Source organism: Schistocerca nitens, chromosome 6 (assembly GCF_023898315.1).
Source record: "Schistocerca nitens isolate TAMUIC-IGC-003100 chromosome 6, iqSchNite1.1, whole genome shotgun sequence".
NCBI lineage: Eukaryota > Metazoa > Arthropoda > Insecta > Orthoptera > Acrididae > Schistocerca > Schistocerca nitens.
In genome coordinates this window covers 588,976,054-589,120,232 of record NC_064619.1, presented here as the reverse complement: position 1 = coordinate 589,120,232, position 144,179 = coordinate 588,976,054, and the positions used below count along the sequence as shown (strand labels likewise).

General features: G+C 44.8%; 1 protein-coding gene and 2 pseudogenes across 1 annotated transcript; 1 reads left to right on the top strand and 2 right to left on the bottom strand.

Annotated features, from left to right (window-relative positions):
• Positions 1-40,252: 40,252 nt before the first annotated feature.
• Positions 40,253-127,067, bottom strand: LOC126262846 (probable cytochrome P450 6a14). Its single transcript, XM_049959712.1, has 8 exons — positions 126,984-127,067; positions 120,054-120,318; positions 99,801-100,039; positions 74,387-74,649; positions 68,654-68,823; positions 63,556-63,774; positions 55,245-55,514; positions 40,253-40,584 (listed from the first exon to the last, which is right to left on the bottom strand). Exons 2-8 carry the CDS (start codon positions 120,268-120,270, stop codon positions 40,400-40,402), a joined length of 1,563 nt encoding a protein of 520 aa, XP_049815669.1. The 5' UTR covers positions 120,271-120,318; positions 126,984-127,067; the 3' UTR covers positions 40,253-40,399.
• Positions 95,592-95,709, top strand: LOC126263981 (5S ribosomal RNA; annotated as a pseudogene).
• Positions 120,873-120,990, bottom strand: LOC126263943 (5S ribosomal RNA; annotated as a pseudogene).
• Positions 127,068-144,179: the final 17,112 nt, after the last annotated feature.

The window sequence follows — 144,179 nt, the reverse complement described above, 5'->3', positions numbered from 1 at the left end:
CTACTGTTCCTGATTTACATAAGCGATTTAGGAGACAATTTGAGTGGCACTGTTAAATTGTTTGCAGATGATTCTGTCATGTACCGTCTTACAAAGTCATAAGATCATCAAACCAAATTGCAAAACAATTTAGACAAGATACTTGTATTTTACGAAAAGTTGCAATTGAGACTAAACAATGAAAAATGTGAAGCTATTCACATGAGTGCCGAAAGGAACCGCTAAATCTCGGTTACACGATAAATCACGCGAATCTAGAGGACGTAAATTCAACTAAATACTTAGGGATTACAGCTACAAATAACTTAAGATGGAACTATCAAATAGATAATGTTGTGGGTAAAGCAAACCAAAGACTCCGATTTATTGGGAAAATTTACTGGGAAAATGCAAGAGGTCTGCTAAAGAGACTCCCTACATGACACTTGTACATCCTCTTCTTGCTGTGCGGTGGGGCATTCGCATCAGATAAGATCGAATGAGGACACTGAAAAAGTTCAAAATAGGATAGCTCGTCTTTTACTATCGCGAAATAGGGGAGAGAGCGCCACTGATATGTGAGTTGGGGTGGCAGCCTTTAAAATAAAGGCGTCTTCTTATGAAATTTCAGACACCAGATTTATTCTTGTGAAAATATTTTGTTGGCGACCACCTACACAGGGACGAATGATCGTCATAATAAAATAAGAGAAATCAGACCTTACCCAGAAAGATTTAAGTGTTCGTTTTTTTCCTGTGCACTGTTCGGGAGTGGAACGGTAGAGAAATAGCTTGAAGGTGGGTCCCTCTGCCAGGCACTTAATTGTGAATTGCAGAATTTAGATGTAGATGTAGATGAGATCTCTTTCGATTCAAAGTGACGTACATCAGTCGAGCCAGCATGAGCCACCACCTGCAGTTGGCTGCACCCTGTGCGCCTCATGACATCTGAAAGGACCCAATTCATACCTGGGATGATTCCTGGTATGCACATAGAGTGCACACTAGACTTCTTCCTCTCCTTGGCAGATATATCTCTAAGAGGCTCCACTACACGCCTATATTGTGAATGACCAATCTTGCAGATTAATGGGCTACCTCTGAAACAGGACACGTTATCGCATCTGGTTCAGGATCTTTATGGACCGCAGATAGCAACTGAAACGTATTTGTCAAACGAACCATGGAGGCCTTTCGGCCAGCATTTCGAAAAAGTATTTCGCCATCTGTCAATCCTTGACTCCCACTCGATCATGGGTGAGAGGTCAACCTCAACACGGGCAGTAACCGAGGCGGCAACAGTCGTGGACTAATAGGGGGACATGTGGGATGTGTTGAACATCCTCTGGGTCGCCACGTCCAGCTCCTCACAGTGATGCCCGTTGGCAACAGCCTCAATCTGGTGACCGAAGACTGCATCGTCTGGAGCTGTTAGCGAAGGATCACCAACTCAGCCTGCATATTGTCCGTATGAAGATGGTTGTTTTGGTTGGTTGATTTGGGGGTGGGGAGCAAACAGCGCGGTCGTTGATCCCATCGGATTAGGGAAGGATGGGGAAGGAAGTCGACCGTGCTCTTTAAAAGCAACCATCCCGGCATTTGCCTGAAGCGATTTAGGGAAATCACGGGAAACCTAAATCAAGATGGCGGGTTTGAACCGTCGTTTTCCCGAATGCGAGAGTCCACTGTGCTAACCACTGCGCCACTTCGCTAGATACTGAAGAAGTTGTAACTTACACCACGCAGTAACGAAAATGCGGAAATATGCCTAGTAAGCACATAAACACGCAAAAAGTTTACGAATTAAACTACTAAGCACACAACAGAACGAAAATAAGTCGTTTCTATTAGAAGCAAATAAAAATAATTCACAAATGAACGCAGCACTGTTGTGAGGCTGCTGGAACAAGAGCTGCCGTCTAACTGAGCTCTCTAACAGACACTGTCTGTTCGAACCAAAACAAACAAACGCCTGCGGCGATACAGGTTGTGAAACTGTACACTACATATAATAACTGCAGTCTGGTTTCTATACACGTTGGAAACAACTTTTTGATCAGTGTTTTTTTTCCCTGCTACCTTCAGGATTTCAATGGGGGTATTCCAGTCAGCATTGTCAAAAGCTTCCTCTAAGTCTACAAATGCTATAAACGCAGGTTTGCCTATCTTCTGACATGAACAGTAGCGTCAGTAGATCCCTGTGAGTTTCTACATTTCTCTAGAACCCAAGCTGATATTCTCCAATATCGACCTCTATCAATTTTTCCATTCTTCTGTAAAAAAATACTTGTCAATCATTTTGGAACAACGATGTATTAAACTGATGACTCAGTACTACTCACACCTGTCAGCAACTGCCTTCGTTGGAACTGAAATTATTACATTCTTACGGCTGCCTGAGGGTATTTCGCCTGTCTCGTATATCTTGCACAGCAAGTTGTATAATCTTTCCACGGCTATCTTCCCAAGGGTCTCAATAATTCAGAGGGAATTTTATCTATTCCAGAGGCCTTGTTCCCTTTCAGTGCTTTGTCAAATTCTTCTCGCAGTATCATCTCTCCCAGTTTATCTTCAACTACTTTTTCTTCTCTTTCTACAATATTGTCCTGAAGTTTGTTTCTCTTATATTGATCCTCAACGTATTTCAGCGATCCCTAACAGGGGCATAATTCACTCTCAAGTTTAAAATGTAAGGGGTGAAAACAAATGAATTTCCGACAGCTTTACAACCGATGTCAGAAGGTTGTTGTAGGTAATGATCACTACTTTTAAGGCCAGTAAAGGTATTTTACTTTTAAACTTTGCCTTATTTCTTTTCTCAGACCATTCACCGAACTTTTCAGACGTACCTTGCAGGAAGTTCTCGCTAAAGACCAGAAACTGCTTCATTTTCACATCGCAATAATAACCGAACCAACTGGCAGCACAACACAACAATAACTATGTAACGCTCCTTCACTGCTTAGGGTTTTCACTGTATTCTTCTTCTTTTTTAGATATCGGCCATATATGGATCACACGAAGTAACTTCCTCATGATTTTGTCTTCTTTCCTCATTTTAGGTTTTTCCAACATTTTTTTCATTCTTTCATAGTGTTCTTTACTTCTTTCATCTGTCCACACCGTGATGCGCCTTCTGACCATCTCCTTAAAACTCGGGCAAAGTTGGCCTATCTAGAATTTCTGATTTTGTAACGTTAATTTTTGCTAAGTCTTTTTTGACTTTCCCGAACCAACTGATTTTCGTTTTTTGTCGAAGTGGTGAAATAATTTTAGTCAGGCTTTCCGGGTTCATTCGAACAAGTGAAAAAGTATCATTTTCCTGAGAACATCAGACAGTTATCCACTTTGGGTGCAGATTTCTTCATTGTTTCTTCTTATCGACGTACTAACTTTTATTGGACCTAGTATTTTCCATAGTACCTTCCTATCCTTTTCCCCCAACTCTTCAGTTTCTCCCTTTTTGATGAGGAAGTACTATCCTGCTGCCTAAAGGTAATCTGGTTTTAGTATTATTGTTATTAATAGCAGTGGTCAGACGGTTTGTCTTGTAATTCCTGTCAGTTCAGAAGTGAGAAGTCCAGCACTCAAGTGATTTACAAACGCTAGGCCTAAGTACAGTGTACACATTTTAATTTGGTTGATTTTAATTGATGGTGCCAGAGAGGGGAGTAGTGAAGAGGAAGAATGTTTGGTGACAAGTACCAATTGTCTCATTAATTGGTTCGTGGCTTAACGAAACGCCTACGAACATTAGATATCAATTATCTTTTGGTATTCAAAACATGTAGGCTTTCAAATAAGATTCTTTTTCATTCTCAAGTTAGGCGCTAGTATTGGTGACGTTGAGTGAAAAGGGGAGGGGGAGGGTACAGTGGGAGAGGGGGATTACTAGCTAATATCTGATTGCACTCAGGGGTAATGGTCATAGAAATGTTAGGAATCTCTGATGCAGGGTGGGAAGAAACAGTCTGAAAAGTTTGTAAGGTTGTTGCAGGATAGATTGTGTTGAGAAATAAATGAATGAAAGAAAAATTCGGTAAGTTGCGCCGTTAGCATTGAAGTTAACAAATCAAGCCGTTGTGCGTGCAAATTCAAGCAGTCCTCCAGGGACGGAATCGCAAAACGTGTGCTTCGTTTGGTTTTCTAAAATCGAACAATAGAGCGATACAAAATTTGAACAAGGGGCGGTAGAAAGGACTGAATCCGATCCAAAGGCTGGGTGGTCTCGCACGCTATCGTCTGTGCTATGAGAACAACTAATTACTCTATCTGGCAGGCCGCTTGAATTTGCGCGCAACTGCCTGGTTGGTTAACTTCAATGCTAATTAATTCGGAAACGGCGCAATGTAACGAACTTGTTTCTTAGCAATTATTTTTTAGCACAACCTACCCTGTAACGCATTTACAAGCTTTTCAGACAGTTTCAGATAGTTCTGACTTCCCTGTATAAACGATCTAACGGATAATCTGCTACTGTTTGATGATGGTACTGCAGTTTACGGGAAATTTTCGTCGTTAGGTCGCTGTAGAAAGATACAGGATGAGTTGGATAGGATGTGTAGTTGGTATGACGAATGAAGGCTATGGATTCCGAGGGGTACCGATAGAATGGTTCAAATGGCTCTGAGCACTATGGGACTTAACGCTGAGGTCATCAGTCCTCTAGAACTTAGAGGTACTTAAACCTAACTAACCTAAGGACATCACACACATCGATGCCCGAGGCAGGTTTCGAACCTGCGACCGTAGCAGTCTCGCGGTTCCGGACTAAAGCGCCTAGAACCGCTCGGCCACCTCGGCCGGCTAACCGATAGGCGTTTCTGCATCTTACAGGAGGTATAACACGATGTCCTCACAAACAGTCAACATTAAATGCGATTTATATGCTGCCATATCATATATGGAGAATGAAAATTGCATTTCTCCTACCTGTCTCGTGCGGCTGCACTGAAAATGCTAATCGTTTGCATACAGTAACATTTAGTACAGTCTGACGTTAAAGCTGCTGCAGTTTTAACGCTCAGTGGTGTTTAAGACTTTCGACAACTGGTTGAGTACTACAGTATCGTCTCCTATTGACGCGAAAGTAGGAAGGAAAACATCAGGCCGACCTTCAAAAGAATTTGAAGAATTATTAGACAGAGCAAAGGGATGGGAAACGAGGCTTTTGTGTGAATTACAGACCCACCGAGCCATCATTCACTGGGAAAATAGGAAATTATGCGTTTTAAAATTAGCAAAATTCGTTTCACCTTCCAGTATATCCAATGCAACTTAAAGTTGTATAGCAAGGGTTACAATTCAACATTTTTAGGCAAACTTCATAGCAATGAAGGCGTGGCAATATTTTGTGCAGGCAGTTCTCCAAAGCTTTTGAGTATTTGAAAAAGGAAGACATGACCACCGGGAAGCTGCAGTGTGACTGTACTCCATTCAGTGGATGCTTTCGATAGCATTATTGTCAAGGCAGCGTAACTAAGTCGTACTGGGTGACTATGAGTCATGGTACACAAAGACTATGGCTCGCTATACTTCGCCAGTGTAATTCAGTTACGATGACCAGATGATTAAAACGGTATCGAAACTAGTCGTTCAACAAATTTATATTACAGCTTTACGACAGCCAAATTTTCTTTTTCGAAGAAGGTGTTGCTCTAATGTTTGACATTGGATTATCAAAAGAAAAGCATCAATTATTGAGATATTCAGATAAGAAAAAACACTGCATCATTTTTCCATCGAACTCGGCTGCGTATTCTGCAAAGAGAACGTGCTGCCCGTATGAGGAGAACCTTAACCTTTTTGAAATCGAAAGGTGAGGTAAAGCTGCAAGGCTTATTGGATCATACTGTGGAACGTATTCTGTCACTTAAACGACATGACATTACAGAAACGTGTGATTTGTATCTGTACATAAATGCAATATTTCTCCAATTACTCTGTAAAATAATTGTCTTTTTTACTTACTTTTTAGTTCTTCCATCGACTATTTCACAATTCTTGTAACACATAATACTCTTTTCCAGTTTTTGTTAAAAAAAGACACCTCCTACCTACAGGCAGTATTTTTCTAATTATTCTTTAAAATGCGATGCTTTTTTTAAACTTAGTTTTTGGTTCTTTCTTTGAGTATCTCATAATTCCTTGAAGCTCACAATAATCTTCTGCCAAAGAAATTTTGTAGATTTTCGATCCATTATTTTGGATTAGCCAGTTTTTATGACAAATTATTGATTACAAAAATCCCAAGTTTCCAATTTTCGCCCAAATAATCGTTTCAGTCGAATTTTGTCGAGCGTATTAGATTAGCAGTTTCGAAGTTTTCAGTTTTGGTATCAGAGTCGTTATCAGCCAGATCACAAAAGGCATTATTCCGATTTCTCTCCTCACTAAATGTAGTTTTGAATTTTGGCCATGTTTTCATAATTCTGACTCATTGCACAAAGCACCGACCACATAAAATGAAGCTTATGGGCCGTTTTCCAATACGAGTTCCCTCAGCGGTGGAGAACATGTACGTAAATGAGCCATGGTGACACTGCCTGGCGCAGAGTCATATGATCACAACAACAGGGTAATCAGAGGTTCTGTCTTACAACATACAGTATGTTAAAGTAGCAGGAGGGAGGATATCTAGTCAATAGCCACTTTGCTTCATATATTTAATGTTGTTTGCAGGTTCATTCTTACGATTCACTAGCTAGTCGTAAAATCGTTATCAAACAACACTGTTAGAATTTCAGTGCAGATCTTACATAATCTGCACAGACACCAAGGCACACTGCCTCCGTACATTAGGTAACATTAATCTCTCTCTGACGTCGACGCCGAATATAAAAAACACGTTAAGCGCCAGCAATAAGATACCACACAGACAACAACATAACTTCCAATCCCAACTCTTCTGCTTGTGAATGGCGTTCTGGGTAACGTTGCTTTTGAAACAGTGAGATGAAGGTATACGTCCTCTGTAGTCGACAGAAGAACACACTAGAACATGAGGGCGAAACATGTGAGAATTTTATTTAATTCCTAATACTGTAAAGCTTATCAACGCTGTGAGCTAGGTTAGGGCTGAAGGGTGAATTGTGATTCATTCGAAAAAAAAGTTCGACACACTGTGAGAAATTCATGCTTGAACATAGATGCAGATGATAACCAAGCCTGCAGGTTGCGCTGTTGTATTTGACAACGAACATCACCTGTCAAATGTCCCCAATACGTTATTCAGTGTCAGTCGTGGTTGAAACACAGTTGTATGTAGTTGTGACTCATTATGTCGGAACTAAATGCACTCGAACGTGGGCAAATTGTTGGTTCTTGTCTGGTGCGTGCTTTTGTAAGCGAAGTAGCTGAAGTTTTTGTTTTTAAAGAGGCATCATATCGAGATTTATATCGCACACAGGGTAAGAGGAAGAGGGAACGCATCATCCGCTAAGTCACAACGCGAACGAAAGTGAGTATTAAGTGACCGTGACAGAAGGTCATTGAAGACGATTGTGACGGCAGCTACAAAAGTCACTCAGAACTGAATGTCGCACTAGCGAACTCTGTCAGCAGCAAAACACCACGAAGGGAGTTCCGTAAGCAGTGAACTGCAGGATGAGTTTGAAATCCAAAACCCCTCATCAGTGATCCTGCAACCATAAAATCTGGACTATGGTGAAATGGGAGACTGTCATGTGGTCGGATGAGTCTCGTTGCGCACTATATCCAGCTTCTGGCCGAGTTTACCTCCCAGAAGTGAAATGAAGTGGGGGATCGGTGATACTTTGGGCACCCATATTATTGTATTCCATGGGGAATATGGGTATTCTGCAAGGTTGCATTACTGCCAAGAATTACACTACTGGCCATTAAAAGTGCTACACCAAGAAGAAATGCAGATGATAAACGGGTATTCATTGGACAAATATATTATACTAGAACTGACATATGATTACATTTTCACGCAACTTGGGTGCATAGATCCTGAGAAATCAGTACCCAGAACAACCACCTCTGGCCGTAATAACGGCCTTGATACGGCTCGGCATTGAGTCAAACAGAGCTTGGATGGCGTGCACAGGTACAGCTGCCCCTGCTGCTTCAACACGATACCGCAGTTCATCAAGAGTACTGACTGGCGTATTGTGACGAGCCAGTTGCTCGGCCACCATTGACCAGACGTTTTCTATTGGTGAGAGATCTGGAGAATGTGCTGGCCAGGGCAGCAGTCGAACATTTTCTGTATCGAGAAAGGTCCGTACAGGACCTGCAACATGCGGTCGTGCATTATCCTGCTGAAATGTAGGGTTTCGCAGGGATCGAATGAAGGGTAGAGCCACGGGTCGTAACAGTGCGAACGAGAGGTGACCGAGACGTGTAGCCAATGGCACCCCATACCATCACGCATGGTGGTACGCCAGTATGGCGATGACGAATACACGCTTCCAATATGCGTTCACCGCAATGTCGCCAAACACGGATGCGACCATCATGATGCTGTCAACAGAACATGGATTCATCCGAAAAAATGACGTTTTGCCATTCGTGCACCCAGGTTCGTCGTTGAGTACACCATCACCGGCACTCCTGTCTGTGATGCAGCGTCAAGGGTAACCGCGGCCATGGTCTCGGAGCTGATAGTCCATGCTGCTGCAAACGTCGTCGAACTATGCGTGCAGATGGTTGTTGTCTTACAAACGTCCCCATCTGTTGACTTAGGGATCGAGACGTGGCTGCACGATTCGTTACAGCCATGCGGATAAGATGCCTGTCATCTCGACTGCTCTGGATACGAGGCAGTTGGGATCCAGCATGGCGTTCCGTATTACCCTCCTGAACCCAGGATCTCGACCGACGAGAGCAGCAATGTCGCGATACGATAAACCGCAATCGCGATAGGGTACAATCCGACCTTTATCAAAGTCGGAAACGTGATGGTACGCATTTCTCCTCCTTACACGAGGCATCACAACAACGTTTCACCAGGGAACGCCGGTCAGCTGCTGTTTGTGTATGAGAAAGCGGTTGGAAACTTTCCTCATGTCAGCACGTTGTACGTGTCACCACCGGCGCCAACTTTGTGTGAATCCTCTGAAAAGCTAATCATTTGCATATCACAGCATCTTCTTCCTGTCGGTTAAATTTCGCGTCTGCAGCACGTCATCTTCGTGGTGTAGCAATTTTAATGGCCAGTAGTGTATGTGACCATTTTGGCTGATCAGATCCGTCCCTTGGTACAATTTTTATTCCCCAATGGTGATGCTGTGCTCTAAGGCCACAGGTCCTCTGTTCACACAATTCACATCGTACAGGACTGGTTTTGTGGGCACGACGACGAATTGTCTCATCTCACCTCGCCACCACAGTCACCAAATCGACTTTATGAAGTCTCCTTCGGAGAGAATGATGCCTGATCGTTTTCCACCACCAACGTTACCTAACCTTGCCTCTTTTGCACGAATAATGGCGTAAGGTTCCCTAAAATCACACAGCACCTATATTTGTCCAGTCCGAGAGGACTGAAAGCTTTTTGAATGCCAACGATTTTCCTACAACGTATTAGGCGCGGTAATGTATAATATACGTGGTATTTCCATATTTCTGTCCACATCCTGTACCTGTACATACTTCCTGCATTTACATTCTAGAAGATTTTGACACAGGCAGGTAACACGAGAAAGAAACGTCGCTAACTGAAAGTACAACTCTTCTGGGTATTTCTGTGTCGTTGGGAACATGAGTGGCTAGAAGTGACAGGCAACAAGCTCCGTGTGATCAAGCCCACAACTCGGCCGTGGCGTACTTCCTTCCAGCCACGTCGACGGGACGAAGTCATCCTTACTCGTCTTCGCATCGGCCACAGCCCTATGACGCATGGATTTTTACTCCGGCGAGAGGACCCTCCGATGTGTGGTGCTTGTGGTGTGTGCAGATCATGGTGCACCACATTTTATTGGACTGCATTTTAGTTGCTGACCAGCGGACTGCAGCGGATTTGCCGGTGGATCTGCAGTCTACTTTATGCAATGCTCAAACGAATGTGGTTCGGGTTTTAAAGTTCTGTAAATTGTCCCATATTTTTAACAAGATTTTGGGGAGATATTTTTAATATGTCAACGGGGTGGCTGGCTCACCCAAATTTTTTCGTAAGTGGTCAGCCAGTCTCATTTCCCTGTGCTGTTCTTTTAGATATTTTGTGGTTTGTTTTCCCTCTTTTACCTTCTTGATTGGCTATCTTGCCTCCTCATTAGTTTTAGTGCATGTGAGAGTGCCTGTGCGATAGTCACTGTGTGGTCGTTTGGTGTGCATGCGTGTACGACAGTTTTCGTTCTTATCCACATTCGTTTGTTTTCATCGATGCTAGGGCGCTAATAACCTCGCCGTTAGGCGCCCATAAGATCCCAAACCATACCCACACACCCACACCCACACACCCACCCACCCACCCTCCCACACACACACACACACACACACACACACACACACACTAAAATCAAGAGCCGAACGACGAATTGTTCGCCACTACAAGATCAGTTTAATCTCTAAGCAACAATTTAATTGGATGTTGCAAGAAAGACCCAGAGTTACAATGAGTCAAAGGAATAATACTTACCTGAATAACCTCTAAATGGCTCTGAGCACTATGGGACTTAACATCTGAGGTCATCAGTCCTCTAGAACTTAGAACTACTTAAACCTAACTAACCCAGGGACATCACACACATCCATGGCCGAGGGAGGATTCGAACTTGCGACCGTAGCGGTCGCGCGGTTCCAGACTGAAACGCCTAGAACCGTTCGGTCACACCGGCCGGCCGAATAACCTCTGTAATATCCATTGGCGTGAAACCGTCGATATATGACAACAAAATAGCACTAAGTTCAAATTTTATTAGGAGCATTGCAAATTTGGTAGTCTAGACGTCAATTTTGATTTGACTGATTTAAGGAATTTGCAGTGACATAATTAAATCTGACAACGGTGAAAATGACAGAATTTTGCTACAGGTTTTTGCGTTATTTCTGCCTTAACTCCGTTCCGTCGTGGATTTAGTCTACTGTCAACGGCTTTTAATTCTTTCCTGAGTGTTCCTTCCATATTGTTTCACTAGGAACGTAACGGTAGAAGCGAACGAGATATGGGTGCCAAAGCTGTACTACGACAATGAAAGATAAGATTGCTTTATGTCAAGACTAAGTTTGAACTGCGATTAACGCACGGGACTAAAACAGTCAGATGCAGACGTCCTTAAGAACTTTACTTACTGAAAACAGAAGATTTTAAGTGAAGTTTGGATGAGTGATCAATAATTAAGGGTGTGAATATTCTAAACCGTCGATTTCATCGTGTCAGAGTAAATCAGATCGTGATACGTCTTGTAATCGATTTTCCCGTAGCCAGAATACAATTAAATACAACAAATACTCAATTCGGGTGTGTTAGTATTACCCTCACATCCTAATTTAGGACCTGGATGCAATAACCGCGTTCGTCTGTTTACGATTTTATTGCATAGACAACATACTCAGAATTCCAGAACTCTGTGCTGCCCAACAAGCTATGTCGTAGTTCCGAACGCAGCTTCTACAAAAGTGAACGGCGTGAACCACGCAGTTGTTTCAAGGAACGAGAGCGACTCTGCATCAACAGCGCAAGTAAGTGAAATCGGCGCGTGCTAGTGAGACGATGCACGAGGAAACGGGACACATTCAGTCTTGTTGTCCACATTGTTATGATACAGATGTATCTAACGAAACGCCGATAGTTAGAAGAGAAACGTTGCAGAACGTGAGTGAAGTAGAGACACTGATTACGTTTACCTCGCAACCGGCAAGGAGGCGAAGAAGAAGATATTTCGGTATGTAAGCAAAGCCTGTAGGAAAAGGCATCGTACCGCAGGTTCGGTTTGACATACTCTTTATTAAAGCTAGAACACAAATAATTTAAAACAATTTTAGTATTGGACTTTTTGCGTAATTTTCTTCAGATGTTTTGAGGCTCTCGAGGAGGAACAAAAAGACAGTTTTTAATCGTTTTGGGATATTGGGGACAAAAAATGCAAGATACAATGTTACTGGGTTACTTGAAAAGTCAGGAGAAGATTTTCAGAAATAAGAAAGAACACAAGAGAGGCATAATTCACGGTATTATTGCATCAAAGTGTAAAACGAGGAAAAACCCATTTGTAGGCAATTTCTACTCTCTGTGTTGCAGATATCGAAATGAGACTAAGTACTTACAACATCCTTTGAAAACGATAAGTATTTCTGAAAATAAAACATTTGTGCATTATATTTGTGCCTACTGCTACGAGAGGAAACGAATTTTATTATTTTCATTCCATTATTCTCTACAGGTGGTGTTCTAAAAGTCCGTAGGGGAAAACATACCAGTCACCAAAATAAAATGACCGAAAAAGGGTAGCAACTTGTGAAAGAACAGCGCAAGCAGATTCCTCATAAAGAAGCCTATTATAGCAGAGCAAAGACAGCTATACTATTTTGAAAATGTTGAACTGAATGTTCTGAAGTTGTATAAACCATTCAAAGCAGTATTTTTATATCAGAACAGGTAAGCTACTGAAAATGGGTTGTAGTGCATGTCACGAATATTTCAGAGCAAATAGTGAATATCCTTTTCAACATCCAAGAACAGACACTTGCGATTATTGTGCGGAATACGAAATACCTTTGAAAGCAAACCCAGGCACTGAATGTAAAATACAGTTTTAAGTGCCTTAAAAAGAAAGCTGAAGTGTGCAATAAAATAAAATCAGACATTTTATCCGATGTAGGTAACAACAGTTCCGATTTACTAGTGCTGGAATTTGATTATGCACAGAATCTTCCATTGCCTCCTTTAAATATAAGTGCCCTTTTTTCACAAATTACTGTTGTGGCTGTATACATTCAATCTGCATTGTCACAATGATGGGAGTAGTTTTTTCTATTGCCTGTCAGAATCGGAGCTGAAAAAGAATCATAATTCTGTATATTCTTTTCTGTATGATTTTATTGTTCATAAGCTTGAAAGAATGCCCAACAAGGAAAAGCTAATACTGTCTGATTCAAGCGATGATCAGAACAAGAATACTGTCGTCACAATGTTTTGCACACGACTGTTCAAATTCTTAAAATTGAACATCTTTTTTCCTGTGAGGGGACATTATTCAATCAATGTGACCGAAATTTTAGCAAATATGACATGACTCTGAAACAGATTGAAAACATACAAACTGCTGAAGAGTACATCAACATAATAAACATAAGTAGAAAAAGACAGAGCCCTTCGTTTCTGGTATGCTACCCAGCTGAATAAAAGACTGGGCTTCAGCTCTTAAACTACTGCTTCTAAGAGTACCTACTGAAGAGGGATATAAATTTTCAATTCGTATTCATTGTGAAAACGGCATTGTATCTATGCTTCATACTTTTCAGCCATTTGTGTTCCTAAATGAAAAGGTTAACTTTCTATCTTTCAATGAATTAAAATTAAGCAATGTAAATAAGCCTGGTGTGAAAGCACAAGAGGGCGCTGATGTCCTATAGTTAACAAAGTCCTTAAAACCTGAAAATGTAGGGTGATATGGAGAGGTCTTGAGTGGACCGTGAATCAGAAAGTTCAGGAAGTGATTCCAACTGTAACAACGCTGAGTGAAACATAGAGCTCAACTCAATGGTAGTTCAGAAAATGAATCTGATTGTAACAACGCATGAATGAAATAATTAAACTGAATGAAACATAGAATTCAACTCAATGGAAGTTCAGAAAGTGAATCTGATTGTAACAACGCATGAATGAAATAATTAAACTGAATGAAAAATAAGATAATTAATTCAATATACGAGGGCCATTCAAAAAGTAGGGAACATTTTGGTTCAAATGGCTCTGAGCACTATGGGACTCAACTGCTGAGGTCATTAGTCCCCTAGAACTTAGAACTAGTTAAACCTAACTAACCTAAGGACATCACAAACATCCATGCCCGAGGCAGGATTCGAACCTGCGACCGTAGCGGTCTTGCGGTTCCAGACTGCAGCGCCTTTAACCGCACGGCCACTTCGGCCGGCCGAACATTTTGGCATAAAAAAAAAACTAAGTACAAGAAATACATTTTTATTATATACAACTGAAAGAACGACTAACATACTACTTTTGCACATAGTCACCAAACTCATTGGGGCGCTTATCATAGCGGTGGACAAGTTTTGAGAGACCGTCGTAAAATTCTGCCGCCTGAGACTTCAGCCAGTGAGTCACGCCCGCCTGGAGTTCCGCGTCTCTAGGCGCTTCAGTCTGGAACCGCGCGACCTCTACGGTCGCAGGTTCGAATCCTGCCTCGGGCATGGATGTGTGTGATGCCCTTAGGTTAATTAGGTTTAAGTAGTTCTAAGTTCTAGGGGACTGATGACCTAAGATGTTAAGTCCCATAGTGCTCAGAGCCATTTGAACCATTTTTGAGTTCCGCCTCGTCATCAAAGCGCTGCGATGCAAGCCAGTTCTTCATCTTGGGAAACAAGTGATGAATTAAGAAGTTCTTTAGTGCAAAAACAAAATTTAGGGCGTCAGCTTTCCTCGGCGTTTGTTTTGAACCGCTCTTCAAAGACTGCAAAATTTGACAGTACCGGGCAGAATTTATGGATGCTCCACGTTCGAGAAAATCAATAAGAAGCACACCTTGCCTATCCCAAAACAATGTCGCCTTCAACTTCCTTGCTGAGAAGGTTTGCTAACATTTTCTTGGTTTTTTTTTGGGGGGGGGGGGGGCTTGTGCACCCCCACTCCATGGACTGTAATTTTGTCTCGCAATTAACGTGTTTCACCCAAGTCTTGTCACCAGTTACGATTTGATCCAGTAATGAACCACCATTTTTGTGGCAGGCCTCCAGAAATGTCAATGTTGCCCCCCTTCTCTGTCCTTTATGGTGCTCTGTAAGCATTTTGGGCACCCATCGTGCAAAAAATTTGTTGTAGCCTAGCTTTCGAGTGACAATTTCAAACAACAAAGTCCGTGAAACTTGTGGAAAAGAAAGCGAAAGCTCCGTTACTGTGAAGCGACGATTTTCACGAATCGTTTCATCAACTTTAGCGACAAGATCGTCAGTCACAATGCTCGGGCATCCACTCTTCATCATGAACGTTGGTTCAGCCATTTTTAAACCGAATGCACCATTGCCGGACGGAACATTCACACATTACGTTGTTCCCGTACACGTCGCACAGTTCACGATAAACTTCTACAGGTTTTAGGTTTTTTGCCAACAAAAACCGTATCACAGATCGCAACTTACAACTGGCGGGATTTTCGATTGCAGCGCACATTTCAAATTCGAATATCGAAAAAAACCAGACGCGTAGAGACGTTCCCGCTGTCACGGACGGATGCCGACTGAGCTGCTGAACACACCCATAGCAAAATATAAGCGATCGGCGCGCGCCTAGCGGCGTCAGACGGAAACGTTCCCTACTTTCTGAATAGCCCTCGTATCATCCAACCCTATCTTCCAATCATAGTTGATCCATATTTAGCCGATGTAATTACTTGGAATCTGCATTTGCATAGCAGTTCGGCGTTCCATGGAATAACAGCGTATGCTAAGAAACTTTAACTCACTTTATCCTTGTATCCCGTCAAGATAACAGAGCGCAAATTTTAGAATGTCTTGTCTGATTTTTAATAAATTATGCTTACGTATCACATTACCTTATATTTGAATTGATGTTTTAATTATCCAGATTTAAAAACATTGACTTCCTATTTCTAAAAGCAACTTAAATCTATTAACGCTGTTGCCGGCCGAAGTGGCCGTGCGGTTAAAGGCGCTGCAGTCTGGAACCGCAAGACCGCTACGGTCGCAGGTTCGAATCCTGCCTCGGGCATGGATGTTTGTGATGTCCTTAGGTTAGTTAGGTTTAACTAGTTCTAAGTTCTAGGGGACTAATGACCTCAGCAGTTGAGTCCCATAGTGCTCAGAGCCATTTGAACCATTTTTTTTTATTAACGCTGTTATTGCATGCAGATCCTCAACTGCAGGTTATGGTACGAAATGAAATGATCGTATGGCATTACTGGTCGGAAGACTTCACTTGGAGTTGTTCGGCCGCGTAGTGCGAGTCTTTTTATACGACACCACTTTGACTACTTGCGTGTCGAGATAGTTACGATGACAGTTTTATAGAGTAACATGGGGTCTATGTTGGGTTACTGGTGGTTTGTGGTGACCGTGTGAAATGAACGAAAATTAATATGATATCTTTGCTCCCATCATAGGCTGATATGTAGCGAAGTCCAAGGCCTAGTTCGTCGTTACCAAAAAACGGCCGGCCGAAGTGGCCGTGCGGTTAAAGGCGCTGCAGTCTGGAACCGCAAGACCGCTACAGTCGCAGGTTCGAATCCTGCCTCGGGCATGGATGTTTGTGTTGTCCTTAGGTTAGTTAGGTTTAACTAGTTCTAAGTTCTAGGGGACTAATGACCACGGCAGTTGAGTCCCATAGTGCTCAGAGCCATTTGAACCATTTGAACCAAAAAACGCTTCATTTGAAATGCACGTCATGGTGTCGAACTGTGCTACGTGATTTGTTCAGCATATTTGTAAATTCGGACAGAGTTCGTCGGCCCACGAATTTGCACCCTATTTTATATATATTTGTAAATGAATAAAATCGTAATTCCAAATTGTACATAACAGAGAAATCTCTCACGAACGCTGATATATGTTATGTACATGTACTCTACATCAACTAAGGGGAAGGAGGCAACAAATAACCCCCAGACTTAGGATTACATGAAAATAAGAAGCAGCAACAGTTCAGAGTATTAGATGTGTAGATGTAGCTCTTTCAGACTGATCATACTGAATTTCAGAACGCGGTTCCAAAAAAATAAGTCCTCTGCCTCAGAGAAGGTAACTTGATACCGCAAGTGACAACATATCTGAAAGCACTTCATTATATATAAATCACTCCAAATTGAAAATCCAAGAAATAATGTCAGGAAATTTATGTTGTAATTGATGTTCATACAACCTGATATATACAGGGTGGTCCATTGATAGTGACCGGGCCAAATATACCACGAAATAAGCACCAAACGAAAAAACTACAAAGAACGAAACTCGTCTAGCTTGAAGGAGGAAACCAGATGGCGCTATGTCTGGCCCGCTAGATGGTGCTGCCATATGTCAAACGGATATCAACTGCTTGTTTTTAAATAGGAACCCCGATTTTTTATTACATATTCATGTAGTACGCAAAGAAATATGAATGTTTTAGTTGGACCACTTTTTTCGCTTTGTGATGGCGCTATAATAGTCACAAACGTATAAGTACGTGCTATCACGTAACATTCCGCCAGTGCGGACGGTATTTGCTTCGTGATACATTACCCGTGTTAAAATGGACCGTTTACCAATTGCGGAAAAGGTTGATATCGTGCTGATGTATGGCTATTGTGATCAAAATGCCCAACGGGCGTGTGCTGTGTATGCTGCTCGGTATCCTGGACGACATCATCCAAGTGTCCGGACCGTTCGCCGGATAGTTGCGTTATTTAAGGAAACAGGAAGTGTTCAGCCACATGTGGAACGTCAACCACGACCTGCAACAAATGATGATGCCCAAGTAGGTGTTTTACCTGCTGTCGCGGCTAATCCGCACGCCAGTAGCAGACAAACTGCGCGAGAATCGGGAATCTCAAAAACGTCGGTGTTGAGAATGCTACATCAACATCGATTGCACCCGTTCCATATTTCTATACACCAGGAATTGCATGGCGACGACTTTGAACGTCGTGTACAGTTGTGCCACTGGGCACAAGAGAAATTACGGGACGATGACAGATTTTTGCACGAGTTCTATTAAGCGACGAAGCGTCATTCACCAACAGCGGTAACGTAAACCGGCATAATATGCACTATTAGGCAACGGAAAATCCACGATGGCTGCGAGAAGTGGAACATCAGCGACCTCGGCGAGTTAATGTTGGTGCGGCATTATGGGAGGAAGGATAATTGGCCCCCATTTTATCGATGGCAATCTAAATTGTGTAATGTATGCTGATTTCCTACGTAATGTTCTACCGATGTTACTACAAGATGTTTCACTGCATGACAGAATAGCGATGTACTTCCAACATGGTGGATGTCTGGCACATAGCTCGCGTGCGGTTGAAGCGGTATTGAATAGCATATTTCATGACAGATGGATTGGTCGTCGAAGCACCATACCATGGCTCACACGTTTACCAGATCTGACGTCCCCGGATTTCTTTCTGTGGGGAAAGTTGAAGGATATTTGCTATCGTGATCCACCGACAACGCCTGACAACATGCGTCAGCGCATTGTCAATGCATGTGCGAACATGATGGAAGGCGAACTACTCGCTGTTGAGAGGAATGTTGTTACACGTATTGCCAAATGCATTGAGGTTGACGGACATCATTTTGAGGATTTATTGCATTAATGTGGTATTTACAGGTAATCACGCTGTAACAGCACGCGTTCTCAGAAATGATAAGTTCACAAAGGTACATGTATCACATTGGAACAACCGAAATAAAATGTTCAAACGTACCTACGTTCTGTATTTTAATTTAAAAAATCTACCTGCCTAAAACTGTGAGCCATATGTTTGTGACTATTACAGCGCCATCTATCACAAAGCGAAAAAAGTGGTCCAGCTAATACATTAATATTTATTTACGTACTACACGAATATGTAATAAACATGGGGGTTCGTATTTTAAAAAAACGCAGTTCATATCCGTTTGACCTATGGCAGCGGTATCTAGCGGGCCAACCATAGCGCCATCTGGTTTCCCTCTTCCAACTAGACAAGTTTCGTTCTTTGCAGTTTTTTCGTTTGACGCTTATTTTGTGAGATATTTGGCCCGGTCACGATCAATGGACCACCCTTGCCTTGACTTACTATTTGTCAGTCTCACAATTGTAGCGTTCTACTACCATCGACACACTGTGTCGAATGTCTCGCTAATACTCTGTCAATCAAATAATACGGTAATGGTGTCTTAAATCAACTTAAGACCTGCAATACGATCTCATTACAAAAGGTTGTTCCATCTTTTAGCTAGTAATCCACGAACAGCAGACGAGACGTTACCCTCCGTTTATTAAACGTGCGACGGACTACCGTATGACGACTGCTGGAGCAAGCAAAGATCAATCGTTAAAATCGTCTTTCAGTGATGAAGCAGCCATCTTGCTTCTTCTAGTGTAATAGGTGTGATTAAATTCTTATAATTCTATGAAAGTTCTCATAGTGAATAGACGTTAGAGACTTGACCATAGCATTGTACAACTACTGCATGCCGTATCACCAATTAATGTCTTAAAAAGTGAAATATCTGTGAACACACAACATGGCGAATGTTCTGTCTTGTTATGATCTTTCATATCACAGTTCTCTGTTATTATGACATATTTTTTTCGCCAGAGATCGGTTGTTAAGCCTGAACACTTAGCGACAGAGTAGTGGAACGCGAGTCGCGGAACATGTTTAAGGGCTGTTCCGCGACATTTTTCTCGTGTTCTGCAGCGTTGCTATACAAATGCCGGAAGTCTCAGGTTCCCCATCGAAACGGGAAACAAGGAACGTGCGATATTTTATGCGACTTAGGGTAGTCTGTACGTTTTCGCGTTTTTAGTTCCACTACATTCTATTACCCTTGTTTTAATTTTGTTGACGTTCATCTTATGTTCTCTTTTCAAGGCTCTATCCATTCTGTTCAACTGATCTTCTGAATCCTTTGCTGTCTCGTCACGCAGACATATAGTACAGGTTGCATGACATCAGGAATCTAGCGGCTGTAGCTTAACATATTAAAAATACGCTGTCGACAGAGAACTGATACAGAACCTCCACCTTGTTCAATCCTCGCTTAATTATACAATGAGTTGGCTAAAGTCATGCGATAGCGATATCACAATTACAGACGGCGGTAGTATCGTGTAGCATAGGTATAAAAGGGCATTGTATTGGTGGAGCTGTCATTTGTACTCAGGTGACTGATGTGAAATGGATTCCGACGTGATTACGGGAACACGATGGGAATCAACAGACTTTGAACGCGAACTGGTAGTTGGAGCTAGACGCATGAGACATTCCATTTTGGAAATCGTTAGGGAATTCAGTATTCTGACAAGGGAACCTGCCCATCGCACCCTCCTCGGATTTAGTTATAAGTTGGCACAGTGGATAGGCCTTGAAAAACTGAACACAGATCAATTGAGAAAACAGGAAGAAGTTGTGTGGAACTGTGAAAAAATAAGCAAAATATACAAACTGAGTAGTTCAGAGGAAGATAGGCGACATCAAGGACTCTAAGCACACAGGAGCGCCGTGGTCTCGTGGTAACGTGAGCAGCTGCGGAACGAGAGGTCCTTGGTTCAAATCCTCTATCGAGTGAAAAGTTTAATTTCTTTATTTTCAGTTTATGTGACAAACTATTGTGTTTTCATCACTTTTTTGGGAGTGATTATAACATCCACAAGAAAACCTAAATCGGGCAAGGTAGAAGAATATTTCTACCCATTCGCCAAGTGTACAAGTTAGGTGGGTCGACAACATATTCCTGTCATGTGACGCACATGCCGTTACCAGTGTCGTATAGAATATATCAGATGTGTTTTCCTGTGGAGGAATCGGTTGACCTATGACCTTGCGATCAAATGTTTTCGGTTCCCATTGGAGAGGCGCGTCCTTTTACTAATCGCACGGTTTTGCGGTGCGGTCGCAAAACTCAGACACTAAACTTATTACAGTGAACACAGACGTCAATGAACGAACGGACAGATCATAACTTTGCGAAGATAAAGAAAGTAAACTTTTCACGCAAGGGAAGACTTGAACCAAGAACCTCTCGTTCCACAGCTGCTCACGCTACCACGAGACCACGGCGCTCCTGAGCTCACATTGTCCATGATGTTGCCTATGTGGCCCATGGACTACTCAGTTTGTATATTTTGCTTATTTTTTCACAGTTCCACGCAACTTCTTCCTGTTTTCTCAATTGATCTGTGTTCAGTTTATCAAGGCCTATCCACTGTGCCAACTTATAACTAAATCTGAGGCGGGTGCGATGGGGAGGTTACCTTGTGAGATCCACAGTGTCAATAATGTAGCGAGAATACCAAAATGTTCGCTATTGGTTTGAAGAACATGCTGGACAATTCGAGCGAATGATGTGGCCACCCATCGAACATCTATGCGACATAATCGAGAGGTCAGCTCGTATACAATATCCTACACCGGCAACACTCGCAATTTTGGGCGGCTATAAATGCAGCATGGATGAATGTTTCTGCAGGGGTACTTCCAACGACTTGTTGACTCCACGCATCGTCGAGTTGCTGCACTATGCCGGGCGAAAGGAGGTACGGCAGGATATTAGGACGTATCCAATGACTTTTGTCATCTCAGTGGATAAACATGGCGTGTCGATATGCGAAGCATGATTGTAAGAAACATAACGAAAAGGTCGTCCCAGTCGTACCATACGAGGTGATAGTATTGACTGTTAGGAAGGGAGAAGTATTATAAACATAGAAAGAAACTTTCCCTCTGCAGCGGAGTGTGCTCTTGTATGAAACTTCCTGGCAGATTAAAACTGCGCGTTGGATCGAGACTCGAACTCGGGACCTTTGCCTTTCGCGGGCAATTGCTCTACCAACTGAGCTACCCAAGCATGACGAGAAAATTCCATTCTGGAAACATCCCCCAGGCTGTGGCTAAGCCATGTCTACGCAATATCCTTTCTTCCAGAAGTGCTAGTTCTGCAAGATTCACAGGAGAGCTTCTGTGAAGTTTGGAAGGTACGAGACGAGGTACTGGCGGAAGAAAAGCTGTGATGGGAGGTCGTGAGTCGTGCTTAGGTAGCTCAGTTCAGTCTGCTTTCGGCTGCGGTGGGGCGAGGACGTCCGCTGCGTCCCGTCGTGCGCGACCGTGAGCGCTTGCTTGTGTTTACCTTCTCGCGGCGCGAGTTGTATTTGTTCCAAGTTCAGTGCGACTATGGCACACACATGGCGCCACGATACGATCAGAATTACCTTCCAACCATATCATGCGCGTCCTCGAGCCTATGAAATAGAACAGTTCATACGCGACGATCTATATTTAGATCCGGCGACTGTCGTTGGAATACATTTTTCTATAATGGCGAGCGTGGTTTATGTTCAAATGATCAGTGCAGAGGCTTGCGCGACAGTAGGGTCTAAATACGCGAACTCTCTCAGATTTAAACATTCTGAAGGGCATATCGGTGCAGTGACAGTGGATCACGCAGGCATGGGCCTGAGGGCTTTAAGGGTTTTTGAGCTCCCCTTCGAGGTCCCAGAGGAAGTTGTCAAGGACGCCTTCCCACCATATGGCAGTGTCATCAGCCACGATGCAAAAAAGTGACAAATTTTTTCGGCTATAAGGTCTACAATGGTGTGCGCCAATTTAAACTTGAGGTCAAGAAACATGCGCCGTCCTGTTTGAACATCGGTGGCTATCGTGCAATCATAATGTACGACGGTCAACCGTGTACCTGTTCCGGATGTGGGCAGGAAGGCCATGTTCGATCGGGCTGTTTACAACGTAGACTTACGCAGACACCAGTGGGAGACTCTGTTTCGCCGACGGGGATGACAATCCTGCCCCTCACATACGCTCAGACGACGATGCGCACCATAGATGAGGAAGAAACGGGCGGGCGGGCACATCCATCGACGTAAGAAGGACCAAGGGAGGAAGGGGAAGAACCACCATTGCCAACCCAGATGTCGCCCCCTCCACAGCAACAACAGCAGCAACAGTCCCACGGAATCCAGACGCAACGTAACATTCAGGACGCAATGGATGTGGACGCGAACATTGTCCCGACCGCGGTTTTCCCAGCGGAAGATGATACGACGCTGGATAGCGGCGTAGGCGGACCCCTTCTGACGATTGCCTCCTACGCACGACCGGTCAAGAAGGTGACATCTCGTCAGACGGCATGGATGCTGCGCCTGCTGAGGATCTAAGTGGTGTAGACGGTTCGCTTGCCCATACCACGAGTACATAGTTACTTCTTGCACCACAGATGCAGCACGTCGCGCCGATGGCTATCGCTCCGTCCACCTCTTCAAAAGACGACGCGGATGAAAGAGATTTAGGTGCCGAGCAGCTACACAGCATCGTGTTGCAAACACAGTGGTCGGACGATGTTGAGGAACTTCCTGGAGAGGGCACGGGTGACAGGGAAAGGGGTGGCATTGGGGATGCCACTCCTAGCGTGAAATACTCGTAATTTGTAACGGGTTCGGTGGGTCCGGTATCTCTTGCAGTTATCTTCGATTGCCATGGCGTCTACACGAGGTGAAGAGGCTAGGCAGCACACTTTTCCCATTGCCACAATCAATATCAATGCGATAAGGGCACCACACAAACTGACAATGCTACATCGCATGCTCGACGCGACGGACAATTACGTGGCACTCTTACAGGAAGTATGTGTCGCTAGTTTCCCTGACGTCTACGGATATACCGCCCACATCTCCCACGCCTCTTCTACCGATTGTGGTGTGGCTGTCCTGCTACGGGAAGGCTTGGCGGCTACGGACCTACCGAGTGCAAGAGCCATGGCCATAACTGTCAACGGTGTACGACTCATCAATGTATATGCCCCTTCAGGATCAGGGAGACGGAGAGATCGAGCCCGCTTTTTTTGGGAAGATGTTACATGTCTCTGTATGGGCCGCATAGACGATGTGGTGATCGGAGGTGATTTTAACTGTATTTATCTCCGTCTGATCAGCAGCCACATCACGTCCCGTGTGCGGAATTGGAAATGTTAGTGCATGACCTCCACCTGCCCGACACGTGGCGCCACATCCAAGGCCCAGCTCCTGGTTACATCCATTATACAAGTCATACGCCTAGTCGGTTAGACAGGATTTACGTCACAAGAACCCTTTCGATGGCGACGAGAAGAGCAGAGCTCTGGCCCACTGCATTCACCGACCACACAGCCTGTATTTGCACCATTGCCCTCCAACCTGCACGTGTGTGGCGCAGTAGGCCCCCCTGGAAACTGAACGTCGCCCATCTGGACGAGCCGGCACGTAAAGGTGCTATCGAAGAGTCGTGGAACGCGTCCTTACAGTGTCGTGGTCGTTACCGATCGACCCTCAGTTGGTGGATTGAATGTGCGAAGCCTTCTCTTAGGCGCACCTTCATGGCTTACGGCCGGACAGCGGCGGCATGGAGGAGGAGCACGGAAAACTTTTATTACACCGTCCTACGGGAATATCTTGCTATGGAGCCCTCACCTGACAGGCAGATCATTGTCAATCGCGCGAAAGCGCAGCTCGTCTCCTTAGCACGCCATCATTTACAGGGCGCTGTTATACGGTCGCATGCTCCAGACATGCTTTGGAGGACTTAAGATCAAATAAGACAGAAGCGATGGATAACATTCTGTCAGAACTTCTAAAATGATTGGGGAAGTGGCAGCAAAAAGACTATTCACTTTGGTGTGTAGAATGTATGAGTCTGGCGACATACCATCTGACTTTCGGAAAAATATCATCCATACAATTCCGAAGATTGTAAGAGATGACAAGTGCGAGAATTATCGTACAAACAGCTTAACAGCTCATGCATCCAAGTTGCTGACAGGAGTAATATACAGAAGAATGGACAAGAAAATTTAGGATGTCTTAGGTGACGATCAGACCGGGTTTAGTAAAGGTAAAGGCACTAAAGACGCAACTGCGACGTTGCGGTTGGTATTTGAAGCAAGACCAAAGAAAAATCAAGACACGTTCATAGGATTTGTCGACCAGGAGAAAGCGTTCGACAGTGTAAAATGGTGCAATATGTTCGAAATTCTGAGAAAAATTGGGGTAAGCTATAGAGAGAGTCGCCGGCCGAAGTGGCCGTGCGGTTAAAGGCGCTGCAGTCTGGAACCGCAAGACCGCTACGGTCGCAGGTTCGAATCCTGCCTCGGGCATGGATGTTTGTGATGTCCTTAGGTTAGTTAGGTTTAACTAGTTCTAAGTTCTAGGGGACTAATGACCTCAGCAGTTGAGTCCCATAGTGCTCAGAGCCATATAGAGAGAGTCGGGTAATATACAATTTGTACAAGAGCCAAGAGGGAATAATAAGAATGGACGTCCAAGAACGAAGTGCTCGCATTAAAAAGTATGTAAGACAGGGATGTAGTCTATCGCCCCTACTGCTCAATCTGTACATCGATGAAGCAATGATGGAAATAAAAGAAAGGTTCTGGAGTGGAACTGAAATCCAAGGGGAAAGGATATCATTGATATGATTCGCCGATGACATTTGTAAGTAGGCTGTTTAGGTTTTTATGTTGGTAACGCCATGTAGCGCTCTATATGAAAATCACTGACTGTGCTGTGTGAAGTCTGTGGCTGGTCTGCATTGTTGCAGTATTGCTTTTGTAGTGTTGGGCAGTTACATGTTAACAACGCGTAGCATTGCGCAGTTGGAGGTGAGCCGCCAGCAGTGGTTGATGTGGGGAGAAAGATGGCGGAATTTTGAGAGCGGACGATCTGGACGTGTGTCCATCAGAAAGAGTAAATTTGTAATTTGTAATATTGGATAGCATGAACTTATATATATATATATATATATATATATATATATATATATATATATATATATATATATATATATATACTCCTGGAAATTGAAATAAGAACACCGTGAATTCATTGTCCCAGGAAGGGGAAACTTTATTGACACATTCCTGGGGTCAGATACATCACATGATCACACTGACAGAACCACAGGCACATAGACACAGGCAACAGAGCATGCACAATGTCGGCACTAGTACAGTGTATATCCACCTTTCGCAGCAATGCAGGCTGCTATTCTCCCATGGAGACGATCGTAGAGATGCTGGATGTAGTCCTGTGGAACGGCTTGCCATGCCATTTCCACCTGGCGCCTCAGTTGGACCAGCGTTCGTGCTGGACGTGCAGACCGCGTGAGACGACGCTTCATCCAGTCCCAAACATGCTCAATGGGGGACACATCCGGAGATCTTGCTGGCCAGGGTAGTTGACTTACACCTTCTAGAGCACGTTGGGTGGCACGGGATACATGCGGACGTGCATTGTCCTGTTGGAACAGCAAGTTCCCTTGCCGGTCTAGGAATGGTAGAACGATGGGTTCGATGACGGTTTGGATGTACCGTGCACTGTTAAGTGTCCCCTCGACGATCACCAGTGGTGTACGGCCAGTGTAGGAGATCGCTCCCCACACCATGATGCCGGGTGTTGGCCCTGTGTGCCTCGGTCGTATGCAGTCCTGATTGTGGCGCTCACCTGCACGGCGCCAAACACGCATACGACCATCATTGGCACCAAGGCAGAAGCGACTCTCATCGCTGAAGACGACACGTCTCCATTCGTCCCTCCATTCATGCCTGTCGCGACACCACTGGAGGCGGGCTGCACGATGTTGGGGCGTGAGCGGAAGACGGCTTAACGGTGTGCGGGACCGTAGCCCAGCTTCATGGAGACGGTTGCGAATGGTCCTCGCCGATACCCCAGGAGCAACAGTGTCCCTAATTTGCTGGGAAGTGGCGGTGCGGTCCCCTACGGCACTGCGTAGGATCCTACGGTCTTGGCGTGCATCCGTGCGTCGCTGCGGTCCGGTCCCAGGTCGACGGGCACGTGCACCTTCCGCCGACCACTGGCGACAACATCGATGTACTGTGGAGACCTCACGCCCCACGTGTTGAGCAATTCGGCGGTACGTCCACCCGGCCTCCCGCATGCCCACTATACGCCCTCGCTCAAAGTCCGTCAACTGCACATACGGTTCACGTCCACGCTGTCGCGGCATGCTACCAGTGTTAAAAACTGCGATGGAGCTCCGTATGCCACGGCAAACTGGCTGACACTGACGGCGGCGGTGCACAAATGCTGCGCAGCTAGCGCCATTCGACGGCCAACACCGCGGTTCCTGGTGTGTCCGCTGTGCCGTGCGTGTGATCATTGCTTGTACAGCCCTCTCGCAGTGTCCGGAGCAAGTATGGTGGGTCTGACACACCGGTGTCAATGTGTTCTTTTTCCATTTCCAGGAGTGTATATATATATGATGACTTTTGAACATTATTAAGGTAAAGAAATTGTTTGTTCTCTATCAAAATCTTTCATTTGCTAACTATGCCTATCAGTAGTTAGTGCCTTCAGTAGTTTGAATCTTTTATTTAGCTGGCAGTAGTGGCGCTCGCTGTATTGCAGTAGTTCGATTAACGAAGATTTTTGTGAGGTAAGTGATTTGTGAAACATATAGGTTAATGTTAGTCAGGGCCATTAATTTGTCTAAAAGTCAGATTGGGGTGCGCTAAAAATATTGTGTGTCAGTTTAGCGTTGATCAGAATAGGTAAAGAGCGAAATGTTTGAGTACGTTCAGTTCTGCTCAGCTGTTTGAAAATCAAATAATGTAAGAGGTTTATCAGCACAGTAATTCATTAATTTTTCTGAGGGGACGTTTCACATTGCTCTCCTGAGTAAAAGTGGAGAAGAATCACATGATCTGCTGAATGAACTGAACAGTCTAATGAGTACAGAATGTAGATTGAGAGTAAATCGAAGAAAGACGAAAGTAATTAGAAGAAGCAAAAATGAGAACAGCAAGAAACTTAACTTCAGGATTAATGACAACGAAGTAGTTGAAGTTAAGGAATTCTGCTACCTAGGCAACAAAATAACCAATGACGGACGAAGCAAGGAGGACGTCAAAAGCAGACCAACAATGGCAAAAGGGCACTCATGGCCAAGAGAAATCTGCTTTTAGCAATCATAAGCCTTAATGTACGTTTGGAGCACGAAATTGTATGGTAGTGAAACGTGGTCTGGGGAAAACCGGAACAGAAGAGAATCAAAGCATTTCAGATGTGGTGCTACCGACGAATGATGAAAATTAGGTGGACTGGTGTGGTAAGGAATGAGGAGGTTCTGCACAGAATCGGAGGGGGAAGGAATGTGTGGAAAACACTGTCATGGAGAAGGGACAGGATGATAGGACATCTGTTAAGACATCGGGGAATGACTTCAGTGGTACTAGAGGGAGCTGTACAGGGCAAAAATTGTAGAGGAAGGCAGAGATTGGAATACATCCAGTAAATAATTGAGGATGTAAGTTGCAGGTTCGACTCTGAGCTGTGAGGTGAAGAGGTTGGCACAGGAGAGGAATTCGTGGCGGGCCGCATCAAGCCAGTCAGAACAGTGATGACTAAAAAAAAAAAAAAGAAAAGTTGAGAACGAATTCTTTCGCGACGGCACTGTTGTGTAAATCATTCTCGGACTTCTTGCCGCTTCAGTTCAGCTTAAAATCTGGAGTTCTCGACGATTACCTACATCGCCTTCATCAGGAGCAACTTACCACCAGAACTGCTCTGTGTGGCCTTTTGTAGCCCATAGACGACTTCCGATTGGTCGGTAATTACGTAATGTGTGCCTTCGTTTCGTAAACATTGCGACGAATATCACTGGGTCTACCCTGCATCTAGAGCTCGTTTCCATGCACCGCTAAGATTATATCCGCTGTCACGGTTGAAGATCTTCTCATACATTCTTATTTCTACAGCCTCTTTAATTACAGAATCCCAGTATTTAGGTGTCTGGGACAAAACTTTTGTTTTATTAAACAGTTTTTTGTGGTTCTTTGTGAGGCTGTGCTCATCAACTGCAGATATCTTCAGTTCTCGATTTTTAATATGCCGTTGATGTTCTCCACAGAGGTCGGGAACGGTTCGGATGGACTGACCGATATAATTGCTTCCGCACTCACAAGGCATGTTTTAAATCCCAGGGTTCCTGAGAGAGAGAGAGACTGGTCTTAACAGGGTGCAGCATCTCCTTTATCTTCCTAGGAGATCGGAAAATAGATCTTATACTTCGTCTTCCCAGGACTCTGCCTATATTGCCGGACGTAGCGCCGCAGAAAGGAAGGAATGCAATCGGTTGTTCATCACATGAAAGTTCAACATCTTCACGTTTCCGTTTCGTGGAGAACGTTGACTTCATATCATGTGACTCATAGCCGTTCTTTTCGGAACACGTACTTCAGATGATTAATTTTGTAACGCAAGAGTTTTTGCTCTGTAAACCAGCGTATTTAAAACATTTCTCTTTCGAACTGGATAGTGAAATCTCTGGGCACTAAGATACAAATCAGGGTGCATTGCTGTCTCGACAGCGAACTGGATGTTTGGGTCCATACTGTTCATATGTTCATGGAAGAGTTCAAGAGCTTCTACGACGTATGGTCAGACCATAAACGTATCGTAGCGATAAAATGAAGATGGACGAAGGGGAGCCAAATTTGAAGTCTGTTCCTCAGAGAGTGCCATAAAAAAGTTGGCCACTGCTGGACACAACCGCAAACCCACTGCCGTTCCGTCCATCATTTCATGTAGTTTCTTACGGTCATACTATATGTATATGGTCGTCATAACATGTCGGAACAACTTTATCGTTTCAGGAGGAAAAGGCTTTGCCAACAGTTTCAATTATAGAAACTTGTGAGTGTGGAAGCAATTACTTCGGTAATTCCATTCGCATCGTTTCCGACCGCTCTGCAGAACATCAACGGCATATTAAAAATCCAGAGCTGGAGAAATCTGCAGTTGCTGAACACAGCCTCACAAACAGACATAAAATGCAGTTTAACGCTACAAAAGTTTTGTCTTAGACCTCTGTACACTGGGATTCTGTAGTTAAAATGATTTAGAAAGAAGAATGTGTGAGAAGATCTTCAACCGCGACATCGGATATGGTCGTAGCGGTGCAGGGAAGCGAGCTCCCGATGCAGTGAACACCCAGAGATAGTTGTCGCAATGTTTACGTTACGAACGGACTGGTCGCGGTACCAGCGCAGACGTTGAAACCACATAGAGACAGCATTACGATAATTACCTGGCAGTCAGATGCCGTTTGTGGGCTACTCAGGGCGGAGAAAAATTGTGTCACGAAATTTTAACCCTGGATAGCTGATGCCAGTAGGAACCAAAATTACTAATGTTGCGGGGTCCACAACGAACCATTTTCAAACTACGGAAACTTGGCGCCAAGCACTCCGATTGGCCGCGGGATTGCCCTGTTACCGGATGCTCTGGACAACGCCTGACAGCGAATGCTTTACCTGCAGGAGATGGCGATGTATTCAAGGCGGACCGCACGTTCGGTGGTAGCGCGCCAGCCTTCTACTCAGGGGAACCTGGGGGCGAATCCGCCGGGGTCCGACACATCCATTGTAGTTTCATGATAAGACGTACCGGGAACAAACCCATCAACAGCTGTCAGTTAGCATACAGAAAGTCTTTTACAAATTGTGTCGGCCCCGAAGGGGGCCTTTTTTTGTAGCTAGGACATTGTTTACTTAAAGCAGGTGCTTGAACTGGCGACCCTCTGACGCGACACAAGCTTGGTATCGTCGAATGGTGTTTTGCTGAACTCTTTCAAAGATTCCTAGCATTGCCCTCATGTAATTGGCGGCATGTTGAATGCGATCCATTAATTCCTCTTTGTTTCTCGGTGGTTCGCGTCCAGGTGGGTGAACTAGAACTTTGAAGAATCCCCACAGAAAAAAGTCCGGTGGCATGAGGTATGGTGATCTCGGGGACCATATATTACGAGCACCTCTGCCAATTACCCGGCAGTCGAAGAGTTCATTTAAATATCCGCGCGCAGCACGACAGTTATGTGCAGGCGCCCCATCATGCTGCAACCAGATGCGTAGCCCTATGTCCAGGAGAAAATCTTCCAGCAGGCCGGGTAGAGTTTCTTGCAAAAAGTGCAGGTGATTTGCCCCGGTAAGTCGAAGAGGTAGATGGACCAGCCCAATCAGATGGTCACCCACAGTGCCTGCCCAAATGTTGAGCGAAAATCGTTACTGGTGTCCGTGGACGTACGTGACGTGAGGATTTCCCCTTGCCCAGTAATGAACGTTTCGAGTGTTGTAAACGCCATACCGATGGAAGCTTCACTCGGCGGTAAGCAACACAGTGGCAGGGAAGTCGGGATCTCATGCAACACGTTGAAGAAACCACCGGCAAAACCCAGCCTGTTTTCATGCACCGCCACAGGATTTAGCTCTTGGACAGGGTGGAAACCAAATGCATGCTGGCCGTCATTCCTCAAAACCGCCCAGACTAATAGATGAGTGACCCCCATGTCGTGTCCAACTGATACAGTACTTGTCATAGGTGCTTTCTCGAAGTGCACAAGAACAGTCTCTTCACATGCAGCATCCCGTCATGCTCGAGTCTTGCAGCATTAGCATGATATCCCGCTAATCAGCCTGTTTCGCCAAGTCGCCGAGAATTGCTGTAAACGTTTGCAGGTGTTGGTGGCGTCTTGCTGGTTACCGTTCCTCAGACAACCGTCAAGCTTCATGCGCATTACCGTCGGCTAGTCCATAAGCAAAAAACATATCTCGTTGTTCTTCAAACAAATACTGTGCTGCGATGCTTACTGTATGATTCAATTGCAGGTGACGCGTGTGTGCTCCAAAGCAAAGCTTACGTGTGATTGCCTCTGACGTGATTTGGAGGCAAACAGCAAGACCTATTCGACGCGTGTGCGTATCAAGTTGGGGCAGTGACGGGGCGAGGGATGTTTGTATGTGTGAACCGACAACAATAGCACTATCCATCAACCGACGAACAGCAACAGTGCAATCCCACGGTCAATCGGAGTGTGTGACGCTAAGTTTCCGTAGTTTAAAAATGGTGTGTTGTCGACTTACACAACATTAGTAATTTTGGTTCCGACTGGCATCAGCTATCGAGTGTTAAGATTTCTCCACCCTGTATTAGGCCAACACAGCAGCAGTTTTGACAGTCAATTGCTCCTGTCGAAGATGATGGAGGTAATCATCAGAAGCTATTTTTTTCGCAACTGACAGGGAAAGAAGTCTAAGAATGTTATATACAACGTTAATATCGCATAACACACTTCTGTTACATTAATAAGAAATTCCTAGACACACGAAAATGTGTAAAAAATATTAGAATATAACAGGATAGGACGGAAATCTGATTATTTCAACTCTGTACCTCTACGTCTTTAACCATTATACCATGGTGAACACATACAACTTCCAACAGTGCTGTCGTTCATTTCGGTTCTCCTGAAGGGTTTTAACCAATGATGTGTCATTAACTGACATTTAATTGTAACAGAGATGTCTGTGATAAATCTTCGATGTGGCATTGCCTTGAAACAGCATGTCGCCATAACATGCAAGTTATAATACGGAAACAACAAAAGACGACGAAATCAAACATGGTGCCTTCAGAGTTCTTCATTGGCCGATTCTGTCGAGCTTCGTGGTATGTCCGACGTTACTTCCGAGTTAGCCGAGCGTCACCTTGAGAATGGAGGAGCCGTGTGGGGGAAGAATTTCCGCCTGCCTCGGACAGCACAGGTACCTTAAACTGCGCTTCATGCTTCTGAGAAGGCGTAAGTCACGCTTGGAGATAAAAGATCGCTTAAACGTTCTTCGGAATCGAATCTGCTGTTTTTTTATTTATTTACATGTTTAATCAACTGCAACAATTGCAGTTTCATAAAGTATCAAAGAATTAAAAAAAAAACAGAACAATGACGCTCAAAACAGTAACACAGCAGACAACAATGACTACCTCTCAGAGTACTGTCAGCTAGGTAACTCTGGGTGCAGCCAATGCGGTTAGAGTAAGGGGAGATGCCCTTACGCCACGAAGTGAAGCTATCTCACTTCTCACTCAGCCATATTGGGAGTATCAAAACATTAGTGTAAACTGTTATTTGTATTGAAAGGCAGCGGTACTTTGTGTGTTGATTTTCGAAAAAATTGTTAATTGCATTGCCTATGGGCGTACAAACAGAAGTGAAAAATCAGCTGTTATTTTCTACAAGTAAATATTGTAGTTAAACTGATAGTTACTTCTTAAATACGGACTAGTCATTTCTATGTTTATGGCCACTCAGAAACTCCTACTTTTGATTTGCACGACGTGTCGGTTCCAGAAGGACACCGCAATGAGAAGATTGTGGACCAAGGCAGTGTGACACAAAGACTGGGAACCAACAAATCGTAGCTGAAAATGCTCTGATCATTACCCGCGAAGTGGATATTGATGGAACATCGTTGCCATGCGTCCAGATAAGAGATGGTGCCGTGCGGTGCATTTTACCATCGCTTCCTTCATACTTGTAGACTGTGAGTTGTGCTGGTTGTTTTTCAAATGACTTTAATGTTTTAGAGTTTTATGTAATAGAGTGTATTTAGCGCCAGTAGACTTGTGTGGCAGTGGCAGCAGATGTGGATACACTATAGTTTTCTATGAAAATGCTTAATTTTTGAAGTAATCTGGGGGGGGGGGGGGGGGATTTTGTCGCCATGGAAGAAACCATTCTATCAACAGATAATTTTCTTTGTTCATGTGAGAGTATTGTGTTCTGTTCTGCTGTTATGTGGACAGATTTCTGCTTTTATTGAAAGCCTTGTACATAACATTTGGTTGCATTATGTATGTACTTACATTTGCAAAACTGATATGGTGTAAGTCTGAAAAGTGATTTAGAAAGGGTGGTGTGAGTGGGTTGGATTACATATTCTCTTCTGAAATGTCTGATTGTTTACCTAAAGAATATGATGCATATTCACATATTGTCATGTAATGACTGGTCTAGGGAAATATTCCCTTGCAGGAGAAATATTCCATTGTAGCAACATTATTGGGTTGATGTAGTCTTGAATCCAGTTTGTCTTTTATTTCACTTTAAAGGTAATTTCGTCTGATACTGGACTGAATCCACCTGCTACTGCAAAATTCAAGTATTATTTCATTACTGGTGTGAAAAAAGAAATTGGATATTTCTAGTCTGTCTGTTTGGTTACATTAACAAAACAAAATAGTTGTGTGTATTATAGGAATGCTGTAGTATGTATAAATGGTAATTTGCAATCATTCTACATCTGTTAGCAGGACGTAGTTTTATAAACACCTACCTTTTGCTGTGGGTCACAGTTTAAGAAAGCACAGTTAACTAGTATTGTTCCCTGTATCCTTGCAGCATTTCTATTCCTTAAGAAAAGAAAAAAGGCACGTTCTAAAAATTTTATCAGAAATGTCTCTGAAGGTGAAGTTTTACTTTGTTCAAAAGTAAATCTGCTCAGTTCCTTCAACCAGGCAATTAACTGCCTTTGCCCTCACTTCTGTGACATTTTCCCTAATTGTAGCCTGCGTCTAAACTGTACTACAGAATCTTTTGAGCTTCTATAATGTTTTATGTTCTAATAATGTCCCTATGAATTACACAATTCCATTAACGCTATGTTCAAAATGTTTTCAGTTACAGACTTTTGGTCATGAGCACAGCTTGTTTAATAGATGGTGCAATCTAAGCTAGGATTTTAAATTGCAGATTCCTAAATGAAGACGTGTTTTGGACAAACATACACCATATTGTGATGAAAACAGTACAGTTCTTTATTATGTAGAGGGCTGGGAAAGAAAAGCTGCTATATTATGTACAGTTAATTGTTTTCATATTTCTTAGGTAACTGAGGAATATAAATAAAATCCGTCGGCCACATTCAGTTCATATCATTCGTTATTAAATATTCTCTTGAGTATAAGGTTCCTGCAGATTTTCAGCAGAAGTAGCCGTTTATTTTTCCCTGATTCCATATTCCCTTCATTTCTCTTCAGAGCAACGTAATCACCGATGTCTGTTGATCCATTGTGGACGTGGGAGAGTGGCTGATCAAATATTTAAAGGGAAAATCGCTTAACAGCCATGTGATTTGAGAAGTTATTTTATTTTGACAAGCAGTATCAGCAATTCAGTATGCCATCTTCATCCCCCATATCACCTCATGTACGAGTATATACATTCAAACGTATCGATATTGGCATCCTGGAACCATTAGTATCTGGATATCGTGAATTCGTGTCTCAGGTGCTTCCTTCGAAGACTAGGCAACAGGGAAGCACTCGAGATACAATTCACGATATCCAGATACTGATGGTGCCAGGATGCCAATATCAATACGTTTGAATGTCTATACATGAAGTGCATATGGGGCCTGAAGATGGCGTATTGAATTGCCGAAACTGGTTGTCCAAATAAAATATAATAACTTCGAAAATCGCACGGCTGTTTGACGATTTCCTTGTTAAATAATCAGTGATCAGTTTTGAGTAATACGCAAGTTACTTTGTTGCAACGTTAAAATATGCTTCTTTTGCCAAAACACAGCAGAGTTTAGAAATATTCGTCCCACATTCTAATGCATTTAAAATGGTGGCAGAATCCTGAAACAGTGCATCATTAAATCAGCAGTTGAGGGAAAGAGAAAACAATACTTTATGAAAATGCCCATTTTAGGTATAAAAATAAACTGTAATTTCTTCAGATACATTGTTTCAAACCAACAGCATTTCTCGTATCACCACCTATTGATCACCGTTAAAAATTACGTTATTTCAGGGAAAAAAATAGCTTTAGACGTGGAAGTGTCACACATTAGTCACATGGCAAAACACTCCCTGCTTTGTATACCATCATTGCCAAAATCTTGTTTAGATATCTCAAACCGTTTATGAGATAAGAGGAATGTTATGAATATTTCATTTTCGCTTTTTTTTCCTCTGTAGCGCGAGATGGGTATGGAGAACTTTACATACAATCCATTTTATTGCGACTGGTGATAGAGAATGATGACCTCCCAAAAAAAGTTTATAGTGTAATTCAATATGTGAGCTACATTTCATGCAGGGCAACGTAGGACCTTACAGGCACCAAATGCAAATTCATAGGAACCCCTCTTTTCACTGAAGACGTTAAGAAATTTTTGCAGTAGTTTACCTAATCTCGAAATATCACAGTAAGTATGACAATTAACGAAATGATAGTCAGTTCATTGTGAATCTGAAGAATAAAGCTATAAGATGTGGAAGATTCAATTTTTTTACTGAAAGTTTATTGACAATCATTTTAGAACGATCGCAAAAAAATGGCTCTGAGCACTATGGGACTTAACATCTGCGGTAATCAGTCCCCTAGAACCCAGAACTACTTAAACCTAACTAACCTAAGGACATCACAAACATCCATGCCCGAGGCAGGATTCGAGCCTGCGACCGTAGCAGTCGCGCGGTTCCGGACTGAGCGCCTAGAACCGCTAGACCACCGCGGCCGGCTGAACGATCGCAGATCGGCTGGTTGGCGCATGACATTCTGTGTGGTCACGAGAGTTATCTGGCACCGGCTGAGAGTTCTCGCCCTGTAGGCTGTGTTGTCAGATACCAAACAGGACTCCTGATTGGTTCAAATCCAGAATGGTTCAAATGTTCAAATGGCTCTGAGCACTATGGGACTTAACATCTGAGGTCATCAGTCCCCTAGAACTTAGAACTACTTAAACCTAACTAACCTAAGTACATCACAAACATCCATGCCCGAGGCAGGATTCGAACCTGCGACCGTAGCAGTCTTGCGGTTCCGGACTGAAGCGCCTAGAACCGCTCGGTCACCGCGGCCGGCTTGGAATCCTGATTGGTCACCACACAAAACAGTCAAGGAACCTTACGGGACCTGGTAACGAAAATAGCACTCTGGATCTATCATGAAAAACATGCACAGCAGCCAGCTAGCACAAGACAGAACCTGCACGGAAGCTGTCACGTGAACCAGCAAGTAAGCATACAGCGAATCTTACTCCATGTGAGTCAGGGACGACCTGCAGGTCACTACCTGCAGTTCCCTGAATCGGCGATCCTGCTATCCCAGTTGGGCACACACATGCAGATTTCATGTTCACAATGTCCGTGAGTTTTCTTGTGGTTTTCATGCGGCAACAAATTTTAGTAGCTACAAGTGAAGTGAAATGGTGGACCAATGACGACATCGAGAAACGTACGCAACTGGGTCGTAAAATACCTTGTTCGTAAAAATTCATACATGAACATACACAAACAAGAATATAAAAAATAGGGCGTGTAAAGCCATGGTTAAAACATTTCTAGATGGTATTCCAACTGTAAAAATGTAAGCTACAAAATTTGAAATAAAGCTTCCGAAAAGAAATTATTTAATGGTGTGGCCATATTGTCTGTGGTAGCTTGGTAATTACTGATGGTATTTCAAATCTGTCTTCGCAAGTACAGCTCATGAAACAACAGCGAGTACACGGACTACCACGAAAACATGCAAGCTGACAATGTTTCCTGATGCGAGCGAAAATCGAATATAAAATATCTTAAGTGAAATTAACATGTTTTGTAACGAAGTGTTTTTAAATCTAGCAAGCAAACCAGATAGTAAATATGTTTCATTACAGACCACTGATGATGTTTTATTTCGATAAAACTAAACGCATTTGGTGACAAAAATCACACTTTCTTGTAGCTGCAAATCCGTTCAATAAGTTCAGAAAAAGAGCTGAGACAGGTGTAGGCCTCTTGAAAGCAACATAAAAGAGGGTGGGGATGAGTTATGTAAACCAACACTGTGGTGAGCGCCAATAAAAAGTTTGTTATACTATGTTCATAATTGTATTGCTTATAATTGCGTTATGTCCATTATTTTAAAGTTTTTACGAATTGCTGTGCTTTACAAAGTATCGAGAATGCTCTCTTATTAGCATATCGAACTTTCACGATTATCAGAGGCACTCCCACGATTCTGAGTCATATACCTATATCTGGAATTTTGTCTTTTGGCAATCCATCCCGTGGTGCTTTTTCTTTCGAGAAGTACAATCGTACAATTCATTGGCCACTGCTACGATTTTGTTCCTACCACATAGCCCAAAATAATTTTTTCTCGACAGTATAAAGGTGTTTCAAAATTCTAAGATGTACTGTAATCAAATAATGTCTTAAAGGTGCTGTACTGTACAACGTTCATTCGGAGAGACCCAGTGGCAGCTCCTGAAATCCGCTGCTGTGGCCTCAGACCTATCGAATATGCACGGCAGTCCTAGGTCTAGGATAAATCTCGAAGATCCTCAGACTTACGCCACACACGAAGGGATCTGGCCTCTGGGCAGATCTGAGAGACTGGTTCCGACTTGGGGGACTGCACGCTGGTGGGAAACAAAGGGCCTGAGATCGGTGGACCTGATCCGTCAAAAATACCCGCGGAACTGGCCCGCGGTGCTGCCCCATCGCAGAAATCTGCTCATGTGTGGCCAACTATTGTCAGAGAGGGATGGGGGAACCTAGAGAGGTGTCAAGTGAACTAGTCTGGGGCGAAAAGCCTTAGAAATGCTGCCTAATGTGTTGTTTTAATTTAGTCGGATTACGCTAACATTTTTTATGGTCAAACTCTAAGAAGGATACATTTAAGTACGATGAAGTTCATTAAATACAGGATGATTCTAAAGTCACTATACGTTTCAGTGATATAGTAAGTAAGTCACTATACATTTCAGTGATATAATAAGTCACTGTACATTTCAGTGATACAGTAACGGAATATTTGTTTCTTGTAGGTTCTACAACAGAACGCTAATCAAAGAAGAACGAATCGCTGTTGTTTCTGCTCGTCTTCGTGGAATGACGTATGAACAGGTGCGGGCAGACTTTGGCCGTCGATTCCGGAAAACAGGCCCCACCAGGCTTGCTATCAAGACCCTAGTCAATAAATTCCAGTGTACTGGTAGTGTTTCAGATGAAGAACGTCCAGGTAGGCCGACCATAACGCCAGACACAGTGCAAAGTGTACAGGATGCGATCACACGTAGCCCTTCTGCATCTACCAGGAGACTTAGTACGGAGCTTGGTATTCCTCAAACCACTGTATGGAGAGTTCTTCGTTACAAGCTGCACAGACGTGCGTACCATATCTAGGCCGTACATAAGCTTGAAGCGGAGGACTACGCAGCCAGACAAGCTACGTGTCATGACCTACTACAAGCTGTGGAAAGTGTTAATTTGATGCAGAATGTCTTGTTCAGTGATGAAGCTACATTTCATACCTGTGGACATGTGAACATACACAACTGCAGGATCTGGGCAGACGAACAACCAAGTGTGCAGCAGGAGTGGCAATGGGACACAGCAAAAGTGACTGTGTGGTTAGGGATAACGAGGTCAACAGTGTACGGGCCCTTCTTCTTTGGAGAACAAACCGTGACTGGAACCACATACCTAGATATGTTGGAACAGTTTTTGGAGCCCCAGTTGATGTTGACTGGATTATGGATACTGTTGTTTTTCAACAGGGTGGTGCACCACCCGATTTTGCCCTCGTTGTTTGCGGTTATTTTAATCAAGCATTTCCCAGCAGATGGATTGGTCCTGCCTCTCCATGGCTGTGGGCAGCCCACTCTCCTGACTTGACACCCTTAGACGTGTTTGCATGGGGGTTTATTAAGTCTAAGGTATACCAGGTGAACACTTAACACAGCGGATTAGAGCCCCAGCTGCTGAGATCACACCAGGTATGCTTGGGCAGGTTTTTCTTCGGTCTACAGTGGAGCGGCGGGAGGGGGGAGTTGTGTGCCTAGACATGCAAGGTGGTCACATTGAAATATACTGAAATTATGTCCTACTGTAACATAAGTTGCAATGCCATTACGTTCTATCGCTTGCGCCTTGTCCTACAGTTACGCAGGGTTGGCCATGGTTAACCGGATTTGGCATGTTAATGTTAAGGGGTGACCGGATGTCCTTCCTGCCGCCACCCTGTACCCCCCAGGATGGAATTAGTGTAGCCCAGGTGTCTGTGTCGAGTGTAAATCGTGAAATAGTATGAATGTGTTTCAAATGTTTGTGAGTCGTGTAACTGAGGCTGGACATGGGGACCAGCTCGGTATTCACCTACGAGGATGTGGAAAACCACCTAAAAACCACATCCAGGCTGGCCGGCACACCGGCCGTCGTCGTTAATCCGCTGGGCGGATTCGATCCGGGACCGGTGCTCCTACCCGAGTCCTACCAGGCTATCCTGGCGGGTTTGCAATGCCGTTACATATGGGTTAATAAAATTGTTTAAGTACAAAATGTATAGTGACTTTAGAATCACTCTGTACGTTGTAATACACAAATGATTAAGAAGGGGACCTTAAGATTTGAGGATTAGTCGGACGTTAGTTTCCTTCGGCAGCACGACGCAATTCTCAAAAAAGCTGAAGAAATGCCTTTGAAGATTAGATTTCCGAGTACAGCCTTTCTTTAGCTTTTGATCTCGTATAAAAGTAAACACTTAGCCTACTTTGAAATGAAAATTTTTATTTGCTACGTCGTGTAAGGCTAGTGTAAATATTACGCTACTGTATTAAACACAAAATTAATATATAAAAATATAATTGACATAAAAAGATTACGTTATATATAAATAAATATACAGGTTTCAGTTGGAAATGTAGATCTAAAGTTTGTAAGTCCGCAGACGGATTCTCGGCCTCACTGCGCTGTTCGTGGAGGTTTGCGCTTGGAGATGCACAGGCGGATCCCGTTCTGCGCGGACAGCACGGGTGTGTGTGGGTCCAAGACCAACGGGATGTCCGTTTCGCTGCTCACGTCCACCGTGTAGTTAGACAGCAGGTGCACCAGGCCCAGCTTCGCCTGGAGCAGCCCCAGTCGCATGCCTGGAACATATTTCGTCGTGTTGTTGGCAAATGGTAAACGCAAAGAAACGGTTGCAAATGACAAGAATTCTCCGTTGGCGACTGTTAAATGGGTAAATCCATACAAGTCTCTAGACGTTACAACTACAACTGTCCGCCCCCGGTAGCTGCGTGGTCAGCGCGACAGAGTGTCAATCCTAAGGGCCCGGGTTCGATTCCCGGCTGGGTCGGAGATTTTCTCTGCTCTGGGACTGGATGTTGTGTTGTCCTAATCATCATCATTTCATCCCCATCGACGCGCAAGTCGCCGAAGTGGCGTCACATCGAAAGACTTGCATCCGGCGAACGGTCTACCCGACTGGAGGCCCTCGTCACACGACAACTCCAACTCCAGAAAAGATGGGAAGTATGAACTTTTACTTATTGTGCATTTACAGTATAATGGAAGAAATACACGATGAAATTTATGATTTGGTGGTATGCGTGGTGCACGAAGCATCGATTGGAATTGAGCTTGAATGACTGATACAGAAATCTCGTTCTGTACTGCTTCACTTCTATGTTAAGAGTTGATCAGAGGCACTGGGCTGGCCAGTGGTGGGGCGACATTCTGACGGTAACAGTGTTTAGTGTATCTGGGATTGTAAATCAGTTAAGATCCTTAGACACCAGGAAGGCATCTGGCCCAGACGGTAACCCCGTAAGATTTTATGTTGACTATGCCACAAATATAGCACCATTCTTATCCATCATCTATCAGAAATCGTTGGAACAGCGGGAAGTTCCACGGGACTGGAAGAAGGCCCAGGTCATAGCAATCTATAAACAGGGTAGAAAATCGGATGCACACAATTACCGGCCAATTTCACTGACATCGATTTGTTGTAGAATCATGGAACATATTTTGTGTTCAGACATAATGACCTTTCTAGACACTGAGAAGCTCATCTGCAGAAACCAGCACGGTTTCAGGAAATAGCGGTCATGCGAGACACAGCTGGCCCTCTTCCTCTTTGTGCATGATATACAACAGGCTCTAGATACCGGCTCCCAGGTTGGTGCCATATTTCTCGACTTTCGAAAGGCTTTCGACTCAGTTCCGCACTGTCGCATGCTACATAAAGTGCGCGCTTACGGTCTATCCGATGACATATGCGATTGGACAGAAAGTTTTTTAACAGACAGGGGGCAGTATGTCGTCCTGAACGGGGTGACTTCAACAGAAACAAGCGAAACTTAAGGTGTGCCCCAGGGCAGCGAAATAGGTCCGCTGCTTTTTACGATTTACATAAACGATCTGGTTGATGGTATTGACAGAGGCCTTAGACTGTTTGCCGATGGTGCTGTAGTCTACAGGAAAATAGTATCACACGAAAGTTGTGAACAAATCAATGAGGATTTGCAGAAAATAAATGCGTGGTGTAATGACTGGCAGTTATCTCTCAATATTAGTAAGTGTAACCTACTGCGTATAACAAGGCGAAAATCCCCATTAATGTACGAGTACAAAATAAATGCCCAGGCCGGCCGAGTGGCCGATTGGTTCTAGGCGCTACAGTCTGGAGCCGCGCGATCGCTGCGGTAGCAGGTTGGAATCCTACCTCGGGCATGGAGATGTGTGATGTCCTTAGGTTAGTTAGGTTTAAGTAGTTCTAAGTTCTAGGGGACTGATGACCTTAGAAGTTAAGTCCCGTAGTGCTCAGAGCCATTTGACCCATTAAGTGTCCAGTTTTTGGAAGCGGTAACATCCGTCAAGTATCTGGGTGTGACCATTCGAAATGATCTCAAATGGAATAATCATATTACATAAGTAACGGGTAAGGCGAACTCTAGATTGTGGTTTATTGGTAGAATCCTGAAGCGATGCAGTTCTTCAAAAAAGGAAATAGCTTACAATACGTTAGTTCGTCCAGTCTTGGAGTATTGTTCGTCTGCATGGGGCCCTTACTAGTTGGGTCTGATTCAAGATATTGAGAAGGTTCAAAGTTGAGCGGCAAGATTCGTGACTGGTGCATTTAGCCATCGCGAGAGCGTAACAAATCTCATACTTTGAAGTGGGACAGACTTGTAGATAGACGGCGCACTAAACAGAACGGGCTGCTCACTACATTCCGAAATCCGGTCTTCACCGAGGATGTAGAGCATATATTATTACCACCAACCTCAAAATCGCACAATGATCACCATCCAAAGATAAGGGAAATAAGAGCTCGTACTGAGGCGTTCAGACAGTCGTTTTCCCTCGCGCGATCCGTGAGTGGAGTGGAACAGAAAGGGGGGGGGGGGGAAATACGACTTTGGCGTGAATTGTGCCCTCCACCACACATCACTTGGTGGCTAGCAGAGTATATATGTAGATGTAGATGTAATCCAAGACAGGTGTTTTAAATTGGTGAGATATCTGGAGAACGCGCTTGCCAGGAAAACAGTCTAACACCCTCTGTTTCGAGGCTGGTCACGATAACTGGCCATCTTCTGTCATCTTGTTAATATTTGTCGCAGGGACGTCGAAGGTAGGGAAAAGTTGTTGGCCTTAACGTGTCAGAGTTGCAATGGTTGCTGTCTAGCTTACAGGGTACGTGATCGTGTTGTGTATCTAGTGGCACCCCACAACATCATGCTAGGATTCAACCCGTAAGATGATGACGAATGCAATGCGGCAACGTACATGCCTACACGCATGGATATGACCACTGTAATGCTGCATGCTGTAACGGGACTCGTCTGAAAAGACGACGGGTTCCCATTCCTGCGGCCAATGCCGTCGTAGGGCGCGTCATTGTCGGTGCGCCACTCTCTACCGCCGCAATTGAAACCGCGACAACTATCGTTGTCATGACAGTTCATAACGCTCCAGACGTCGCAGTATCCCTGTGGATACTTGTCTTTTGGGCACTAGGTGCACGGGGCCCCTGAGATAGTGCATGGCGTTCAGTATGGTCCTTCTGAACCCTTCGAGTCCATACTCGTATGACTGTCGTGAGATCCCTAACGACGCGAACTGAAGAACTGCAGAACGGTAAACCGCAGTCTCGATACGCCACGATCATGGCTCTGTCGAATTATGACACATCTCCTCCCCAAATAAGGCACAACAGACAACATTCAGATGGGATATCTGCATGAGAAACTCTGTACATAATCTTTACTTATGTGTAGAATGAGGATAGTGTTACATCTACTAAAGACAGATGTTCAGTAAGTAAAACAACATATTTTTTCTCTGCCAATTTCGGTTGAAAAAATTCGGATTGTTTGTGGGACATTCCTGTTCAGCCCCTATTTTCATGATGTTCCATAGGTGGCGACGCTGTATGTAGCTTTCCAAATGGCGTCTGTAACGGAAGTGCGTTCCACGCAGAGTGCTGTCATTGAGTTTCTTTTGGTGGAAAACGAGAGCATCACAGCTATTCAAAGGCGCCTGCAGAATGTCTCCGCAGATCGTAGTGAACGGAAGCACGCTGAGTCGTTACGCGAGGCGTCTGCCATCATCGCAACAAGGTCTTGCAAACCTGTACGATCTCCCACGTGCCGGCCGGCCGCACACAACTTTGACTCCTGCAATGTTGGAACGTGCAGACACTCATTGGAGGTCGGATCAATCAAACACCTCATGGTACAACTGGACGCCTCTGTTGGCAGTGCTGATACTCTCATCCACCGTTTGGGGTACTCAAAGAAGTGGGCCCTCTGGGTTACTTGCTGCCCAACACAAGACCATTAAGAGCAACGAAGGACCATCTGTGCGGAACTTCTTGCGCGTTTCGACGCTGATAGTGAAAATATTTTGTCGAACATTGTCACAGACAATGAATCGTGGGTTCGTCACTTCCAACTGCGAACAAAATGGCAGTCCATGGAGTGGCGCCACATCACCTCACCTCCGAATAAAAAATTCAGAGCCGCATCCTCAGCAGGTAAAGTCATGGCGACGGTCTTCTGGGACTCTGAAGGGATTATTTTGTTGATGTCCCCCTTCATGGCCCAACAATCATGTCTGGAGTGTATTGTGCTACGTTCAGGAAATTTAAGAAACGATTAGAATGTGTTCGTCGCCACAAACATGCAAACTCGGAAGAAGCTCGCAAAACTTCACTGGACTGTTCTTATCCATCCATACTACAAACCGGATCTCGCACTTTCCGACTCCCATCTGTTTGTACGTGGGAGGATATCACTGATTCAGCAATAAGACTTTGGCTCCGACATCAACCAGCAGAGTGGCATCACGCGGCCATACTGGCCCTCTCAGTAAGGTGGCGTATGGCCGTAGCATTGAACAGATAGTATGTTGAAAAATAGGATTTTCTAGCCAGATTAGTGGGAAATAATATGATGTTTTGAAATCCTGAATAAAGGCAACCTGCTCTAAAAAAAGTTGCATTAATTGTTAAACGTCCTTTGTACTTTGTATGGTTTCGGAGAGATACTAATCATTTGCGTATCCAAGTATGTAGTACACTTTATGTCAGTTTGACATTTGTTTCCTGTCACCCTTAGGATGTAGCAATTTTTATGATCAGCAGTGTACAGTGCTGTCTCAGCAAGTTCCTAGGAGAAGGTGTGTGTGGGTATGTAGTAGGGGGCGCAAAGGAAGCATTGGCGTTGCACTATTGCCTGGGGTTCCCAGCTAGCTGGTGGGGAGTCCCTGTATTAACGCAAAATAACCATAAATCAGGGTTGCGACTTCGAAATCATCGGTTTTGGACCATGGCGCCCTAGTGTCGCCAGAGGCTGGCTCTAATGCTTAGTGGTGAGGCACCTGTGCTACATCCACCTGTACAAGACTGATGGGGAGGGACTGTTCCTTGTCTCTATTGGAAATGGTTTGTCTTGAGACTATAAGAGCTAGGGACCAGTGCGCTCTTAGGTTGCTTCGGTGCTCAGGCTATTTCCTACACCCAGGACATGTTCCCACTAGTGACTGCATCTTGATAGCACACATGTGAATAGGCTTGATTAGTAGCGCATCCCTGTCTTTTAACCCGACAATGACCAAGAACCTGGAGTATCTAGGGATCAACAGTAAGATGGTCTGGCCAATTCGCGCTCTGCATCCATACAAATTGTGGCAATGCTTCGGTGACATTGGCTTCCTGATGTACCCTTTGGAAGCCTACAGGTTGTTTGAAAATGTTAATTAGCGGCTAAAAGTTCCAGTTTGAAAGATCCGTATGACGTTATGTATAAAATAAAGGGCTTTATGTTAATGATCTTTCACTTAGTCACTTAGCCTTACTCCATCTTACACAGCAGAGATGTTAGGGGTTTAAGACAAGACACTGATAGACAGTTCAGTGATCCTAAACTATAGTTCTCCATTTCTTCTCCTGTTATCAGCCAAATGCTGAATGTATTCGACACCAGAAATCGAACCCCTTACTTCCGAGTTTCCCTCCACGGCAGTACTATACATTGTCGACTATATCTATAAGACGGTATAGGTTTTCGTGGGTGTTCATACCATGATTCCGTTGTATTGCGTAAGGTGACGCAATTGTGAAATCACCATCCATTATTCTTGATTGAGATTTTCTGTGATTTTCGTAAAACGAAATTCGGTAAACGATATCCTGACCGATTTTCCTTCACATACGTGTCCTAACTGACATTCGATGTATAATGAGCACCATGTCGACGGGACTTTGACTGTAAGCTTTCCTTCCTCCTCAGATTTATACAGGCTGTTACAAAAAGGTACGGCCAAACTTTCAGGAAACATTCCTCACACACAAAGAAAGAAAATATGTTATGTGGACATGTGTCCGGAAATGCTTACTTTCCATGTTAGAGCTCATTTTATTACTTCTCTTCAAATCACATTAATCATGGAATGGAAACACACAGCAACAGAACGTACCAGCGTGACTTCAAACACTTTGTTACAGGAAATGTTCAAAATGTCCTCCGTTAGCGAGGATACATGCATCCACCCTCCGTCGCATGGAATCCCTGATGCGCTGATACAGCACTGGAGAATGGCGTATTGTATCACAGCCGTCCACAATACGAGCACCAAGAGTCACTACATTTGGTACCGGGGTTTCGTAGACAAGAGCTTTCAAATGCCCCCATAAATGAAAGTCAAGAGGGTTGAGGTCAGGAGAGCGTGGAGGCCATGGAATTGGTCCCCCTCTACCAATCCATCGGTCACCGAATCTGTTGTTGAGAAGCGTACGAACACTTCGACTGAAATGTGCAGTAGCTCCATCGTGCATGAACCACATGTTTTGTCGTACTTGTAAAGGCACATGTTGTAGCAGCACAGGTAGAGTATCCCGTATGAAATCATGATAACGTGCTCCATTGAGCGTAGGTGGAAGAACATGGGGCCCATTCAAGACATCACCAACAATGCCTGCCCAAACGTTCACAGAAAATCTGTGTTGATGACGTGATTGCACAATTGCGTGCGGATTCTCGTCAGCCCACACATGTTGATTGTGAAAATTTACAATTTGATCACGTTGGAATGAAGCCTCATCCGTAAAGAGAACATTTGCACTGAAATGAGGATTGACACATTGTTGGATGAACCATTCGCAGAAGTGAACCCGTGGAGGCTAATCAGCTGCTGATAGTGCCTGCACACGCTGTACATGGTACGGAAACAACTGGTTCTCCCGTAGCACTCTCCATACAGTGACGTGGTCAACGTTACCTTGTACAGCAGCAACTTCTCTGATGCTGACATTAGGGTTATCGTCAACTGCACGAAGAATTGCCTCGTCCATTGCAGGTGTCCTCGTCGTTCTAGGTCTTCCCCAGTCGCGAGTCATAGGCTGGAATGTTCCGTGCTCCCTAAGACGCCGATCAACTGCTTCGAACGTCTTCCTGTCGGGACACTTTCGTTCTGGAAATGTCTCGATACAAACGTACCGCGCCACGGCTATTGCCCCTTGCTAATCCATACATCAAATGGGCATCTGCCAACTCCGCATTTGTAAACATTGCACTGACTGCAAAACCACGTTCGTGATGAACACTAACCTGTTGATGCTACGTACTGATGTGCTTGATGCTAGTACTGTAGAGCAATGAGTCGCATGTCAACACAAGCACCGAAGTCAACATTACCTTCCTTCAATTGGGCCAACTGGCGGTGAGTCGAGAAAGTACAGTACATACTGACGAAACTAAAATGAGCTCTAACATGGGAATTAAGCGTTTCCGGACACATGTCCACATAACATCTTTTCTTTATTTGAGTGTGAGGAATGTTGCCTGAAAGTTGGGCCGTACCTTTTTTGTAACACCCTGTATATCTACTGCAGTTTCAAACGTAGTCCGCCAGTAATACCTTTGATAAAAAACCTCTCACACCTTGGTAGCTCGTTTCATTATTTACGAACACGAATTCTACAGAATGAGTCCAGGAAGTTTTTGACCAACTAGTATCAGCTACTCTGACAAAGCAGGGTATATATTTTCGACTTGCTACTTCTCCTGCTGAGAAGCTACTCATTGCAATAAGATAAGTTGGTACAAGGGTTTGAGTGACGTTAAAAATGCCACTATGAAAAGTTTATTTTTCAGTAATACCACCTATTATGGTATTTTATTCAACGTGTTACATACGCAAATAGTGGTTACAAATCAATAAAGCTAGGAGAGTATATCTACGAGGGGCGTTTGGAAAGTCTGTACAAAAATAAGAACTACTTGCGTGTTTGGGGTAAACCTTTATTATTTTTCGACTTTTTGACTTATATACTTCGTCCAACGCTGTTCTAATTTGTTGATCCCTTCCGAATTATAGGAATTGTCCAAGACCGCAAAATAGCTATTAGTTGCTGCAATGACCTCCTCGTTTGAATAAAATCTTTGTCCCGCCAGCCATTTCTTCAAATTGGGGAACAAATAGTAGTCCGAGGAAGCCAAGTCTGGAGAATAGGGGGGATGTGAAACCAGTTGGAATCCTATTTTCATTAATTTTGCGGCCAGAACTGCTGAGGTCTGTGGTGATGCATTGTCGTGTTGGAAAAGGACTTTTTTGCTGTCCAATCGCCGGCGTTTTTCTTGCAGCTCGGTTTTCAAACGGTCCAATAACGATTAATAATATGCACATGTAATAATTTTACCCTTTTCCAGATGGTCGATGAGGATTATCCTTTGCGAATCCCAAAAGACAGTCGCCATAACCTTTCCGGCCAGTCGGCCGGTGTGGCCGAGCGGCTCTAGGCGCTTCAGTCTGGAACCGCGCGACCACTACGGTCGCAGGTTCGAATCCTGCCTCGGGCATGGATGTGTGTGATGTCCTTAGGTTAGTTAGGTTTAAGTAGTTCTAAGTTCTAGGGGACTGATGACCTCAGATGTTAAGTCCCATAGTGCTCAGAGCCAATTGAACCAATCTTTCCGGCCGAAGGAATGGTCTTCGCCTTTTTTGGTGCAGATTCTCCCTTGGCAACCCATTGTTTAGGTTGTTATTTGGTCTCAGGAGTATAGTGATGCATCCATGTTTCATCCACAGTGACGAAACGACGCTTAAAGTCCTGCAGATTCTTCCTGAACAGCTGCAAACCATCCTTACAACACTTCACACGAGTCAGTTATTGTTCAAAACCGTGAGAAAACGCGCAACCCATCTTGCGGATAGCTTTCTCGTGTCCAAATGTTTACGCAAAATATTATGTACCCGTTCATTCGAGATGGCCACGGCGCTAGCAATCTCACGCACCTTAACTCTTCTGTCATCCATCACCATATCATGGATTTTATCAATGATTTCTGGAGTCGTAACCTCCACAGGGCGTCCAGAACGTTCAGCGTCACTTCTGCCCGCATGGCCACTCCGAAAATTTTGAAACCACTAATAAACTGTTCTAATCGAAGGTGCAGAGTCACCGTAATGTTTATCAAGCTTCTCTTTAGTCTCCTGAGGCGTTTTTCCTTTCATAACGTAATGTTTAATCACCACAGGAATTTTTTTTTCGTACATTTTTTGACAATCACTCGATTTCCTTGATTCACACGAATGCCAAACACAAAGAACTATACCAATATGGCTGAAACTTGGTGTGCATTCTTTCCAAAGGTGCTACTAACTAAACATGACCTCGATAGGCGTCGGTGGTGCCATCTCTCGGACTTTGCACGGACTTTTCAAACGCACCTCGTATAACTGTCCAGTTTCGAAAAGTGGTATATGATCAGTCTGAGGGGTATTCGGAAGAAATGTTGGTGTAGGCTGCTGAACTCTGCGTGGGGATGGACAACGTGTTTGAAGAAATGGAAGAAGACCACGATGATAAGGGAAACACCGACGTGTTCTGCTGGAGTTGGTCCTCATCATCAGCTGATGAGTCCCGGCATCTATTCGTTTTAGCAAGTTTTTTTCGTATCCAGCTTCGGGTTGCATCGGCAGTATGAAAACAAAGCCAAACAAAATGCGGCAGCTCCACGCTCTGCTTAGCAGGTCATAGCAGTTGGCAATAGAATCTTGTGTGGCACCTACCTGCCAATATTGTCGCGATCAACCTCCATAAATCTCAAATATTTTATCGAGAATGAAGAAAGGTATGGCTCTCCTTCCCCCGTTAAAAGCAGTGTCGATATGTTAGTTACATTTCGTACACAGCAATGTATGCCATAAAATGCATCAAACGTAAGCTGGTCAGCGACTACATTTTTCACCGTAAGCTTTTCAAAATACATGCGATGTTTTACTTTACTTCGAAGTATCACAAGTAACTATGGGCAACAGTCAAAGGAAAATCAGTTCATTAGCAAGCTGTGATGTCAGATAATAAGATGCGAAAAAATCATTTTTTTATTTTTTATTTTTTTTTTTTTACTGAATAGTTTCCTCAAAATCAAATGAGAAAAACTGCGTAGCAGAGAACATACCTGAATCCCACGACAATGGGTTTTAACTTTTTACTCGAAAAGTAAAGGTTTTACTGAGAAAGTAGCTGCAGAGATGGATACAACTTTGCTTCAGCTACATAAAACTATGTAATTTCTGAGATATACTTGAAATTTCTCCTCCCATATCTCGTACGATACAAGTTGCGTGGAGCAACCAGCGTCCGGTGTTGTGTCTGGCGATACGACGTACATAGACGTCAGTGTTGCATTGCTAATGTGCCTGTGTGGTGAACCAGTTACGCCGCTTCCACTATGTTCCTATGTGCTCCGCTGATATGGGTAGCTCCTGCATGGTAGCGCGAGTGACACAGCGTGTCGAGTCACATATCGTATCACCTTAGTGTGAACCCCGTCTTGTAGTAAAAAGTACGGATGTCTCAATGTACACAGTAAATCTACAGATGTGGTATTTCCCGCCCAGATCGAGGGGGGCATGACGCTTGGAGCATTCCATTTCCGACGCCTGGTGGGCCATTGCGTCAAGGCTGTAGCTTGAGTACGTCTCTGATTTCAGTTGGAGACGAATGTCACTGCGTATCAAGTAGTGACTGCGTAGGTCCTATGAGTCCATTCCGAGTATTGCTCCATTTACACGCTGTTTTAGAACTAACATAAATGTAAACGTACACACTGTCTGCAGATACAAAATGTTCATTTCTCCCCTTGTAGTAATTCTAAATGTACTAGTTCATATTTCCTTATCAAACTCGGGGGTGTACTTGCGAGAAAAAGTAATGCAGAAAACTAGCCTGCAAACCACGTATAGTGTAAATTTGAACCACCAACTTTCTCCTCCGAATCCGGAAACCCGAGGGGCATTCAGTAAGTAATGCAACACATTTTTTTTTTCTCGGCCAGTTTCGCTTGAAAAAATGCGGTATTTGCTGTAGCTTCATGAAGTTTCGATAGGTGGCAGCACTATACTTAGCCTTCAAAATGGCGTCTGTAAAGTAGAGAGCTGTGATTGAGTTACTTTTGGCGAAAAACCAGAGCATCGCAGATGTACGAGGGGCGTTCAGAAAGTAAGCTCCGATGGGTCGCGAAATGGAAACGACTATGAAAATCCGATAAAGCTTTGCACAGATGTGTTGGGTAGTGTCTCTAGTATAACCCCAGTTAGCATCACGTCGCTCTTCTCATTTCTGAGCTCGCAGTGAGTGCATAAAGATGTCTAGAAAATAGTGTCTGCCGCCAAGTACGAGGGCCTGGTGAGAAATTTCGCCTGAAGCTATGCAGCTAACATTACATAACTGTCGTGCTGTTTCTTCTTCAAGACAATTCTCAGCCGCATTCTGCAGGGGCAATGAAGATGCTCCTGCATCGTTTTCAAATGGAAATGTGAGATTACCCACAATACAGTCCGCAATTGTCTCCCCCTGAGTTTCATCTCTGGTCACATGAACCGCTGTCTTTGAAGACAACATTTTGACACAGACAACGAGGTGTAGGCCAGCGTGGAGAAGTCGCGGAAAGCACTGGCGGCTGCCTTCTATGATGAGGCTATTGAAAAGTTGGTACAACGCTATGACAAAAGTCTAAGTCAGAACGGCGACTACGTAGAGAAGTAGCTGAAAGGTGTAGCTAATTGTTACAAGTAAAACATTTCTGATGTTCACTGTGGTTTCAATTTGGCAATCAATCGGAGCTTACTTTCTGAACAGGCCTCGTACATAGGCACTTGGAGAATGGCCACGGAGACCTGGCAGTGAACAAAAGCACGGTGAGTTGTTGGGCGAGCCGTCTGTCATCATCGCTAAGAGGGCGTGCAAACCCTTCCGATCTCCCGCGTGCCGGCCGGTTGCACTCAGCCATAACTCCTGTAATGTTGGAAGGTGCAGACACTATTTCGAGGTGACCGGCAGTTCACAATCAGACACCTCGCTGCACAGCTGTACATCTCTGTTGAGGGTGCTGATACACTCGTCCACCAGTTGGTATAGTCAAATATGTGTGCCCGCTGGCATCGACTCTACAGACCGGATCTCGCACCTTCCGATTTCCATCTTCGCCCGGCCAGTAAGGTGGCGTAAGGCCGTCGCATTGAACGGAGATTATTTTGAAACGCAATGTTTTGAAGCCAAAAGGTGTGGAATAGTATGGTATATTGGACTCCTAGATAAAATCACCCTGCTTTCAGAAAAAATAGTATTGCATTACTTATTGAACGCCCCCCGTATTCTGTTGACCCCCACTTACAAAAGGTGAACTGATCAAGGCAATAAAATAAGAAAAACCAGAAATCACTCTAAAGATTTAGGTATTTATTTTTCCTGTGGACTATTCGAGGCTGGAATGGTCGCGAAATAGTCTGAATATTGGTCTATGAACCCTCTGGCAAGCACTTAGGAGTGAAACACAGAGTGATAATGTAGGTGAATATTGATGAGCCAAAACATTACAACCACATGCTCAACAGGTTGTTTGCCCGTCTTTGCAATGAAATACATCACTGATTCTGTGTATCGTGGATCCGACAATTTGTGGGTTGGTTTGTGGAGATGTGTGGTATCAGATGTCGTCTACACACAGGTCATGTAATTCGCGTCAATAACGTTGCTGATATGCGTACACCGTGACTGCCCGATAGCGACCCAGATGGGTTTCATAGGAAGCGCAGGAGAAAAAAAATGGCTCTGAGCACTATGGGACTCAACTTCTGAGGTCATTAGTCCCCTAGAACTTAGAACTAGTTAAACCTAACTAACCTAAGGACATCACAAACATCCATGCCCGAGGCAGGATTCGAACCTGCGACCGTAGCGGTCTTGCGGTTCCAGACTGCAGCGCCTTTAACCGCACGGCCACTTCGGCCGGCGAAGCGCAGGAGAATGTCTCCCCCGGCATAATACCGCTCTCACCAGCCTGCGCATGTGATGCACTCCATCTTCTGAACCGCCGTTCACATCAGTGAAGGCCTTTGTGGAGACGACTATGCACCTAGTGTAATAAAAATGTGATTCACCCAAAGGGTCACCACGTTTCCATTGATCGACGGTCGAATCACGATTGTCCTGTGACCACTGCAATCATAATCGACAATGTCATTGGATCAACATGTGAACACTTAGGAGTGCTCTGCTGCAGAGCTCCAAATTCAACAATGTACGATGAATGGTGTGACCCGAAACACTTGTGCATGCACCACTCATTCGGCAGAGATGCCATAGACTACCATCTACACCACTTTACAGACAGACAAGCCTCCGAACCCCACGTCCTGTGAAGGACTGGGGATGTCCAACGATTCAGAGCCTAGTGGTAGTTTCACTGTCCTTCTTACCTCTTTGTGTAGATACCCACGACAGTAGCACATGAACATTTGACCAGCTTCGCCATTTTCCAGATACTCGTTCACAGGTTCTGCGTAAAAATAATTTTTCCTTTGTCAAAGCCGCTTATCTCAATGGATTTCCCCATTTGCAGCTCATACACTATGTGATCAAAAGTATCCGGACACCCACAAAAACATACGTTTTTCATATAATGTGCATTGTGTTACCACCTACTGCCAGGTACTCCATACCAGCGACCTCAGTAGTCATTAGACATCGTGAGAGAGCAGAATGGGGCGATCCGCGGAACTCACGGACTTCGAACTTCTTCAGGTGGTTGGGTGTCACTTGTGTCATACGTTTGTAGGCGAGATTTCCACACTCCTAAACATCCCTAGGTCCACTGTTTCCGATGTGACAGTGAAGTGAAAACGTGAAGGGACATGTACAGCACAAAAGCGTACAGGCCGACCTCGTCTGTTGACTGACAGAGAGCGCCGACAACAGAAGACGGTCGTAATGTGTAATAGGCAGACATCTATCCAGACCGTCATACAGGAATTCTAAACTGCATCAGGATCCAGTGCAAGTGCTATGACAGTTAGGCGGGAGGTGATAAAACTTGGATTTCATTGTCGAGCGGCTGCTCATAAGCCACACATCACGACGGTAAATGCCAGACGACGCCACTCTTGGTGAAGGAGCGTAAACATTTGACGATTGAACAGTGGAAAAACGTTGTGTGGAATGACGAATCACGGTACATAATGTGGCGATCCGACGGCAGAGTGTGGGTATGGCGATTGCCCAGTGAACGTCATCTGCCAACGTGTGTAGTGCCAACAGTAAAATTCGGAGGTAGTGGTGTTATGGTGTGGTCGTGTTTTTCATGGAGGAGTCCTGCACACCTTGTTGATTTTCATGGCACTACCGCAGCACAGGCCTACATTGATGTTTTAAGCACTTTCTTGCTTCCCACTGTTGAAGAGCAATTCGGGGACGGCGACTGCATCTTTCAACACGATCGAGCACCTGTTCATAATGCACGGCCTGTGGTGGAGTGGTTACACGACAATAACATCCATGTAATGGACTGGCCCGCACAGAGTCCTGACCTGAATCCTATAAAACACCTTTGGGATGTTTTGGAACGCCGAATTCGTGCCAGGCCTCACCAACTGACATGGATACCTCTCCTCAGTGCAGCAGTCGGTGAAGAATGGGCTGCCATTCCCCAAGAAACCTTCCAGCACCTGACTGAACGTATGCCTGCCAGAGTGGAAGCTGTCATCAAGGCTAAGGGTGGGCCAACACCATATTGAATTCCAGCATTACCGATGGAGGGTGCCGCGAACTTGTAAGTCATTTTGATCACATAGTGCATCTTCGATAGGGTGATCCCCTGTCCGCGTCTGCTCCGCTTGCATACTTTGTCACCGCTTCAGTGCCCGTAACACCACCTGGCGGCAGCAGAGGTCACTATGGGCAGTGGTCACGATGTTTTGGTTTACTAGTGTACATATGTTGTAGGGTTGAACTCACCTATGCAGAAACGTGGTCCTTCGCCGAACGGCAGGTAGACGAAGGGATGTCGCGAAGCTTTGGCCTCGTCTGAGAAGCGTTCGGGATCGAACCGCTCGGGGTTGGGATAGTGGACAGGGTCGTGGTGTATGCTGTACACAGGGATGACGACGATGATGCCGCGGTCTAGGATCACAGCGGTGTCGCCGCTGCCGTCTGCGCTGGGCAGCCGGTACGGCCGCAGGGTCTCCCGGTTGATAGCAGTCAGTGGTGGGTACTTCCTCAGCGTCTCTGCAACATTTCGATGCTGCGTTAGTTGTTGGGAGTAACTGTCTTCACACAGGACTGGCTGTAGATGAACTGCTGTGAAGTAAACGGATGTATATCTTGTTGTGGATTGTCAGGAGACCAACCCACTAAATTGAGAGGAAGCCGAAAGGCACGCGTTTAAGCTCACGCAGGCTGGCGTGAGGTCTGGAACAGGACAAGGTAATTAGAACTTAGAAAAAAGGCCATTCATGTTGAACGTAGCTCTTGTCTGTACATTATTTACAATATCAATAGCAACTGAACATGGCGCCTTGCTAGGTCGTAGCAAATGACGTAGCTGAAGGCCATGCTAACTATCGTCTCGGCAAATGAGAGCGTATTTTGTCAGTGAACCATCTCTAGCAAAGTCGGTTGTACAACTGGGGCGAGTGCTAGGAAGTCTCTCTAGAGCTATCGTGCGGCGGCGCTCGGTCTGCAATCACTGATAGTGGCGACACGCGGGTCCTACGTATACTAACAGACCGCGGCCTATTTAAAGGCTACCACCTAGCAAGTGTGGTGTCTGGTGGTGACACCACATATCTCCTGGGCAAAATCTTAGGTTGGTGCATAAAAATGGTTCAAATGGCTCTGAGCACTATGGGACTTAACTTCTGAGGTCATCAGTCCCCTAGAACTTAGAACTACTTAAACCTAACTAACCTAAGGACATCACACTCATCTATGCCCGAGGCAGGATTCGAGCCTGCGACCGTAGCGGTCGCGCGGTTCCAGACTGTAGCGCCTAGAACCGCTCGGCCACTCCGGCCAGCTTGGTGCATAAGTACGAAGCGGTTTTGTTTTGCATGTTGGTATTCCGGTTGCTATAGAATTATCTATTAGTTGTCTTTTTTATTTGTAATTCACTGCTCCTATTTCAGTTTACATATTGTCATTTTGTCATCTGGAGATAGTGGGTGCAGCTGTGGAATATCGAGTGCCGACTGGAGAAATCGGAACACTCACGACTAATTACTCTGCTCGAGTTCAGTGGAGGGGTGACAGCAGCAGAGACAACCAGAAACATGTGCGCCGTCTGTGGGGATAATACTAATGGAAACAGCACGGCAAAAAAATTGTTTTTTCGTTTTAAGGAGGATCGTTTGACATTAGTGACTCTCCATGCCCAGAAATTCCTTCACGGTTTGATAAAGATCGTGTAAATGCATGAATCCACACACACCCACATCAATGTACTCGATAACTGGTACATGTGAGGAACTGTGATCGCTCCACCATCGGGCGACAATCGCATGAAATAGGGAAGATTTAAAAATCGGGTGTATGAGTCCGCACGCTCTAAGGCAAGAGCACAAAAATCAGCAGGTGGTCATACACTACTAGCCATTAAAATTGCTACACCAAGAAAAATGCAGATGATAAACGGGTATTCATTGGACAAATATTTTATACTAGAACTGACATGTGATAACATTTTCACGCAATTTGGGGGTATAGATCTTGAGAAATCAGTACCCAGAACGACAACCTCTGGCCGTAATAACGGCCTTGATATGCCTGGGCATTGAGTCAAACAGAGCTTGGATGGCGTGTACAGGTACAGCTGCCCATGCAGATTCAACACGATAACACAGTTCATCAAGAGTAGTGACTGGTGTATTGTGACGAGCCAGCTGCTCGGCCACAATTGACTAGACGTTTTCAATTGGTGAGAGATCTGGAGAATGTGCTGGCCAGGGCAGCAGTCGAACATTTTCTGTATCCAGAAAGGCCCGTACAGGACCTGCAAAATGCGGTCGTACATTATTCTGCTGAAATGTAGGGTTTTGCAGGGATCGAATGAAGGGTAGAGCCACGGGTCGTAACACATATGAAATGTAACGTCCACGGTTCAAAGTACCGTCAATGTGAACAAGAGGTGATCGAGACGTGTAACCAATGGCACCCCATATCATCACGCCGGGTGATACGCCAGTATGGCGATGCAGAACACACGCTTTCAATGTGCGTTCACCGCGATGTCGCCAAACACGGATGATGTAAACAGAACCTGGATTCATCCGAAAAAATGACGTTTTGCCATTCGTACACCTAGGTTCGTCGTTGAGTACACCATCGCAGGCGCTCCTGTCTGTGACGCAGCGTCAAGGGTAACCGCAGTCATGGTTTCCGAGCTGTTAGTCCATGCTGCTGCAAACATCGACGAACTGTTCGTGCAGGTAGTTGTTGTCTTGCAAACGTCCCCATCTCAGGGATCGAGACGTGGCTGCACTATTCATTACGGCCATGCGGATAAGATGCGTGTCATCTCGACTGCTAGTGATACGAGGCCGTTGGGATCCAGCACGGCGTTCCGTATTACTCTCCTGAACCCACCGATTCCTTATTCTGCTAACAGCCATTGGATATCGACCAACGCGAGCAGCAATGTCGCGATACGATAAACCGCAATCGCGATACGCTAGAATCCGACCTTTATCAAAGTCGGAAACGTGATGGTACGCATTTCTCCTCCTTACACGAGGCATCACAACAACCTTTCACCAGGCAATGCCGGTGAAGTGCTGTTTGTGTATGAGAAATCGGTTGGAAACTTTCCTCATTTAAGCACGTTGTAGGTGTCGCCGGCGTCAACCTTGTGTGAATGCTCTGAAAAGCTAATCATTTGCATATCACAGCATCTTGTTCCTGTCGGTTAAATTTCGCGTCTTTAGCACGTCATCTTCGTGGTGTAGCAATTTTAATGGCCAGTAGTGTATGTTTATCTCTGCTTGATCATCAGTTGGCTCGTGAACGGCGCCGACCATTCCTTCCTGTACCATTACTGGCGACGAGAAATGTTTTTATGCTAACATAAGGGAAAGGAAAACATGGTTGAGCCCAAACAAAGCAGCAACTCCGCGTACAACGGCCTGCGCGCATCCACAAAAGTTAACGTTATGCATCTGGTGGAACAATGACGATGTGGTGTACTGCGAACTGCTTCCGCGACGTGTAACCATCACTGCTAAAATTTATTGTCAATAATTCAGACGCCTTGATGACGAAATCCAAGAACAACGACCAGGGAGATTGCGTGAAGTGATGCTACTGCACGATAATGCCCGCGCACATTCTGCGAGACCGACAAAAAACACTATACAGGAATTGGATTAAGAAATCAAGCCGCAACCACCTTATTCACATGTCTTGTGTCCTCAGATTTCCAGCTTTTCCTGTCTCCATCGAACAACATCAAGGAACTTCCTTTCCGGGTGAAAATGCGCTCCCAACATGGCTCGACGAGTTCTTCGCCTAAAAACTACGTCATTTTTACAGTCGGGAAGCGAAAAGTTACCCAAGCGTTGCTAGACTGTTGTAAATAGTGACGAAGAAAACACTGTTGATGAATAAAGTCTCTGTTATGTCTGCCTGTTTACTGAACTTACGGAAAACGCTACGATCTTATCCACAAACCCAACAAGAGTATCCATCTGTACGATCTAAGGATAGCTTTGTCATCCAAAACAAAGAATCGATACATACAAATACTAAACGGATTTTAGGGGCTTTACGGTGTTCCTCGCAAAGAAAATGTTCCAGTCATGGGTTATTAAACGTTTCTTCACTGTTTCAGCAGTATAGTCCACAAAAGACGTGTTAAAGCAGGGCTTAACAACTGGCCGGTTTTGAGCACGAGTACTCGCGTCTGCTCAGGCACGTGCTCGCGAGCAGCTGCAAGGTCGCGGAGTGGGGTTGGAGGGGAGGGAGGGGAAATGCGCGCGCACGTTTGAATACGGCCGCAGCGTGTCTATTGAATTCGCGCCGACCTTGTAACGTTTAAAGTACTACGATCAGCTCCTAACAGTCACTTCGCTGGTTAAGAATCATGTGAAGTCGCCGTTGTGTAACCCCAACCATGCTTTCGCAGTTCAACCCCCATTGGGAGGAATTGTATCTGTTTACTGAAAAAGATGGTGTTGCAAAATGATTAGTATGTCACAAAACGCTGAATTCTTTTACAAAATTTAATTTGCAGCGACATTATATGTCGTACCACGCGAAAGACTACGGACGTGGAAAATGTGGTTGACCAGATCGTGCACAGGAAGTTATTAAACTTAAGAGGAAGCTATCCGAAGAAGATCTGGACGACGAAGAAAAATCAACTAGGCAGCTCTCAGAGTGGGTTACAAAATTGCGTTGCTTTTAGCAAAATCCCTGCGCCCCTTAACTGATGGCGATTTAATAAAAGAATGTTTGGTAGCTGCAGCGGAACATTTGTGTCCATCTCAAGTTGAACAGTTTCTGATTGTGCCATTATCTAACATGACCATTATGCGTCGCATACAGGACATGGCAGACGACGTCCAGAGCCAGTTTGCAAATATCTGTAAAGATTTTATGGCGTATTCTCTAGCTCTGGACGAAAGTGTTGATATCACTGGAACAGCGCAGCTTGCCATATTTATTAGAGGTGTTAATGGAGATCTTCAGTTGAGGGAGGAGCTCCTCGATGTAGTAGCCATGAAGAACACTACAACCGGAGGTGATATTTTAAGTAGTGTTGAAGAAAGTGTTGAAAATATAGGATTGTCGTGGAACTCTTTAGTTTCAGTGTCTACATATGGTAGAGGCATACACTAAGCTAATAAAATTATGAGGCACGTGTACATTCTCCTTTATTTGTTTCATTTGTCGCAGTAATAATTCGTGAGTGATATCCCTGCAGGTGGCCGCGGATTTACATCGACTGGCGGCAGCTGTTGTTTACCCCACGTGACTCTCCCCACTCTCCGCTCTGGTCCGGTAGTGGGGGTAGCGTGCTCGCGCTGCTCCGTGCTCGCGCCTTGCTGCTCACAGCTTGCTCCGTGAGCACGTATGTTGTGAAGCCCTGTGTTAAAGGATAGGAAAAGCTGCTTATTTAATCGTCCTGTTGATCGAACCATTCTTGAGAATCATTTTATTCCTCTGCACTTTATCCGGCCGGGGTGGCCGAGCGGTTCTAGGCGCTACAGTCTGGAACCGCGCGACCGCTACGGTCGCAGGTTCGAATCCTGCCTCGGGCATGGATGTGTGTGATGTCCTTAGGTTAGTTAGGTTTTAGTAGTTCTAAGTTCTAGGGGACTGATGACCTCAGAAGTTAAGTCCCATAGTGCTCAGAGCCATTTGAACCATTGAACCTCTGCACTTTGATTTCAGTACTCTATAAGGGGAGTCACGGTAGCGAGTAAAATCGACCTTCAAACTAAAAGAGCACACAATTTACCAACGTATGTAGTAATTTGGATTGTCACAGTCGTCTTACACGTTTTATTTTTCGTGTAGCGATCTAAATTGTGTACCGTTGCTTGGATATCGGTTTTACCTGCTACCAGGCCACCCCCTTATAGAGTATTGAAATATAAGTACATAGGGAAACAACGACGTGACTTGCTTTTATGTTGTATTTATTTGTGCACACTGTAAATACTCCGTAAAAATTTATACTTTCCCAAAATTTATTTGCTCCTAAAAATGTTGCAGAATGGATGTTTTTCGGTAAATTTGGTAATGTAGGTGATATTTAATGACGTGGACGTCATCAGAGTGGTTGTTATAGAATAACTTTGGAACGAGCCAGTTGCAGTCGGTAATGGAAAGGTGGACAGGTCTATGTTGTATTGTACTGTATGTATTGTATGTTAACTGGGGACCTAGAAACGACGGAGAGGCTTCGTACCCGCCGCAGCCGCAGTGGTCCAGAACCCCACGGCGACTACCGCAGTCCACTTCATTCCTCCGCCGCCCCACACCGAACACAGGGTTGTTGTGAGGTTTGGCCCCCGGTGCCCCCCCCCCCCCCCCCCCACCCCCCTCTCTGTAGCTGTCTGTATGTGCCTAAGTTATGAAACGTAGAAAAATGTAAGCCAGCTTGACACAGTCACGTCGTTTAAATATTTGGTATAACGTTGCAAAGCGATATTTATAACGGAACGAGCATGTGAGAATTGTGGTAGGGTAGGCGAACGGTCAGCTTCAGTTTATTGGAAGAATTTTAGGACAATGTGTTTCATCTGTAAAGGAGACCGCATATATAGGAGGCTAGAGCGACCTATTGTTGAATACTGTTCGAGTGTTTGGGATCCGCACCACCCAGGTCGGATCAAACGAAGACATAGAAGGAATTCAGAGGCGGGCTGATAGATTTGTTATTGTACTCTCAAATGCTGTAGTGCCTGCTTATTACTTAAAGTATTTCCATGCTATCCATCTCCTATTAATGGCAACAGAAGTAACGGTGTTTTTATAGTTTTCATACAGCTACCAGGGACCGACTGCATGTCGGGAAACGTCATAGTTAAGGCAGAAGGCGCATTGCCATTTACCTTGTTTGTGGTTTAAATCAAATTTCTTTTATTGTGTGGTGTAGTGTAGCAAAGAAAATTTCCAGCTCTGTCTGATCCCTTAGATTTCTCTGTTCGTAATTGCTATGTCTCATATCAGGTCGCGATCGAACATGATCACGACACAAATAAATTAAGTGGCAATGCGAGCTCTGTTCTTAATCTTGAGAACGCCACTTCTTCTGCAAACGATTTCAGGTGACATATAAACTATCACATACAGTGAAACTTCCTGGCAGATTAAAACTGTGTGTACCGACCGAGACTCGAACTCGGGACCTTTGCCTTTCGCGAGTAAGTGCTCTACCATCTGAGCTACCGAAGCACGACTCACGCCCGGTCTCACAGCTTTACTTCTGCCAGTATCTCGTCTCCTACCTTCCAAACTTTACAGAAGCTCTCCTGCGAGCCTTGCAGAACTAGCACTCCTGAAAGAAAGGATACTGCGGAGACATGGCTTAGCCACAGCCTGGGGGATGTTTCCAGAATGAGATTTTCACTCTTCAGCGGAGTGTGCGTTGATATGAAACTTCCTGGCAGATTAAAACTGTGTGTACCGACCGAGACTCGAACTCGGGACCTTTGCCTTTCGCGGGCAAGTGCTCTACCATCTGAGCTACCGAAGCACGACTCACGCCCGGTCTCACAGCTTTACTTCTGCCAGTATCTCGTCTCCTACCTTCCAAACTTTACAGAAGCTCTCCTGTGAGCCTTGCAGAACTAGCACTCCTGAAAGAAAGGAGACTGCGGAGACATGGCTTAGCCACAGCCTGGGGGATGTTTCCAGAATGAGATTTTCACTCTTCAGCGGAGTGTGCGCTGATATGAAACTTCCGAGTAAAGTTTGGAAGGTAGGAGACGAGATACTGACAGAAGTAAAGCTGTGAGACGGGGCGTGAATCGTGCTTCGGTAGCTCAGATGGTAGAGCACTTGCCCACGATAGGCAGAGGTCCCGAGTTCGAGTCTCGGTCGGTGCACAGAGTTTTAATCGGCCAGGAAGTTTCATATCAGCGCACACTCCGCTGCAGAGCGAAAATCTCATTCGGGTATCACATACAGTACTTCAGTTTTTGAAAAGTCTTTGCTCTTCCCGCCAAGAAGTGGTGCAAAAATCACAACAGATTTCTGAATCTTCACAAGTAATTTAATCAAAATATAAACATTTTTTTAAAAGAAAAAACACCGCAAACACTTTTGAGAAAATTTGGAGAGCCGACATGTGAAGCTGACTCAACATTTCGCGTAAGGACCTCGAAGATAAGATATGAAAAATGAGGGCTCATACGAAGACATGTTTATTTGATAGTCTTCTTGATAATGGAAATAGGCCGAAACAGGTCTGTCGTGTAAAATACTAGAGAAACATATTACCTTATCGCAGCTGGTTTCGAGCATTCATTTCCATAATGTCTTATACTGATGTATACTATGCTGCGGGCCCAACAGAAGTAAAATATTGACAATAGTGTCATACGAAGTAATGGCGAATATTCTGCGATTTCTACGCTTAAAGATTAAGTTTTTCCCTCGCTCTATCTGCGAGTGGAACATGAAAGGAAATGACTAGTGGTAGTGGTACGTGATATCCTCCAGCACCCACCACATGGTGATGTGCGGAGTGTGTACGTAGATGTAGATTATGGACCTACTGATTTCAGTGCTACAGTGCGACAGCTACAAAGGACTGAGAGCGTACCTGCCAAGACTTTGTCCAGGTACTTCATGTTGCTGAGAGCGTCGTACGTGAGAGCCCCACTCTCGGCGAGTACGGAGTCTATCTCGTTCTGCGCCTGCTCCTGGATGTCCGGGTTCACTGCCAGCTCGTAAGTGGCGAAGCTCATCGTTGTCGACGACGTCTCGAAGCCGGCGGTGTAGAACAGGAAGGCCTGCGCTGCCACCTCGTCCTCCGTCAGTTCTACAAAATTTCGTAAATCGAAGTTATTCGTAGTTAATATCTAAAAGAGTTAGCTCTACCGTTGCTGCTTAGCAACAGCTTTAGGAATGTCCTAGAAAGAATAAATATAATACAGAATCAAATTTTCTTAGCTTAGAATGGATTTAATTTTGTTACGTTTTTATTCATACCAGTGTCCATTTCAGGACATGGAGACAAGGGTAGAGGTAGGATGAGCGAGTTAGAAAGGATCCTTGTTGGTGAGATTCATCTGAAGTAGCAGAACCATAAGAAATGTCAGCCTTAATGGCCAGACGGTTATTTGAAGTCGAATCCTAGATCAAAGCGGTTGAAAGAGCTACAGAATTTCATTACTTTTGAATACATTACGGGAAAGGCAGTGATCAATGTCTTACAAATATTTACTATTAAAAACAGTCTTGATCACGATTTATTTATCAAGGTGACCGGTTTCGACCACTACTGTGGTCATCTTCAGACCATTGAGTAGGAGGAACCTCTTTCTGCCAAAGAATCACCAACAGAAAGAGGTTCCTACTCAATGGTCTGAAGATGACCACAGTAGTGGTCGAAACCGGTCACCTTGATAAATAAATCGTGATCAAGACTGCTTTTAATAGTAAATACAGAATTTCAATCCAAATTATACCCAGGTAGCTCCACAGCTTGTGCCATACTGGTATAGCTAGATACTCTGTATCTAATAATTATTGTCATGGAAAACGACATATTTCTTTGGCTGTCAAAGACTGCCCACATTATTAGAAGAAACCATTAAATGCATACACATTATAAAAATTTGTGTGTGTGTGTGTGTGTGTGTGTGTGTGTGTGTGTGTGTGTGTGTGTGTGGCCTCCTAAATCACTGGAACGATTTCGGCCAGATTTGGAACACACATTCTTTGCTGTCGGGAAAAAATCGCCATAAGCATCTACCTAATAGAGTTTAGAAGATATGACGCCATAAACACTGAGATGCGTGAAAAACTGCCGCATCATGCTTGACGTTTAAATTTATTACTCATTTTCTACTAATACTATTCGCAACATGTTTCACAGACCGCTGAATGTACCTACAAGAACACATAGTTCGAGAGATATGACGTCATAAAAACTGAGATGCGCGAAAAGTTGCCCTGTCATGCATGAAGTTTTAATGAATTTACTCTTTACTTGTAAGGCACTCTACAGTCGAGTAAAATTAACGAAATCCCTGACACCTGACAGCGCTTTTCACAGCTTTCAACCACGAAGCACAAACGGCTGGGGGCAAAAACAGTAGCAGTCTATAGAGCCAAGAGGCGCCGCCATTGAGACGTTTACAAAATCGCGTTGTAGCTACGCGAAGCATCTGTGCTCAGCGAACAGAAACTGTCCGGAGTCGTGTTCCTTAAATTGGATACTGTAGTTATAAATTTGTTAAATTTCTACAATACGCATATTTCTTTTTACGACTGTTTCATAATTTCAAAAATATTTACGTGATACGTAGAAATGAAGTATTTTCGATACTTCAATACAAACACATTTCATTGTTTTGTTTTCGTTCCTGAAAAAAGTGCCAAAATGAATAACGAAGGACTGCCGCGTTTTTTCAGCTAGTGTTCAAAAACAGGAAATGAAAATAATGTGAATTTCACAAAAGTAGCATTGAGCCTTAACAACCCCCCCCTATCCCCCTCTGATAGAAAAAGAGAGAAAGAAACAGCTTTTGCAGTGATTTTTTGTGCCGAGCAAGCTTTCCGTAATATTTTGACAGCCAACAATAGCCCAGAAATGAGTGGGTTAGCGGGTGGACTCTAGTTACGCGTGCATTTCCAACGTTTTATTTATTTATTTTTATTGGCGAATTTAACCAAATCCACGTGGAAGTAACTAAATATGAGGAATAATCAATCTGTTTTCTAACCATGGTGACGTGATCTTCAGTTTCGGTAACCTTAGTATAAGTGGTGGTCTCCGCTGGTCTTTCTCTCTTTCTTTTCGTAAGCGTTTACGAGGTCTTAGATACTGATTTAGCTGTAATCAAGTTTTGTTGGTTTTATTTTTAAGTAACTTTGTGGCCGGATGCCCTGACTGCAGCCGCAGTCATCAGTTATAGCTGTAAATATGAGTGAAGTTTTTGCGTCCATCATCTGAGGATGATACGGCGGTCGGATGGTCCTGATGTCCCACTTGTGGCCTGATGAAGGGTACGAGATTTATGATGAGACGGAGTGCTCTCTTAGGCAGACATCCAGTGACATAAAATTCTCCTCCCCCCCCCCCGCCCCCCGCTACCCCACCCTCAGGAGACTAGAGGGAAGTCTTAGATAGGAACCCCCATTTTTTTATAGCGGATTCGGTTTCTCCGCGAAAAAATACGTAACTTTTGTAGATAACATTTTCTCGTTGGGTGATGGACCGCGCTATAGCAGATAAAAATCTAAATGGGTTACAAGCGCTGAAAAATGATAATACCCCAAGAAATACGCGTCAGTTTAGGAACCCAGGAGATCAGAAAGGCAGTTATTCTAAAAAATTTAATGAGAAATCGGTTCTTATAGCAAAAAAACTTGATTCTCCAGAATATAATATATTACTTTGTCCATATTGCTGGTGTAATTTATTTCACAGTTCCTGGGTAACTCTGAAAGTAGTTTCTAATTCATTGCATAAACCAACGAATTGGTCCAACTGCTTTCCATCTTAGTAACAAATGCGACAGAAATTACACCAGACTAAGCAAAGTATTATATTCTGGAGAATCAAATTTGGTTGCTATTAAAACAGGTTTTTCATTAAAGATTTTAGAATAACCGCTTTCATAACATCTTGGGATCCTTATCTGATGTACCGGGTGATCAAAAAGTCAGTATTAATTTGAAAAATGAATAAATCACGGAATAATGTAAATAGAGAGGTACAAATTGACACACATGCTTGGAATGACATGGGGTTTTATTAGAACAAAAAAAAATCTAGAGTTCAGAAAATGTCCGACAGATGGCGCTTCATCTGATCAGAATAGCAATAATTAGCATAACAAAGTAAGACAAAGCAAAGATGATGTTCTTTACAGGAAATGCTCAATATGTCCACCATCATTCCTCAAAAATAGCTGTAGTCGAGGAATTATGTTGTGAACAGCATTGTAAAGGATGTCCGGAGTTATGGTGAGGCATTGGCGTCCGATATTGTCTTTCAGCATCCCTAAAGATGTCGGTCGATCACGATACACTTGCGACTTCAGGTACCCCCAAAGCCAATAATCTCACGGACTGAGATCTGGGGACATGGGAGGCCAAGCATGACGAAAGTGGCGGCTGAGCACACGATCATCACCAAACGACGCGCGCAAGAGATCTTTCACGCGTCTATCAATATGGGGTGGAGCGCCATCCTGCATAAACATCGTACGTTCCAGCAGGTGTTTATCAGCCAGGCTGGGGATGATGCGATTCTGTAACATACCGGCGTACCTCTCACCCGTCACGGTAGCAGTTACAAAACCAGAATCACGCATTTCCTGTAAGAAAAAAGGCCCGATAACGGTAGATGTGGTAAATCTAACCTAATCCATGAGTTTCTCGCCGTGCAATGGAGTTTCCACGACAGTTCTAGGATTTTCGGTAGCCCAAATTCTGCAGTTGTGGGCGTTGACAGACCCTCGGAGCGTGAAATGAGCTTCATCGGTCCACAACACGTTACTCAACCAATCGTCATCTTCCGCGATCTTTTGAAACGCCTACACCGCAAATGCCCTCCGCTTCACTAAATCGCCAGGTAACAGTTCAAGATGCCGATGGATTTTGCACGGATAGCATCGGAGGGTACGCCTAAGTGCCAACCAAACAGTGTGTATGGAATGCCGGTGCGACGAGCCACTGCACGAGCGCTGACTTTCCCGTGCATAGACGAACCCGCTACAGTCTCCTTCCTGAACTGTCTCTGCAGCATTACGCCTTGTGCTTGGTCGGCCACTGCGGGGTCTATCGTCTAAACAACCCGTGGCTTCGAACTGCGAAATCATTCTCGCCACAGCTGCATTTGTCAACGGACCTTTACCCGTTCGAATCCCGTTCCTATGGCGATAGGATCGTAACGCTGAACTAGCACATTCCCCATTCTGATAATACAGCTTCACTTAAAGCGCCTTTTCAGGTACCGTCAACATGCTGCTACTGCTGGCGCATCTGATTCTCTATCTCATTACAGCTCCTTTTATACACGATTGTCATGAGCAGTCACTGACGGTTTGCTGTCCAGTGCCATCTGTCGGACATTTTTTTTTTGTTCTCATAAAACCCCATGTCATTCCAAGTACGTGTGTCAATTTTTACCTCTCTATCTACATTATTCCGTGGTTTATTAAGTTTTCAAATTTATACTGACTTTTTGATCACCCGGGATATTTCTTAAGATGTTATAATTTTTTATTGGTTTTTAGTCCATTTTGATTTTTGTCGATTACAGTACAATCTGTCACGCAACGAAAAAAATGTTAAATTCAAAAGTCAAAAGTTACGTACTTTTCCCGGAGAATCCGAACCCGCAAAAATAATGCGGGTTCATATTTAAGATTTCAAAGTTAACGCCCCTCCGGCTCCATGGGTATCGGGCAGGAGTGTCGAGTTTAGCGTCATTGGATGTCCGCTTAGAGACGAATAACTTTTATTTCAACTTTTCGTAGTTCCGATTTGTAGTTTTCTAGATATTTCCAAAAACCAGTGCCCCACCTCGTTGTGATGAAATCTAAATATTCTTTGCAGGACGTAAACAGTAACGATTTGTATCACATTGCTTTAAGAAATCTTACTAAGCTTACGTAAATTATGAAATGGGGACAACATCTTTTAAGTAGCAACAGCACATTTGCAAACAGACAATCAGTACTTACTCCATCCCTCGCCTCCATTCTTCTCCCCATCGACGGAGCCCTTGGTGTGTAGTTGAGTGAACAGGTCCATGAAGTCGTTTCTTTTTGTACCACTCTTCAGGCGCTGCTGTAGCGTTTCCTTTGCCATGTCATCGAAGTATTTGAAAATGTCCCTCCTACCTGCTTTGTATCTGAAAAATAAATGAAAATATGCTGAAACTAGTTTTGAAACCGGTACCGTGAAGAATGTGACAAGAGTGAAGAATGTGAAAAGAAAATCCCTTCCTAGACTGATACATTATCTAAACTGAAAACAGTGATATTTCTGTGGGGTGATTTTGAACAATAGAAACAGACTGTGAAAGACTATTCCCAATCTGTCTTACTCCCCAGACTTTGGATTAGGCTATAACAATATAGTAATACTATTGTTTGCTGACGCAACTGCACTGTATCGTGTGATATAAGAAGGCACTCAGTGAATTGTATGCCAGGATTTGTACAAACTATAGAAGCCGAATGATATCGAGTAGTATTAGCTAATTTCTAGTTGTTGCCAGTTTTATATAACAAACAGTAATATGGTTTTTTTTAAATGATCTGGATATTCAGCCAGGCGGCGTCGTCCAAATGGTGCGGTATTTCGGAAAAGTGCCTGGTTGCCATCTTCAGGCGGCCCTGATGACTGTCTTCTGGTCGCTTATCTGTCGAGCATACCTTGCTCGGCTTCTGCGCAGGTTAAACATTAGCGTGTTATTTCTGCTACACCTCACGTTGTGATATCATGATTACCTGACTTGCCGGATGGTGACTTGCTTGTCCTCGCACAAGGAGTGGCGTCTGGTGATGTGGAAGCGAATTGTCTTCAGGCAGCTACAGAGAAAATTATTCTCTCAGCAGGTCTGGCCAACGTGTTATCGGTATGTGATGTTGTTGGCGACCCAGTTCCAGGAGGAGCCGACTGGAGGATGACTCGACTTCTCACATGGAAGGGCCTTCCAGTGAGGTAGGACCAAAGAAAGACCCAGTGCGACGTCAGTATCCCGAGTTCAAAGAGCTTGCACACAAAGCCGTCGTGCCATATGGAGCCAAATGCCCTGGATACGTCGAGAAGCACATCTCCAAGGTACTAAGGTACTCACTTGTTTTCAGCGCCCTTATCGCCGGTTCCATCATCAGCAGCAGCAGCTGGTGAGAGGTGGAGTGGCCACTCCGAAATCTAAACTGTTTGTCTGATATGATACCCTCTTGATTCGTGTGTTGTATGCGCCTCTTCATGTACAGACTCTCGAACACATTCTAGATGGGCAGGAGGAAGCTGATGAGACTGTAGCTGGCTGTCTGATGTTGTTCCTTGTAGGATTTTGAGATAACCACTGCTTCCATATGCTTCCATGTGGAGGTATAGGTTCACGACCGATGTATCTTACTGAAGATATCGGTTAATGGCTGATGGATCCCTGGTGAACGGTTCTTCAGCAGGTGGTTGTTGTCCCCACCACTGTCTCCTGCCCTCCTGGAGTTCCAGTGACCAGAGTCGCAGAGCTACTTCTTCCTCTGCGTTCAGTTGAATGATGTCTGTCTCTGCCCTGGATGCCAAGAAGGCGGGCAGGCGCCCTTCCACTCGACGGAGGTGATTCTCCTTCACCGTGTCAGTAACTGGCTTGAAGTTGGCCACAAATGTGTCGACCAGCACTCTGGCCTTGGCATCTGGCTCGCAGATGAAGTCTTGGCAGTCCGGCAGTGGTGGGATGCGCTGCTGGTGACACAAAAAACTTTTGATAACTCTCCATGTGCTGCTGTCATTAGGATTGTCTGTGCACACAAGATGTGACCAGTTTCAGTCCCTGCGCTCTTCAACGGCAACTTGCACCTCCTGCTACACGCGGCTGAGGCAGCGTTTCGTGTCTGATTGGTGGGTTGGCTGCCAGTCAGGGAACAACCGGTCCTTCTCGGTGAACGCCGCCAGCATGTGGGACGGGAGTTGGCTTGAGAAGTCTCGCGACTGTTGTGCTGCTCAGTGTTCTGTAGTTGAGAGAGGCTAGTAATGCGTCGGCCCCGACTTTATCAGGAGTGAGGTAAGTCGAGCGCTCGCCGTCCATGTTTCGGTAGTTTGGGCAGCTAGCTGACAGCTTTGCACCAACAACGTCCACGTCGAAATTGAAAGGGGCGTGATTCAATGACAGGATGTTTTGCGCCGTGGCAGACTTGAATTGCCCTACAACCCACTGGAGGACAATGTAGAGCATCAAGTTACCTTCCATTAGGAATGTGGGTGCAGTCAACGACTGTGATATGACTTTCAAATGATAGAGGCCAGCAAACAGGCATCCTTTTCTTTCAGGCAAATCTAGATTTTGGCTAGTGGCTAGCCATTATCAGTGCACTATTTCATGATATCAATGCATGTCCTAGTACGTCAGTCCCCTGTTGTCTGGGGTCATTTCATTCAAGAGTAGTCTGTAACAGAAGCCCGAACAACAGGGGATGGACGTACTGTGACATGCATTGATACTACGAATGAGTAGTCTTGAACGAACTGTGGCAGAAGCCCACACAACAGGGGACTGATGTCCTAGGACATGCATTGATACAATGAATTAGTGCATTGATAATGGCTAGGAACTAGCCGAAAACTAGATTTCCTTAATAAAACCTGAAAGAAAAGGACGACTGATTGCTGTGCTCTATCATTTGCAAGCAATGTAGAGCATGTCTGGCAGGCCTCTGCTGAGATAGCTGGTGGGGTCGAATGATCCCAGGGTGGCAGCGCCGTTTCGTTGTACAGCGCGAGAAAAACGACGGCCACTGGCGAGAATTCCATACCGTGCTCTTTGTGTTGAAATCGACCGCAATAAAAAGTCCCCACCCCCTCCCCCAACACCACGGCGAGCAGGGGGTCGAAGTCTGCCTCTTGGAACAGTCCTCGTGTGGCCGGTGTCCACGACAAAGACTATATTCCGGCAGTGGTGTTGACAGCCACCCCTTTGGTTGGTGTGACTAACTCCGGCAGATGGATTTGGTGATGCCGTAGTGATGTCTTGACATAGATAACAGTACCACCTCCTGCCTGTATGGTAGCACCTGTAGTTGACTGTCTGCACATTGACGCTGGGTTTGAAGAAATTTTCCTGTCTTCTGCTGGACGTGGTGTTATATATCCCCAACCCTCCCTCCTGCTGTTGATCAAAAATGGTTCAAATGCCTCTGAGCACTATGGGACTTAACAGCTGAGATCATCAGTCCCCTAGAACTTAGAACTACTTAAACCTAACTAACCTAAGGACATCACACACATCCATGCCTGAGGCAGGATTTGAACCTGCGACCGTAGCGGTCGCGCGGTTCCAGACTGAAGCGCCTAGAACCGCTCGGCCACAGCGGCCGGCTGCTGTTGATCATGAGTCCGCTATGACCAGGCACTGCTTTGCTGCCGAGGTGGAGGGCGAAGTGAGCAGGTGGGGGTAAGAACGCCACTACCTCACATCCCTAAATGCCATACTGTGAAACGATGCTGGGGTAGCAAGATGCAACTTTCAGGGTTTACTTAACGCTAGTGCTGTGGTTGTAGATTTGGTAGACACAGGAGATCCAGTGCTATCGTCAGAATTTGGCAGAGCTTTGGAAGATTTGCAAACAAGCAAGGCAGGAGGCATAAATAACTTTCCTTCGGTGTTTTTGAAATCTGTGGCTGAAGTGGGAACCAAACGATTATTTAGCTTAGTGTCCGAAACTTGTGGCAGAGTATGATCCTCACAATTCTGAAGATGACAACGGCAGAGGAATATAAGACTACCACATAATCAGCTTTATAGTATATGTATCCAGGCTGCTGGTAAAAGTAGTTTAGAGAAGAAGAGAAAAGAAAAGTAAGGATTTGTCAGATTATGTAGTTCCAGCATTGAATGGAAATAAATCATGGACTGTGGGAAAAATGGAAAGAAAAGCAAATTGAGTTGGGGTTGAAACGTGCCGGGCTGAATCCTTGTATTAGTGCCACTTAAAGTTCACGTCACCCAGTAGATAGTGCGCAGTGTTCCCGACCTACCTTTCTTTGCTTATTCAATATTGTCTTCTCGGTAGCTGCGTCCGTCTCACCTAAATCACACTGCAATTAAGAAGCCGGGATCCTAGATTACGTTTTCCAAAATCAAAAGTCTAGACCGTATTCATTGTTGAACGCTTATGACAACCGCAGTGCGATTTATTTGTTATCACTCACATACACAATATTCATGTGACCAGGCCTCTTACGCTTAATAATCGTCACATTAGGTAGATCAAAAACTTCCAGTCTTTAACAATGTTCACAATACGCGTTAAATGCTCAAAGCCGAATACAATTACACGTTTTTGGTACCGACCGGAAAAGTTAAGCTTCTGTTTCAAGTATTATCACATCACATTCCGGCTCCGACTTGCCGCACTTTTGCTCCATGAGAATCTGACCGAGAACTAACTGAGAACTGCACCAGCTCGGACCTTATATAGACGAGTGCTTGAATATTTGACTATTTCTGTTAATATATTATAGTTTATAAATTCCCAGGGTTAAAATGATCCTTTGTAATTGGTTTTGATGTTAACTATTGGGTTTTATTATTTAAATAACATGAGTGAGCTGTATCAATTTAAATACGTAGAACTAACTTATGCATCCGCAGTGGGAATTCCCGACTTATAACCATGGCAGCCCTCTTGAACAATAATTTTTACTTATTCAAATTTACTTAATTCTTAATTAATGCACTTACAAAGTTGAGACTGGAGTCATTTTACGTAGAAAAATATAGTTAGCAAAAGTATCAAAACAGATCTCGGAATTATTCAGTAGTTTGGCCACAATTGGCACTGAAAGTCATACAGGCTACAGATTTCAAGTCTTAACATCTATTTAACTAATAGACTTCAGGTTAATTTAAACACTTTGCTGGAATCAGTAAAATTTAGGCTTTCTTTTGGATGCAGTCTTATAGCTAAATTCGATCTATTAGCTCATTCGAATTTTACTTAATATGTATTGCACAATATACGTCACTGTTCATAACTTTTAATAGGATGCATTTCCAATAAAACTAATTAGCTCATTACTTTCAGAATAGACATTACAATGTAGTGAAATAATAGATTTTACTAGGGGAATTTTATTTAAACTATTTCTGAATTCTGTGCTATGAGGCTGAAGGTCACAGAATCTGTACTCGGAATCTTCAGTAGTGAAAATGAAAAAAAAAAGTTAATTGCTTAACTAAGTTGCTAAAGGAGTGTAAAACCAAAACAGGATAGCAGTGGGCAGCCCTGCTTCGTTACAGGGTGTTATAGAGCGATAATGAAATTAATTGGACTTATAAGATAAGAAATGGTTCTCTGTAGAAGCGCCAAAGAAAGGAATTTGTGGCAAACGCTGACATGAAGCTGGCTGGAAGAAGACATAGGATGGTAGGGCACGTGTTAAGGTTCAAAAATGGTTCAAATGGCTCTGAGCACTATGGGACTTAACATTTATGGTCATCAGTCTACGACCACGAGCTGGGGACACGTGTTAAGGCACAGCGGAATTACTTGCATGGTACTAGAAGGGAGTTGCAAAGGGTAAAACCGGTGGGGCAACGAATTGCGTTCCGTGTAAGAGCTGCAATGAGATGAAGAGTTGGATGCAAGAGAGGAAGTCATGGCAGATTGCATCAAACCTGTTGGAAAACTAACACCGCAAAAATGTAAAAAGCGCCTCCGTCGTGCACGTGCGTGGCTTACGTGAGGAGTTTCCAGATGTGCGGGGCAAACGTATCCATAAGGACTCGCTCGATCTGGGGTGGCTGTGGGCGGAAGAGCGCTCTCGCCCAGCGCCGGAAGTCGCAGTCGGGGTTCCGCTGGCAGTTCAGCTTGACGCCGAAGGCCAGCGAGCCGATCACCTCGGTCGTGTAGAGCGCGCACGCCTCTCGGAACTCGATGACGCTGCACTTCTGCGCCGCTTCGGACAGCACCTCCACCATCTCGGTGCCGCACTCGTTCAGCGTCTGCGAACAAACGGGGCTTCAGCTGAGGCTCCCTGGACGGGACGACTGTGTCGCTCGTCTCTGTGACGCACGCCTCAGCAGCTCTGACACGCCTTACACTGCCACGCAATGACTAGATGGCAAAACGCAATCACACAAATGAATTGTTCTTGTCCTTGAATGAGGATACCTCAAGTCGTGTGTAAATTTACTGTCACGACTTTTACGCTGATGAGCCAAAATACACTATTGGCCATTAAAATTGTTACACCAAGAAGAAATGCACATGATAAACTGGTATTCATTGGACAGATATATTATACTAGAACTGACATGTCATTATATTTTCACGCAGTTTAGGTGCATAGATGCAGAGGAATCAGTATCCAGAACAACCACCTCTGGCCGTAATAACGGCCTTGACACGCATGGGCATTGAGTCAGAGCTTGGATGGCCTGTACAGGTACAGCTGCCCATGCAGATTCAACACGATACCACAGTTCATCAAGAGTAGTGACTGGCGTATTGTGACGAGCCAGCTGCTCGGCCACCATTGACCAGACGTTTTCAATTGGTGAGAGATCTGGAGAATGTGCTGGCCAGGGCAGCAGTCGAACATTTTCTGTATCCAGAAAGGCCCGTACAGGACCTACAACATGCGGTCGTGCATTATCCTGCTGAAATGTAGGGTTTCGAAGGGATCGAATGAAGGGTAGAGCCACGGGTCGTAACACATCTGAAATGTAACGTCCACTGTTCAAAATGCCGTCAATGCGAACAAGAGGTGACCGAGACGTGTAACCAATGGTCCCCCATACCATCACGCCGGGTGATACGCCAGTATGACGATGACGAATACACGCATCCAAAGTGCGTTCACCGCGATGTCGCCAAACACGGATGCGACTGTGGTGTCACTGCCAGACACCACACTTGCTAGGTGGTAGCTTAAATCGGCCGCGGTCCATTAGTACATGTCGGACCCGCGTGTCGCCACTGTGTGATCGCAGACCGAGCGCCACCACACGGCAGGTCTCGAGAGACGTACGAGAACTCGCCCCAGTTGTACGACGACGTTGCTAGCGACTATACCGACGAAGCCTTTGCTCTCATTTGCCGAGAGACAGTTAGAATAGCCTTCAGCTAAGTTAATGGCTACGACTTAGCAAGGCGCCAATTGTCACAGTACATGTATCTTACGAGTCTCATTTGTATAGTCAAGAGATATGTATCACAAGGATTGATTAAAAGCTAAGTATATTCCAAAGATACGTATTTTCTTTATAGTATTCAATACGTATCCTGTTCCAGACTTGACGCCAGTCGGCGTGTGTGTACGCGTGCCTTTCGGCTTCCTCCTGAGTGTGGCGTGACTAGCTTGTTACGCCACAACAGCGACCATTATGATGCTGTAAACAGAACCTGGATTCATCCGAAAAAATGACGTTCTGCCATTCGTGCACCCAGGTTCGTCGTTGAGTACACCATCACAGGCGCTCCTGTCTGTGATGCAGCGTCAGGGGTAACCTCAGCCATGGTCTCGGAGCTGATAGTCCATGCTGCTGCAAACGTCGTCGAACTGTTCGTGCAGATGGTTGTTGTCTTGCAAACGACCCCATCTGTTGACTCAGGGATCGAGACGTGGCTGCACGATCCGTTAGCCATGCGGATAAGATGCCTGTCATCTCGACTCCTAATGATACGAGGCCGTTGGGATCTAGCACGGCGTTCCGTATTACCCTCCTGAACCCAGCGATTCCATATTCTGCTAACAGTCATTGGATCTCGACCAACGCGAGCAGCAATGTCGCGATACGATAAACCGCAAGCGTGATAGGCTACAATCCGACCTTTATCAAATTCGGAAACGTGATGGTACGCATTTCTCCTCCTTACACGAGGCATCACAATAGCGTTTCACCAGGCAACGCCGGTAGACTGCTGTTTGTGTATGAGAAATCGATTGGAAACTTTCCTCATGTCAGCACGTTGTAGGTGTCGCCACCGTCACCAACCTTGTGTGAATGCTCTGAAAAGCTAATCATTTGCATATCACAGCATCTTCTTCCTGTTGGTTAAATTTCGCGTCTGTAGCTCGTCATCTTCGTGGTGTAGCAATTTTATGGCCAGTAGTGTATTATGACCACCTACTTAAAATTGTGTTGGTCCACTTCTGGAACGCAATTCGGCAGAGTATCTGTGTGGCAGAGATTCGAGGAGTACTTGATTCAAGAGGGTTGTGGCACCAGATGCATGCGCACAAGTCACACACTTCCCGTAAATCACGGCAGTGGGTTTGTGGGTACGGGGCTGGCGTCCGATAGCGTCCCATTTGGGTTTCGTCGTATTCAGATAAGCCGAATTTGATGGCCAAAACATCAACGTGGGTTCACTGTCATGCTCCTCAAAACCATTGCAGCAGGATTTTCGAACGATTCGCCAGTTTTAAGTACACTGACGTGGGTCGTCGTAGAGTAATGCGTTTAAATGACGTACATCATACCTCGAAGGTCTTTTCCTGAACGTGGAGAGTAACTAGTATAAAAATGATCCTGCTTCAAACGACAAAACCATTTTCTCGTTGTGCCCTGTCCAAAGCCATTATTCTCATGCTTCTGGCTGCCTCCGTTGCCGTCACCCCTCTATTGAACTTTAAAACAAGAAAATGTCGGAAATATTCCTGTTTCTCCACTTGGCATATCATTAGCGTCCTGAGCTTCACTCACTATCCAAAGATGACAATACGTAAACTCAAATAGCAACAGTGAACTACAAATAAAAATGAGAATCGATAAATAAACCCATAGCAACCAGAATACCAACATGCAAAACAAAAGCGCTACGAACTTATGCGCCGAACTAACACACTGGACGTAATTTGAGGCCGGCCGGGGTGGCCGAGCGGTTCTAGGCGCTACAGTCTGGAACCGCGAGACCGCTACGGTCGCAGGTTCGAATCCTGCCTCGGGCATGGAATGTGTGATGTCCTTAGGTTAGTTAGGTTTAAGTAGTTCTAAATTCTAGGGGACTCATGACCTTAGAAGTTAAGTCCCATAGTACTCAGAGCCATTTGAACCATTTGAACTTAGTTTGAGGAAGAAATTTCTGAGGACGTACGTGTGGAGTACAGCATTTGAAAGTTATTTGCTCTGACCCGATCGTTCGTTCGTTCATGAGCATTAAAATATTTGCCTGTTTTTTACTCAAAACTTAATTTACTGTCCTCTGTTACCACTACCAAAACCAAACTATGCGCTGCCCCAAAAAATTGAAACACTGAAATTACGTAGCAACACTATGAAACACACACTGTTCACTGGCCCAATAAAATTCCAATTACAAAGAAAATTCTTAGAATTTGCGCACTGGAAATGTGAGATGAGAAGCGGAAGAACCAACAAAAAATGGCTCTGAGCAGTATGGGACTTAACATCTGTGGTCATCAGTCCCCTAGAACTTAGAACTACTTAAACCTAACTAACCTAAGGACATCACACACATCCATGCCCGAGGCAGGATTCGAACCTGCGACCGTAGCAGTCACGCGGTTCCTGACTGAGCGCCTAGAACCGCTAGACCACCGCGGCCGGCAAGAACCAACAAAATACGTATGGAACGAATCTCACCTGAAATATTACGGCATAATCAGCAACAACAGTCCAGCATGAAGAAATGGGGCCAGCAAAAGTATGCTAAAGTAAAACTTACATGCTGGGAGAAAGATAGGGTTGATTTTCTCATACCAAAGAAAATTCTTATTTGAAATGAAAATTCTAATCTGTTCATTACACTGACGACACTGTATTGTAAACTCTTATTTCATAAGAACGTAAAACTCACAGGAAACCAAAATCTTTACTTTCTTTTCAAAAGTCTTACAAGACAATGCATTTACGATTATGCAAATTGAAATGAATTTAGCTGAAATGACTTAAACAGAGGTGGGGAGGTGGACTGTTCTAATGCAAGAATCACTAACGGTATCAGTATGCACCGGCAAAAATTATTACCTTGAAAACATATCCATAACGCAATTCTATTCTGTCTGTTCCATAAATGCTGCGTCTGTACGTCCTTAGATCGGGTTAATAATTCACAACAATTTTCTTCAGCAAAATCCTGCTCCAACATGCACTACACTAAAAGTTCTACCAGCTTACTCCATATCCAACACTCGACTACTTTCTGCTCTACAACTGAGCTGAAGATAGGCAAGTTCAGAGATATTTCTATCGCTGCCGTTAAATTGACTATTCCACAGATGTCACACGCGACTGCTTCGCTGTCGAAACATAAAATTTCCACACATTCTGAAACTAAGCATAAATAAATTTTCAGCCCACCTATACATGGCTACCTTTCACACTGTATGGTAGTGGATCATGTACAGTGGGAAAAATGGAACAGAAGACAATCGAAGCGTTCGTAGTATGATACTACAGAATGTTAAAAACCAGGTGGACTGATAAGGTAAGGAATGAGGAGGTCCTCAGCAGAATCATCGAAGAATGGAACAGATGGAAAGCACTGAGAACAAGAAGCGACAGGACGATAGCAAATGTAGTAAGGAGTCAGGGAATAACTTGCGTCATAGTATTAGAGAGAACTCTAGAGGGAATATACTGTAGGGGAAGACAAGAGATTTGAATACATCCAACAAATAATCGAGGATTGCTACTCTGTGATGAAGAAGTTAGTGCAGGAGAGACTTTTTTTAAACCTATTTAGACCGCCTTAAACGCTAGAGGCAATTGTTATAAAAATCGCTGCTTCCACTGATAGTACACTACTGGCCATTAAGATTGCTACACCACGAAGATGACGTGCTACCGACGCGAAATTTAACCGAAAGGAAGAAAATGCTGTGATATGCAAATGATTAGCTTTTCAAAAAATGGTTCAAATGGCTCTGAGCACTATGGGACTCAACTGCTGAGGTCATAAGTCCGCTAGAACTTAGAACTACTTAAACCTAACTAACCTAAGAACAACACACACATCCATGCCCGAGGCAGGATTCGAACCTGCGACCGTAGCGGTCGCGCGGTTCCAGACTGTAGCGCCAGAACCGCTCGGCCACCAGCGGCCGGCGATTAGCTTTTCAGAGCATTCACACAAGGTTGACGCCGGTGGCGACACCTACAACGTGCTTAAATGAGGAAAGTTTCCAACCGATTTCTCATACACAAACAGCAGTTGACCGGCGTTGCCTGGTGAAACGTTGTTGTCATGCCTCGTGTAAGGAGGAGAAATGCGCACCATCACGTTTCCGACTTTGATAAAGGTCGGATTATAGCGTATCGCGATTGCGGTTTATCGTATCGCAACATTGCTGCTTGCGTTGGTCGAGATCCAACGACTGTCAGTAGAATATGTAACCGGTGGGTTCAGGAGGGTAACACGGAACGCCGTGCTGAATCCCAACGGCCTCGTATCATTAGGAGTCGAGATGACAGGCATCTTATCCGCATGGCTGTAACGGATCGTGCAGCAACGTCTCGATCCCTGAGTCAACAGATGGGGACGTTTGCAAGGCAACAACCATCTGCACGAACAGTTCGACGACGTTTGCAGCAGCATGGACTATCAGCTCGGAGACCATGGCTGCGGTTACCCTTGACGCTGCATCACAGACAGGAGCGCCTGCGATGGTGTACTCAACGACGAACCTGGGTGCACGAATGGCAAAACGTCACTTTTTCGGATGAATCCAGTTTCTGTTTACAGCATCATAATGGTCGCATCCGTGTTTGGCGACATCGCGGTGAACGCACATTGGAAGCGTGTATTCGTCATCGCCATATTGGCATATCACCCGGCGTGATGGTACGGGGTGCCATTGGTTACACGTCTCGGTCACCTCTTGTTCGCATTGATGGCACTCTGAACAGTGGACGTTACATTCAGATGTGTTACGACCCGTGGCTCTACCCTTCATTCGATCCCTGCGAAACCCTACATTTCAGCAGAATAATGCACGACCGCATGTTGCAGGTCCTGTACGGGCCTTTCTGGATACAGAAAATGTTTGACTGCTGCCCTCGCCAGCACATTCTCCAGATCTCTCACCAATCGAAAACGTCTGATCAATGGTGGCCGAGCAACTGGCTCGTCACAATACGCCAGTCTTGATGAACTGTGGTGTCGTGTTGAAGCTGCATGGGCAGCTGTACCTGTACACGCCATCCAAGCTCTGTTTGACTCAATGCCCAGGCGTATCAAGACCGTTATTACGGCCAGGGGTGGTTATTCTCAGGATCTATGCACTCAAATTGCGTGAAAATGTAATGACATATCAGTTCTAGTATAATATATTTGTCCAATGAACACCCTTTTATCATCTGCATTTCTTCTTGGTGTAGCAGTTTTAATGGCCAGTAGTGTAAATGCGTACGCTACGTGTTTTGCATCAAAGCATCAAGAGCCGTGAGAACCGCACAATCGAATTTTCGTGCAAATCGTAGTACGCTTCCCGTTTACACTGAGGTGACAAAAGTCACGGAATACCTCCTAATATCGTGTCGGAGCTCCTTTTTCCCCGCTGTAGTGCAGCAACTCGACGTGGCATTCACTCAACAAGTCATTGGAAGCCCCTGCAGAAATATTAAATCACGCTGTCTCTATAGCCGTCCCTAACTGCGAAAATGTTGCCGATGCAAGATTTCGTGCACGAAACTGATCTCTCGATTGTGTCCTATAAAATGTTCGATGTGATTCATGACGGGCGAACTGTGTGGACAAATCATTCGCTCTAAATGTCCAGAATGTTATTCAAACAAATCGAGAACAACTGTGGCCCTGTGACATGTTTTGGAACATGAATGGATGCAAATGGTCTTCAAGTAGGCGAGCATGAGAGAGGCACTGCAGGCGATGTCGCGCTGTTAACAAAGACACTGGTGTCGCTCGTCTGCTGCCGTAGCCCGTTAACGCCTAATTTTCCCACACTGTCCTAACGGATACGTTCGTCGTACGTCCAACAGTGATTTGTGTTGTTATTCCACGTAGTGTTTGTTGTCTGACAAGCGTACACAAACGCCGCTGCTCTCCGTCATTAAGTTGTCCGTGGTGATAGGCAACGCCTGAAATTTGGTGTTCTCGGCACACACTCTTGACACAGTGGACTACTGAATTCCCTAACAATTTCTGGAATGGAATTTTCCGTGCATCTGCCTCCAACGAGCACTCTGCATGCAAAGTACGTTTATTACCGTCGTGCGGTCATAATCATGACGGAAAGCTTTTGACATGAATCACCTGTGTGCAAATGACAACAGTGCACTGCCCTTTCACATCTTGTGTACGCAATAGTATCTCCACCTGTAGCTGTGAATTTTGCTATCCCATGACTTCTATCGTCCGCAGCTCGTGGTCATGCGGTAGCGTTCTCGCTTCCCGCGCCCAGGTTCTCGGGTTCGATTCCCGGCGGGGTCAGGGATTTTCTCTGCCTCGTGATGACTGGGTGTTGCGTGCTGTCCTTAGGTTAGTTAGGTTTAAGTAGTTCTAAGTTCTAGGGGACTGATGACCATAGATGTTAAGTCCCATAGTGCTCAGAGCCATTTTTTTGACTTCTATCTCCTCAGTCGTTACAGCCAGAAACAGCTAACAAGGGAACCTCCCCATCGCACCCCCCTCAGATTTAGTTATAAGTTGGCACAGTGGATAGACCTTGAAAAACTGAACACAGATTAGTCGAGAAAACAGGAAGAAGTTGTGTGGAACTGTGAAAAAATTTGCAAAATATACCAACTGAGTAGTCCATGCGAATGATAGGCAACATCAAGGACAGTCAATACGCAGGAGCGCCGTCGTCTCGTGGTTAGCGTGAGCAGCTGCGGAACGAGAGGTACTTAGTTCAAGTCTTCCTTCGAGCGAAAATTTTAATTTTTTATTTTCAGACAATTATCAAAGTTCAGGCGCTCACACATAATCAACTTCGCTCTCCAAAATTCCAGGACATGTTCGAATTTGCTTGGGCATATGCAGGATTTGACGGTCTACACACGGAAAAATTTGAAAACGTTATAACATATGTATTGACAGAGCACAGGCTGTGCGACTGTGAAACTGTTACATTCATTTGTTGCATTTTATGTGACAAACTCTTATGTTTTCATCACTTTTTTGGGAGTGATTATCACATCCAGAAGAAAACCTAAATCGGGCAAGGTAGAAGAATCTTTTTACCCATTCGCCATGTGTACAAGTTAGGTGGGTCGACAACATATTCCTGTCATGTGACGCACATACCGTCATCAGTGTCGTATAGAATATATCAGACGTGTTTCCTGTGGAGGAATCGGTTGACCTATGACCTTGCGATCAAATGTTTTCGGTTCCCATTGGAGAGGCGCGTCCTTTTACTAATCGCACGGTTTTGCGGTGCGGTCGCAAAACTCAGACACTAAACTTATTACAGTGAACACAGACGTCAATGTACGAACGGACAGATCATAACTTTGCGAAGATAAAGAAAGTAAACTTTTCACGCAAGGGAAGACTTGAACCAAGAACCTCTCGTTCCACAGCTGCTCACGCTAACCACGAGACCACGGCGCCCATGAGCTCACATTATCCTCGATGTTGCCTATTTTCGCGTGGACTACTCAGTTTGTATATTTTGCTTATTTTTTATAGTTCCACACAACTACTTCCTGTTTTCTCCATTGATCTGTGTTCAGTTTTACAAGGCCTATCCACTGTGCCAACTTATAACTAAATCTGAGGGGGGTACAATGAGGAGGTTCCCTTGTAAGATACATTACTCAAATACAGTGAATATATCGAGGTGTGATTTTCGCTAAGCTATTGCGGACTATGTGGCGTATTTTCTACGTATGCAAGTAATTTTTAGTGATTTTTTTATCGTTTTCGTAATTCGTTAGCTATTACCGTCCGCTTTTTCTTATCGAAACCCGTACCACGACTTAATTACCGGTTCTGGGTATATCTGGGATAGCTTACGGTACCTCCATATTGCCCTTTATAATAGGTATTTTGTGGATTAACGCGTTGAGCGCGGAACCGATATTACTCGGCTTTCCGTTGAGACGGCAGTCCCGCGTGCTGGCGAAGACTTGACGTGTTGTGTGTTAGAGTGTAAAAGGGCGAGTAATGATGCTCTTGCCAGCCCACAACTCATCGGACGGCCGCGCAACACTTGTCACCTAGAACATAGGCGTTACCGTGAGAGAAATTTCTCGGCAACCGCCGCCGAGATGGGTAAGTAAACAAAATGTGAGCACACCACTTCACGCTTGTTGAGATGGAGTGTAAACTACTAAGGAGACTGCCTACGCTATGCTTGTCCGTCCTCTTTTAGAATACTGCTGCGCGGTGTGGGATCCTTACCAGATAGGACTGACGTAGTACATCGAAAAAGTTCAAAGAAAGGCAGCACGTTTTGCATTATCGCGAAATATGGGAGAGAGTGTCACAGAAATGATACAAGATTTGGGCTGGACATCATTAAAAGAAAGGCGTTTTTCGTTGCGACGGAATCTTCTCACGAAATTCCAGTCACCAACTTTCTCCTCCGAATGCGAAAATATTTTGTTGACACCGACCTACATAGGGAGGAACGATCACCAAGATAAAATAAGGGAAATCAGAGCTCGTACGGAATAATACAGGTGTTCATTCTTTCCTCGCGCTATACGAGATTGGAATAATAGAGAATTATGAAGGTGGTTCGATGAACCCTCCGCCAGGAATTTAAATGTGATTTGCAGAGTATCCATGTAGATGTAGATGGTATGGTAAGAAGACTACATCCATGGGACGACCAGTTAGAGAAAGTCGCAGTTGTGTAAGGAGGTATTAGTTTCACAGCGATTATTTTCAAAAGGCAAAAGTAGCAAAAATATCACTAGGGGAATACAGTGATTCATTGAGTGCTTTAATTGTACCACGTAAAAGTCTCTGTGTAACGCGACTGCCATCATACGAAAGTAAGAATTCCTCTGATGGTTCAATAAGTGATCAGTACCGCGGAATGATCTTCGAGGCACCTACGCGAACATTATGCATTTTACGAAAGCCAATATTTACAAACTGAGTGATGAAGATGTGGAAAAGTGTCACAAAGTCGAACATTCTTATGGCCACTTTGCACACGTGAAATATTTGAACACATCAGTGAACAAACACATTTTGGTTCTTTCCACCAAACATTCGAGTGAAACGAAAACCATAACAACCGAAAGAGGTTTTACCCAGGATAGCAATCTCGTCAGCGAATCGTGTCATTGATATCTCTTCACCTTGAATTTTAATTCCATTCGTGAACCTTTCTTTTATGTCCATCATTGCTTCCTCGATGTACAGATTGAACAGTAGAGGCGAAAGACTATATCCTTGTCTTACACCCTTTTTAATACGAGAACTTTTTTTTGGTCGTCCTCTCTTATTATTCCCTCTTGGCTGTTGTACATGTTGAATATGACCCGCCTCTCCCTATAGCTTACCCCTATTTTTCCGAGAATTTCGAATATCATGCACCATTTTACATTGTCAAACGCTTTCTCCAGGTCGACAAATCCTATGAACGTATCTTGATTTTTCTTTAGTCTTGCTTCCATTATTAACCGCAACGTCAGAGTTGCCTCTCTGGTGCCTTTACCTTCCCTAAAGCAAAACTGATCGTCATCTAGCACATCCTCAATTTTCTTTTCCATTCTTCTGTGTATTATTCTCGTCAGCAACTTTGATGCATGAGCTATTAAGCTGATTGTGCGATAATTCTCGCACTTGTTAGCTCTTGCCGTCTTCGGAATTGTGTGGATCATGTTTTTCCTAAAGTCAGATGGTATGTCGCCACACTCATACATTCTACATACCAACGTGAATAGTCGTTTTGTTGCCACTTGCCACTTCTCCCAATGATTTTAGAAATTCTGATGGAATGTTATCGATCCCTTCTGCCTTATTTGACCTTAAATCCTTCAAAGATCTTTTAAATTCTGATTCTAGTACCGGGTCCCTTATCTCTTCTAAATCGAGTCCTGTTTCTTCTTCTATCACATGAGACAAATCTTCCTCCATCATAGAGGCTTTCAGTGTATTCTTTCCACCTATCCGCTCTCTTGTCTGCATTTAACAGTGGAATTCCCGTTCACTCTTAATGTTATCACCCTTACTTTGAATATCACCGAAGGTTGTTTTGACTTTCCTGTATGCTGAGTCAGTCCTACCGACAATCATTTCTTTTTCGATTTCTTCACATTTTTCATGCAGCCATTTCGTCTTAACTTCCCTGCACTTCCTATTTATTTCATTCCTCAGCGACTTGTATTTCTGTATTCCTGAATCTCCCGGAACATTTTTGTACTTCCTCCTTTCATCGATCAATTGAAGCATTTCTTCTGTTCAAAAATGGTTCTGAGCACTATGGGACTTAACATCTGAGGTCATCAGTCCCCTAGAACTTAGAACTACTTAAACCTAACTAACCTAAGGACATCAGACACATCCATGCCCGAGGCAGGATTCGAACCTGCGACCGTAGTAGCAGCGCGGTTCCGGACTGAAGCGCCTAGAACCGTTCGGCCACCGCGGCCGGCATTTCTTCTGTTACCCATGGTTTCTTCGCAGTTACCTTCTTTATACATATGTTTTCCTTGCCAACTTCTGTTATCGCCATTTGTAGGTTCAAAAAATGGCTCTGAACACTATGGGACTTAACATCTGTGGTCATTAGTCCCCTAGAACTTAGAACTACCTAAACCTAACTAACCTAAGAACGTCACACACATCCATGCCCGAGGCAAGATTCGAACCTGTGACCGTAGCAGTCGCGCGGTTCCGGACTGAGTGCCTAGAACCGCATGGCCACCATTGCCGGCCCCTTTGTAGGGATATCCATTCCTGTACTGCCTACTGAGCTATTCCTTACTGTTGTATCTATAGCCTTAGAGAACTTCAAGTGTATCTCGTCATTCCTCAGTACTTCCGTATCCCACTTCTTCACGCACTGATTCTTCCTGACTAATGTCTTAAACTTCAGCCTACTCTTCATCACTACTACGTTGTGATCTGAGTCTATATCTGCTCCTGGGTACGCCTTACAATCCAGTTCTGATTTCGGAATCTCTGTCTGACCATGATGTAAAAATCTAACTGAAATCTTCCCGCATCACCCGACCTTTTCCAAGTACACTTCCTCCTCTTGTGATTCCTGAACAGAGTATTCGCTATTACTAGCTGAAGTTTGTTACTGAACACTATTAATCTTTCTCCTCTCTCATTCCTCGTCCAAGCCCATACTCTCCTGTAACCTTTTCTTCTACTCCTTGCCCTACGACTGCATTCCAGTCCCCCATGACTCTTAGATGTACATCTCCATGTACATACTGTATTACCCTTTCAATATCCTCATACACTTGATCTATCTCTTCATCTTCAGCTTGCGACGTCGGCGTGTATACCTGAACTATCGTTGTCGATGTTGGTTTGCTATCGATTCTGACAGGAATAACCCTATCACTGAACTGTTCACAGTAACACTCTCTGCCCTACCTTCCTATTCATAACGAATCCTATTCCAGTTATTACATTTTCTGAGGCTGTTGATATTATCCTATACTCATCTGACCGGAAGTCCTTGTCTTCTTTCCACCTCACATAACTGATCCCAGCCGGCCAGTTTGGCCGGGCGGTTCTAGGCGCTACAGTCTGGAACCGCGCGACTGCTACGGTCGCAGGTTCGAATCCTGCCTCGGGCATGGATGTGTGTGATGTCCTTAGGTTAGTTAGGTTTAAATAGTTCTAAGTTCTAGGGGACTGATGACCTCAGAAGTTAAGGCCCATAGTGCTCAGAGACATTTGAACCATTTTTAACTGATCCCTGCTATATCTAGATTGAGCCTTTGCATTTCCCTTTTCAGATTTTCTAGTTTCTCTACCACGTTCAAGATTCTGACATTCCACGCCCCGACTCGTAGAACGTTATCCTTCCGTTGATTAGTCAATCTTTCTTTCATGGTAACCTCCCCCTTAGCAGTCCCCTCCCAGAGATCAGAATGGGGGACTATTCCGCAATCTTTTGCCAATGGAGAGATCATCATGACACTTCTTCAATTGCAGGTCACATGTTCTGAGGATACACGTTACATGTCTGTGATGCAGTGGTTTCCATTGCCTTCTGCATCCTCACGCCGTTGATCTATGCTGAGTCTCCCGCCTTTAGGGGCAGTTTCCCACCCCTAGTACAAGAAAGTGCCCTGTACCTCTGTCCGCTCCTCAGCCCTCTTTGACAAGACATTTGCCAGAATGAGCGTGACTTTTTATGCAGGAAGTCTTCGGCCGCCAATGCTGATTATTAATCAAAATTGAAGCAGCGGCGGGATTCGAAACCGAGACGAAGACATTTTGATTATGAATCTAAGACGCTTACCTTTCTTAAACTTGGTGAGTTACTCCTCAGGCATGTCCTCAAGTAGTAATAGACCTACTTTTTTATTTTAATTTATTCATTAGTTGTTGCAGAATACAGACCAAAAACATACTTCAGTACCATATTTTTGTTTCAGGCGTCTGCTGTTTTTCATTATATCATATTTCAGAAAACTGTGGTACTACCTCCTGCACAATAGCCTAAAACTTAAGAAAATTGTTAGTTTTCTTATTTCAAATAAGATTTGCAGACTGCAGGACTTCCGTCATGGACACACTTCAGATGGACAGAGCAACTTTAACTCCTCCGATGGGGGGGTTTCATGATGCCTGAATTTCTTTTTAAAAAATTAGAAAATGTTGTCCAAGAGTCAATAGACAATGTACAAAAAGATCTACGTTGATTTATTCATTAGTTTTGCCAAAAAAAATTCGTAAAAAGTCTTACAATATAGTCTGAGTGAGGAAAATGGACGCTAAGTCCAGTATTTGCTTAATGACCAATTGCCTGGTTAGTGGAGAAGTTGAGTCAGCCCTGTGAATGCTCACCTCATTCTCAGTGCCACACAGAATTTGATTTTTACCTTGGGAATTAACCAAAGAGTTACACTGGAGGTAAAGATGTTATGTCAGTCACGCTGGATTGGGTTTTACAAAAATTCGTACCCAGGTCTGTCATATGTAGAATTCCAACAGAAATCACTTTGGTCCTTAAAACACAATGAAGTGAAAATCTAAACTATTGTGAGGCAACATTTTACGGCATGAGTTGTTCTTCTTCTGGTAAAGATTACTGAGTTTCAGTTGTAATGTGCATGTATTTTTCCATCAGAATTACAGATATCTTGTCAGTGCACAAGAGACATTATAGCTTAAATTAAATGTTTTATTTTATAACGTAGGTAGGAATGACGGGAGTGGAGTTTAATTATTGATTTTTTGTTCTTATATATCAAAAAAGCTGCTATTGAACACTCTAGAGAAAGAGACGATCCGAGAAAACAATGAGAATACCATCTGGCTGTGAGCAATAAAAACTTGAGAGACAGAGAGAGAGAAGAGAATTAGCTACAGTTTAATTACGTCTCACTGGCCACGTTCTAAAAATGTATAATGTTCTTTAGTTTAGAGGTACAACAATGATGTACAATTCCTGCTATTGTAAAAGGGAGATGGGCATTCAAAACGTTGTTCGAGATTGTAAAGATGTATCGTGTAATTTGTTCTAGATGCAATACGGGGCACATTACTGAAAGGAGCTATTATTCATTGTTCAGATTGCTGGCTGTTATTTAAAAAAAATCCGTTTATAGAGAAATGAATATAGGCTTTTGGGTTTTCCGTAAGGTGTATCTCTACAGCTACATCTACGTGATTACTCTGCTATTCACAATAAAGTCCCTGGCAGAGGGTTCAGTGAACCACTTTCAAGCTGTCTCTCGACCGTTCCACTCTCGAACGGCACGCAGGAAGAACGAGCACTTAAATTTTTCTGTGCGAGCCCTGATTTCTCTTATTTTAACGTGATGATCATTTCTCCCTACGTAGGTGGGTGGTAACAGAGTGTTTTCGCAATTGGAGGAGAAAACTGGTGATTGAAATTTCATGAGAAGATCCCGTCGCAACGAAAAACGCCTTTGCTTTAATGATTGCCACTCCAATTCACGTGTCTCGCCTATTTCCTGATAATACAAAACGAGCTGCCCTTCTTTGTACTTTTTCGATGTCATCCGTCAGTCCCACCTGATGCGGATCCCACACTGCACAGCAATACTCCAGAATAAGGCGGACAAGCGTGGTGTAAGCAGTCTCTTTAGAAGACCTGTTGCACCTTCTAAGTAATCTGCGAATGAATCGCAGTCTTTGGTTTGCTCTACCCACAATGTTATGTATGTGATCGTTCTAATTTAGGTTATTTGTAATTGTAATCCCTAAGTATTTAGTTGAATTTATAGCCTTCGGATTAGTGTGACTTATCACGTAATCGAAATTTAGCTGATTTCTTTTAGTACTCATGTGAATAACTTCACACTTTTCCTTACTCAGGGTCAATTGCCACTTTTCGCACTATACAGATATCTAAATCATTTTGCAAGTCGTTATCATCATCTGATGATTTTACAAGACGTTCAATGACAGCATCATCTGCAAACAATCTAAAACGGCTACTGAGATTGTCTCCTATGTCGTTAATATAGATCAGGAACAATAGAGGGCCTGTAATACTTCATTGGGGAACGTCGGATATTACTTTGTTTTAGTCGATGACTTTACGTCTATTACTATAAACTGTGACCTTTCTGACAGGAAATCACGAATCCAGTCGCACAACTGAGGCGATACTCCGTAGGCACCCAGTTTGGTTAGAAGAAGCGTGTGAGGAACCGTGTCGAGTGCCTTCTCGAAATCTAAAAATATGGAGTCAATTTGACATCCCTTGTCGAAAGCACTTATTACTTAATGAGTATAAAGAGCTAGTTGTGTTTCACAAGAACGATATTTTCTGAAACCGTGCTGACTATGTGTCAATGAATCGTTTTCTTCGAGGTACTTCATACTGTTCGAACACAGTATATGTTCCAAAACCCTGCTGAAACTCGACGTTAGTGATATAGGCCTGTAATTCAGCGGATTACGCCTACTTCCCTTTTTGGGTATTGGTGTGACTTGAGCAATTTTCCAGTCTTTAGGTACGGATCTTTCTGTGAGCGAGTGGTTGTATATAATTGCTAAATATGGAGCTATTTTATCAGGAACCTCTGAGAGGAACCTGACTGGTATACAATCTGGACCGGAGGCCTTGCCTTTATTAAGCGATTGAAGCTGCTTCGTTACACCGAGGATATCTACTTCTATGTTTCTTATCTTGGCAGTTGTTCTTGATTGGAATTCAGGAATATTTACTTCGTCTTCTTTGGTGAAGGAGTTTTGGAAAACGGTGTTTAACAACTCTGCTTTAGTGGCACTGTCATCAGTGACTTCACTGTTGTTATCGCGCAGTGAAGGTATTGATTGCGTCTTGCCACTGGTGTCCTTTATACAGGGTGGTCCATTGATCGTGACCGGACCAAATATCTCACGAAATAAGCGTCAAACGAAAAAACTACAAAGAACGTAACTTGTCTTGCTTGAAGGGGGAAACCAGATGACGCTATGATTGGCCCACTAAATGGCGCTGCCATAGGTCAAACTGATATTAACTGCGTTTTTTAAAATAGGAACCCCCATTTTTTATTACATATTCGTGTATTACGTAAAGAAATATGAATGTTTTAGTTGGACCACTTTTTTCGCTCTATGATAGATGGCGCTGTAATAGTCAGAAACATATGGCCCACAATTTTAGACGAACAATTGGTAACAGGTAGGCTTTTTTAAATTAAAATACAGAACGTAGGTATGTTTGAACATTTTATTTCGGTTGTTCCAATGTGATACATGTACCTTTGTGAACTTACCATTTCTGAGAACGCATGGTGTCACAGCGTGATTACCTATAAATACCACATTAATCCAATAAATGCTCAAAATGATGTCCGTCAACCTCATTGCTTTTGGCAATACGTGTAACGAAATTCCTCTCAACAGCGAGTAGTTCGCCTTCCGTAAAGTTCGCACATGTGTAAGGTGTCAGGCAAATCCAACACCTTCCGTGAAAACCCTGACATGATAAGCAAATCCAGTAGTATGTCACATAGCTCCGAATAAATCGTGACATCAAATTAACCAAAGTAATACGAGTAACGAGTGAGCAAATGGAATACCACAGACTAACACAAGAATGCCTAAATGCATGTCGTACCTTCCCACCGTGAGACAGACGCAGTTCCGAGGGGAGAAACGAGAACAGAAGCCGAGAGCAGAACCGTGTTAAGCTAGAAGGCCCTACGATAAGGGACGGACACCCACGTCGCCAGCTAACCACGAGGATCACCCCCCAGCCCATGTTAAAAGCTAGAGCCCTCCAGAAGAACAGTATAGATCTTACGATAACACTAAAAGGGCCACACCAGCCGCAAGTTTTAGCGTGAGACTTTTTCGCGTCTCTGTTACGTTGCAAGCTTTAAAAACATTGCCCCACCACGAAAAGTATAACGTTTCTCATTGGATAGACAGAACTTTTGTAGGCGGAGCTTAAGGTTAACATTGAGACCATGATTGGTCAGATGAAAACACAGCCAGATTTTTTTTTTTTAAACCAACTTCGGTAAATTGTAGTAACGAGAAGTTAGGGGGGAGTTGCTTCCGAGACGGCGAAGGTGAAGCTGCGCCGCCCGCTGCCCCCCTGAAGCTGTCTAACCAACGACAAGGTAATGAACGCACGAGATGCCGCATAACAGCGCATAAAGCTTCACTCAGAACTGCAGAAGTCTCATCTGTTATATCCCTGTTTTGCGTAATAGTAGTGTCGATCGTCAATTAAAGTTCATGGTATTCACATTTGCTACGGAAGTTAAAATCTGAAACGCGATGATTTTTCTGTTATGTAATTATTGAAAAGCCACATCAGCCACTGTAATTTACGACAAGTTAGATAAGTAATTAAAGATAATTGAGGGTCACTGTAGACCAGTATGATAGTTTTCTCTTTTGTGAAACTTAATTTAAACCTAGATTATAGATGTGATATGGCATAGGTAATCCTTCGATCCATTGTAGAACTTGGAAACCCACTCAGGGAATATTCGTTCACATTCTTGTTGGTTTTTATCATCCTGTATTAAAATATTTCCTTTTATCAATAGTGCAATTTATAAACAATGTTTTGTGAGTAGAATAAAATTTCCAATGGTAAACTTAACTGCTTTTTCGACGTTATTTTACCAGCTAACTAAAAATAGGAAAGCCTTGAACCCCTTCCACTAAATTTAGTTAGTATTAAGATTCTTTTATAGGGAGTGCAGTGGAGCTGACGCTGAAATCATTAAGTATTTGTTTATATCATCGCTAGTCTCACTGAACTCTTCTGAACTCTACATGTCATGTGTGGTCTGGCGTCTCCTTAGCAGCAACAGGTCCCAGGTTCAAACTAGTCAATTCCCTAAAAAACACGCTCAGAGCGTCGTTGCGCGAAAGTGGTAGGGAGACATGACTTAGAACAAACAGACACCACGCAGAATGTTAGACATGCATTGACAATTCGCTGACGCACGTTGTCAGGCGTTGTCGGTGGATCACGATAGCAAATATCCTTCAACTTTACCCACAGAAAGAAATCCGGGGACGTCAGATCCGGTGATCGTGCGGGCCATGGTATGGTGCTTCGACGACCGATCCACCTGTCATGAAATATGCTATTCAGTACCGTTTCAACCGCACACGAGCTATGTGCCGGACATCCATCATGTTGGAAGTACATCGCCATTCTGTCATGCAGTGAAACATCTTGTAGTAACATCGGTAGAACATTACGTAGGAAATCCGCATACACTGCACCATTTAGATTGCCATCGATCAAATGGGGGCCAATTATCCTTCCTCCCATAATGCCGCACCATACATTAACCCGCCAAGGTCGCTGATGTTCCACTTGTCGCAGCCATCGTGGATTTTCCGTTGTCCAATAGTACATGCCGGTTTACGTTACCGCTGTTGGTGAATGACGCTTCGTCGCTAAATAGAACGCGTGCAAAAATCTGTCATCGTCCCGTAATTTCTCTTGTGCCCAGTGGCAGAACTGTACACAACGTTCAAAGTCGTCGCCATGCAATTCCTGGTGGGCAATCGATGTTGATGTAGCATTCTCAACAGCGATGTTTTTGAGGTTCCCGATTCTCGCGCAATTTGTCTGCTACTGATGTGCGGATTAGCCGCGACACCAGCTAAAACAACTACTTGAGCATCATCATTTGTTGCAGGTCGTGGTTGACGTTTCACATGTGGCTGAACACTTCCTGTTTCCGTAAATAACGTAACTATCCGTCCAACGGTCCGGACACTTGGATGATGTCCAGGATACCGAGCAGCATGCATAGCACACGCCCGTTGGGCATTTTGATCACAATAGCCGTACATCAACACGATATCGACCTTTTCCGCAATTGGTAAACGGTCCATTTTAACACGGGTAATGTATCACGAAGCAAATACCGTCCGCACTGGCGCAATGTTACGTGATACTACGTACTTATACGTTTGTGACTATTACAGCGCCATCTGTTACAAAAGCGAAAAAAGTGGTCCAACTGAAACGTTCATATTTCTTTAAGTACTACACGAATATGTAATAAAAATGGGGGTTCCTATTTTAGAAAACGCAGTTGATATCAGTTTGACCTATGGCAGCGCCATCTAGCGGGCCAACTATAGCGCCATCTTGTTTCCCCCTTCAAGCTAGACGAGTTTCGTTCTTTGTAGTATTTTAGTTTGATGCTTATTTCGTGAGATATTTGGCCCGGTCACTATCAATGGACCACCCTGTATACCACATAAATTGGTCAGTGATGGTACTGATCCCCCATGGTACACAAAACGGATTAGATCGCTGCTGCAGAAGCAGCGAAAAAAGCATGCCAAATTTGAAAGAACGCAAAATCCCCAAGATTGGCTTAGTCTTGCAGAAGTTCGAAATATAGCGAGTGCTTCAATGCGAGATGCTTTTCATAATTTCTACAACGAAACTCTGTCTCAGTATCTGGCGGAAAACCCAAAGAGATAGTGGTCATACATAAACCACACCTGTGGCAAGACGGAATCAATACCTTCACTGCGCCATAACAACGGTGAAGTCACCGATGAAATGGTTCTAATGGCTGTGAGCACTATGGGACTTAACAGCTGAGGTCATCAGTCCCCTAGAACTACTTAAACCTAACTAACCTAAGGACATCACACACATCCATGCCCTGCCCGCATCTCGTGGTCGTGCGGTAGCGTTCTCGCTTCCCACGCCCGGGTTCCCGGGTTCGATTCCCGGCGGGGTCAGGGATTTTCTCTGCCTCGTGATGGCTGGGTGTTGTGTGCTGTCCTTAGGTTAGTTAGGTTTAAGTAGTTCTAAGTTCTAGGGGACTTATGACCACAGCAGTTGAGTCCCATAGTGCTCAGAGCCATTTGAACCATTTTTGAACATCCATGCCCGAGGCAGAATTCGAACCTGCGACCGTAGCGGTCGCGCGTTCCAGACTGAAGCGCCTAGAACCGCTCGTCCACTGCGGCTGGCAGTCACTGATGAGAGTGCCACTAAAGCAGAGTTATTGAGCACGGTTTTCCGAAACTCCTTCACCAAAGAAGACGAAGTAAATATTCCTGAATTCCAATCAAGAGCAACTGCCAAGATGAGAAACGTAGAAGTAGATACCCTCGGCGTAGCAAAGCAGCTTAAATCACTTATTAAAGGCAAGGGATCCGGTCCAGATTGTATAACAGTCAGGTTACTTTCAGAGAACGCTGATACAATAGCTCTATATTTAGCAATTATATACAATCGTTCGTTCACAGAAAGCTCCGTACCTAAAGTCTGGAAAATTGCTCAAGTCTCACAAATACCCACAAAGGGAAATAGGAGTAATCCGCTGAATTACAGGCCCATATCACTAACGTCGATTTGTAGTTGGGTTTTGGAACGTATAATGCCAACGGCCTTGTCGCAGTGATAACACCTGTTCCCGTCAGATCGCCGAAGTTAAGCGCTGTCGGGCTTGGCTAGCACTTGGATGGGTTACCGTCCGGTATGCCGAGCGCTGTTGGCAAGCGGGGTGCACTCAGCCCTTGTGAGGCCAATTGAGGAGCTATCTGACTAAGAAGTAGCGGCTCCGGTCTCGAACATTGAAAACGGCTGGGAGAGCGGTGTGCCGACCACATGCCCCTCGATATCCGCATCCAATGACGCCTATAGACTGAGGATGACACGGCGGTCGGTCAGTACCGTTAGGTTCAAATGGCTCTCAGCACTATGCTACTTAACTTCTGAGGTCATCAGTCGCCTAGAACTTAGAACTAATTAAACCTAACTAACCTAAGGACATGACACACATCCAAGCCCGAGGCAGGATTCGAAGCTGCGACAGTAGCGGTAGCTCGGCTCCAGACTGTAGCGCCTAGAACCGCACGGCCACACCGGCCGGCCAGTACCATTAGGGTCTTCCGTGATCTGTTAGGACAGACTTTAGTTTAGTTTTAGTTTGGAACATATACTGTGTTCGAACATTATGAATTACCTAGAAGAAAACGATTTATTGACACATTGCACTTATTCAGAAAACATCGTTCTTGTGAAACACAACTATGTAGCTCTCTATACTCATGAAGTAATGAGTGCTATCGACAGGGGATGTCAATTGATTCCATATTTTTAGATTTCCGGAAGGCTTTCGACACCGTTCCTCACAAGCGTCAACCAAACTGCGTGTCTGTGGAACATCGCCTCAGTTGTGCGACTGGATTCGTGATTTCCTGTCAGAAAGGTAACAGTTCATAGCAAGAGGCGGAAAGTCATCGAGTAAAACAGAAGTAATATCCGGCGTTCCCTAAGGAAGTGTTATAGGCCCTCTGTTGTTCCTGATCTATATTAACGACAGAGGAGACAATGTGAGTAGCCCTATTAGATTGTTTGCAGATGATGTTGTCATTGACTGTCTTGTAAAGTCATCAGATGACCAAAACGAATTGCAAAATGATTTAGATACGATATCTGTGTCGTGCGAAAAGTGGCAATTGACCCTGCATAAAGAAAAGTGTGAAGTTATTCACATGAGTACTAAAAGAAATCAGCTAAATTTCGATTACGCGATAAGTCACACAAATCTTCAGTCGAAATTCAACTAAATACTTAGGCATTACAGTTACAGATGCCGTAAATTGGAACGATCACATAGATAACGTTGTGGGTAGAGCAAACCAAAGGCTGCGATTCATTGGCAGGACACTTAGAAGGTTCAAAATGAAATTCGCAACGCTAAAGTAAATTTCGAACGTAAAATCGATCGTTAGAACACAAAGGTTATGTTTGTCGACTACAACCCCGTCTACCACGAATGAGAACGATGGTTTGAGGAAACAGTACGTACTTTTTGACATAGAATCCGAATATGCAATAAAAATGCGTGTTTCTCACCAGGAAATACAAAGTTGACCTTGTCTAAGCGGGCAGGTTGGTTAGTCGGCGGCTAGGTGCAGTACAGACATATGTCCCCTTTACTAATATCAACTTTTCACGTAGAACATTTTTTTTTCGTATGATGCATCACTTTCGGAATTCTTAGTTGTCTCAAGTTAAAACAAACACCCTGTGTTTTAGGATAGTTTCATCTATTGTTCATTTTAAGCTGAAGAGTGTATTAATGACACGATTGAATTATTTGGCTTGTGCATTTGTAGATCGCCTAGCGATGTGAGCACAGGACTTTGTAACGACTGTGGTTTTCTTATTCCGACCCGGCCGCTGTGGCCGAGCGGTTCTAGGCGCTTCAGTCCGGAACCGAGTTGCTGCTACGCTCGCAGGTTCGTATCCTGCCTCGGGCATGGATGTGTGCGATGTCCTTAGGTTAGTTAGGTTTAAGTAGTTCTAAGTTCTAGGGGACTGGTGCCTTCAGATGTTAAGTCCCATAGTGCTCAGAGCCATTTGAACCATTTGAATCTTTTTCCGAGCAACGTTAATGTAGTTAGTAAAGTAACTGACATCACTCATGAAATTTCAACTACTTCGCTTGATCTTGAAGAAAATACGAGGCCTGTTCAGAAAGTAAGCTCCGATTGATTGCCAAATTGAAACCACAGTGAACATCAGAAATGTTTTACTTGTAACAATTAGCTACACCTTTCAGCTACTTCTCTACGTAGTCGCCGTTCTGACTTAGACGTTTGTCATAGCGTTGTACCAACTTTTCAGTAGCCTCATCATAGAAGGCAGCCGCCAGTGCTTTCCGCCAATTCTCCACGCTGGCCTACAGCTCGTTGTCTGTGTCAAAATGTTGTCTTCAAAGACAGCGGTTCATGTGACCAGAGATGAAACTCAGGGGGAGACAATTGCGGACTGTATTGTGGGTAATCTAACATTTCCATTTGAAAACGATGCAGGAGCATCTTCATTGCCCCTGCAGAATGCGGCTGAGAATTGTCTTGAAGAAGAAACAGCACGACAGTTATGTAATGTTAGCTGCATAGCTTCAGGCGAAATTTCTCACCAGGCCCTCGTACTTGGCGGCAGACACTATTTTCTAGACATCTTTACGCACTCACTGCGAGCTCAGAAATGAGAAGAGCGACGTGATGCTAACTGGGGTTATACTAGAGACACTACCCAACACATCTGTGCAAAGCTTTATCGGATTTTCATAGTCGTTTCCATTTCGCGACCGATCGGAGCTTACTTTCTGAACGCCCCTCGTATATACCAACAGCTGTAATTTTATTTAATAATTTTATTTAGCCACCAGTTTCGGTGCCTCATTCACCCCATCCTTAGGCCCCTACACACGTAGCTAGATAAGTCATCTAATCGTTTGCGCTATTATAGGGACTACTATGTCCAGCTGGATCCCGTAGACCTTCTCGGCAGACGTGGACCCTTCACAAGCTACAATAGAACATACGATTAGATGACTTAGTAGTAGTTACGTCTCTAGGGGCCTGAGGATAGTGCCAGTGAAACTGGTAGCTAAATGGAAATGAGCGTATGGCATCGTTGGCTGGGAGGCCACATTCGGGGAAGTTCAGCCGCCAAGTGCAATTCTTATCTCATTCGACGCCACATTGGACGTCTTGGGGGCCGGCGATGAGGATGAAATGATGGTGAGGACAACACAGCATCCAGTCCACGAGCGGAGAAAATCTCCAACCCGGCCGGGATTCGAACCCGAGCCCGCTTGCATGGGAGGCAAGCACGTTACCACCCACCTAAGCAGGTGGACTGGTAGCTAAATAAAATTGCTAAATAAAATTACGGCTGTCGGCATCTATTTTCTTCAAGTCTTCGACCAGCCGCAGTCCAATTCCATCTACAGAAGATGGAGTTACAGAAAACTTTGCTTCATAGTCTGCCTGATCTTGGATAGCCGAGTCACGTATAGTAGCACCTCATTTCAGTCAACAGGACCTGATCAAAATTCTGATGCCTCGTCTTTCACGGTGCTGAGACAGTTACTTAGGCTGATGACGCCAGATCACTACAATTTACAGAACTTTGAAATCTTTTCTGTTACGTTCAGATCCATGGACAGAAGTTTCAGTGGAAAAGAGGTCACTACAATGGACACAGTGTTAACATTTGTAGGGGGAAGATTATACTCTGAATGACGGATGTTAAAACCATTTGCAACGTGTTTCAATTGCTGAGGTGTGTCAGCTTTCATATAAGTTACCGTACAACAGCTTGACCACTGTAATGGAAGAAGTGTGGAGCCTGATACTTCTCTTAATTGACTTGCAGAAAATCCTATAGAGCTCATTAGGCACCTCACAGCTCAGCTTTTGTATACGCTAACGAAAAGTAAAACACAGTGACATTAACCCGATCACAAATGCATGAAATAAAACTGGAAGAGCTCTCAATGTGAGCTATCGGCGCATGAAGGATTACTGGTTAATTCCTCGGTTTCAGCAGAACCATTTTGCAATGTACTATTTGCCCATGACACAACAGTTTTTGGCTTCGGTACTTCAATAGCTTAATACCTACTACTTCTCTCCAGAGAATGTCAAATGCTACTCTAAGGTTAACGTATTCTTGTTTCCAGTTTACAGTTTGGTGAACACAAGGCTGTAATGAGCATCGTCGATAGCAAAGTTCCCGTAACTATTCTCCTAGACTATAAGTAGCTTCATCTTTGCAATAAACACTTACCTGAAACATATTCTTGAGCTTCCCACTGGTGAATAAGGGACTGAGTTTGTTGCGCAAATGCCGCCATCTTTCGCCCTTCATGAAGAACAGTTGATTCTCCAGTACTGGTTCCTTGAAGGAGAGAGGTTCTCGGTCCATGAAGAAATCAAAGTCTTTGACGAATACTTGACGAATGAGTTCTGGATCGATGACTAGCAAGCTGGGAGCCCGTTTGCGATAAATCCCTACGTAACGCTTATCTGAAACAAATATTGACATCTGTTTTGTGAGTCAAATAAACAAATGTGTACTCATTGTGGACTTCACATTCAAGAAGCTGATCACAACTGGGAAAATTATAAACGGGAAGAGAAAAGATGATTAATCACTGTAAATGTACATCAAAATTTTTCACAACCTGAATTGCGCTCTGTAAGTAGAAAACTTGTAATCTACTTCGAAAAGACACTTGAATCATCGTAATGAATAACAGTACATTAGATCCAATATATAGAGCATGTCAGAGTGTTTACATACGTAGTGGTGAAACTAAGAAGCGATATGAAATGGCACTGGAAGAGAAAAGGAGAATGAAAAACTTACATGTAATGAAAGGATTTTAGGAAGTTCACTTAATCTCTGAATGAAATGACACATAAGGTAACAGCGTGACAAGATCTAGAATATTGCCCCAGCGTTTAGAGTTCTATCAAGTAACCACGACAGAAAACATCTAAAGTGTTTTATCCTAGCCAGTAATGCCAACCGAGCCCGCTGCAAAAAAGGTTGGCAGCATCAAAGTCCGGACGCCGTCCGCATAAGCAGCGCCAGCGATACAGGAAATCGCCGCAAGTCTGCGCGCGCCACCGCTGGCTTCTGGTTTCTTAAGCGCTGGAGTCGCGAGCGCTAGGACAGTTCTGGATTCGCCGCTCAGTTGTAGACTCGCCACCGAATTGTGTACCCGCTAGTCAGTTGTGTGTTCATCGCAGCAGAGTTGTTGTTTGTCGTCAGCCGACGCTGACCTAGCCGCTCCGACTCGAACTAGACATATTTCTGTAGACCATGTTCACCACTGTGTTCTGTATCGTCGTTAATAAAGATAAGTACCGACTTTCATTTAATCCGAGTGTTTGGGTTTTCATCTTTCTGTTCACTGTTCCAGCGGACCGGTCGGCCCGCTATTAAAAGTGTGGCGGTGACTTCGTAAGCCGTTCACAGCGAATTGTTTGTCGCTACGAACGCCGCCACAAAATAAAGAAATCAGAGGCGCGCTGCTAGGATCGTAAAAGGGCAGCTTAGTCCCGACGATAGTGCAACAGATATACTCGGGAAGCTTAAATGGGAGCACTTGGGAGCTTGACATTCTCGCAAAACGCCGTTGACTAAATTTAGGGAATTATTTTTCGAGAAAGACCGTGGGAAAATCCTGCTTTCGCAGTCGCATATCTCTGGTAGGGATCGTGGGAACTACGTAAGAGGGCTTAGGGTGCCTGCAGAGATAAGTTGACGATCATTTCTCTTCCGCTCATAACGCCAACTGAGTACAACAAAGTCACTAATATTGACAGATAGACTACTTATGGTACTCTAGAGAAGACCAGAGAACTAATCTACCTGGCTCTTGCAAGTTCAACATCAAAAGTAAAATTTCTTAGGAAAAAGTAAAATTCCTTCGTAAAGTCTCTGAGCCTTCAGACATACGTACTAATTTTCGACAACGAGACAGTCTTTCCCCCACTCGCCTCCCCCCCCCAGTCTCCCTCCCCCTCTTCCTGCTGTTGTTTGACTAAATTCTGGACGGAAATTACGAACGCAAAATCAGTGTTAACTGCTTATCCTTCGCTGATGACTTAGAAACTAATATTAAGACTAAGACTGGAATTAAATATGTCAGAGAAAAATTCAGCAAGGTAGCGACACTGAGAAAACCCATTACTTTGAAATCTGCGTCAAAACTTCGTTTATATTTACCCCGTTATTGGTTGCGAACATCCGTAAAGACATTACATCTCACTGTAAAGTTTATTTCAGTCAATACTTACGGGATTATTTTTGGTTATACCGGTTTAGATTGTATGCTGTCAGTCAGTATTTCATTGAGGCTATTACTAGAAGAGCATTGACCGAAATAAACTTTGTAGTACATCAAAGCAGCACGGAAGTTCCATTGAAGATAAAATAGCGGATTGCTTTACAAGCATCCTTCTTCGGATTCCTTGGAAAAGTCATCAGAATTCGAAAATAGCACAAATTTAGAAACAGCCACCAAACTTCGAAAGACATTGAGAATAGCGTGAAACCACTTCAACAAAAAAAGTAATTCTGTCCAAACAAAAACTGCAGTATAAGGAAACAGTTCTTTAGCTTGAAGCAGTAAATGCATAAAAGGTAACAAAATATAATGCCCTGCGAGAGAGAATTGAATTCGGATGAAGCGGAGAAGTTCCCACAAGTGATGTTTGAAATTCTATGGCCATATTTATAGGGTGGTCAATAATAGACTCTCAAAAGATGACTCAACGTTATGAATTCAAAGAGGAGCAAAATCAGTTAGGGGCGATTTTCATGCCAAAATATCGCAGAGAAAAGGCGTAGTAAACTGTCTAGCCTTTGGAATACTGGTTACAAACCACAGAAGAGAATTGTATAGTTGTGGGCAGAAGAATGAAACAAAAAATAAATAATAGTGAATACGTGAAAATATTTTGGTAGGATAATAGGCAGAAACCGTCAAGCCAGTTTCCAAATTTAAAGGCGCTCTGTACGCGGACAAAACGAAAAATGAAGAAGGTAAGAAGTATATTCTATCAAGCAGTATATAGCGCCTTCCGGAGTATACACAGGTAAATATTTCAGTCACATTTGCAATATCTTAGTGAGCATGGCGCATTATCTTAGTGAAGTTAAAATCTTAATGGCACAAAGAGGCCACTTAGATTTTGATTCGCATGGGAGAGTCCGTCCAGTGTATGTAATCTCTCCAAATAAACTTTTAAAGTAACAGCGCCTTCCACACACTTAATGTAAACCAGAGTATATGAGTTTGTCTGTCAAAGTGCAATGCCTGAGGCTTTTAGTGAATACTGTAGCAGTATCTTACGGCAAAACATCTCACAAAATCCAAAGAAATTCAGAACATAATGTGGCACCAAAGTTAGTGTCCAGACGTTCATGAAGACGCAGAAACTGAAACTGGGATTAGCAAAGCACAAGCAGAAATGCTAAAATCTGTTTTCAAATTTTTCTTCGCAAAAAGAAGATACAAGACGACTCTTCCAGATCAGTTCTTGCACCACTGCAAAGATGGGTGACATAGATGTTAGTGTCAGATATTAGAAGCAACTGAAATCGCAAATACTGAACAAAACTCCAGAGCCCAGAGGAATCTCTATAAGGTTCTGTACAGAATCTGCGACTGATATAACACCTCCTTTAACCATAAAATCCTCACACCTAGAAGAAAGCAAAGGTCACACTCATCTACAAGACGGGTAGTAAACGTGATTCATAAAACAACTGTCAAGTGACATTCATCTGTTGTAGAATCTTTGAGCATATTCCGAGGTGCAAAGCAATTCCGTATCTCGAGCAGGATAGCCTTCTCTGTGCCACCCAGCATGGATTCCGAAAACATCCATCATGCAAAACCCAACTCGCACTTTTCTGACATGACATCCTGAAAGCCATGGTTTAAGGCAATGAGATAAATGCTTTATTTCATGAGTTCCGAAAAGCATTTGACTCAACACCACTCTAACTGCCGGCCGGGGTGGCCGAGCGGTTCTGGGCGCTACAGTCTGGAACCGCGCGACCGCTACGGTCGCAGGTTCGGATCCTGCCTCGGGCATGGATGTGTGTGATGTCCTTAGGTTAATTAGGCTTAAGTAGTTCTAATTTCTAGGGGACTGATGACCTCAGAAGTTGAGTCCCATAGTGCTCAGAGCCATTTGAACATTTTGAACCACTCTAAGTCTTGTTAACGAAAGTACGATCGTGTAGAGTATCAAGTAAATTTGCGACCGGATTAAGGATTTCTTGGTGGGAAAGACTTAGGAGAGTCACTGGCAGATGTAGAAGTAACTTCAGGAGTGCCCCAGGGAAGTGTGTTAGCATCACTGCCGTTCATATTGCATATTAATTGCGTGGCAGACAAGTTTATAGTAGCTTCAGATCTTTTGCAAATGACGCTGTTATCTATAGTGAAGTATTATCTGAGTAAGGCTCCACAAATATTTTGTCTGGCTCTGGTGGTATTTGAAAGTAGTGCAAATTTTGGTAATTTGCTTTAAATGGTGAAAATGTAAAATTCCGCACGTCACAAAACGTGATAACTTAGTATCCTGTGACTACAATATCTGTTTGAAAGTGGTGCGAATTTTGGCAACTTGTTTTAAATGTTCAGAAATGTACAAGTGTGCACTTCATAAAACGCAAAAATATCAGTGAGTAACAACCGGGATCACTCACCTTCTACAAATACCTGGACTCAACACTTTGTAGGCATGTGTAATGAAGTGATTATATACGCTCAGTAGTAGATGAAGCAGGTGAGAGACATATTTTCATTGGCACGATACAGGGAAAATGCGATGAATCTATAAATGAGACTGCTTCCAAAAAAACCTGTGCTACTGATCCTCGAATATTGTTTAAGTATGTGGGACCTATACGAAGTACACTCTCCAATCACGTTCATGCGACCACCTGTCAAAAACGTGTGTAACCAGTTTTTGAAGCGCGGACCGCTGCGAGACGAGCAGGAAGACTGACAGTGAGGTTCTGGAAGGTACCGATTGGGATGTGGATTCATGCCAACACCATTTGCGTAGCCAGCTGCACCAGGTTTCTCGTTTCCGTGGCGTGGATATCCTGAACGACGTGGTCCCACGGATTCTCGATTGGGTTTCAATCTGCGGAGTTTGGTGATCAGGGGCGTACGGTTTACTCACCTTGGTGCTCTTCGAACCACGCACGTACTTGCCTAAGTGTGTGGCACATTACATTGCCCCGCTAGTAGATGCCCTTGTGCTGAGCAAAAACAATCTGCATGTAAGGGTGGAGATGGTCCCCAAGTCTAGATGCTTACATGTGTTGATCCATTGTGCCTTTCAAAATGACGAGATGCCACCAAAACATTCCCCAGACTACAACGCTCTCTCCCACGTCAATAATTTCTCACAAGAACTATTTTTGTTGTGCTTTGTACGATTAGGGTCGTGATAGGAGCTCTGAAATTCACACCAACGCCTTGGCTGTCAGTACTCGCCAATACTGCCCCTCTAAATCTCCGAGGACAACAAGCAGTAACATATGAATGGATTAAACTCAAAAGATCCAGACGCCTACCTATTCATGAAACATTAAACAACTTACCAATCACTCGATTAAAATCTAGAGAACCAGCCTGGATAAACGCTGGCCAACTCGTCCTAGAAAGCTATAATCTAAGAGATGAATGGCGAAATCAGTGGACGGCGTTCCATAGTCATAAGAAATTAGGCGACATATGTCCGACCTTCCAACTGCCTGAAATGAAACAGCCAGGAAAAACATGGATCTTCCTCAACCGTATGAGAACTCGCCACTCCGTGAGCAAAGCAAAGCTACACAAGTGGGGACTTACCGATGATGACTAGTGCGACTGCGGAACATCGGAACAAGAACACATTTTGCACGAACGCCCAAGAAGGAATTTGCGGGTACCTGCAGAGACTTTGCAGAAGCAACTCCCGCAGCAATTAACTGGTTAAAATCCTTGGTTATCGAGATAAGATGAAAAATGGATCGTTCAACTTCTTCTGTCTACTGCCGGTTCTCCAGCTTCGTTTACTTCCTGTGCATACATACACTCCTGGAAATGGAAAAAAGAACACATTGACACCGGTGTGTCAGACCCACCATACTTGCTCCGGACACTGCGAGAGGGCTGTACAAGCAATGATCACACGCACGGCACAGCGGACACACCAGGAACCGCGGTGTTGGCCGTCGAATGGCGCTAGCTGCGCAGCATTTGTGCACCGCCGCCGTCAGTGGCAGCCAGTTTGCCGTGGCATACGGAGCTCCATCGCAGTCTTTAACACTGGTAGCATGCCGCGACAGCGTGGACGTGAACCGTATGTGCAGTTGACGGACTTTGAGCGAGGGCGTATAGTGGGCATGCGGGAGGCCGGGTGGACGTACCGCCGAATTGCTCAACACGTGGGGCGTGAGGTCTCCACAGTACATCGATGTTGTCGCCAGTGGTCGGCGGAAGGTGCACGTGCCCGTCGACCTGGGACCGGACCGCAGCGACGCATGGATGCACGCCAAGACCGTAGGATCCTACGCAGTGCCGTAGGGGACCGCACCGCCACTTCCCAGCAAATTAGGGACACTGTTGCTCCTGGGGTATCGGCGAGGACCATTCGCAACCGTCTCCATGAAGCTGGGCTACGGTCCCGCACACCGTTAAGCCGTCTTCCGCTCACGCCCCAACATCGTGCAGCCCGCCTCCAGTGGTGTCGCGACAGGCGTGAATGGAGGGACGAATGGAGACGTGTCGTCTTCAGCGATGAGAGTCGCTTCTGCCTTGGTGCCAATGATGGTCGTATGCGTGTTTGGCGCCGTGCAGGTGAGCGCCACAATCAGGACTGCATACGAACGAGGCACACAGGGCCAACACCCGGCATCATGGTGTGGGGAGCGATCTCCTACACTGGCCGTACACCACTGGTGATCGTCGAGGGGACACTGAATAGTGCACGGTACATCCAAACCGTCATCGAACCCATCGTTCTACCATTCCTAGACCGGCAAGGGAACTTGCTGTTCCAACAGGACAATGCACGTCCGCATGTATCCCGTGCCACCCAACGTGCTCTAGAAGGTGTAAGTCAACTACCCTGGCCAGCAAGATCTCCGGATGTGTCCCCCATTGAGCATGTTTGGGACTGGATGAAGCGTCGTCTCACGCGGTCTGCACGTCCAGCACGAACGCTGGTCCAACTGAGGCGCCAGGTGGAAATGGCATGGCAAGCCGTTCCACAGGACTACATCCAGCATCTCTACGATCGTCTCCATGGGAGAATAGCAGCCTGCATTGCTGCGAAAGGTGGATATACACTGTACTAGTGCCGACATTGTGCATGCTCTGTTGCCTGTGTCTATGTGCCTGTGGTTCTGTCAGTGTGATCATGTGATGTATCTGACCCCAGGAATGTGTCAATAAAGTTTCCCCTTCCTGGGACAATGAATTCACGGTGTTCTTATTTCAATTTCCAGGAGTGTATTTTCTGCATATATATTACATTATATCAACTCAATTGTATGTACTTTTAAAATATAATTCTGTAAGCCACTCGCTAAATAAATAAATACTCTCTACCTCCTCTGGCCTGGACCCCTTTGGTTTATGCTGCCCTGTGGGGTCCGCTGTTTTTCCAAGATTTAGCAATATTTGTATTAAGTTGCTGGCGGGGATGCCCCTTCTATCGCCACAGTCGTCGGTTAACCTAAAAGCGTCTGTCAATAATGTAAACTTTGTTCTATGTGTTACCCTATTTTAACTGTTTACATATCGTATTTTCTGAGGCCGAGATTGAGGAACACCCCAGAATTTCCCTCAATGTGCTTGGAAAATCGCCAAAAAATCACACTCAGGCTGCCCGGAATGCCAGACCGACGATTGTTAATCCGCTGCGTATAGCCCATCCGGTTCTGGTTCACCTCCATGTCTCGTAAGCTAGTGTACAACATACTATTATAACCTAACGCAGGGGGACAAGAAAGGAGCCTCCACGAAGAGTATGTGAATGCAATACACATACTCGGGCGTCCCCTGGGCGGTTGTATACCGGCTGATCCTTTCACTCCGGAAGCAACATGACAATCCTACAGAAAAGGACCTTATCAGGCCCAGCACTGACGATTATCTCTGTAAATACTGAAGGCCTGTCTGCATGCAAAGAACGTCTACTACAAGACCTCTGTCAGAAAGAGAAATGTGACGTCCTGTGTCTACAAGAAACTCACAGAGATAGCACACTCAAAAGACCCAAGATAAACGGCATGCGACTAGTAGCTGAAAGGCCACACCGAGAGTATGGCAGCGCAATCTTTACCAGGCCAAACATACAGATCCTTTCAAGCAGAATAAACGACATCAATGATACTGAAGTGCTAACCATTGAACTTAGTGACTGCACTGTTACATCAGTGTACAAACCACCAACTGTGGATTTTTCCAGCTCCAACGTAAACAATTTTAATAAAGACAGAATTAATTTTGTAATCGGTGATTTCAACAGCCACAGTACGCAGTGGGGCTACCAAGAAGACGACGACAATGGCACGGCTGTGATTTGCTGGGCCGAGCTAAACAACCTAAAACTGATACATGACAATAAACTGCCAGCTTCCTACAACAGTGGCAGATGGGGGAGAGGTTATAACCCGGACCTCATATTCGTTAGCCATCAAGTAACGTCCCAATGCTCAAAAGGAGTTTGCTCACCAATACCAAACACCCAGCACCGTCCAATAATGTGCCAGATCACATCTGTTGTTAAACCCCATAGCGTACCTTTTCACCGTAGGTACAATTTTAAGAAAGCAGAATGGTCAACCTTTCAAAACCTCATGGAAGATTCTATGACAATTTCGTGAAGGCTGTGCAGTGGTGTTCCAAGCAATCGATCCCTAGAGGATGCAGAAGCAATTATGTTGAAGGCCTTAGGCCAGAATTAGAGGATCAGTTGCAGCAATACCTGACACTGTTTGACGCAAACCCTCTATCCGCGGAAACTATCACTGCGGGCGAGCAGCTAACCGAGTCACTAGCTAAAACCAGGAGAGAGAAATGGCTGAGGACAATAAATGAATTGGACATGAAAAGGAGCAGTCAGAAAGCCTGGACACCCCTTAAACGTCTCAACAATGACCCGACTTTCTCTCCAGGACATGCTCCCGTCACAGCCGACCAAATAGCCCACCAGCTTCTCAAGAATGGGAAACCCGACACCAAAATCAGGAAGTCGGAGACCAAAATAGACAGGACTGAACACCAAGAAAATTCAACTCTGGCCACCCCTCTCACAATGGCAGATCTGGACAAAGCCATAGCGAAATGCAAGCTAAGGAAGGCCCCGGGCCTGGACGGGATTTTTGTTGAACAGATTAAACACTTTGGTCCCAACGTTAAACAATGGCTACTGAAACTGTTTAACAATTGCATGGAAACAGGTCAGATTCCCACAATCTGGAGGAAGGCTAAAGTTATTGCCATTTTAAAACCAGGCAAAAATGCTGATGACCCCAGAAATTTCCGACCCGTATCACTTCTCTGCCATATCTTTAAAATCTTTGAAAGAATACTCCAGGATCGCCTCTCCAGTGCCATAGAACCCTACCTAATCCCCCAACAAGCAGGTTTCCGCCCAGGGAAAAGCACTACATCTCAGGTAATTAACCTCACGCAGCTGATTGAAGACGGCTATGAGAACCGGAAAATAACCGCTGTCGCCTTTATAGACTTTACAGCCGCATATGACACCGTCAACTTACGTCTGCTAATGAAGAATCTGTATGCCATTACCAGGGACTTTAAATTCACATCCACAGTTAGAAGTCTGTTAGAGAACCGTAGGTTCTCTGTGGAATTCCAAGGGATGCATAGCAGGTGGCGGGCCCAGAAAAATGGTCTCCCTCAGGGCAGCGTACTGACACCCTTACTTTTTAACATATACACCAACGATCAACCACTGCAGCAGGTACGGAAAACTATATCTACGCCGATGACCGTGCTATGGCCGTACAGGGTGACTCCTTTGAGGACGTTGAGACAAAGCTCACGGATGCGCTAGACATGCTCTGTCAGTACTACGCCGACAATCAACTCAAGCCGAACCCTAGCAAAACACAAGTTTGCGCCTTCCATCTCCGTAACAAGCAGGCATCCCGTAAGCTGCGTGTCTTCTGGAAGGACACACTCCTCGAACACTGCGTTAACCCCAAATACCTAGGAGTAACCCTAGACAGGGCTCTGGCGTACAAACACCAAAATGAAGGTGAGCGGCAGAAATAATATTCTTCGGAAAATAACGAACTCCTCCTGAGGAGCAAAGCCAGAGGTAGTGAGGACCACAGCGCTAGCAGTTTGCTTCCCAGCAGGCGAATATGCAAGCAGTGTCTGGTACAACTCTACCCACGCTAAACAGGTCGACATTGCTCTGAACGAGACCTGCAGGCTCGTCACTGGATGTCTGAAACCGACGCCAACAGACAAGCTCTACCATCTTGCTGGGATTGCACCTCCTGCAGTGCGAAGAGAAGCGGCAGCCTATAGTGAAAGAGCGAGGGCTGAGATGGCAGAGAGCCACCCCCTCCACAAAACTCAGCCAGCCACCAAACGCTTGAAATCTAGACGCAGTTTTCTCAGAGCAACCGAAGATTTTAGCGACCAACCTGGATCTAGGGTGGAGAGATGGAAGCGGTCGGGAGAAGGGCACTGAATGGAACCAAAGGAAGAATTGGCACCAGGTTACGATGAGGACTGGGTGGTCTGGAGATCACTAAACAGGCTACGCACCAACACTGCGCGGTCAAGAGATAACCTTCTGAAGTGGGGATATTCTACTACATCTAATCTCTGCGACTGTGGAGAGGTGCAGACGACCCAGCACATGTATAACTGCCCTGAATGTCCTTCACACTGCACTTTAGAGGATCTGATGTTGGCAACCCCAGATGCTGTCGACGTAGCCCACTTATGGGCCAAATGCCTATAACATTTTGTTTCTGTGCACACATATTTGTATATATATTTTATATATATTTTCATATGCCTGTAATTAATTTTTTTTTCTGTGTGCTATTCATTTTTTTTATATTCCTGTATCCGTGGTGCTTCTGACACGAATAAATAAATAAAAAAAAACTAACGCACAATGCGTTAGGTTATAATACTGGGTCTACTAGCAGCGTACAAATTTGTAATAATTTTAAACGAATTGAAAAGGCATATACAGTGAAAAAAAACTACACTTCTATAAAGTATCTGGATTTTGTGAAAATTTTCTTCCCTGTTAGTCCATATGGAAATTTCTGTCTGTTGCTTGAACTCGATTACATAACACCACAAGAAATTAATGTACGATAACAATGGTCGCTTGGGCGATCTAGTTCACTTAAGAGCCAAAGAAACTGGTAGACCTGGCTAATATCGTGTAGGGCCCCAGTGAGCACATAGAAGTGCCGCAACACGACGTGGTATGGACTAGAGCAATGTCTGAAGTAGTGGTGGATGTAATTGAAACCATGAATCCTGCAGGGCTGTCCATAAATCCGTAAGAGTACGAGGGGGAGGAGATGTCTTCTGAACAGATCGTTGCAAGGCATCCCAGATATGCTCAATTATGTTCACGTCTGGAGAGGCTGATGGCAGCGGAAGTGTTTAAACTCCGAAGAGTGTTACTGGAACCACTCTGTAACAATTCTCGACGTCTGTGGTGTTGCATTGTCCTGCTGTAATTACCCAAGTCCGTCGTAATGCACAATGGACATGAGTGGATGCAGGTGATCAGACAGGATGCTTACGTACGTGTTATCTTTCAGAGTCGTATCTAGACGTATCAGGGGTCCAATATCACTCCAACTGCACACGCTCCGCATCATTACAGTGCCTTCACCAGTTTGAACAGTCTCCTGCTGACATGCAGGGTCTCTGGATTCATGAGGTTGTCTCCATACCCGTACACATCCATGCGCTCGGTACAATTTGAAACGAGGCTCGTCCTACCAAGCAATATGCTTCCAGTCATCACCAGTCCAACGTCGCTGTTGACGGGCCCAAGCGAGCCGTAAAGCCTTGTGTCTTGCAGTCATCAACGGTACACGAGCGGACCTTCGTCCCCGAAAACCCATTTCGATCATGTTTTGTTGAATGGTTCGCACTCTGACACTTGTTGATGGCCCAGCATTGGAATCTGCAGCAGCGGTCAGGTTGCAAATCTGTCACGTCGAATGATCGTCTTCAGTCGTCGTTGGTCCAGTTCTTGCAGGATCTTTTTCCGGCAGCATCGATGTCGGATATTTGATGTTTTACCGGGTTCCTGATATTCACGGTACACTCATGAAATAGTCGTGCGGGAAAATCCCCACTTCATCGCCACCTCGGAGTGCTGTGTCCCATCGCTCGTGCGCCAACGTTCAAAACTCACTTAAATCTTGATAAATTGCCACTGTAGCAGCAGTAACCGATCTAACAACTGCGCCGGACGCTTGTTGTCTTATATAGGCGTTGCCGACCGCAGCGCCGTGTTCTACCTGTTTACATACCTCTGTATTCGAATGCGCATGCCTATACCAGTTTCTTTGGCGCTTCAATATATATTGAAGAAAGAGGAGCGTTGTTATGGTCTGAATAGTTTTCTTACTACCTCTATCAGGCTACGGCGCATTGTACTTCATCACAAAAAAAAAGATGTTCAAATGTGTGTGAAATCTTAAGGGATTTAACTGCTAAGGTCATCAGTCCCTAAGCTTACACACTACTTAACCTAAATTATCCTAAGGACAAACACACACACACCCATGCCCGAGGGAGGACTCTAACCTCCGCCGGGACCAGCCGCGTACTTCATCACGTCACGCGCGTATCTTATAAACGATGATAAATGATCTTCTGTAACTGAAATATAATTCCTCAAAATTTGTCTGTACTGCCTTGAAACATCCTATACAGAAATGTCGTACAGTCATTCGTGTAATTGATAAACCCACGCAGAACAGCGCTGAAGCCATTGGCTATGAGAAATGCATACGCCAGGAGGTGTTCTTCAAAAGTGAGGTGACTTACTGGTGAATAACGCTGTCTGAAACTGTTCAGAGCGTAGGTGGCGTTACTCGTAAGCCGGGTCGTATATCACTGAGACAAGCTAGTCAGCGCACAGCTTTCACACCGACCCGGTGCAGTACTTCTCTGTTCATCACTCGTTTTAACCTATCTCAACTGTATACATTTAACCCTTGAGTGTGACCTGAGAGATTAAGTGCAAAGCCTGTTACTGTTAGGAAATATTTGTGTTGTATTGCTACCGCACAGTTAACATTCACGTTACATTTTAATTAGGAACATGGCGATCCGTTTCGGGAGTATTTCCCCGATCCTCTCAAATGTGATCCCTGAACCTCAACCACTGTGGAATCTAGCTCGATTAAACGATAGACAACGTACTCAGAGACTTTATATTTTACTAGCTGCAGTGTTCGGCATTGCCCGTGATGCTTAATAATTGGCACACAAAGAAATTGGATCTGCGCTTTATTGACACTCATAGTAAAAGCAAGCCGCATTGGAAATAGCCGTCGCTTTAAATCGAAGGACATTTTTTGGATGACTGGATGTCAACGGAATGCGACGAATGAGTCCGTCTTCACTCGTTTGAAAAGACGATTAGTTGCGCGACCTGTTGTTACATTTTGCAATAAGTATCACATTGTGTTTTTGGAGAATACGTCTTCCACTGTTTCAGCTCTGTTTTCACTTTTTCAGATATGTTTATGATTACGTCACTGTTTGGGAATTCTTCGGTTCTCTTCGATCTTTTGGTCGGCCGCCGACCTACCGATCTAGTGATTTTATTGGAACTGTACCCACCAACTGCATTATGGCACTGTGGATTTTAATAAAAATAACTATGTAACGCGGACTAAAGTATCTTCTATGGTATATGACATATGTAATAACAGCAACTAATCAATGGTTCAAATGGCTCTGAGCACTATGGGACTTAACATCTGAGCTCATCAGTCCCCTAGAACTTAGAACTACTTAAACCTAACTAACCTAAGGACATCATACACATCCCTGTCCGAGGCAGGATTCGAACCAGCGACCGTAGCGATAGCGCGGTTCCAGACTGAAGCGCCTAGAACCGCTCGGCCACACTGGACGGCAACTAATCAATAAATATGAGTTTGCAGTCATGTCAAATTATATATATATCGGTCAAGAGTTTTTTTGGTAACAACCTTTCCCCTTTATATACTACATACATATATGTTTCAAATGAGGTTACGATATCTTGCGTAGGCAATGATAATTCGCTGGTCCTGAAGGCAAAGCGTGCAGAATAAAACAGTAGATTTGTATGAATTACAAACAGACTCTCTTCTTTGTATACGAGGGCAGTTCAATAAGTAATGCAACATATTTTTTTTTCTCGGCCAATTTTGGTTGAAAAAACCGGAAATTTCTTGTGAAATATTTTCAAACATTCCCGCTTCGTCTCGTATAGTTTCATTGACTTCCGACAGGTGGCAGCGCTGTACGGAGCTGTTAAAATGGCGTCTGTAACGGATGTGCGTTGCAAACAATGGGCAGTGATCGAGTTTCTTTTGGCGGAAAACCAGGGCATCTCAGATATTCATAGGCGCTTGCAGAATGTCTACGGTGATCTGGCAGTGGACAAAAGCACGGTGAGTCGTTGGGCAAAGCATGTGTCATCATCGCCGCAAGGTCAAGCAAGACTGATCTCCCGCGTGCGGGCCGGCCGTGCACAGCTGTGACTCCTGCAATGGCGGAGCGTGCGAACACACTCGTTCGAGATGATCGACGGATCACCATCAAACAACTCAGTGCTCAACTTGACATCTCTGTTGGTAGTGCTGTCACAATTGTTCACCAGTTGGGATATTCAAAGGTTTGTTCCCGCTGGGTCCCTCGTTGTCTAACCGAACACCATAAAGAGCAAAGGAGAACCATCTGTGCGGAATTGCTTGCTCGTCATGTGGCTGAGGGTGACAATTTCTTGTCAAAGATTGTTACAGGCGATGAAACATGGGTTCATCACTTCGAACCTGAAACAAAACGGCAATCAATGGAGTGGCGCCACACCCACTCCCCTACCAAGAAAAAGTTTAAAGTCATACCCTCAGCCGGTAAAGTCATGGTTACAGTCTTCTGGGACGCTGAAGGGGTTATTCTGTTCGATGTCCTTCCCCATGGTCAAACGATCAACTCTGAAGTGTATTGTGCTACTCTTCAGAAATTGAAGAAACGACTTCAGCGTGTTCGTAGGCACAAAAATCTGAACGAACTTCTCCTTCTTCATGACAACGCAAGACCTCACACAAGTCTTCGCACCCGAGAGGAGCTCACAAAACTTCAGTGGACTGTTCTTCCTCATGCACCCTACAGCCCCGATCTCGCACCGTCGGATTTCCATATGTTTGGCCCAATGAAGGACGCAATCCGTGGGAGGCACTACGCGGATGATGAAGAAGTTATTGATGCAGTACGACGTTGGCTCCGACATCGACCAGTGGAATGGTACCGTGCAGGCATACAGGCCCTCATTTCAAGGTGGCGTAAGGCCGTAGCATTGAATGGAGATTACGTTGAAAAATAGTGTTGTGTAGCTAAAATATTGGGGAATAACCTGGTGTATTTCAATGCTGAATAAAACAACCCCTGTTTCAGAAAAAAAATGTGTTGCATTACTTATTGAACTGCCCTCGTATAAAGATAATTAATGTTTAAATGTGTGTGAAATCTTATGGGACTTAATTGCTAAGGTCATCAGTCCCGAAGCTTACACACTACTTAACCTAAATTATCCTAAGGACAAACACACACACACACCCATGCCCGAGGGAAGACTCGAACCTCCGCCGGGACCAGCCGCACAGCCCATGACAGCAGCGCCCCAGACCGCTCGGATAATCCCGCGCGGCGATAATTCATGCTAAAGGCAGAAACTGAAGTTTCAAATTTAAGTAATGGGTAAGAAAATGTTGCGTATCAACGTGGCACGTGGTCGTGGTGTCTTTAGACCTGGCAATCTTAGTCGCATTTCTCCTGAAGACGGTCAAGATACGTCAGACCTTCTTATCAGATCGTGACTAGTTGCATGGGACTCTCCATCTCTCAGAACAAGCAGGCATTGTGAAGACGTGTACTCTGGTAAAACTGCCGCTGCCGAGATCCACTGCTTTCCTGCAGTCAACAAAGTACGGATAACAGGGCTCACAGTCAACTAGCTGGCACTGTCACAGTGGATGCACTATCCACAGTACGACATTTCAGGAATGGCCAACAACGTATGAGCTGCATACAACCTATAACCATCTTGAAACTTCCTGGCAGATTAAAACTGTGTGCCGGACCGAGACTCGGAAGAGCACTTGCCCGCGAAAGGCAAAGGTCCCGAGTTCGAGTCTCGGTCCGGCGCACAGTTTTAATCTGCCAGGAAGTTTCATATCAGCGCACACTCCGCTGCAGAGTGAAAATTTCATTCTGGATACAACCATCTTACTAATCGGGCACATTATCCAAAGCTCTGTACGAGTAAACCTGAAACTGCAGCTCACTGGGCATACAGAGATTAGCGTGGATGCAGGAACATCAGCATTTTCCCCTCGGAACACAGGGAAAGACTGTCTGGACTGAAAAGTCGCGGCACACGTTGGTACACGCCAAAAGAATGATTCTAGTACGTCGTACAGCACACGGTATGAGGTTTCCCTCTAGCCACCAAGATACGAACTAAGCCGATGGTGGTCTGTGTATATGAATTTTCTATAGTGAACAGATCTGACGTAGATGTTTATTAGGTATCCCATCCTCACAAAGTGTTCGTGCAGCGTATGGCGAACACTCCATGGAGCTGGCAGTAGTTGCAATGTTTGACTGACTTCACAGCTGTTACGAACATTTGTCTTTCTGTCGATAGATTTGTAAATATGTTAAGTCCTGCTCTGACTGCTCACCGTGAAGTTTACTGCACAGTCAAGATTGAGTGTGGGCCGCCAATGCTCCCATTTTTAATAGAGACCATCCCACAACAAATCATAAGGGGCACTAACTCCCTTTCGAAAGCAATCTTTCAATTGAACTTCTCATTAGTGATCGACACTAAAATATGCGATACGCTACGATTTACCAGTAGTTCACAGAATTCCATGTGTAATGCAATGTAACTATGATAGTGGGAAATGAGTCGTGCGCTCCTATCGTGTTATCTTCTGAGAACTTGATACGGGTTTGTTTGCAATAGAATTTAACCTGACAACAACCTCTGAACTGTAGAGAACAAGCGCCACAGATACACGTATGCGTTCGCTACTTGTTTGCTACATTCACAGTGAGAGGCAAGAATCGACTACAATAGGTGAAAAAACCTGAGCTCGCTGTCAAAACTAATGTAGTGCAGTTATTGATCACTTGAAAGTGGTAATTGGGACCGAAATCAGCTGACTGTGCAAGGTGTGTAATACGGTCTACTGGCCCTGTCGGGCCATAGAGTTCCGACCGACCGCCGTGTTATCCGCTGCCAATGGCGTCATTTGGATGCGATTTGGAGGGGTACTGGATCATCAAACCACACTCCCAGCCACTGCCAGCTTCCCAGGACTTACGAGGAGAACACGGCAAGTGCCATAACTCGATTTCGCAGAAACTTCGGTCAGTGGAAGTAAAGACAAAATATGCGACCACGTTTCTCGTCTTTTCCGTAGTCGACCTTTTCTGAGGAAACGGCCATCGAAGTTTTCGAAATACCTCAGATGCCTTGTAGCGCACGATAAGCTCAGCACAACTGGTGGCTAGCGTCGTGGCCTCTCACTTTCGTGTCCCGTGTTCGAAATATGATTACTGTTTTTATTTATTTCATTTTTTCATTTATCTACTCATGTACGCAGGAGGTTACTACACGAACGTTTCTTATCAAGTTGGAGTATATAAAGACGTTATATTAACTGTAATAACAACTGGGTTACGCTACATGTGTCATACATTTATTTCATGATGTATGAGTGTATGCTATTTTCTGGATTTACAATCTTTTTAAATTATCATGTTCTTATACTCCATTGTTATATCAATTCTTTTGTAAACTCTTGTAATTTATTCTTGTTTATTCTTTAGGAAGATGTGGTGCATCTCCTTGGGGGATACCGATCGTAAAAATATATGAAACATAGTAATTCCAAACACCAGGAACATCGCGCAAAGGCTTTGCCACAGCGACATTTCTTGATATGAATCTCGCTCGGGAAAGAAACGTCGTTAACATTGCTGAAGACTTCACGCGTTGGCAATAATTTCGCGGCAAAGCACTTTTAAAGGATCACTTTTCCAAAAGTGGCAACTGATTGAATGAATCAAGATACGGTACAGGAATTCCACCGAAAAGAATTTCAAATTATTTCCATGGAGTTATTGTGTACTTTTTTCATTCACTATACATACAATTAGTAGATGAATAAGGTCAACGTTATTACAATATATGCGGGAAAACATTCGTGCAGTAATCTTTTACGGACACGGGTTGATAAAATAAAAACAAAAATAAAATTAAAAATAATAATCAAGTTTCGAACACGGGAGGATAAAGTGTTAAACCGTGACACTGGCCACTGTGCCAGCGCTTTGGTTGAACTACACTACTGGCCATTAAAATTACTACACCACGAAGATGACGTGCTACCGACGCGAAATTTAACCGACACGAAGAAGATGCTGTGATATGCAAATGATTAGCTTTTCAGAGCATTCGCACAAGGTTGGCGGCGGTGGCGACACCTACAACATGCTGACATGAGGAAAGTTTCCAACAGATTTCTCATACACAAACAGCAGTTGACCGGCGTTGCCTGGTGAAACGTTGTTGTGAAGCCTCGCGTAGGGAGGAGAAATGCGTACCATCACGTTTCCGACTTTGATAAAGGTCGGATTGTAGCCTATCGCTATTGCGGTTTATCATATCGCGACATTGCTGCTCGCGTTGGTCGAGATCCAATGACTGTCAGCAGAATATGGAATCAGTGGGTTCAGGAGGGTAATACAGAACGCCGTGCTGGATCCCAACGGCCTCGTATCACTAGCAGTCGAGATGACAGCCATCTTATCCGCATAGCTGTAACGGATCGTGCAGCCACGTCTCGATCCCTGAGTCAACAGAAGGGGACGTTTGCAAGAAAACAACCATCTGCACGAACAGTTCGACGACGTTTGCAGCAGCATGGACTATCAGCTCGGAGACCATGTCTGCGGTTACCCTTGACGCTGCATCACAGACAGGAGCGCATGCGTTGGTGTACTCAACGACGAACCTGGGTACACGAATGGCAAAACGTCATTTTTTCGGATGAATCCAGGTTCTGTTTACAGCATAATGATGCTCGCATCCGTGTTTGGCGACATCGCGATGAACGCACATTGGAAGCGTGTATTCGTCATCGCCATACTGGCGTATCACCCGGCGTGATGGTTTGGGGTGCCATTGGTTACACGTCTCGGTCACCTCTTGTTCGCATTGACGGCACTTTGAACAGTGGACGTTACATTTCAGATGTGTTACGACCCGTGGCTCTACCCTTCATTCGATCCCTGCGAAACCCTACATTTCAGTAGGATAATGCACGACCGCATGTTGCAGGTCCTGTACGGGCCCTTCTGGATACAGAAAATGTTCGACTGCTGCCCTGGCCAGCACATCCTCCAGATCTCTCACCAATTGAAAACGTCTGGTCAGTTGTGGCCGAGCAACTGGCTCGTCACAATACACCAGTCACTACTGTTGATGAACTGTGGTATAGTGTTGAATCTGCATGGGCAGCTGTACCTGTACACGCCATCCAAGCTCTGTTTGACTCAATGCCCAGGCATATCAAGGCCGTTATTACGGCCAGAGGTTGTTGTTCTGGGTACTGATTTCTCAAGATCTATACCCCCAAATTGCGTGAAAATGTTATCACATGTCAGTTTTAGTATAATATATTTGTGCAATGAATACCCGTTTATCATCTGCATTTCTTCTTGGTGTAGCAATTTCAATGGCCAGTAATGTACTTACTCGCTAAGAGGCACAAAGTTTGCTCAGTAAAAGATAGAGTATCCACACCTAAACCGAGACGCGTGTTCGCTTATTTTGAACACTCTTCCACTCAATGAAGCTTCTGGGAAATCGGGATATGGCACTTGCCGTGTTCTCCTCGTTAGAACCGCTACATTCCGCTCATATAGCACCTTAACTGACATCAGGAGGCTGAGTGCACTTGCCTCCAATCCTTCCACCAGGGAAAAATCTCTGGCAGTACAGGAAATTGAGTCATGGTCGTCCACATAGCTGTCAGACATACTGACCATTTAGCTAAGGAGGCGGGGAAGGTGCGTAGAACTGGTCTCATTAGTACAGCCAAATAGGGGAACAAGGGCTTCAGCTAAGACATTAAAACTGTGAAATGGCCCTTCTGCTGTCAATGCTCTTACGTCCATTTGGAGCGTGTTCTCACCTCTGAACCGTTGGTACATCTCGTCGAGGTCATCGGCGATACTCAGGGTGCCGAGAATGCTCTTGCGGGTGTTGCCAAACGGCGTCCAGGGCCAGAGCTGCGGCACGTCCCTGGTGCTCCAGTAGATGTAGTGCCTGTAGTAGCACACCCACAGCACCACCAGCACCGCCAGCGCCGACAGCACCAGCTCTCTCGGGCACCACTCCACACCCTCCATCAAGGCGAGCCTCTGCTGCGGTCAGCGGATGTCGGGACTATGCAGATTCTGAAAAGAATGTGTACCAGATACATATGACCAAGAACCTGCGAATGAACCATTTCAAGCTTCGGTCTCGACGCAGTCACTTTCTTAAGAAGATGTAAACGTCAGCTCCTCCTGTGGTTTTCCTCAGTCACTTGAATGCCGAGATGGCTCCCTCAACAGCTCTACACAATATGGTCACAACTCTACGGTTACTCCTCTGAAGGCTTTCTGTGGGACACCAGGCTACTCGTCCAAGTCCGTCACAATACCCCTTTTATTCCGTGAACGACTCAAAATATGGAAACGAGGTTGTCGGCAAATGGCAGCACGCAGAGTGGCGTGTAACTCTGTTGTTTGGTTAATACTCATAAATCTCGTATCGACTGATACAGTAAGTACCCCATCGGGACCATCCGATCGCCGTGTCAACCTCAGCTGAGGATGCGGATAAGAGGGGCGTGTGGTCAGCACACCGCTCTCCCGGTCGTTACGATGGTTTTCTTTGACCGGAGCCGCTACTATTCGGTCGAGCAGCTCTTCAGTTGGCATCACGAGGCTTATTGCACCCCGAAAAATGGCAACAGAACATGGCAGCGCGGATGGTCACCCATCCAAGTGCCGAACACGCCCGACAGCGCTTAACTTCGGTGATCTGACGGGAACCGGTGTATCCACTGCGGCAAGTACGTTGCCGACTGATGCAGTGAAGCAAGTATATTTCTCGGAATGGAATGATACACGAGAGGCGTTCAATAAGTAATACAACACATATTTTTCTCGGCCTATTTCGGCTGAAAAAATGCGAAATCTGTTGTGAGTAATCGTCGAACATTCCCGTTTCTTAAACTTCCGACTGGTGGCGGCTTCACACGTAGCCTTAAAAACGACTTCGGTAAGGGAGGAGCGTTCCAAGCAGAGAGCTGTCATTGAGTCCCTTTTGGTTGAAAACCAGAACATCACAGATATCGACAAGTGCATGCTGAATGTCTGCGAGACCTGGCCGTGAATGAAAGCACGGCGAGTCGGAGACGTCTGTCATCATCGCAACAAGTTGCGCAGACCTGTCCGATCCCCCGCTGCCGGACGGCCGCAAACAGCTGTGACTGCTGCAGTGTTGAAATATGCGGATACTCTCACTCGAGGTGATCGACGGATCAAAACCAAACACCTCGCTGCTCAAGCGATCGTCTATGTTGTTAGTGCTGACACACTCATCCACTAGTTGGGATTCTCAAAGGTGTATGCCCACTGGGTTCATCGCCACCTAATAGGAGGCCATAAACAATGAAGGTGCACCCTGTGGGAAGCAGGACGTGGATGATTGGGAAGTTACTGATGCAGTAAGTCTTTGGCTCCAACGTCGAGCAGTAGAGTGGTGCCATAAGGGCATACAGACATTCCCAGTAAGGTATCGTAAGGCTGTCGCATCGATCGGAGATTATGTTAAAAAGTAGGGTTTTGCAGCCAAAAGTGTGGGGAATAATTAGAACGCCTCTCGTACATTTAATGACAGTCGAAGACTCTTCAAAAGGCTAATACTGTGATACGATGGTTGACTAAAAAGTAATGCCTCCACCTCGGTAACTCTTCAACAGTTGGCAGCATTGGTATGTGGCAGGTACTGGCTTGTTCCGTAGCCTCTTCTCTACAGCTCCAGTTGGCGGGAAGCCTTAGCACTGAACGGTTGTGTTGTTACAGTGTAAAGTATGGAACCCTGCGCAGATGGTCGATCAGTGCGATTTAATCAACGTGCAGTCATTGAATTTTTAGCAGCAGAAGGTGTCACTCCAAAGGAGATTCACCAGAGAATGAAAGCAGTTTATGGTGATTGTGTTGATGTGAGTGCTGTGCTTCGCTGGGCGAGTAAGTTTAAAGATCTTGAGGCGGGAACATCTGACCTGCGTGACAAACAAAACGTTGGACGTCGTGTGACAGCAACCGCAAAATGTTGATAGATGGATTCAGGACGATCGTCGTATCATTCAGAGAGAAACTGCAAGCACAATCAGCATTTCACAATAACGTGCGGGTCACATTATTGCTTTGCTTGGCTATCAGAAGATTCGTGCAAGATGAGTACCCCAGATGCTGACTTGTGAAATGAAAACGTACAGACTTGAAATTTGCCAGGAACTCCTCTCGCCTTACGACAATGAAGACGCACAGTACTCACACCAACACAATCACCAACAACTGCTTTCATTCTCTGATGAACCTCCTTTGAGGTGACACTTTCTGCTGTCAAGAATTCAATGACTGCACGTTGCATAAATTGCATAGACCGACCGTCTGCGCAGGATTCAATACTTTTCACTGTAACAACAAAACCATTCATACTAAGCCTTCCCGCCAACTGGAGCTGTAGAGAAGAGGCTACGGAACAAGCCAGTACCTGCCGCATACCAATGCTGCCAACTGTTGAAGAGTTACGAAGGTGGAGGCATTACTTTTCAGCCAACCCTCGTATAATGCTTGCTAATGTTGCTTTGAAACTTTTAGTCAAAGTATTAGAGAAATGTACTAAAACTGAAAGGCTAGGCGACCAGAATCGGCTATTGGGATGTAAACATCACCATGTGCAATTCTGACGCCGAACACCGTTTTATGCAGCAAGAACATAACATATGCTGCTAACATAAAACGTGTTTCCTTTCGGCGCTACTGCTACTACATCTAGTACTTGCTGGTAGATTAGTTATCAGTAGGTTCGAGTGAGTGTTACGAAGCTGCTTCGTGCACTCGAATAGGAGTCACTAGCGGGAAGGCGATGTTCTTTCTACATCATACTACTGAGAATATTTAGAGAGCCGGCATTTTCGGCTGACTGCAGAACGATTCTACTGCCGTCAACGTACTTTTTTTTTTCGTGATGAGCGCGAAGACAAGACAAGAGTAATAAGAGCTCGTACGGAGGCATAAGACAGTCGCTTTCTCTCCCTGCATTTGCGCGTGGAACGGTAAAGGAATGTCTAGCAGTGGTGCAAGATAACGTCTGTCACGCACAGCACGGTGGTTTGCACAGTACTCGTATGTATGCAGATGTGGCTGTAGATGCACTTATTATAACACAGTTATGGGTAGTGTCAGTTACGAGTGCTACTCATTGTGTTATATGCTAACTTATAGAGTATCAGAAGGAGCTTAGGAAAACGATTTCAGATGTGCGTAAGCCAACCGGCTCTAGGCGCTACAGTCTGGAACCGCGCGACCACTGCGGTCGCAGGTACGAATCCTGCCTCGGGCATGGATGTGTGTGATGTCCTTAGCTTAGTTAGGTTTAAGTAGTTCTAAGTTCTAGGGGACTGATGACCTCAGAAGTTAAGTCCTATAGTGCTCCGAGCCATTTGAAAACAGGTAGTCTAAAGGCTTGATACACCGCTGGAGAATGGCACGAGAGCCGCACTTCACGATGTTTACAACGGAATGTGTAATTCAGGCTCCTTGTTTGTCAACATTTACCGGGTTCAAAATGGCTCTGAGTACTATGGGACCTAACTTCTAAGGCCATCAGTCCCCTAGAACTTAGAACTACTTAAACCTAACTAACCTAAGGACAACACACACATCCATGCCCGAGGCAGGATTCGAACCTGCGACCGTAGTGGTCGCGCGGTTCCAGACTGTAGCGCCTAGAACCGCTCGGCCACTACGACCGGCCATTTATCGGGTATTTTTGCTAAAAGTTTCGACTTCAGCATTAAGAAGCTTTGTATCACTGTACTACATCTACATCTACATTTGCATGGATACTCCGCAAATCACATTTAAGTGAGGGTTCACCGAACCACCTTCACAGTTCTCTATTATTCCGATCTGGTATAGCGCGCGGAAAGAATGAACACCTATATCTTTCCGTACGAGCTCTGATTTCACTAATTTTATCGTGGTGATCGTTCCTCCCTATGAAGTTCGGTGTCAAGAAAATATTGTCCCATTCGGAGGAGAAAGTTGGTGACTGGAATTTCGTGAGAAGATTCCGTTGCAACGAAAATCCTTTTCTTTTAATGATTTGCAGCCCAAATCCTGTATCATTTCTGTGACACTCTCTCCCATATTTCGCGATATTACAAAGCGTGCTGCCTTTCTTTGAACTTTTTCGATGTAGTCCGTCAGTCGTTTCTGGAAAGGATCCCACACCGCGCAGCAGTATTTTACAAGAGGACGGACTTGCGTGGTGCCACCTTAGTAGGTCTGTCACATTTTCTAAGCGTCCTGCCAATAAAACGCAGTCTTTGGTTAGCCTTCCCCACAACATTTTCTATGTGTTCCTTCCAATTTAACTTGTTCGTAATTGTAATACCTAGGTATTTAGTTGAATTTACTGCTTTTAGATTAGACTGATTTATCGTGTAACCGAAGTTTACAGAGTTCCTTTTAGAGCACTCATGTGGATGACCGCACACTTTTGGTTATCTAGGGTCTACTGCCACTTTTCGCACCATTCAAATATTTTTTCTAAATCGTTTTTGTGTTAGTTTTGATCTTTGATGACTTTGTTAGTCGATAAACGACAGCGTCATCTGCAAACAATCGAAGACAGCTGCTCAGATTGTCTCCCAAATCGTTTATATAGATAAGGAACAGCAAACGGCCTATAGCACTACCTTGAGCAACGCCAGAAATCACTCCTGTTTTACTCGAGGACTTTCCGTCAATTACTACGAACTGTGACCTCTCTGACAGGAAATCACAAATCCATTCATATAACCGAGACGATATTCCATAAGCACGCAATTTCACTAAGAGCCGCTTGTGTGGTACAGTGTCAAAAACCTTCCGGAAATCCAGAAATACGAAATTTATCTGAAATCTGTTGTCAATAGCACTCAACACCTCATGTGAATAAAAAGCTAGTTGTGTTTCACTGGAACGATGTTTTCTAAACCCATGCTGATGCTAAATGACACACTAAAAATTGTCATGATGAAGGTGCAGTGATGAATATGAGGCCCTGTAGAGCCGCAGACAGCGACTGGAAGTCAGCAAGGTAGATAAAAGGTAAGTAGAAAATTGAATGATGAGGTGAGGTGGAGCGTTGTCATTAGGGTTGGAAAGAGGGGTATATGTCGTGACGGATTTCATTGTTTGTGAGTAGGACGTGGTTAAAATTCTGGCGAGAGAGGATGGATAAGGCAAGGAGGTGCATCGAAGGTTGAATATGGATGTAGTAGCGTAGCAGGGTACCAGGATTGTTGATTAGTCGGTGGGAAACTAGGTGCTGGGACCGGGTTTTGCGAATTATGCATCGGATCGGAATGTGCTCCAGGAAGAGAGGAAGATGTGGGAAATGGATGGGTTGGTACATGATGCTAATTGTAGAAGGTAGGCGGATGCGGAAAGCATATATTTCCAGGATTTCAAAGGACTTGTAGAATTTAGACGAGGGACGACAGGATACTACCCGCCTACTTTTATACTAGCGGGTGCTACTAGTGGTCAGTCGCGTATTACGTAGGGTGTCCGGATACCTTAAATCAGATAGTGTACGTCTATAAATTTTGGGAATGGTTTTCTTACAGAAAAACAAGAAAAAGTCTGGATAACCTCCTTGAAGTGCAAGTATACAGGGGTCAGTGGACTTCACTGAGAAAGTTGAAAACAGCTGATTGCTGTCACGTGACGGGAATGAGTGCTGAAATCTTGTTCAGTGCTGTGGAATGTCTCGCGACCCTTCTGGCTGCTATTCTGAAGGCTAATGGTCTTCGCGGAACATATGTAATCGCAGCGGGTTTGGTGTTCGTATTACGCCCTTACACAAACAAAATAAATAAAGAAGAGAAAAAAATCAACGATCGCAAAATGTGGGGAGATGCGGTTTTCAAAGACTGTACAGAAAAACGTGTAAATTTTTTATACCTCATTGAAATTACTGTCAGAGTAGTTCCCTTTCCACCGACTGGTGAGACCGCTTCTCCGTCACACTTCGGATATGTGATTATACTGACTGTAACTTAAATTGAGTACAAAAAATTTCCATGTTTTTCCTTACAGACTTTGAAAATAGCATCTTACTGCTCCCCATATTTTGCGATTATTGATTTTTCGCTTTATACGTTTCGTTTGGATTCCCTGATATGAGAGTATTTAGACGAGAAGCCATACTATCTCTATTTTCTATCATACAAAGAATTAATTGCTGTTATCTGGTAGTGATAAGGTGGATCTTTGCGTCACACTGGGAATCAAGGAGGCCCTTCTGAGCGAGTGAAGCGGTTCTATAGTCAAGGATCTAGCCTCCGCCTCTAATTCAGAAGGTTACTTCAAAACGTTCGGTTACTCAGTCGTTTCCTGACAGAATTTGTGCTTCATCTTCGACTTCATCGCTGTCAACGGGACGTCAAAACACAAAAAATGAAACATTTAGCGTTACACAACAGTGATTCTCAAAAATGGTTCAAATGGCTCTGAGCACTATGGGACTCAACATCTTAGGTCATAAGTCCCCTAGAACTTAGAACTAACCTAAGGACATCACACACACCCATGCCCGAGGCAGGATTCGAACCTGCGACCGTAGCAAGTGATTCTCAGTAAGAATGTACGACACCTAAGGAAAAGGAGTGAGATGCTCTTTAGTTGTCATTTATTCTAGACCACACTCGAATAAGAACGCGTCCGTTGACGAAGAAATGACAGTGGACGCGCAATGTTTTATATAGGTATTAGGTTATTTTTTAGACACTTACCTATCAGCCCAGGTCTACAGGTTTTTGACTTTCGGCACGGCAAGGACGCGACTTCACTTTGCAAATATCTTCGTGGACTGTGCTCCTTGCGAGCGATGGAGATTGTATATAAGAACGGCGCAGAGACAGGTGCGCCTGATAACGCGATAAGGGCGCATGACTCCACAGGAAACAGGAAGCAGCTTCTTAGGTACCGACAATGATTACGAACGTGTCGACTACTTGAGACAGAGGCAGCATCTACACTACGTGCGAGAAGTTGCCGTATCACTCTTAGCTTTGCACAATAGGGAAAATGAATAGACGTCTTATTGGTGTTCCTAATTTGAAGCTGACTAAAAATTTTGTTCTCAATATTGAATTTTCTTCTCAGTATTGAAGTTTTGTTCTCAGTATTGTTTCAGATGAGAAGCCATACGTGATGTAAGTGTACACAGTTGGACGTTTGAAGAGCAATTAGTATTGTGTATGTGGATGCATGAAAGTCCAGAGGCAGGATAAGAAATGACAGAATTTGTTTCAGGAGCGCTTCACCTCGTAAAGCAACCCTGCTTGATTCGGAGAAACTTGCTTTTGTTTCAAGCAGTATCAGGGACAGGCCGTGTAGCGACGTATGAAAAGACGAGAGGAAACATGTGCGACCATCGTCCAGTCGACTGAGCGGCATCCAGTACGATCTGTTTGCAAAAGAACAACTGACCTTGAAGTATCGATTTTAACAATCCATGAATGCTTTAAAAATGATTTGAAAACGATGGATTCAGGCAGATTTTTGTTTGTAAATTGTCTGACAACAACATAGAGCAGTCTGCTGTGCTTTGTTGGCACAATTTACAAATGCACTGGAGACGCCTGACGGAGCAAGCACAGCAGAAGTAGCACATATGTTCATTGTCGACCAACCGCGCCTTCAGCGGGGATTCGTCCAAAGTATTGTATGGGGTTTCGGGATTGCAGCCGGATCATGTTGACTTCTTGCCACAACATTTCAGCTGGCAACCGTCCAGCCATCTTCAGGCGAGTGCCCGCCACTGGGGACAGCTAGTTTTTTTTTTCCTCTATTGTGTTTTAATTCCCCTGCCCCATATGGGAAAGGGAGGGCTGGCACCAGCGCAATCCGCTGCTCTTCAAACGAGTGAAATATTTATTAAAAAGATGAAAATGATACATATAAAAGGCGATAAAATGGGAGACAGTGGGGGTTAAAATATACACTTACAGGGAGACGTTCATTGTGGGACAGTTAAAAAAGTCGACATAAAGTTAAAAAACACAGTTGGCGAATCGTAGAGCACGTAAAATACACCGAAGTCACACGCACAATGTAATTGTATTCTCATGTCGTAAATTTATAATTGTATAGACACCAGTTCTTCAAATTAAAGTTTCATTTCACTGCACACGTTTCTGTTGGTCATAGTATATGCACAATATGTGAAAAAAAGGGACTGTTAGTGCTCGCACGTGTGTTGATAATTCAGCAAGGGATTGGTTAACAGTATTGCTGATTGAAAGGACATACCAAAAAGCTTGTGAGTGCACAAGTGGTGGTTTATGGACTTGCTATTTTGTCTGCAAGACTCTTTAATGGTGATTGTACACCCGCACATTCGCAACATATGGCTGCTGGACATCTCTACAAGGACTACAGTGGGTCTACACCTTTGATGACCCACCAATACCATTATTTCTGCAAGGACTGCAGTGGGTCTGCACCTCTGGGGATCCACCAATACCGTAATCTCTACCAGGACTACAGTGGGTCTGCTCCGTGATGACCTACCTACCAATATTTTTCAAAACTTCGACTGATTCTGCTGTGGGTTTTGCTCTGTTGTGGCCCATTACCTGTCTGCACGTCAAGAGTCAGCACTGTCTCTCCGTTGGAAGGACAACACTACTTCTTCAAGACTACATGGAAATCCACTACTTCCATGTGCATTTTCTTTTTCTGACCAGACTTTGTGCCTTGCAATTACTACTTTGATGAATGGTCAGCACTGTCTTTGTGAGAACAATTTTTGCTTTTGACCAACAGTGTTTCAATAAGTGTGTGCATTTGATATCTTTGTTATTACAATTATGAAAAATTTTTTCAAATCTGCATTGGGCACTGCCCAAAACATTTGTAAAATTTTTGTGGGGAGCATGGGGGCTATGTAAGTAGGCTGTTTATGTTTTTATGCTGGTAACGTCACGTAGCGCTCTGTATGAAAATCACTGACTGTGCTGTGTTCAGTCTGTGGCTGGTTTGCATTGTTGGAATTTTTGCTATTGTAGTGTTGGGCAGTTGGATGTGAACAGCGCATAGCGTTGCGCAGTTGGAGGTGAGCCGCCAGCAGTGGTGAATGTGGGGAGAGAGATGGCAGAATTTTGAGAGCGGATGATCTGGACGTGTGTCCATCAGAAAGAGTAAATTTGTAATGCAGTAGTTCGAGTAACGAAGATTTTTGTGAGGTAAGTGATTCATGAGGGATATTGGTTATTGTTAGTCAGGGCCATTCTTTTGTAGGGATTATTGAAAGTCAGACTGCGTTGCCCTAAAAATATTGTGTGTCAGTTTCGTGTTGATCAGAATAAGTAAAGAGAGAAATGTCTGAGTACGTTCAGTTCTGCTGTCACCTGTTTGAAAATCAAATAACGTAAGTGGTTTATCAGCACAGTGATTCACAAATTTTTGTAAGGGGATGTTTCAACAAGTTAAAAGGTGGCCGCAATATTAAAACACTCCAGAACGAAGGCATTTTAAAACCACTGAGGTGGAGCACACACGACAAAGAATAAAAACTGTTGGGATGGACCTGCCGAGGGAAGGGAGACTTGAGAGGAGGGAGAAAGAGGGGAAGGGGCAGAGGGGGAGGGGGTTGGAGGGACGGGATAAATTGAATGGGGGCCCGGGGGCCCACCAAGGGTAAGAGACGGTCGGGGTGGGAGACAGAGAGGGAAGGCAAGTCAGGAGGGAGCGCAGAGACACAGAAGGGTGCACTGGAAAGGGAGGGAAAACCCGCTCACGGGAAGAGGAGGGGAAGGGAGAGGGAGCCCTGAGGAGGGGGAGGGAGAAAGATGGTAGGAGGGGTAGATATCAGGGCGAATCTCATTATCTGGGAGGAGTAGGTGGTGGAAATTGCTTTGGGAAAGGAGGTGGATGGTGTGGAGATGGAGAGAGGTCGGGATACAACAGTAAAGGCGCGGCAGTGGGCTGCAGGTAGAGAGGACAGAACGCACCAGGGTTTGGGATCGAGTCAGCAGACGATGCACAGGGTGCAGATGTGTTCGAGGAAAAGGAGAAGATGTGGGAAAGGGATGAGGTCGTAGAGGATCCGTGTGACAGACGGGAGGCGGATACGGAAGGTGAGGTAGAGTGCTTGACGTTCAAGGGTATGAATCTGCTAGTTCAGGGTGTCGGATTTATAGCAAAAATTGGCGCGAAAACGCATGCACGTTGGCGGCTGTCACGGGAGCGTCCTCTTTCGAAATCCCCTCCCTCTGCAAATACTGTTCCACTGTGACGCAAAGGCGCCTGCGTCAATGTGAAACTAGACGTGCGCTCTCTATCAGAACGCGTGCCCAAGGCGCTAAAAACAAACATCAGATGTCGTCAGACGTGTCATTATGAAAAGCATGTTTTCTCGCAGAACAAATTAAAGATGTCACCGTGTCTCAGGTCTTGTCCAGTTGAAATCCGACGTCACGATTTTTAAGATCTTGTGCCAGACGTATTTCCAAATAATCTTTATTTTCTGAATCCCAAAAGGATCTCTCCAGACCGAAGATTTTTGTGGCAGAATAATCCATAGAATGTCCTCTGCTAAAGCAATGATAAGCTATGACCCACTTACTGGGGTGCGAACGGCGAGTGTAGTGCTCATGTTCAACACACCTTTTGTGTGCTGTGTGTATTGTCTGACACACTCGCAACGAATTTTGTAAATATCGGCCTTCCGCAGTCCCTGATCGTCCTTTGCCGAACCGAAAAGAGCACTAACCTTCAACAGTGGCCAGAAGATAACTTTAATTTGATGTTTGCTTAGCAGCCTGCCTACTTTTGACAAAATGTTGCCGACGTGTGCAAGGAATGCTCTGGACTTAAATAGCTCCTTATTTCTTGATGTTATGGGTGGTCACGTTTCTTCCCCCTTAGCGCAGTAGTAACCTGGTGTGAAGAGTTGGCATTATCTTCGAAAACCAACTGTAGATGTTCTAGCTTCTTTGTAAGGCTGTCTTCATGAGAAAAAACATGTGCCCAGTGCAGCAATGTTCTAAGGACACCGGTAGTTAGTGAAGGGTGCTGACAGCTCCACATTTGGAGATAGAGGTTCGTATGTGCGGTCTTACGTTAGCAGTTTGCAGCTTTCGATCCAGGGCAAAGCAAACAGTTTCATGGTGATCGAGTTTCGAGTTGGACCTAAGAGAGAGGCAAGCACAGCATCTGCGTTGGCTTGTTAGGCGGTGGGATGAAAATGGATGCCGTAGTGGTACCCGCCTAAAAATAATGCCCAGCACTGCAGACTTTGCGCCGTCTGATCCGGGAGCTTAAACCTATGCACGAACAAGGGAATCAAAGGTTTGTGGACCGTCAACAGGTGAAATTAGCTGCCATGCAAATATTTAAGAAACTTTTTTACTCCATAAGTAATCGATAAAGCTTTCTCAACGTGGTAGTAGTTAAGCTGGGCAGAGTTCAACGTTTTGGAGGAGAAGGCAATAGGACGCATCGAACCATGTGTCAACTTGTGCCACAAAACCACGGCAATGCCGTACTGCGACGCATTCGTCTAACAACGTTTACGGCAGACCCGGTATATATGACATGGGACATGGAGCTACCGTAAGATGGCCCTTCAGGCACTGAAAAACCTGTTGACAGGCCGGCGACCACACACATTTGACACCTTCCTTGTGCAGCTGATTTAGAGGGTGCGCGGTTTGTGCGACTTGGGGAATGGACTTGGTGCAGTACGTGATTTTACGCAGAAACGCTTGAAGTTGTTTACGTTTAGTGGAGCCGCTTAAAGAGGGATTCAGGATTCTTGGAATGTTCTGCATGGGCCGACCCCGTAACGATAACATCGTCCAAATAATTTACACAGTGCGAAATACCCTGGATCAGTACCTTCTAGGGTAGGACTGACGGTAGAGATAGAGAAGTTCCAACGAAGAGTAGCGCGTTTCATCACAGGATCATTTGGTCGGCGCGTTACAGAGACGCTCAGAAAACTCTGGTGGCAGACGCTACAAGAGAGGTTTTGTGCTTCAGCGAGAGGCCTACTACTGGAATATCGAGAGAGTATTTTCCGGAAAGTGTCTGACAACGTATTACTTCATCCCACATATATCTCACGGAGCGACCAATACGAGAAAATTCGAGAAATTTGAGCTAAAACGGAGGCTTTCGACAATCAGTTCTTCCCAGGCGCCCTTCGCAAGTGGAACAGGGAAGAAGGAATTAGTTAGTGGCACCAGAAGTATCCTTTGCCACACACCCTCAGGTGGCTTGCAGAGTACTGATGTAGATGTAGTACTTCTAAATACTTTTGGGAAATGGCAGGTCCACTCGCAACCCCAAACGGTAAGTGACTGCACCTGAATAAGCCACAGGAGGGTTTAGAACTAGGCAACTAACGGGAACACTCATCAAGTAGCAGTTGTAGATATGCGTCGCTGATAACAGTTTTCGAAAAATATTGGATCCCAGCTAGCTTAGACAACAACGCCTCTGGGCGTGGTAGTGGATATCGATCAGTATTAGCCTATGAATTAACTGTGGACTTAAAATCACCGCAGAGACGTAATGATCCGTTCGGATTTTAATGACCTCTATAAGAGTTGTCCATTGACTGGTGGAAACCGGGGAAATAGCTCCTTGGTCTTGAAGCTCTGCGATTTCCACTTGAACAGCCTCATAAACCGCAAATGGAAGCGGGCGATCTCAGCAAAATTTGGGCACAGCTGAGGGCTTCAGAGAAATCCGCAAAGTTACGTCACTCGAGCACTTGTTCAAATATCTTCCCATACGTCATGCACAGTGCATCAAGATCATAAAAAAGGCACTCGTAATGGCGCTAAATTAGCTGGTCCTCCGCTATGAACCCAAAACAAGTAGAGGTGTCTAACAAGCAGACTACACGGCAATTGGATTTTTGTAATTTCTTATATTTATGGTGCGTGACCTTCAGAACTCAAATATCAATTGCCCAAAGCTGTTTGATGCAACTCTAAAGATTGTCGAGTAAATCGACTTTCAAGTTTTCCGTTTGTCTTTAATACCCTAAAGTAAATTCAATTTACCGACAGGCAGCGTGGCTCTGCGACGTAGAGGACCTGCTTTCGATCCCTGGCTGACGCCATTTTTTAAATAAAGGTGCAACGTTCTGTGAGTCTTTCCGTGAAGCGTAAAATAATCAAAGATGCAAAAAAATCACTATTGCCCGGGACTGGTTATCGCTAGCTGGTTGGTTCGTGTCTCGTGCAGTCATTACTTTTTTAGTTTTTTTTCGGTTCAGTTCGAATACACACATTATTTAAATATAAAACTGAACTAATATATGCTTATTAATGCACTGAATAAACTCTGTCCGAACAGACCTCGGTAGACCCATCACTATCGATCGACCGCCGCCGTGTCGTCCTCAGCTGCTGGGCGTCTTGCTGTATACGTACGAGGGGCGTTTGAAAAGTCAGTGCAAAGTCCGAGAGATGGTACCACCGGCGCGTATCCAGGTCATGTTTAGTTAGTCTTTGGAAAGAAAGCACATTGATCTATTTCTTTGTGTTTGGCATTCGTGTGAATGAAGGAAGTCGAGTGATTTTCAAAAAGTGGACGAAAATGAATTTCGTCTGGTGATTAAACATTACTTTATGAAAGGCAATACGCCTCAGGTGACTAAAGAGAAGCTTGAAAACATTACGGTGACCCTGTACCTTCGATTAGAACAATTTATAAGTGGTTTCAAAATTTTCGGAGTGGCCATATGGACACAAGTGATACTGAACGTTCTGGACGCCCTGTGGAGGCTACGACTCCAGAAATCATTGGTAAAATCCATGATACGGTGATGGATGGCAGAAGAGTTATGGTGCGTGAGATTGATAGTGCTGTGGACATCTCTAATGAACGGGTGCATAATATTTTGCATAAACATTTGGACATGAGAAAGCTATCCGCAAGATGGATTCCGCGATTGCTTATGCTTGACCAAAAACGGAATCGTGTGAAGTGTTGCAAGGATGGTGTGCAGCTGTTCAGGAAGAATCCGCAGGACTTTAAGCGTCGTTTCGTCACTGTGGATGAAACATGGATACATTACTATACTCCTGAGACCAAACAACAATCTAAACAATGGGTTACCAAAGGAGAATCTGCACCAAAAAAGGCGAAGACCATTCCTTCGGCCGGAAAGGTTATGGCGACTCTCTTTTGGGATTCGCAAGGGATAATACTCAACGACTATCTGGAAAAGGGTAAAACTGTTACAGGTGCATATTATTCATCGTTATTGGACCGTTTGAAAACCGAGCTGCAAGGAGAACGCGGGCGATTGGACCGCAAAATAGTCCTTTTCCATCATGACAGTGCACCAGCACTCACCTCAGCAGTTGTGCTCGGAAAATAATTGGAAACAGGATTCTAACTCGTTTCACATCCCCCAGATTCTCCAGACTTGGCTCTCTCGGACTACCATTTGTTCCCCCAATTTGAAGAAACGGCTGGCGGGACAATGATTTTATTTGAACGAGGGGGTGTTTGCAGCAACTAATAGCTATTTTGCAGACTAAGACAATTCCTATTATTCGGAAGGGATCAACAAATTAGAACAGCGTTGGACGAAGTGTGTAAGTCTAAAAGAGACTATCTCGAAAAATAAAAAAGGTTTATCCCAACCACGTAAGTAGTTTTTATTTTTGCACGGACTTTTCAAACGCCCCTGGTATATGGGGGGGGGGGGGGGGCTGTGATGAAAACAACAGTCTCTCGGCCATTTTCAGTTTTCGTGACTGGAGCCGGTTCTTCTCATTTAAGTAGCTCCTCAATTAGCCTCCCGCTTACCAGTAACGCTCGGCAGACCCTGTCGGTAGTCATCCAAATGCTAGCCATGCCCGAAGTGCTAACTTCGGTGGTATGACGGGTGTTACTACTGCTGCAAGGCTGTTGGCGAATTAACAAGAATATAACTGTAATTTTTATGAAAAATGCACGTATCCTTGTTTCTAGTTACGCACTGCACACACAGTCCTTATAAAATATTATTAATAGGGAGTGTTTCAGTTTTTTAAAAAAATAATTTTTTTGTCTTTATGTATTTACGCTTCACGAAAACGTTCGTGGAAAATGCATCTTTGACTAAATTTTACTACAGTCAGGAATCGAACCTGGGTAACTGAACCCACATAGCAGTAGAGCACTCTACCACAGAGGCACGCGGTCCTTAGAAAAATGTAGCTTTTATTTAGGAAATTAAAGTCGCTCGAAAAACTTCGGAGTACGTTTCCTCGAGAATTTTTGGGAGTTGCATCGAACTGCTTTGGCAGATTAGTATTTGATTTGTGAATTTTGCTTACCATTAATACACTGACGGAAAAAAGTCACAACACCAATAAAGAGTTGCGCGATATAAACAAAAGTTGGTAAGTGTGTTTTTACATCTGAAAGCTCATGTATATTAAAATTTCACGACTGTCGCATAAGAGTGGCGCTAGTAGCTCCACTATGAGCATGCAAATCAGGTTCGCTTTAAATACACGCTGTAACAGTCTTGAGCGTTAGTACTTTTGAGACTGGATGTGGTGACTTGATGTTAGTCAAGAATGACACCATGATCAGCCCCTAATTGAGTTTGAAAGAGGTCGTCCAATAGGGTCGTGAGAAGCTAGATGTTCCTTCTACGATATTGTGGAAGGACGTGGCAGGAACGTAGTGACTGTACATGTTTGATGGTAGCGGAGGTCAAGGGAATGTTCAGTCGCAGCAAGATCGGACTCCGGACGACGATGTGGCACTACCAAAAGGGAAAACCGTCGTGATCGGCATATGACTGTGCGCATCGTACTGCATCTGCAGCAGCAATTTGAGCAGCAGGTGGCACCACAGTAACGCAACGAACTGTTACAAATCTGTTACTTCCAAGTCAGCTCCGAGCCAGACGCCCTGTAGCGTGCATTCCGCTGACCCCAAACCACCCCCATTTGCGATTTCAGTGGGGTCAAGCGAGAGCTCATTGAACGGCAGGCTCGAGATCTTTGTTTTTTTTCTGATGAAAGGTGATTCTGTCTGAATACCAGTGATGGCCGTGTGTTGGTTAGAAGTATGGCAGCTGAGAACCTGCATCCAATCTTTCTACATGCTAGACACACTGGACATTCACATGGAGTTATGGTCTGGGATGCGATTTCGAATGACAGCAGGAGCACTCTCATGGCTATCACACGCACCCTGATTGCAAATTTTTATGCCAGTCTGGTGATTAGATCTGTCGAGCTGCCATTCATAAACGGCATCCCAAAAGGATAACGCTCGCCCACAAACTGCTGTTGTAACCCAACATGCTCGTAGAGTGTCGACACATTGCGTTGGCCTGCTTCATCACCTGGTCTGTCTCCGAAGTGCACATATCAGCATCATCGAACGACAACTCCAAGGTCATCCACAAACAACATTAACCGTACCTGCATTGACTAACCAAGAACAGCAGGCATGGAACTCCCACAAACTGACATTCGGCACATCTACAACGCAATGCATGCACATTTACACGCTTGAATTCAACATTGTTGTGGTTACACCAGTTATTAATACACCAGCATTTCACTTTTCCAATGGCCTGTTTCACACTTACATTGACCCATGATCTTGCAATGTTAACCACTTAAATACACTGAAGTGCCAAAGAAACTGGTATACACATGCCTATTCAAATACAGAGATATATAAACAGACAGAATACGGCTCTACGGTCGGCAACGCCTACATAAGACAGCAAGCGTTTGACGCACTTGTTAGATTGGTTACTGCTGCTATAATGGCAGGTTATCAAGATTTAAGTGAGTTTGAAAGTGCTGTTGGTGTTGTAGTCGGCGCACGAGGAATGGGACACAGCATCTTCGAGCTAGTGATGAAGTGGGGATTTTCCCGTACGATCATTTCACGAGTGTGCCATGAATACCAGAAATCCGGTGAAACATCAAATCTCCGACATCGCTGCGGCCGGAGAAAGATCCTGCAAGAACGGGACCAAAAACGACTGCAGAGAATCGTTCGACGTGACAGAAGTGCAACCCTTCCACAAATTGCTGCAGATTTCAATGCTGGGCCATAAACAAGTGTCAGCGTGCGAATCATTCAACGAAACATCATCGATATTGGTTTTCGGAGCCAAAGGCCCACTCGCGTACCCTTGATGATTGCACGACACAAAGCTTTACGCCTCACCTCGGCCCGTCAGAACCGACGTTGGACTGTTGATGACTGGAGGCATGTAGTCTGGTCGGACATGCCTCGTTTCACATTGTATCGAGCGGATGAACGTGTACGATGTGGAGACAACCTCATGAATCCATGGACCCTGCATGTCAGCAGGGGACTGTTGAAACTGGTGGAGGTTGCGTAATGGTGTGGGGTGTGTTCAGTTGGAGTGATATGGGACCCTTGACACGTCTGGTTAGGTCTCTGACAGGTGACACATATCTAAGCATCCTGTCTGATCATCTGCATCCATTCATTGTGCATTGTGCATTCCTACGGACTCTGGCAATTCCATCAGGACAGTGCGACACCCCACACGTCCGTAATTGCTAGAGAGTGGCTCCAGGAACGCTTTTCTAAGTTTTAACACTTCCCTGGCCACAAAATTTGCCCGACATGAACATTAATGAGCATATCTGGGATGCCTTGCAACGTGCTATTCAGAAGTCCACCCCCTCGTACCCTTACCGATTTATGGACAGACCTGCAGGGTTCATGGTGTGAGTTGCCGAGTCCATGCCACGTTGTGTTGCGGCACTTCTGCGTGCTCGCGGGGTCCCTACATGATATTAGGTAGGTCGACCAGTTTCTTTGACTATTCAGTGTATGTTACCTACACAAATGTGTCCTAAAAATTTCATTACTCTACACTAATGTTTGGTGTTGCGAGTAATGTATAAAAAATGCAAAAATATGGTTGCCGTGTGGCCTTGTTGCAAGACGGAAATGTTAGAAGTAGAAAGGGAGGGCAATACATTTTGTCTTAGTCGCCAGTGACGTCGAGGAGAAGAATGTCCTGCTGCAGCAGAGGCTAACCAAGTCGGCAATATGTGGCCTTGCTGATTAAAGACACAGCAGCGCCGTTGTCCAGCTGGAATTGTACGGCCTGGCCGAGGAGTGTCAAGTCCAGCGTAAGCTTCTGCAGCAACAGGGTATCTGCCAGTGTCGAAGCCGTGACGAAGTGTTGTCCCCATGCCGCAGGCCGCCCTTGCCGCAAGACACAAGCTGACCACTCCGCCGCGTCTGGTATGTCCCCTGGCCAACACTAGTTTCTTCAAAGTGCGTGATCGACGACGCGACGCCAAGGAGGGAGGCCGTTCCTGACCCGCCCAGTTAACATTAGGAATAAGATCACCCGACACTGATGGGGAAATAGAATGAGAACGCCCGTGAACTCGGGTGAGAGTAGTAGAATGAGTCATCAGACGACTGCCGCTTACGACGGCGACTAACGATTTGAGAAACTTGGAAGTCTTTCGTAAAAGCATGCTGAGCTGCCGAGGCAACGTTGAAGGATTTAGCAGTTTTTAACCACTTCAATGAGACGAGGATCGGATTTGTCTAAAGCTTTAGCTGTGATCTTTCTGCCAGGGACAAGGCACACCATCACATCTCGAATCATTGATTCCGCGTACGAAACTTTACAATTCTGGCACGTAAAACTTCACCTGGGTGCAAGGCCCTGCAAGTGGGCCTCGCAAGCGGCGTACGACTGTCCATGTTGTTTATGACTCTGATTAAACTGGAGCCGAGAGGCAACGCAGTGCGTCTGCTGACCGCCGTGTTCGGTTAACAGAGCACGGAGACCACTGGAGTCTGAGAGCGGCGCCACTTCCTATAAACGACTATTAGAAGGCAGAAGTAATTCACATTTCCGCTCACTGGAAATTTGTACGCACTACGAGTCAAACTGGTGGAGATAGACGTTCCAGGTCTCTGAAGCCTCGTCGAAGGGGGCCAGCGGCGGTGGGAGCGCAGCTATGGCTCCCACTGAAAGTGGTTGTTGTTGCTGCGACACAAACTGCAGGTGAGCAGACTGTTATTACTGCTAAGCAGCAAACAGCTGCAGTTAGGGCTACTACTGCTGCTGCAGTGACAAATGTTGCTGCTAAAGTTCTATAAACTTGGAATCCATTACGCAGGAGCCAAATGCTAACGAAAGTTAGCAGCCTCATATGGCGAGAGGTGGTAAGACATGAAGCACGCAGGTGCATTATCGAACATGATCATTTAGGTGATGGTATGGTATGGAGAAGGGTAATGTTGCATGGTCGTACTGACCTCCAAACCTTTGAACATGTTACACTCATCGGTCAACGTTATTGTGACACTATATTCCTTTCCCATGTGCGTCTATTCAGCGGTCCTTTCGGCCATGACTTTGTTGTAACCGCGACAGGAACTGTCGCGGGGTTGCTGCCAATGAAAACAAGGCGGAACCGACGGGAGCGGCCGGCGAACAAACAAGATGGACGAACGGGAATGGATGGACAAGCGCGACGACAGACAACCGAACAAGACACCAAGATCAACAATGAAGTATTAAGCAATGGGGTCACAAGAGACAACCTCACGAAACCAAAACAACACCCACTCGTAAACGGGAAGTAAGCACACGCAATGTAAACACGATATCTGTAAGCAAGACGTCAACTGAATTAACGCGAATACCAGACTGCCTTGCTGAGTTTTTTTTCTTTATTGTCATTTCATTCCCCTGCCCCACATGGACAGGGGAGAGCTGTCAGCGGCACAATCCGCCGCTCTTGAGCCGAGTGACATGGCAACTAAAATAAGAATATAATGTTACATACATAAGGCGATAAAAAAGGGGAACATAAAACAGAGTAAAGGGAGAAAATGGAGGTAAAAACAGACTGACATGGAGACGTTCATGGGGGACAGTTAGAAAAGTCACCAGAAAGTTAAAAAACACAGTTGGCGATTCTTAAAACACAGAGAAGACACCGAACGGCCATGCACAGATTAAAAGTCGGCCACAGTATTAAAAACACTCCAGAACAACACACTTAAAACCCACTTGTAGCACACACAATGAAGAATAAACTGCCAGGTGGGACCTGCCGAGGGAAAGGTCAGAGAGGATGGAAAAGGTGGGGAGAGCATGGGGCAGCAGGGGAAGCGGAGGGATGAAGAGAGGAGGGGCGTCAGCGGGTACACGGAGAGGCAGGAGACACGTGGGGTGGGAGATGAAGAGGGAAGACAGGGCAGGAGGGAGTGCCGAGACACTGAAAGGGGGCACAAGAGAGGGAGGGGGAGTAGGAGGGGGAAGCCACTCAGGAGGAGAGAGGGGGAGGAGAGAGAGCCCTGAGGAGGAGGCAGGAAGATGGGGTTAGAGTTAGTAGGAAGGGTAGATGTCAGGGCGAAGTTCATCACCTGGGAGGGGGTAGATGGTGGAAGTTGCATTGGGAAAGGAGATGGAGGGTGTGGAGATGGAGAGAGGGTGGGACACAATGGTAAAGGTGCGGCAACTGGTTGGGGGTGGAGAGGAAGGGAGACACCAGGGGGTGAGGGTGATCAACGCGGCGGACAATGTATAGTGTGCAAATGTATTCAAGGAAAAGGAGAAGGTGGGGGAAGGGGATGAGGTCATAGAGGAGGCACGTGGGGGACGGAAGGCGGGTGCAGAAGGCGAGGCGGAGCACATGGCGTTCGAGGATTTGGAGGGCTTTATAGAACTGGGGAGGGGCGGAAATCCAAGCTACGCTGGCATAGCAGAGGATGGGGCGGATCAAGGATTTGTAGGTGTGAAGGATGGTGGAAGGATGCAGGCCCCACGTCCGGCTGGACAGGAGTTTCAGGAGGCGGAGGCAGTTGTGAGCTTTGTGTTGGATGATAAGGAGAGTCCAGGTGAGGTGGCGGTCGAGTGTGAGGCCAAGGTGTTTGAGGGTAGGAGTGAGGTGGATAGGACGGCCATAAATGGTGAGTTAAAAATCATGGAGGCGGAAGGAGCGGGTGGTGCGGCCTATGATGATCGCCTGGGTCTTGGAGGGGTTGATATGGAGGAACCAGTGGTTGCACCAAGCGGTGAATTGGTCAAGGTGGGTTTGGAGGGTACGTTGGGACCATTGAAGGGTAGGATAAAGGGCGAGTAAGGCGGTGTCATCAGCAAACTGGAGAAGATGAACGGGTGGGGGAGGTTTGGGCATATCAGCAGTGTACAGGAGATAGAGGAGATGGGAAAGGACAGAACCTTGGGCACGCTGGCAGAGGTATAGAAAGTACGGGAGTTGGAATTGTGGATAGTCACATAGGAAGGACGATGGGAGAGGAAGGAAGCAACGAGACGGACGAAGTTCATGGGAAGAGCATAGGTATGGAGTTTGAAGAGGAGCCTGGGATCCCAGACACAGTCATAGGCATTCTAGAGATCAAGGGACACAAAGATAGCAGAGCGACGGGAGTTAAGTTGGGCGGAAAGAAGATTGGTAAGGTTAAGGAGCTGGTCCTCGCTGAGTGAGATGCAGCCGCCTAAATACACGACAGGGTATGTTGCTATTGGCCGCTGGGACCACGTGCTCTACAGTGGCGCCCTCACGTTAGACTCGGGGCCAGGAGCGCGTGCAGCCACGGCTTATGGCGCGACTGCTGCAGCGACCTCTAGTGTTCATTGAGTTCCATGCCGTCTGGCGCGAATTCGAAACCTGCGGCACTCGGTACTTCATTATTATGCATGACAATGCTGGACCTCATCGAACAGCGCTGCTACATGAGCTCTTGGAAGAAGAGGATATTCGGCCAGTGGACTGGCCTGCCCGTTCTCCCGACTTAAATCCCATCGAGATCATGTGGGATGCGTTGTGGACTGGCCTGCCCCTTCTCCCGACTTAAATCCCATCGGGATCATGTGCGATGCGTTGTGGAGACGTTGTGCTGCACGTCCACATGCACCAATGACTATACGGGAGTTCCCAACTGCGCCGATGGAGGAATGGAACGTCTCACCACAAGAACTCCTTGCCAACCTTGTGGGCAACATGGGAGCATTTTGGACAGCATGTACTGTCGTCCGTGGTGATCAGACACCTTACTAAGAACGACATCCCACCTTTTACAATGTCCTGGAGAGCATCATGAATCGCGATGTCTTCTGTCTGGTTGTTATCTATGATTAACGGTTTCATTTCCGATCGTCTCATTGCGTATTTGTTTCAGTTGCCTTTTGTACTATACTGTAGCAGTTGTTTCCACATGTGGTCCAAGTTTCATTGAGCTGTGTTTCCTTACAGTGACATATCATGCGAAAATTAGGAGTCGTGGTGGCATAAATTCTCTGACCATCAGTCTTTGCCCCACTGTCATGGATTCAGTTCCAAGCCTCTCTGCAGTATCTCATGAAGTGAGCAAAGGAAATAAATACATCAGCTGCTATTGGGCACTGAAATACATCAACGGGGAAAATTGAGAATTTGTGCCAGACCGGGACTCGATCCCAGATTTTACTGTTTCTCGCGAATGGTCGCCTTGCCCACTTTTTCTTTTTTAATTTTTATTTTTTTGTTCTATCATTTTAGTTTTTTTTAAGAAAGTAGAGCAGTCAATTTCGGGCTGGTGGAAGCAGGTTGGACAGGATTCGAAACCCTAGGCTTAGCCACAATGCTTTCCCCTCCATACCCCTAAACCACTTCCTTTATTTTTTTTTTTTTTGTGGAGCAGGAAAGCAGATTAGGCAAAAAAAATTTTTTAGTGCAATGATGCCCTTCAGGGGTAAGCAAAGTAACTAATAACATAAAATCCACCCTTCCAGCGGAACCAACATTAGACCCTACACCCGCTGTTACCATTGATCAACACGTTCATGGATCCTACTAACCTGCCATTAGGGCTGTGCATTTCTTCACAAAGAGAGGATCCATATGGTTCTGTCGCCTGTTGCGGTCCATTTCGTAAAATTGACATGCACATAGGGTTACCTTCTCATACCCAGCACTCCCCAGTTGTGTTGAGGGTCCAAAAAGACACTATCCAGATAATTAGCAAACTACTGGCGGCAGCACAGGTGGCGTCGTAGACGAGGGGATCGTTCCAGTAGGAAGGCCCAAAAATCAAGGTAGTGTTTGTCACCATCCAAGTGAAGATACAGTATGGTCAAACCATTGATCCATATCACTGCATTCATTTTAGTAAGTGGTTAAAACGTCATATCTGGGATAAGAATGGATGTCGGAGTCACTGCTGTAAGGGTCGCTGGCTGAACGAGGGACAACATCTACACGACAGACCTACATTCCAGACGGTGTTTATCTGTATCAGGCACTGAGGACATAACAGAGAATATGCCTTACATATGGAATGGAGTCTCTGGAAGTTCATGTATTTATGGTCGACCACCAAATACCAGGGCACTCTGGTGTCTGAATCGAGAAGAGTGCAATGGCAGACCACCGGTCAAGTAACTGAGGGTAGTCGGCCTTCAATCGGATTTTGTGCATAGCCTCGCTTCATTTGGCATTAAACATCACGGACCCTCTGCAGCCGCTCACTGGGCAGGTCAGCATTGACGTAACTGTAGTCCACAAAAACTCCTTAAGGTGAGATGGAGTCGGCGAAATATGCGCCACTGCAGTTGGTGGTTCATGAGTATCAGGGGCCAGTACTTCAGAGTTCCCATGTAGCTGCTCTGGCTGCGAATCCACATTTTCATCACCTTGGTGGTATTTAAAGCAGCTGCTCTAACCCACACATTGACCATTCTGAGACTGCCTTCTGTGGTAGGGAGAGTTAGCGTATTAGCCATTCTCGCATTGGTAACGTAACCTAAGACTGTCTGTAAACTGTATGCTGCCATCTTTGGCATCAGGAAGACCATAGTCAGACGACGTATACTGTACGCAAGGTAGGTGTTGGCATAAGCCAACCGCTGGACCATGCTCAAAGACCGCAGCAGATTACTACAGATATCTCTGTGTAGGCCTTGTAGGAGGACTGTCACTCAT

Coding starts and splice junctions, on each gene's coding strand:
- LOC126262846 (XM_049959712.1), bottom strand. CDS start 120,270: ATGGAGGGTGTGGAGTGGTGCCCGAGAGAGCTGGTGCTGTCGGCGCTG. Junction 74,650..99,800: donor AGCTCAAGAATATGTTTCAG/GTAAGTGTTTAT, acceptor GTTTGTTCGCAG/ACGCTGAACGAGTGCGGCAC. Junction 68,824..74,386: donor CACATCTGGAAACTCCTCAC/GTAAGCCACGCA, acceptor TTTATTTTTCAG/ATACAAAGCAGGTAGGAGGG.